Genomic DNA, 103,209 nt, shown 5'->3' with positions numbered 1-103,209 from the left:
ATAGATCAATTGATTATTCAAATGACATTGTAACATAATTACATATTTGTTCACCTTTGAGTGTAGCCTACGGTGTGTTTTATTTCACTTTACTGACGGCAGAGGGCCCTAGTGTCCTCTGCTTCCATCTGCAACAGATGCAACGGTATGCAGCACGCCAATGTGCTATCAACAACTCAAGTTCAGTAGCGCCACTCCGTGTCTTGCAGCTGACCCTCGTTTGGAGATACCTTGACAGTGCTTGTGGTTGACCACCGTTCAGACTGCTTTGATCAGAGGACAAGTAGCGGTGTCCACCTTGCGCTCCTCTCTTCGGGAACGCTGGGTCCGAATCTGTTGGATTCTCTTCGGAACGCTGGGTCCGAATCTGTTGGATTCGAGTCAAGACATCGCCTCTCCTTGTTACAAGCTGTAGAAACACTGATTAACTTTTGTTCCTCCATCGCAGCTGCTTTCAGAACAAGGATTGTTTTACGTTGACCAATCGTTTGGTGAGTCAACCTTTTTTCTTATGAGATGAAGATTTCTTGTTTCTGTATGGAATGACATTGTTCTCCAAAAGTAACCTAACTGAAGTCACCTGGTTGTTCATAAGGCTACAACTGTAAAAATGATTTAGTTAGTCAGCTTAGTTTATTTCATATGTATTTCTCATTCTTTTTCTAAAGTAATTATGCGGTCTCCCTTTCTATTTCCACATACGCGTTGGTTCCACGTCAATAGCATGTCAACTGTAGACTAATGATGTGACACATCTCCTACCTACCTGTTGCCAACAACTATGATATATTTTCTACGTTTCATATTGAATAGGAACAAATCATTAAAGCACACTCTGTCACATGCGGCAGCCTAGTGGTTAGTATGTTGGGCTAGTAACCCACCGAAAGGTAGCTGGTTCGAATACCAGAGCCGACTAAGTGAAAATCTGTCGCTGTGCCCTTGGGCAAGGCACTTGACCCTAATTTGATCCAGGGGCGCCATACTACTATGGCTGACCCTGTAAAACACATTTCACTGCACCTATCTGGTGTATGTGACATAAAACATCTACATACTAAAGAAAGGGTCATAAACATTGGAACAAATGCATCTCATTGTATTATCACATGCAAATATAACTGTTTTTCTATTATATATGTAGGTCTATTAAAATGCTCAAGGAAAGACATTTCATAAGGGCAACATTACTTGAAGCTATACATTGTTTTTCCATACTATAAAAACATAAACAATGGAGTAAACTTTGTTTTGATAAGGCAAGACAGTTGTAGTAAGCCCAATAAGGTATTTATAGTCATATTATTCCCCCAAAAATGGGTATATCATTAATTGAAACAACTAGAAAGGTTAAAGCCACAGTATGTAATGTACAAGATGGTCTAATATGTCAGTTACTCCCATCGCCTGTGCAAGCCAAGCATGTCATCTAAGACTTGAGCTGGCTGTGTGGAAGTGTTGTGTAACAGATCTGATCTTCTCAGAGCACACACACACACACACACACACACACACTCTCCCAGAGCAGAGTTCAACACAGGTTTGGCGGGAGGACTGCCAAGAGGCAGCTACTGCTTTATACCATAAGCTCAATGTGACAGAATGAAATAATGGCATTTTACATCGTGAGATCTTTCAATGTGTAGCCTATGATGTGTCCGTCAGCTTACCATCTGGAAAAATTGGAATGTTATTTTATTATATTATTCAGGCAGGGTGCAGCCTACTGAAATGCACACAATTAGCGTTGAACCTTTTCAACAGCAATTGAACGTTGAATTATATCTTTGCTAATGTCATTTGCCACATTGACTCTGATGAACAGTGCGTTTATGAACAGTGCACACATCAGACTGATTTTTTTTTTTTTTGTGTCCCTTTGGAAAAGCTGTGGTTTTTGGAGGTCTTTCTTTAGCGTGTGGTGCACTATGCTCAAAGCACTCACTCAGGTCTCCACCCAGGGTTTGGAAGCATGCAGCCTGTAATCTGTCTACTGAAGTAACTACGACACAACACCACATTCACTGCTGACTCAACGTTAAATGGCATTAGGGACTGGGCATGGGCACAGAGCTCTGGCTTTGGTGTGGAAAGAAAAATAAATGTGCTTATTTTGAATGTTTAGACAAGGTTTCGAGTGTAAAGCCCTCAGGTGAAATGCCAGCACGTTTCATTTTCCTCACCTTCGCTTTTAACAGGCTTTGATGGTATTTTCTTAAGCGCTGGATCTTAAAGTAGTGAACACAGTTTTACAGAGGCAATGCACCTATCGCCCATATCTTCCCTCCACTCCCATCTCGCTCTCTCTCTCTTCTCCTTTCTCTCACACACACCGCCATACAGTATGCTCAGATCTCACTATCACCCAAGGCTCTTTGTGGCAGGATTCGTTATTCTTTTTAAACTCCAGATGTGTTCAATTTGTCACCAAGTCTCCCCCGGCCTCGTCCCGTCCCCCCCCCCCGACCACTTAGCAGCCACTTAACGCAATCCATCACAGGCCTTATTGAGGCTATTCATCTGGCCTCCCCTTCAGGAGACGTCATTGGATTACAGATAGGGTAGTGTGGGCCGTGGGGGAACCTGTGGTACATGAAGTTGAGCCAATCAGGGGCCAGGGAAGTGACACTGACGTTAGCAGGGCGAGGGAGTTGCGTGACGGATTCCTCCTCCCCTTGTCCTCGTCTTGGGTCTACTTGACCAAGGTGGATGGGTGCTCAGAAGACGCTAACCTCACAGATCGGGGATGTTGTTTAAATGTTGTTGTTACGTTGCGATACGCGTGTCCCCAAACCGAGACAGACGTTGGAGCCAGACGGATAGACCGGGATGTTCCAGTCTAGAACCTTCAGCTTCCCTTGGCAGGAGAGAGAAAGTTGTGAGATGGATGATGCTCATTTCTCACACAGCTCTGGAGCGAGAGAGACAGGGCTTGGCACTGCAGCCCCTAGTGCAGCAGCATAGAGCTGTATAAACCCAGAGTGGTGGTGTGGCCTCAGAGGTCTTCTGGCTCTCTGTTTATTGGGTCTAGATGGGGATATGGAGGGATAGATGATGGGAGGGGATGGAGAGGATGACCTCAGCGATGTTGACTAAGACACTCGTTTGCCACTCGAGCACCTTCGGGAGGCTAGGACAGGGCACAGATGGTGCACAATCATACCATATAAGGGCTCAATTTGAGTGGGAAGGCTTGGAGAGTGCTGTGTGACTGTACACAAGTCAGTGAGGGATTGAGTGGTATTGAGGGATGGCTGTCGATGGCACCAGTGCCAGGATCTGAGAGAGATTGCGATTGGCTAATGGGAGGTGATTCACCGCACTTCTTGATCTCAGCCAACCTGGTGTCAAATAAACAGTGGCTGTGTCTCAAATGGCACTGCATTCCATATATAGTGTACAGGGCCCATACACTCTAGTCAAAAGTGGTTCTCCATGTATGGAATAGGGTGCCATTTGCAACGCAGACAATTTCACTCCGTATATATGGTGTACTGAGCAGCAGCCGTTTTCTAAATGAGGGGGAAAAAACATAGTGCTAGAAAATCATTAGGGCTGCCAGCCCATGACTTAGACATACATTTGCACTATGTGATATTTAAACGGTTTTTATTTCTCTAGTTGAAGAGAGAATGTGCATTCATTTCCCGTCATACCTCGCAGAAAGGTGAAGCAATGCACTATGCGTGATGTTTAGCGTTTATTTCTGTCAGTTATCTTCAGCGCCAGCAGCAACACAGCTCGGCTGGTTTCTAGCTAGACAGATTACTGCGGAATTGACTGCTATTTAGAGCACGGAATCATTTTGCTTTATTTCTGAATGAATAATTCAGAAGACTGCCCTCCCACATATGCTCTCCCTCTCCCTCCCACACCAGCTCAGATACTAATGCAGCTGCTAACAGCCTTCCATGCAAAAAAGGAGTACGTGACTCATATCAGGGGTGATGCTGTTGCCCGCGATAACGCTTCTGCAGATGGGCCTCATCCATCACTTCAGTAGGTGTGAGCATGTGTGCGTGTCTCTGTGTGTCAGGGCTAAGCCATTGATAAACAGGAGCCACAGTACCCTGACATATCCACAGCTTCTCGGAGGGATTCACTCTGCCTCACCCTCCCTAGTGATATGGAGCTCGTTCATTATAATAAGAGAATCTCAGAATGATGAACTGCCTGTCAGAATGAGGATAACCAGAAATACCTGCGGCCACCTGTTCCCTTGAGCCAAAATGGCTTCCAGCGCATTGAGGGTATTTTAATTAGCACACCATTGACAGCCATTTGACAGCCTCAAAATAAATTCCACCTGGGTTCTCAATACAAAGAAAACTATAGAGAACACAACACTTACACCTATTATACGTTTCTTTAATGCATTAGACATAAAATGCATTTCTCAGATCCAGAGACCTCATCCCACAAACCAGACGGCCTCGAATCGCGTGCCTTTCCCATTTTTACGACTCACTGCCTTGGAAATTGTATATCAAAGGCTTCTTGCCTGTCATTTCACATAGCTTCAGATCCCAGCAGGAAATACATCTAAGTTCATTTGTGACAAGCTGTTTCATATTAAAGCCTTAATCCCGTATTTGATGGTTTGCTTTCCCAGACATCCCAGCTCCCGTGTCTGGAACTGAGGATGGGTGGCTGATCCCAGAACCCTGCTGTGTGAACTATCGGCTCTGTGATTAGTCCGTTCTGGTTCCGGTTGCTACCTGCTGCCATGGCGAAGAGTCCCGAGATGAAGCTGGCCGTTTTCGGTAGAGCAGGAGTGGGTAAATCAGGTAGGAGGACCACTGTCTGTCTGTCTGTCTGTCTGCTTGCCTCCCTGCCTGTCTATCCGCTGTACAATACAGTATGTGCCTAATGTCGATCTGTTGGACTGTCTACATGATTTTCCGTCTGTTTACTCTCGGTCTGTCTTCCGGCTGTCTGTCTTTCCATGTTTGTCTTTCTATTTGTTCAACTATTGGAGTGAGTCAGTGAGATATATGACTTGTGGGCTTATTTTTGTTAGAAGAACAGTATTTGTTTTAGTTCCCATGTTTCAGTGACGATTACACAATAAACAATCTAGTAAATCAACCGCTGATTGTTGTTCTGGTATGAAGTGCCTTACTTTACCCAAGCCAATTCAACACATTCTGAATCAGTTGAACACAAACTGGCAAAACTCTCCTGTATAGTCAAACGGGTCACCATATTTAGTATGCTGTTTATTATGATATCTGCAGTAGCTAACAAGATAATGAAGAGCATATGTCTCTTGCACGGCACAAATGAAGACAGATTGCGCTCGATGGTGTTGGAAGATATTTATTTGAACGTTATCTATGTTTAAGAAGGCCATTATGTAACACTGATGTCTGTGAAGGTCAAATAAGGGACTGTTTTGGAAACTGCAGAAAGATGCCAAATGATTCCATGAAAACCCATATAGAAATGTAAGTACTGTACACTGTGCAGCAGGTTGTTTTGCAATGGACATGTATTATTAACCACTAATGGGTCATGTGGAATAAGGAATACCACTTCTATAAAAGGGAAGTATGTTCTACAGCCCAGCCCTGTATAGTGCAAGACTTCACACACATCATCCTCCTATGACAGCCAAACTCAACTGGCGGACCACGGTCCGGCTTCCAGACCCAGTTAAGGGTCAATACGGACTGAACAACATCTAGTTTTAAACATCATTTAGTTATATAAAAGTCAATTATTTTTAGACAGCTTTAAAAAAAAAAATCAACCAGGTGCCGCGGCCTCTCAAACTCAGCAAACTCTCTTTCTCTCTCTCTTGAAGCAACGCGCACCTCTACTACTGCCCCGTCTAATCCAAACGTGAGGTTATATGCAAATACAAGAGGCCACGTCTTACCCAATCACATCAATGCAAATATCCTCTGCAGAACCTCGGGACAAGCAAGCACAAGGTAAATGAACGATTTGATCGCGGTTCAACTTTTAATATCGCAGATAGGAGCTTAGTTACCAGTATCTTTAGTAATATGGCTTGTTCATAAAATAAATAATCATGTACGCCGAAAACCGTATATTCAAAGACGAGTAGACGAAACGTAATTCTTCCCACAACCAGCACAAAACCAATGTGCCTAATATGCAGTGAGTCCGTAGCCCTTGTGAAAAGTGCCAATGTTAGGACACAATAGTAATATCGATCCGATGTTCTCATCCCCGTGTTTAGGAGATACAAACAAGATTAACCAACTCAAATCCCAATATGAAAGGTCCACCAAAGTCCATGTTAATTCCCTGACAGCCCAACAACATGAAATGGAGTATTCACTGAGGATAGCCTGGGTTTTGGGAAAACGCAAAAAAACATTTTCCAATGCTGAGATGGTAAAATAATGCATGTGTGAAGTTGCTGACGCCTTGCTTGAAGATAAGCAACATTTTTTTTGTTAGGGAAAAGATCAGATCCCACTGTCAGATTCCACAGCAATAAGAACTGAAATATTAGCTGAAAATTTGACTTCACAACTTGATGAGGCCATTCAGAGTGCACCATGCATTTCATTAGCTGTGGATGAATCAACAGATAACATTGATCATGCCCAGCCGCTGGTGTTTGTCAGATTGTATAATGAAGCAAATAAGGAATTCTGTGAGGAGCTGTTGGTCTTAACAAATCTAGAAGCAAACACACGGGGAGAGGATACCCATGAGACCATCAAATGGATGCTGACAAAAAGGGGGATAGATCTGAAGTCCGTGGTCTCCATCACAACAGATGGAGCTCCAGCCTTGATAGGAAAAGAGAGGGGGGCTGGTTGCACGTTTGAAAGAGGACCACCCTAAACCTGACATCATACCATTGCATCACCCATCAATCTGTCCTGTGTGCCAGTCTGGGAAAAGAGTATTCTAAGGTCATGACAACGATGATGAAACTGATCAACCTTTTGAGAGCAACATCATCCCTATAACACCGCCTGCTACGAGGCTTTCTGACAGAGACCAATGCCATTTTTATTACTTACTATTGCACAACAATATCATATTGCTCAGCAAAGGCAGGGTTTTGGAATGCTTTTGGGCCATTCGGGAGGAAATCAAAGTGTTTTTATTAGAGCAAAAGAGTGACAAGGCAACTCAGTTGTCTGAGTTTTTGGACGATGAGGAGAAGACGGTGACGGGGACTGCCGACAAGTTGCATTTTTGACAGACATTACATCACACCTTAACAATGTTAAGCTGCAGGGACGGGACAACAGTGTGTGATATGATAACAGCTGTCCGGGCTTTCCAGAGGAAATTTGAGCTTTTCCAGAATGATCTCCAGGGAGACCTTGTCCACTTCCTCAATCTTCTGGTGCAAATGCAGGGAGACTAAGATGTTCCCAACCATGTTGATTTCATCCAGAAGCTAATGGATAACTTCAAGGCTTGCTTTGATGACTTCACTGTTGGGAGAGAGCTACTGCTGCTCACCCAGAACCCCAAATGGAGTTGATTGAGCTGCAAGATAGTGTGGCTTTGAAGGAGCAGGCTTGTGATTGTGACCCTGTCACTTTCTGGGGAAAGATGGTGCCTGCAGTTGATGTCCTTGTTCTCAAAAAAACTGGTACTACACATCCTGACCATGTTTGGTGCCACATACAGCTGTATATCAGTCTTCTCCACAATGACCTTTCTTAAAAAAACAAATGCCATACCGGGCTCACCAGTGAACATGTGTACCAGTATATCAGAGTTGCTCTCACATCATTTGTGCCAAAGTTCAAAGCATTGGCAGGAGACAGACAGTGCAATTTCTCTCGTTGATACAAGGGCAAGGCCCAGAGTGGCTTATACATGAATATTGCCCACAGTGACTTTCTGAGCATTCAGATTATTTTTGTTCAACTCTCCTTTGTTCTCCAGAAAAGCACTTTATTTAATGTAAATATTGTTCACCCCGCTACCGTCCAGAAGGCGAGGTCAGAACAGGTGCATCAAAGCTGGGACCGAGAGACAGAAGCTGTTATTCAATCTCAAGGCCATCGGACTGTTAAACAGCCATCACTAACACAGTCTGCTGCCTACATACACACTTGAAATCATTGGCCACTCCTAACAAATTAATCACTATAGTCACTTTATTAATGCCACTTTAATAATGATGTTTATATATCTTGCATTACTCATCCCATATGTATATACTGTATTTTATACCATCTATTGCATCTTGCCTATGCCGCTCGGTCATTGCTCATCCGTACATATTCTTATTCTATCCCTTTACTTAGATTTGTGTGTATTAGGTAGTTATTGTGGAATTGTTAGATTACTTGTTGATATTGCTGCACTGTCAGAACTAGAAGCACAAGCATGTCGCTACACTTGCAATAACATCTGCTAACCATGTGTATGTGACCAATAAAATTAGATTTTATATTATTTAATAATTCAAGGCCCATGTACAATGGTTCAGTGCACTTTTTGAATGGACAACTGTTCAACCACTTTTGTTCTTCAGCAAAGTTGATGCAATGATGCACATGTTTACATTTAAAAGAAAGAAGTTGTAATTCATTCAAATGTGTCATGTCTCAAAGATGGTGCCGGCGGAGGGGATGGCTGCTGTTTTATGGGCTCTAAACCAACTGTGCTATTTTTATATTTATTTATTTATTTTTTGCATTTTTTTGTAACTTATTTTGTTGCTGCTACCATCTCTTATGACCAAAAAGAGCTTCTGGAAATCAGAACAGCGATTACTCAACTTGACCTGGATGAAGAATTTCTCTTTAATGAGTTGGACGAGAGGGATTTACTCCAGACACCCGAACAGGCCCTCATCCCCGTCATTCGCAGGAGAAAAAGACGGAAGAGGTATCGCGGAAAGAGATTGGGGTGCCTTGTGAGGATCTGCCGACGAGCGGCTAATCTGCCTTTGCCATCCATACTATTGGCCAACGTGTACATCACTGGGGCCAAGCTTCCTGCCATCCAGGACCTCTATACCAGGCGGTGTCAAAGGAAGGCCCTTAAAATTGTCAGACTCCAGCCACCCTAGTCATACACTGTTCTCTTTGCTACTGCACGGCAAGCGGTAGCGGAGCGCCAAGTCTAGGTCCAAGAGGCTTCTAAACAGCTTCTACCCCCAAGCCATAAGACTCCTGAACATCTAATCAAATGGCTACATAGATTATATGCATCCCCCCCTCTTTTACGCTGCTGCTACTCTGTTATTATCTATGCATAAGTCACTTTAATAACTCTACCCACGTATATATTACCTTGACGAACCTGTGCCCCCGCACATTGACTCTGTACTGGTACCACCTGTATATAGCCTCGCTATTGTTATTTTACTGCTGCTCTTTAATTATTTGTTTATTTTTTCTTAAATGCATTGTTGGTTAAGGGCTTGTAAGTAAGAATTTCACTGTAAGGTCTACACCTGTTGTATTTGGCGCATTTGATTTATTTTATATAACATGTTTCCTAAGTCATAGATGACAGTTTATGACACTGTACCACAGTGCCAATAAAGAATGATATCCATCCGGACCTTTGCCAGCTAGGAAATTTGTGTCACTGGACCTGCTCAAATAGTAGTTGAGTTGCCTTGTCCTATGACATTCTTGTTGCTATTGAATTAGACATAGGCATAAGATATTTACTTCTGATCATGTTGTATGACTTTCACAGAAACAAATATTCAAAACCACATGACTTTCAACACATTACTCCTAATAAATGAGAGAAGTACTACTCTCCAGCACAGACTGTACTGATAAAAGTCTGAGGAAAAGGAGTGAGGAGACATTTAGGCTAGCAGCTTTGGGGTGTATCAGGCACCAGTTTGTAAAACAATTTCCCTTGAGTCATTTACACTTGAAAGAAAATGGAGGTACGATCAAGTGTAATGTATTACAAAAATAAAGCAAATTGGATGGAAAATTGTGAAAAATGCACAAAATTGTTCTTGAATCTTCAACATAGAAATTCTACCAAAAATAATTTAGAGTTTTTACCAAATTATATTTTGAGAGGAAGCAAAACATTTAAAATTTACAGAAAGACCTGTGTGAAGGCCAACTTACAGAAGAGGAACTTTTTGAGGCAATAAAATCTTTTCAGTCTGGAAAAACACCAGGGCTTGACAGTATACCAGTAGAGGTATATCAGACCTTTTTTTGATGTACTCAAAGATTCATTATTAGCATGTTTTACTCTCATACAAATGGTATACTTTCAGGTACTCAACAAGAAGTTCTGATTTCATTACTACTAAACAGGACCCAGGTGGCAAGTATAAAGATCCAGTCCATTTAAACAACTGGATGCCACTAACACTTCAATGTTATGATGTGAAAATCCTGGCGAAATAGCACATAGAATAAAAAATGTTTTACCAGATAATGTTCATCCTGATCAGACAGGTTTTTACATGGACGATATATTGGAGATAATATACGATAATTACTTGAAACAATTGAACATTATGAAACATCGAAGATAACAGGCCTGGTCTTCATAGCAGATTTTGAAAAGGTGTTTGATAAAGTACGATGAGAATTTATATTTAAATGCCTGGATTACTTTAATTTTGTTGAATCTCTTATACAATGGGTTAAAGTTATGTACAGCAACTCTAGATGTAAAATAGTAAAAAATGGTTACTTCTCAAAGTATTGTGCTTTTAAGAGGAGGTAAACAAGGCTGTCCGTTGTCTCCATCTATTTATTATGGCCATTGAAATGCTAGCTATTAAAATTATATCCAACAAGAACATTAAGTGGTTAGAAATCCTGAGGATAAAAACAAAAGTGTCAATGTATGTCGATGACTCTAGTTTGTTCTTAAGTCCACAATCTGGATCCCTGCGCAGTCTCATTGAAGATCTTGATCACTTTTGTAGCCTATCTGGATTAAAACATAATTATGACAAGTGTACCATATTACGTATTGGATCGTGTAGTGTTTACACTACCTTGTAGTTTACCAATAAAATGGGCGGATGGTGAAGTAGACATACTTGGTATTCAAATCTCAAAAAATCTAAATGAACTTACCACAATTAATTTCAATAGAAAGTTAGAAAAAATAGATAAGATTCTGCAACCATGGAGAGGTAAATACTTGTCTATTTATGGAAAAATCACTTTAAGTCTTTGGTCCTATCACAGTTTACTTACTTACTAATGGCACTGCCTACTCCAGATGACTCGATTTTTAAATCATATGAGCAAAAAAAAAATAATTTTATTTGGAATGCTAAGCCAAAATTAAATGTGCCTATTTACATAATGAATATGAGTTTGAGGGCTAAAATTATTAAATATTAAAGCTCTCACTAAAATCTTCACTCATACATAAGTTATATTCAAACCCAAAATGGTTCTCGGGTAGATTATTAAGAAAGGCTCTTCCTTTGTTCAAAAAGGGCCTTTTTGCCTTGTTATACAGGTTACAACTTCTCATTTCCGACTAATTGAAAACTAAATGTTGTTTATACCCATCCACGACCCATTTTCAATGCCCTGGCTGAGGGAAGGAGGTTCTCACCCAAGATTTGACGGTACATGGCCCTGTCCATCGTCCCTTTGATGCGGTGTAGTTGTCCTGTCCCCTTAGCAGAAAAACACCCCCAAAGCATAATGTTTCCACCTCCATGTTTGACGGTGGGGATGGTGTTCTTGGGGTCATAGGCAGCATTCCTCCTCCTCCAAACACGGCGAGTTGAGTTGATGCCAAAGAGCTCCATTTTGGTCTCATCTGACAACATTTTCACCCAGTTGTCCTCTGAATCATTCAGATGTTCATTGGCAAACTTGAGACGGGCTTGTATATGTGCTTTCTTGAGCAGGGGGACCTTGCGGGTGCTGCAGGATTTCAGCCTTCACGGCGTAGTGTGTTACCAATTGTTTTCTTGGTGACATGGTCCCAGCTGCCTTGAGATCATTGACAAGATCCTCCCGTGTAGTTCTGGGCTGATTCCTCACTGTTCTCATGATCATTGCAACTCCACGAGGTGAGATCTTGCATGGAGCCCCGGGCCGAGGGAGATTGACAGTTCTTTTGTGTTTCTTCCATTTGCGAATAATCGCACCACTGTTGTCACCTTCTCACCAAGCTGCTTGGTGATGGTCTTGTAGCCCATTCCAGCCTTGTGTAGGTCTACAATCTTGTCCCTGACATCCCTGGGAGAGCTCTTTGGTCTTGGCCATGGTGGAGAGTTTGGAATCTGATTGATTGATTGCTTCTGTGGACAGGTGTCTTTTATACAGGTAACAAGCTGAGTTTAGGAGCACTCCCTTTAAGAGTGTGCTCCTAATCTCAGCTCATTTCCTGTATAAAAGACACCTGGGAGCCAGAAATGTTTCTGATTGAGAGGGGGTCAAATACTTATTTCCCTCATTAAAATGCAAATCATTTTATAACATTTTTGACATGTGTTTTTCTGGATGTTTTTGATGTTATTCTGTCTCTCACTGTTCACATAAACCTACCATTAAAATTATAGACTGATCATTTCTTTGTCAGTGGGCAAACGTACAAAATCAGCAGGGGATCAAATACTATCTTCCCTCACTGTATATGAGGCATACAACAATCTCAGCTCTGCAGATTTTGCTGTGAAGAGACAGAATCAATAGGTCATTTATTCTGGTATTGCCCCTACAGTATGTTGCTTTTTTCTGGTCACAGGTTCAGGAATGGTAAAAAAATCACAGCATGCACTTCAAATTAACCTTACAAATAGCAGTGTTGGGCAATTTGGAAAGCCATAGTCAGTCAATAAATAATATAATAATACTCGTAGGAAAGGTTTTCATCTTTAGCTCACAATCTGTGGATACTATATGATTTAGAAAGGATCTCAATTATATAAAACATCACAGCACAATTGTAAAATATATGGCACATGGAAACCAAATGAGGGTGGTCTATGGTGGGATGGTCTGAGAGTGGCTGAGGGTTGGGATTAAAGAGCTTATGTTGGTAAAGTATTATGTGACTGCTTTATATGAAAGTACCATGTATGTATATGTAAAATGTACAGTTGAAGTCGGAAGTTTACACACACTTATGTTGGAGTCATTAAAACTCATTTTTCAACCACTCCACACATTTCTTGTTAACCTCTATGGGCTAGGTGGGACGCTTGCATCCCACCTACTCAACAGCCAGTGTAATCCCGTGGCGCATTATTCAAAAACCTCAAATGCAAAAACTTCAATTTTTCAAACATATGACTATTTTACACCATTTTAAAGACAAGACTCTCGTTAATCTAACCACACTGTCCGATTTCAAAAAGGCTTTACAACGAAAGCAAAACATTAGATTATGTCAGCAGAGTACCCAGCCAGAAATTTTACACCCATTTTTCAAGCTAGCATATAATGTCACATAAACCACAGCTAAATGCAGCACTAACCTTTGATGATCTTCATCAGATGACAACCCTAGGACATTATGTTATACAATACATGCATGTTTTGTTCAATCAAGTTCATATTTATATCAAAAAACAGCTTTTTACATTAGCATGTGACTAGCATTCCCACTGAACACTGCCGGTGAATTTACTAAATTACTCACGATAAACGTTCACAAAAAGCATAACAATTATTTTAAGAATTATAGATACAGAACTCCTCTATGCACTCGATATGTCCGATTTTAAAATAGCTTTTCGGTGAAAGCACATTTTGCAATATTCTCAGTAGATAGCCCGGCATCACAGGGCTAGCTATTTAGACACCCAGCAATTTAGCACTCACCAAAGTCAGCTTTACTATAAGAAAAATGTTATTACCTTTGCTGTCTTCGTCAGAATGCACTCCCAGGACTTATACTTCAATAACAAATGTTGGTTTGGTTCAAAATAATCCATAGTTACATCCAAACAGCGGCGTTTTGTTCGTGCGTTCAAGACACTATCCGAAAGGGTAAATAAGGGTGACGAGCATGGCGCAATTCGTGACAAAAAAATTCTAAGTATTCCATTACCGTACTTCGAAGCATGTCAACCGCTGTTTAAAATCAATTTTTATTCAATTTTTCTCATAAAAAAGCGATAATATTCCGACCGGGAATCTGCGTTTAGGTAAACAGACGAAAGAAAATAAAGCATTCGGTCGACTCGTGCACGCGCCTAAGCCCATAGTACTCTGATCGGCCACTTGCCAAACGCGATAAAGTGTTTCAGCCAGAGCCTGCCTCGATATCATTCAGCTTTTTCCCGGGCTCTGAGAGCCTATGGGAGCCGTAGGAAGTGTCACGTTATTGCAAAGATCCTCAGTCTTCAATAAAAAGAGCCAAGATGAAACACATGTCAGACAGGCCACTTCCTGCATGGAATCTTCTCAGGTTTTGGCCTGCCATTTGAGTTTTGTTATACTCACAGTCACCATTCAAACAGTTTTAGAAACTTTAGGGTGTTTTCTATCCAAAGCCAATAATTATATGCATATTCTAGTTACTGGGCAGGAGTAGTAACCAGATTAAATCGGGTACGTTTTTTATCCGGCCGTGTCAATACTGCCCCCTAGCCCTAACAGGTTAACAAACTATAGTTTTGGCAAGTCGGATAGGGTATCTACTTTGTGCATGAAACAAGTAATTTTTCCAACAGTTGTTTACAGACAGATTATTTCATATATAATTCACTGTATCACAATTCAAGTGGGTCAGAAGTTTACATACACTTAGTTGACTGTGCCTTTAAACAGCTTGGAAAATTCCAGAAAATGATGTCATGGCTTTAGAAGCTTCTGATAGGCTAATTCAAATCAAATGTATTTATATAGCCCTTCGTACATCAGCTGATATCTCAAAGTGCTGTACAGAAACCCAGCCTAAAACCCCAAACAGCAAGCAATGCATGTGAAAGAAGCACGGTGGCTAGGAAAAACTCCCCAGGAAAAACTCCCTAGAAAGGCCAAAAATCTAGGAAGAAACCTAGAGAGGAACCAGGCTATGAGGGGTGGCCAGTCCTCTTCTGGCTGTGCCGGGTGGATATTATAACAGAACATGATCAAGATGTTAAAATGTTCATAAATGACCAGCATGGTCAAATAATAATAATCATAGTAGTTGTCGAGGGTGCAACAAGCACGTCCGGTGAACAGGTCAGGGTTCCATAGCCGCAGGCAGAACAGTTGAAACTGGAGCAGCAGCACAGCCAGGTGGACTGGGGACAGCAAGGAGTCATCATGCCAGGTAGTCCTGAGGCATGGTCCTTGGGCTCAGGTCCTCCGAGAGAAAGAAAGAAAGAGAGAAAGAGAGAATTAGAGAGAGCATATTTAAATTCACACAGGACACCGGATAAGACAAGAGAAATACTCCAGATGTAACAGACTGACCCTAGCCCCCCGACACATAAACTACTGCAGCATAAATACTGGAGGCTGAGACAGGAGGGATCAGAAGACACTGTGGCCCCATCCGATGATACCCCCGGACAGGGCCAAACAGGCAGGATATAACCCCACCCACTTTGCCAAAGCACAGCCCCCACACCACTAGAGGGATGTCTACAACCCAGACAGGAAGACCACGTCAGTGACTCAACCCACTCAAGTGACGTACCCCTCCCATGGACGGCATGGAAGAACACCAGTAAGCCAGTGACTCAGCCTCTAATTGACATCCTTTGAGTCAATTGGAGGTGTACCTGTGGATGTATTTCAAGGCCTACCTTCAAACTCAGTGCCTCTTTGCTTGACATCATGGGAAAATCAAAAGAAATCAGCCAAGACCTCAGAAAAAAATTGTAGACCTCCACAAGTCTGGTTCATCCTTGGGAGCAATTTCCAAACGCTTGAAGGTACCACATTCATCTGTACAAACAATAGTACGCAAGTATAAACACCATGGGACCACGCAGCCGTCATACCGCTCAGGAAGGTGACACATTCTGTCTCCTAGAGATGAACGTACTTCGGTGCGAAAAGTGCAAATCAATCCCAGAACAACAGCAAAGGACCTTATGACGATGTTGGAGGATACAGGTACAAAAGTATCTATTTCCACTGTAAAACGAGTCCTATATCGACATAACCTGAAAGGCCGCTCAGAAAGGAAGAAGCCACTGCTCCAAAACCGCCATAAAAAGCCAGACTACGGTTTGCTACTGCACATGGGGACAAAGATTGTACTTTTTGGAGAAATGTCCTCTGGTCTGATGAAACAAAAATATAACTGTTTGGCCATAATGACCATTGTTATGTTTGGAGGAAAAAGGGGGAGGCTTGCAAGCCGAAGAACACCATCCAAACCGTGAAGCACGGGGGTGGCAGCATCATGTTGTGGGGTGCTTTGCTGCAGGAGGGACTGGTGCACTTCACAAAATAGATGGCATCATGAGGGAGGAAAATTCTGTGGATATATTGAAGCAACATCTCAAGACATCAGTCAGGAAGTTAAAGCTTGGTCGCAAATGGGTCTTCCAACTGGACAATTACCCCAAGCATACTTCCAAAGTTGTGGCAAAATGGCTTAATGACAACAAAGTCTAGGTATTGGAGTGGCCATCAAAGTTCTGACCTCCAATCCTATAGAAAATTTGTGGGCAGAACTGAAAAAGCGTGTGTGAGCGAGGAGGCCTATAAACCTGACTGTTATACCAGCTCTGTCATGAAGAATGGGCCAAAATTCACCCAACTTATTGTGGGAAGCTTGTGGAAGGCTACCCAAAATGTTTGACCCAAGTTAAACAATTTAAAGGCAATGCTTCCAAATACTAATTGAGTGTATGTACACTTCAGACCCACTGGGAATGTGATGAAAGAAATTAAAGCTGAAATAAATCATTCTCTCTACTATTATTGTGACATTTCACATTCTTAAAATAAAGTGGTGATCAGAACTGACCTAAGACAGGGAATTGTTACTAGGATTAAATGTCAGGAATTGTGAAAAACGGAGTTTAAATGTATTTGGCTAAAGTGTATGTAAACTTCCGACTTCAACTGTACAGTACATGTAGCAAAAAAAAACTAAAAGATATTTGTCCTCAGAGGGTTAATAATACAAAATAAAATAACTTGAAAGAAGAGGTCTGACGTATGAGTATGGTTCTCAGAAGTTCAGCCGTTGCAATTCTGAGACTGATGTCTTTGACCAAGGAGAGCGAATGGCAGCTGAAAATTGTTTGGTGACAGCAGCCTCCAACGTCAATTACAAGAGAAGGTTACCACCGAGTGAAATGAGTATGACGAAACATTGGCACTTGGCTAAGTGCTTTTTCACATTTTCTGAACAATTCTGCAGATTCCGATGTCAATTATACCCAGCTATGAACCCAACTCTTCAAGCGAGTAGAGGAAGATATACTGTGCATGTTGTTTTTCAACCATATAGGTTTATTTACATTCAGCAAGACCGGGGTTATCAGTGGATGAGGAGAGAGTTTGAGTCAGACAGAAGGTGGGTGTGATTGCTTTCTGAAAATGTATCGGTAGCCTGGTTAACCTGACAGAAACACTGCTGTGTTTCCCGGAAGCTTAGACCCGGAGCTTATTTTCAAATTGACACTTGCATTAAGGATTTTAGGGTTTGAGTAGAAAGTGCAGTAGCCCATTACTCTTCTGACAACCTACGCTGACCCACACACATGCATGCACAGACGCACTTGTAGGCTCTGCCCTAATTTATATGCTCTCTGTCACCTGGAGCTGCATGGCAAATGGTGCAGGAACACAAGGAAAACACAAAGGACAATGCCCAAGGACAAGTAAGCCATTCCCCCTCTGAGTGGCCAAAATGTATCTCTCCTTTACAGTAGCCAGAGGACTGACTATTGAATGTGTGATGGATACCAGACATAGAATAATACTATAGTATCCATCTGAAACTTGTCCCAAAAAGAGGACTCTGAAGCTATATGTATGTATGATCTCTGTGGTTACTTGTATCTGTACAGGGTGAACTTTAAATGACTCTATGCAAAGGGATTTTATTATCCTCTCAGGAATTCTGAGTTATTTACATTGGTCTTATCCCCCACACAAGCCTTTAATTGCCCTGACACCATTTGGAGATTGAGCCTGGTTGTCAGGTTACTGTAAACTTGGTATCGTTTCATTGCTCAATGGTGGTTGTTTTTTTTTTTATTACATTTTTTTTTAAATAATTCAACCTTTTATTTAACTAGGCAAGTCGGTTAGGAACAAAATCTTATTTATAATGAGGGACGACGCTGGGCCAATTGTGCGCCGCCCTATGTGACTCCCAATCACGTCCGGTTGTGATACAGCCTGGATTCGAACCTGTAGTGTCTAGTGACGCCTCAAGCACTGAGATGCAGTGCCTTAGACCGCTGCGCCACTCGGTTACACCTTCAGATGTTATAAATTGAATTAAATGCCTTGGTTCTCTCTTATCCTGTATCCATTTCATGGAGGAAGGTTGTATGATCAAGTCTCATTTCCTAGGCATCTCTTTGTTCATGCTTTGTCTTGTAAGTTAACCTTAGGATCTATATGCCTAGAATAATGCTTTTGTTAATGTCAGCATTGCCTTATAACTTAAGTTTTATGCCTTGTATGTGAATCCATTCATTTTACAAAGTAATTAAGTACACTTGTATTTAGAATTCAATTTAAGTATTTGATTGCCTAGTACTGAAATTCAACTATAGTCTCTTGCATATTGCTAAATAATCTTTATGAAGTCAGATAAACATTTTAATAGGTTCATTGCTTGGTCTGAGTCACATGTGAGGTTTATATAATACATGTGTGTATATATGTTAAATATTACCACACTCGCACACTTGAAAGGGGAGGATTATTTTTGTCTCTTCAATAAGTTGTTCCTAACAGATTCTCGATGGGGTGCATAACATCAGATTACTCAGACCTCTTTCAGGGCTCACAAATATGGCTGTTGTTTATGATGACGATAGTCAGGATAACATACACAGTTACGCACATCCCACAGACTATATGGATGCAGGAGAATAGCATGTGAAGACAGTGCAAACCTGTCTCCCCCTTCCTCAAAAGGAATCTCCTTACATTGGAGTACACCGTACATTACATTTACATTTTAGCCATTTAGCAGACGCTCTTATCCAGAGCGACTTACAGTAGTGAATGCATACATTTCATAATTTTTTTCCCCCGTACTGGTCCCCCGTGGGAATCGAACCCACAACCCTGGCGTTGCAAACAAGTGTGGCTCAGTTGGAGACACATCTTCTGCCTGTGTCTCCAATAGACTTTCAGACCGTCATCATCACCTCCCTTTCCTTCTTGGTGTCCTGGAGACAGGATGATATTATTGGACGCTATTTATGAAAGGGAACGGGAGTGTGACTGCATGCTAACGTTACACATGCACAATCACTGGGTTGTTGGCCAGCAGAACATATACCATCATAATCAGAAGATTGGTTGGTTCAGCGAAAGGGAAGTTTCTTTGCTTGAGGAGGACAGTGTGTGTACATGTTTGTGAGACTTGGTTGGATTGGTTGGTAAAAATAAATCTTACACACAGAGACCCGGGTTTAATAAAGAAGCAGAGTATTGTCTACCCCAGATTGGTTTGTTCAGGGAATGGCAAGGGACATTTCTTGGCTTGAGAACGATGTGTTTGTGAGACTTGATTTTGATTGGTTGGAGAGATGTCTTGATATCCTTAGACACACATAGACCCAGGTCTAATAAAGCAACAGAGTATATTGACAGACTGTGTGGACAGAGTCTGTTCCAACACTTCTCAGGCTTTGGTTTATTGACTCACTGGAGAGATGCTGGAGTCTGGAGATGCTATTTGTCAAACACACACACACTGGCACGCACACAAACTGACACACACACACACACACTCTTGTGAGATGTCAGCGTGGCTCCGGCAGCGTGGTGTTTTTATTTGGGAGTCCAAATAAAGTGGAAACAAGGTTTATTGAGTGCGAAATGTGGCCCCATAAAAGGGCCAGTCTGCTAGATCCCCGAACATCCTGCCTCTCTCCCTCCGCTCCCTCCATCCATCCATCCCTGCCTGACGGAGAAGAAAAGATAACAATAATAAAGTCTCCTGCCCGCTGCTCTCCTCTTCTCCTCTCAGCCCAGAAATACTGCTGTTTATGGTTCCCAACCCAACGCCTCAAGAAGACCATGAATCAGCTTAATGCAAGTGTCTTGTTAAAGAGATATGTAAACAGTATTTCACGCCGAAAGGGCAAGGATGAGGAGTTGGGCCTTTGGAAAACAAAGAAACTGGCAGGTATTGCTGCCCCGATGATGAACATCCGCTACATTTCAGGTGGTTATATTATAGACCACACAGTCAGTCTGTTGCTGAGCACTGAGTGTGTGTTATTTTGTTGTAGTCAGATATTTTTTTTTTTTTATGACATTCTGGGAACAGGACCCCCCACAGGTCTTTATTGTTTTTATGACATGCCCTTCTAATACAAGTACATGCACACACATTAAAACCCAAAGTTCTTTGGAGGGTACACTGGATAGAATGGCCATATGGTCTATAGCCAGTTACTCTGATAGAAACATGCCAGCTCTGCTCAGTTAACTGAGAACAAGCAAATTTGCTGTCATCGGGGAAGGCAAAAATCACCAAACAGAAGAAGACTAACTTTTCAAAATTATTATTACACGAGTAGCTTCCCGAGACGGCTAGTCTTGAAAGTAATGGCATTTTTTTCAACTTCTTTCATAATCCTCGCTAAACAACCAATGCCAATTAACAGTTAGCAGAAGCTCTAATCCTGATTAAAATTGAGGCAGATAATATGTGCATGTTAGTGTTTCTCAAGGCCTGTATTTAACTATTAAAGGACACAGACAACCTCATCGATTGACAGTCATTTGAATTCAGTTAGTGTAGAATTGTTTCTGAACAGGATAAAAGAGAGATATCAGTGCATAACCAATCTCAAGTCATTTGTGATGTACTTGAAGGGTAAATCTTCTGCTTAAGTCGAATTTCTCTGTCATGCATTGATGTCAAATGGGGAATCTAAGTGAAAATTTCACTTCAGTGGAAGTTACGATTCACCCCATTGCTAGGGCTGTTATGGTGACCATCTTACCGCCATACTGGCAGTTACGAGTTATGAACGCAGTGAAATTCCACATGACCATTTAGTCACGGTAACTAGGCTTCTCCAAGCTCTGATGCTCCCATGAGCTCATGTTGCACAACATTTCTATATGCTATGTAATTGCATGAGAAAAAAAGAGTTTTGATGTGCTCTATTAAAAAGAGGATCCCATCAGCTTTCTATAGGCTAAGCCTGCTATTTTTATTTCTCAACTTTCCTAATATTAAACAAATTTCATATGACGTATTATTTTCTCCTGCCCCTGTTCTGAAACAAGTGCATGATAATGGTCCATTCTAAATCAAAACTCATTTAACACATATTATTTAGTATATGTGAAGACAAGATTAAATTAAGAATAGTCTGATGGGTGACATCAGCCTATCACTTGTGAATGATGTATTATGCTATGACTTGTGAATGATGTATTATGCTATCACTTGTGAATGATGTATTATGCTATCACTTGTGAATTTTTTTGCCAGCGTGTGCAGTAAGGCAAGAAACAGCGCATGCCTTTTTTTTGTTGCTACTTTTTCAAATCATAGTCACACTTCATGAAGCCTAGCCCATAGGCCAATATGTTGATAAGCTTTGTATTGATGGGGGTTACCTTGGGGTCATGATAGGGGCTGCACAAAATGATTGATGTATTATAATAATTTATTATGCTTATGTAGTATTAATTAAAGGGGAAGGGCTATAAGACCCTCCTCCACTACATTTATAGGGTCCTGGACCACAGATTACCAATATATGCATTGTAAGGTTTAATATTGTTCCACAGTTGTTTTCTAGTCTCTGCCTCTTATAGAAACGGTCTGAGAGATGTGTGAGCCATTGCGGTCAAAACAGGGTGTCTGTGAGAGAGCTCCTCAATGCTAAAAGAGATGCATAGACACAGACCCCTGCAGGGAAGTAAATAAATAAGAGACAAGTCAGATATACCACTGCAAGCCACACGTGAATGGAAAATTACTGCTGAGCCCTTAGAAAACACTGGACAATTGTTTTCTCCTGCAAGTTTGTGTAACTGCATGGGCTTGGTCTCATGAGTAGAAGTTGTTGACGTAGGCAGTTACACCACTAGGGGTTGACTGTAAGTATATTAAAGCAACTTTGACCTGTTTTATTTTGCAGAACTTACTCTGAAACATACAAGCTGTATTTCCATTGTCAACTTCTGTCTGCAAATGCATTAATAAAGGTTTAATTGATTTACTTAAAGAAGATATCGTCTGTCTGACTGATTTAACCAATAAGCCAATGATTAACAAGGAACCTACCCCGACAGTATCACAACTAAAGTGGCGAAATAACTTCTTAAAATTTAAGCACATTAATCTGCTTTACAACCGATAGGCGGCGTGTGAGTTTCAAGTTTGGGGAAGATCATTTTCACCATAAAAAATGCACCTTTTATAATAAAGCATTACATGCATAGTCACATTTGCGGTCACTTCTGAGAATGGTGTTTTCCCACTAATTGATTGCATTTTGGAACATTCGCACTTTAGCCTACTGCCGTGTGTGCATTACTGCGCTTATAATGTGAAGAAATGGCCTAATAGTTTATCAACATTTTAAGCTAAACTTTCGGCACTGTTGCATCAGCCTCATTGCTTTGACATTTTTTGGGGATGCGAGTGGTTGTATTAATTTGGGGTCTATTGCATCCCACAACTGTCCCAGAGTATGTTTTAGAATATTTATTTCTCACACAGGACAAGCTGACCAATGGAATAGGTTAACTTTTGTACTATGGAGATAGTAGATTGACAGGCTAGTACTTTTGCTGTTTGTTAGGCCTACTCATCTTGTTGGCTGACAAAGTAAATGTGGACAGTTCTTTTAACATCTTCAATACGTGCCTCGGAATTCGATAAGGACGTGCGCAGTTGTCTGTCTTCACTTGTAGCCTACTTCAGAGCTGAGATGCTTGTGAGAAGGACCCGATCATGTGAGGGGCATTGGCCAATAAGAATTGAGATATATCTTAGAGAGCCATGTGAGTGAGAGGTGCTTCGGCGCATGGCGATTGACAGCAGGGATAAGTGAATTATATATTTTATTCAGCCCAAGGGCACAACGGCCACTTTGACTGAAAAAGGCATGGATTATTTAGGGGCATTACGGCCACACAAGGGGGATGCTGCCAGGAAATTCGAGGCCTGGTGAGAATATTATCAAGGGTCTGCTTGTCAAATTGTGAATGAAAGACTGAAGTGTGTGCAACCTGCACAAGAAACAATGCAGAGCTCATACCTTTCATGCAACTTTTTTCAAATCATCATTAGTCGCATCATGCAGCCTTAGAATGTTTCTAAAAATGTAAACATCTAGCCCAACGTTTGTATAACAACTAAAGTTGGATAAATAACTCTAAATTAGGCATATAGGAGGACCTGTTTCTTTGTTAAACCTCTTAAGGATCTGCCCCTTTTTTTTTTCAATTTTCGCCTAAAATGACATACCCAGATCTAACTGCCTGTAGCTCAGGCCCTGAAGCAAGGATATGCATATTCTTGGTTCTATTTGAAAGGAAACACTTTGAAGTTTGTGGAAATGTGAAAGGAATGTAGGAGAATATAACACAATAGATCTGGTGAAAGATAATACAAAGGGGGAAAAAACTGTTCTTTTGTATTTTTTTGTACCATCTTTGAAATGCAAGAGAAAGGCCATAATGTATTATTCCAGCCCAGGTGCAATTTAGATTTTGGCCACTAGGCAGCAGTGTATGTGCAAAGTTTTAGACTGATCCAATGAACCATTGCATTTATGTTCCAACTTTTATGTCAAGACTGCCCAAATGTGCCTAATATGTTGATTAAGAACTTTTCATGTTCAAAATTGTGCACTCTCTTCAAACAATAGCATGAAATTCTTTCACTGTAATAACTACTGTAAATTGGACAGTGCAGTTAGATTAACAAGAATTTAAGCTTTCTGTCAAAATCAGATATGTCTATGTCCTGGGAAATGTTCTTGTTACTTACAACCTCATGCTAATCGCATTAGCCTACGTTAGCTCAACCGTCCCGTGGAAGGGACACCGATCCCCAAAAAGTTTTTAACCGCTCAACACAGAATAGCTGTATGTGTGCACTCCCTCGGAAACCATTTGGAAAAAATATCCTTTCTATTTTATTCAGATTAGTTAAATTGTATTCTTTATACTATAAAATAATGCCTCTGAATTCTAAGCAAATCTTGTCTGCTAAATGAACTAGTATCCCACATCCATTTGGCATTGCCAGATCAGGGACAATTCAGAGTATGCTATTTTGTTCTAAAATGGACTACATTTCTTTATCATGTTTCTTTAAACCTGTCTAAACTAAATAATGGATTTGTGATGGTGTAGGCTATATTAAATGGATTTATTAAAATGTAGATGTTCCTATGGTCTGCATCAGTGGCTTGTAGGCTATGCGTGGAAGCCAGGAGATGCTAAATGTGTTCATATTAATTAACGGTCAATTACCAGTTATTTGCTTGACAATCACTGGCTAACAAAATGTAATGACCGCCACAGCCCTACCCATAGTTCTTTGGTATGCACTGAACAGCACTGTGCAAGAACCTACAAGAAAGTGTAGACCGGTTGACATGCTGTTGGAATAACCTCATTATATTGGGGATGGCACAGTGGTCCTGTGGGCATAAGCTGTGATTCATCATGGCCATTATTCCACTGCACAAGTGCGCTAATTAACAATCGTTGCTGGCATTTTCATTCCTGAGATAAGATCCTTGGAGAGGCATACAAGTGTCTCTCAAAAAGACAGGCGTGGTTAGAATGTTTCGGGCAAACTTCTAAAACCGAGAGGCGAGCCAAGTTCCTGCAAGGTTTTCAGTGATATGTACCCCATACGTGTTGGCACGGCTACAGAATACAGTTTAATTCTGATACATGTAATGTGTTTATGCGACTTATGCATACAGCATGTTATCTAGGCATTTAGATATAGAGGCTGAAAGAGATCAGAGGGTGGTTATGGGAATTGTGTGAAATTACCCATGGAACGCACTGGGAATTGGCACGCTGGTCTGTTTATTAAATTGTGTGTTTTCCAGAACCCTGACAAATCAAGCAAATTAGTGCATTATTTATGTCTTTGTCTGACTATCGCTTCATCATTTGATCATGTTGTCTTCATCTCACTTGGAAAAACCCTAAACCCTACACAGATCATACTGAGTGTACTAAATAATGTAAGTAAATTCTATCGCAATGAGTTTTTGCTAAAGGACTGAGATTTACAGTAGTCCTACAAATGTGACACATTGACTATACCGGTAACTTGAGTTCAAACAGACATGCTACATAAGCTTTTAGAATGTGAAAAACATTTCATAGAAGGTGCTGGTATTCTGACCCACTCACACCACTTCTGTTTTGTTGATCTACAACCAGAGTGATTTGTAGCATAGACACAACAGGGAGTAAATATTCTACAGTAGTCTATTTTCCAGACAAGGGCTTAATATTCAGGTTATATGCTGTAAGGCTAGATATACAGTGCATTCGTAAAGTATTCAGACCCCTTGACTTTTTCCACATTTTGTTACATTACAGCCTTATTCTAAAATTGCTTCAATTATTTTTTTCCCCTCATCAATCTACACACAATAACCCATAATGACAAAGTAAAAACAGGTTTTTAGACATTTATGCAAATAAAAAATATTGAATTATGACATTTACATAAGTATTCAGACTCTTTACTCAGTACTTTGTTGAAGTACGTTTGGCAGCGATTACAGCCTCGTGTCTTCTTGGGTATGATGCTACAAGGTTGGCACACCTGTATTTAGGGAGTTTCTCCCATTCTTCTCTGCAGATCCTCTCAAGCTCTGTCAGGTTGGATGGGGAGCGTTGCTGCTATTTTCAGGTCTCTCCAGAGATGTTCGATCGGTTCAAGTCCGGGCTCTGCCTAGGCCACTTAAAGACATTCAGAGACTTGTCCCAAAACAAGTCCCAAAGCCACTCCTTTGTCTTGGCTGTGTGCTGAGGGTCGTTGTCCTGTTGGAAGGTGAACTTTCGCCCCAGTCTAAGGACCTGACTGCTCTGGAGCAGGTTTTCCTCAAGGATCTCTTTGTAGTTTGCTCCGTTCATTGTGCCCTCGATCCTGACTAGTCTACCAGTCCCTGCCGCTGAAAAACGTCCCCACAGCATGATGTCGCCACCACCATGCTTCACCGTAGGAATGGTGCCAGGTTTCCTCCATACATGCCTCAGGTCAAAGAGTTCAATCTTGGTTTCATCAGACCAGAGAATCTTGTTTCTCATGGTCTGAGGGTCTTTACGTGCCCAAGCAGGCTGTCATGTGCCTTTTACTGAAGAGTGGCTTCCGTCTGGCCACTACCAGAGATGGTTGTCCTTCTGGAAGGTTCTCCCATCTCCACAAAGGAACTCTAGAGCTCTGTCAGAGTGACCATCCCTGACCAAGGCCCTTCTCACCCGATTGCTCAGTTTGGCCAGGTAGCCAGCTCTAGGAAGAGTCTTGGTGGTTCCAAACATCTTCCATTTAAGAATTATGGAGGCCACTGTGTTTTTGAGGACCTTCAATGCTGCAGAAAAGTTTTGGTACCTTTTCCCAGATCTGTGCCTCGACACGATCCTGTCAAGGAGCTCTACGGACAATTCCTTCGACATCATGGTTTTTGCTCTGACATGCACCGTCAACTGTGGGACCTTTTTATATTGACAGGTGTGTGCCTTTTTTCAAATCATGCTCAATCAAAATAATTTACTCAGGTGGACTCCAAGTTGTAGAAACATTTCAAGGATGATCAATGAAAACAGGATGCAGCTGAGCTGAATTTCGAGTCTTATAGCAAAAGGTCTGACTACTTATGTAAATAAGGTATTTCTGTTACATTTTCTTTTATACATTTGCAAACATTTCAGAAAACCTGTTTTCACTTTGTCATTATGGGGTATTGTGTGTGTGTGTGTGTGTGTGTGTGTGTGTAGATTGATAAGGGGGCAAATAATTTAATACTTTTTAGAATAAAGCTGTAACGTAACAAAATGTTGAAAAAGTCATGGTCTGAATACTTTCCGAGTACTTTGCAGGCTAGGGCAAGATATAATTTGCAGGCTCTTGGTTTTTATGGCCGTCCATTAATAACGTGAGGCATTGAAATATATAAATGATATAGCTACTTGTTTAGCTTCATGGGTTCCTCAAGGGCTTGCGAATTGCCTGTCTGCTGGCACAAACTTAAACAAAATGTATGACTAAATCTTAGGAAACAGGATCCTGCTATTCCTTTGGTAAGCAAGTAAAACCAATAGACTCTACTGTATGAATCGACACACTGTCAGTGTTTCTTCTGTCACCTTTGTTCCTCAGTAAGTAAAGGGACTGAGCCTGCCAGCTAACATTACCATCCAGTCATTTGTCCTGATAAGAGATTGATTTGGTGACCGCAAATAGGCCAAAGAAAAGGAGAAGTGAAGAAGAGGAGGGATGGGAAATTATTTAGGGTTAGACAGGCGAAATGAGGGTAGGTGGGTGTAGTCAGCCTGTTGGGTGTTGCTTGTTTACAATGCTGGAGTGTTAATAAACTGAGAAGGGAAAGCTACTGCAAGTGTGGCCAGGTGATACAGGTCTGGCACTGTGTGTGGTTAGGAAGATCTGATCACAATCGGATCACAATGTGTCTTTTTTAATTGTCTACACCTGTCCAAAAAATGTGAGCACAATCAGAATGTGGACAAGATTAGGACAAAGGGTTAGTACCAGGTATAAACACGGCTTACAGTATATATGCTTGCCACATATTGGCACACATGTTGCATCGACAATTCCGACAACATCTCCTGCCCTCTTTCCTTCCTCCCTCTTGCTCTCTCTCTCTCTCTCTCTCTCTCTCTCTCTCTCTCTCTCTCTCTCTCGAATGTATTAAATACACCCCAGAGCATCTTTTTGTGCTCACAGCGCTTACCTCTATTTGAATTGTCAAAAGACCTTGCTTTTCTTCAGTCTAACTCGGCGTTCACACACACTTCCACTGAACCCACTCATCTAGCTCCTATTCGTCTTTCTCTCTCTCTCTGGAGCAATTGAGTCACAGGGAGATAGGCTCTTTGTTGATGATTTATTTATCAACCTATTTATTTTTAGACCATGCGCTCTAAAATGTTCTCCCAGAATATTTGTCCATATGTACACTACCGTTGAAAAGTTTGGGGTCACTTTTTAAAATGTATTTGTTTCTGGACATTTTGAGCCTGTAATCGAACCCAAAATTGCTGATGCTCCAGATACTCAACTAGTCTAAAGAAGGCCAGTCTTATTGCTTCTTTAATCAGAACAACCGTTTTCAGCTGTGCTAACATAATTGCAAAAGGGTTTTCTAATGGTCAATTAACCTTTTAAAATGATAAACTTGGATTAGCTAACACAACATGCTTTGGAACACAGGAGTGATGGTTGCTAATAATGGGCCTCTGTACACCTATGTAGATATTCCATAAAAAATCATCAGTTTCCAGCTACAATAGTCATTTACAACATTAACAATGTCTATACTGTATTTCTGATCAATTTGATGTTATTCTAATGGACAAAAAAAAAGTGATTTTCTTTCAAAAACAAGGACATTTCTAAGTGACCCCAAACTTTTGAACGGTAGTGTACGTAGGTCTACCTACTCCTCGCCCTTGCCATGCTCGCCCCCAGTTCGTCACGAGTTCTCCATGCCGCTGGTCTCCTTAGTGGTGAGTGAGTCATCGTTAGCAATTCTTTCCCTTTTAACAGCCTTCCCTGCTGTGTCTCGGGAGATTAGGACGGCTTTTAAAATGTAATGGTGGATCTATTAAGCATTTTCTTGTTGCTTTCTTTTGCTTTTTAAGACGCAGGGCTTGTGAGGAAACGCTCCGGTTAACGTATTTGTTTTCCTGTGGCACCCTTTTTCCTGTGGCACCCTTTTTCCTGTGGCACCCTTTTGTGTGGCTGCGAATGGCTGAGTTCCTAAGTGGATCTGTCCACTCTCTCAATAACACACTACACACACTAATGCTTGTCTTCAGGTGGACACTACACACTCGAGTGCTACACTCTTAAAATAAAAAACGGTTCCAAAAGGTTTCTTCAGCTGTCCCCATAGGAGAACCCTTTTTGGTTCCAGGTAGAACCCTTTTGTGTTCCATGTAGAACCCTCTGGGGAAAATGGTTCTACATGGAACTAAAAGGATTCTACCTGAAACCAAAAAGGCTTCTTCAAAGGGTTCTCCTATGGGGATAGCCAAAGAACCCTTTTAGGTTCTAGATTACACTTTTAGAAAAAAAAGGTGCCGTCATTAGGTAGACACAAAGATCTGTTCAGATCTATCATCTGGATGGAGGTTTTTAGCTGATTTAATATAATACTATGTGTTGTCCATAGCACAATGCAGAACATAAATATTTTAAGTCCTGTGGAACACAAGACAAAATCACATGTTTATGCAATTATGTATCAACCGTAGTAGGGTTATTTTGGGCTACAGGTCTGGTTACATGTAGGGAATAGTTGAGCAATAGAACACCTACTTTGTTTTTAAGTGTTCATAAATGTATATCTAAACTCAAGTATTTTTTTTAAATAAATAAACAATTCCATTCCTAGTCATCCATTTCCTGCGAAGTCATCTATTTAGTAACCTCCATGTCACAGGTACTACTCAAACTCAGATTAACTCATGAGTCTCAAATATTTGACACAATGTTAAATCATGTGTACTTAATCACCTGGGAGAGAAGTGAGCCAGGGTGAATACGAATAGATCCCCATTGTTCATTGGCCAGATTAGAGATCCAATGGAGTATCAGAAACCTTAAGCCCTTCCCAGAGTCCCAACCAACAATATCCTGGGTTTTGGTCCTTTGCACCCTTAGGAGAGTACAATTTCTCCCTTTTCTAAGTGTCCTACATTACGCTGCCTTAGGGGCCAGGAGTGAAAGGCTCTCTTTCTCATCCCCCCCATTGTTTGTGTGCTTATAAAGAGCTGGAACACGTACCAAGTTGAGCGACACGGGTCAGACCCTCCTTTGGGGGATCTCCCAGTCATTAAAAGTTAACGTGAGAGGCTTTCCTATACAGCGACCTGTTTAATACAATCAAAAGCAATCTATCTCCATTGACCTCCATAGTCCTTTAGGCCCATAAAGGTGTATCAAAAGGATCTGAGTTCTATTTGACTGAACAAGTGAGTAATTACACACCCATTTAAGGATATACAGTATATACTACAATTTAGGGATGAGGTGTATCAGGTCGAATGGAGTGCATGGTTATTTTTCATGTCCCGTGGCTACGTTAACATCATTCTGTGCATTTAGAGCTTCTCTAATTGGTCAACATGCTGTGATCAAACAGGAATGATATAGCCTGTGAGGTTGTGGCTTAACTCGAGAGGGTTCGCTTCGAGGTAAACCCATAATCACCAGTTAATGCAGAGATAGCATGGTTTACCTTTTGCCTCTTCTGTGACCTCATACTGTATATGGAAAAGTACAGAGATAGATACACACTATCTATAGTGTATGTCTGCACTCGTACAGTACATATAAGCCATTTTCTAGACTGGCCAGGTTCTGATTGCAGCTGATAGAGCCAAACCTTCGTCATTGACTATCCTCCCATTGAAGAACATGCCCCAAGAAATGTCAAAATGATCTGGCTTTCATATGAACACTGATATTGTCCAACATGTTGTAAAACATTCCTCTCCTCTGTGATCGACTATCAGCTCCAGGTTGCTGTGTCTGTCAGGTCGAGTGTGGTGCATTCGATTGGATGATGTTCTGTCCATTCCTCTGATGAAGGTCAGGAAGCATAGGTGTTGGTCTCCCTCTCTGAATTCTACCAAGCTTTCCTTGGAAATCCAACTTGGAAAATAGTTTGAGGTGCAGTATAGTGTCCATTTGTCAGGTTGTTTTTGCTAGCTATCTAGCTTTGTTCAGTTCAAGGGATGCGAGCGGCAAATTATGTAAGCACGTCCAAAGCTTACCCACACACCATGTTTAGGCAATACGCATATGCAAAATACGTCAGGAACGGCCGTATGCGTCAACGATTTGAATGGATGGGAAGGAAGGCATGAATACCCTGGCGACTGAGGTTTTGATGCAGTTTTAGCAAATCTGGGAATTTGAAGCATACTGAACATCATTAGATAACAAAAAAGTATACTTTAAAAAATATATAATTTCCTTTTTTATTTGGCTTTTCAAAACAGCTTTTTTTAAATTAGATTGTACACACACCTTGACTGCACATCACTGGTGTGTGTAAACAAACACAGCATTTACATGATGTGCCAGTTTTGGAGGCAGGCTGCTCACACTGGTATTTAAAGGGACGGTATTCATTTTCCCCAGCTTCAGCTTTCAGGGGGAACATTCTGTGATTTAATGACGGTTTTAAATGAAAGGAATGATTTGCTATTCTTAGTGTTGTGATATTGCGCAGAGCTTTGGAGTAACAGAGGTCATTTATTTGTTCTGTTTTTGTAAGATGATTGGTATCAGTCTGGGGAAATGGCAGAGAAGACTGCTTGACACGGTCAGACATACTGTAGCTCAAATTAGTAATGAACAAATTTGTGTTGTGTTTGCACTTCATAGGATTGGCACTTCTTCTGTAAATGTTAGGCCTACTGATTAAGCATTGTATGACATGAGAGATTAATAAAATATTTATCACCTACCCTAATTTCTCATCTCTTTGGAGTTTGGATAGCTGTTTGGGGCATAGCACATTGTCATTATATTTGTTTGGACCCCTATTAGTTATAGTGTACACTTTTTTTCGTCACGAAACCATGGAGATGATACCCACTAATGAGCAGCGAAGCCCTAGAAAGAGAAGTGTTGACTCATGCAAATACAACTCTTGCTAGGGCCACTACAGTTAATTGGCAATAATGATTTACAAAATAATCGGAACAAGGATCTTCTTACTAGGCCTACAGACTATCATTGGCGCTGCCAACGGCGTTTGGCAAAGATGGAGCCTATCATGGAAGTCATCCATGTCTCCGCCCGATGACTTAACGAGTTCCTTTTGGCGTATCAATTTCCGTTTATCCAGCAACGTCATAGTTGATGTCCCTACAAATCTTGTTTATCAATGGATCTGGAGCGCCTTGTAACCCAGGGAACATAAACATGCCCAAGAGAGCGTCTGGCGGCGAAAGAGGCTTTTGGGAAAGCTCCCGCTGGACGCTGAGACTTGACACAGAGCCGTGACCTCGTGTTCACAGGAAGTGACCAGAATATATATATTTTTTTGCAGCATGGGTCCAGTCGGTCCTAACTACTGCAGTCTATGATGTTGGAAAGGCTTGCTAACTGAGCTGTCACTTTATCGCTATGTACATCTCTGTGTGTTGCCCTTATACCCACAATTACAGTATAATTTGTCGAGCTCTATTGAATAAAGAAAAAAAGCCTCGAGTCCCACTAATGGATCTCCAACTGCTCTTTACAATATGAAGCTCAATCCAGTTCACTACATTCACCTTGTTAAAACGCCTGCTACATATAACTCAAGTTGCATATAAAGAGGCAGACAGAACAGTGTTAGAAATGGAAGCATAAACATGCAGTGTTGAATGGTAGTGTACAGGTTTGTTATTCAAAGGATAAATGAACTTGAGACCTAAGAGGCTGCATATTGAAATATTTGTACAGTATTCTGAAAAGTTGAATTCTACATTGCATACCATTTATTTTCCATAAACCCGGTGACATGCTAGCTTGCATACTGTAGTTGTAATCATCCTCACAGTGGGCATCAAGTTTGTAAGGTTTTCGAGGATCAAATTGAATGAGCCCAGTCTATATTTGCCAGAACACACTTAGACAGATCTTAAATACATCTCAGTTTTTGCTATATTTCTCTGAAATAAGTAGTTGTAGCTACAGGCACTTTCTCAAGAATAAGACAGTACTTTCTTCAGATCAGATTTTATGTGGGATGTTCCAACTCTACACCTACTGTCAAAGACAAATGACTGGTGAGATAGGATTGGGCAACGGGAAAACAAGCATGTATAAAAACACACACCTCCTACTCTGTTACTCCTCCTACTAAATAGACAGTTATTTGATTTCCACCAGCCGTGGTTCTGTTGGACAACAGCAATCAATCGCCATGGTGATCGCTGTAAGATCTATGGGGTCCGGACTACATGCAACCCTAGCCATAATTGATCTAGAAATCCGTTTGCCACATGAGAGGAGGGTGAATGTTACGAGGCGGCCACATGAAGTGCATGACGCATTGGACCTGTGTTGTAGCCAATAAGCTTTCTTTTTCACATTACACACAGTTATGTCCTCAGCTGTGCTAAAGAATATTTTTTTCCCATGGTTGTGACCTCATACATTTAAAATAAAATACAATTTTATTAGTTACATGCGCCGAATACAACAGGTGTAGACCTTACAGTGAAATGCTTACTTACGAGCTCCTAACCAACAATGCAGTTTAAAAAAATATAAGAATTAAATAAAAATGAAAAGTAACAAGTAATTAAAGAGCAGCAGTAAAATAACAATAGAGAGACTGTACCGATACCCCCCTGTATATACAGTGAGGGGGGAAAAGTATTTGATCCCCTGCTGATTTTGTACATTTGCCCACTGACAAAGAAATGATCAGTCTATACTTTTAATGGTAGGTTTATTTGAACAGTGAGAGACAGAATAACAACAACAAAAAATCCAGAAAAACGCATGTCAAAAATGTTATAAATTGATTTGCATTTTAATGAGGGAAATAAGTATTTGACCCCTCTGCAAAACATGACTTAGTACTTGGTGGCAAAACCCTTGTTGGCAGTCACAGAGGTCAGATGTTTCTTGTAGTTGGCCACCAGGTTTGCACAGATCTCAGGAGGGATTTTGTCCCACTCCTCTTTGCAGATCTTCTCCAAGTCATTAAGGTTTTGAGGCTAACGTTTGGCAACTCGAACCTTCAGCTCCCTCCACAGATTTTCTATGGGATTAAGGTCTGGAGACTGTCTAGGCCACTCCAGGACCTTAATGTGCTTCTTCTTGAGCCACTCCTTTGTTGCCTTGGCCGTGTGTTTTGGGTCATTGTCATGCTGGAATACCCATCCACGACCCATTTTCAATGCCCTGGCTGAGGGAAGGAGGTTCTCACCCAAGATTTGACGGTACATGGCCCTGTCCATCGTCCCTTTGATGCAGTGAAGTTGTCCTGTCCCCTTAGCAGAAAAACACCCCCAAAGCATAATGTTTCCACCTCCATGTTTGACGCTGGGGATGGTGTTCTTGGGATCATAGGCAGCATTCCTCCTCCTCCAAACACGGCGAGTTGAGTTGATGCCAAAGAGCTCCATTTTGGTCTCATCTGACCACAACACTTTCACCCAGTTGTCCTCTGAATCATTCAGATGTTCATTGGCAAACTTCAGATGGGCATGTATATGTGCTTTCTTGAGCAGGGGGACCTTGCGGGCGCTGCAGGATTTCAGTCCTTCACGGCGTTGTGTGTTACCAATTGTTTTCTTGGTGACTATGGTCCCAGCTGCCTTGAGATCATTGACAAGATCCTCCCGTGTAGTTCTGGGCTGATTCCTCACCGTTCTCATGAGCATTGCAACTCCACGAGGTGAGATCTTGCATGGAGCACCAGGCCGAGGGAGATTGACAGTTCTTTTGTGTTTCTTCCATTTGCGAATAACTGCACCAACTGTTGTCACCTTCTCACCAAGCTGCTTGGCGATGGTCTTGTAGCCCATTCCAGCCTTGTGTAGGTCTACAATCTTGTCCCTGACATCTTTGGAGAGCTCTTTGGTCTTGGCCATGGTGGAGAGTTTGGAATCTGATTGATTGATTGCTTCTGTGGACAGGTGTCTTTTATACAGGTAACAAACTGAGATTAGGAGCACTCCCTTTAAGAGTGTGCTCCTAATCTCAGCTCGTTACCTGTATAAAAGACACCTGCGAGCCAGAAATCTTTCTGATTGAGAGGGGGTCAAATACTTATTTCCCTCATTAAAATGCAAATCAATTTATAACATTTTTGACATGCGTTTTTCTGGATTTTTTTTGTTATTCTGTCTCTCACTGTTCAAATAAACCTACCATTAAAATTATAGACTGATCATTTCTTTGTCAGTGGAAAAACGTACAAAATCAGCAGGGGATCAAATACTTTTTTCCCTCACTGTAGAGTCAATGTGCGAGGGCATCAGCTAGTTGAGGTAGCCGTACGTACTACCCTCTGTAGTGTCTTGCGGTCAGAGGCCAGCAGTTGCCATACCAGGCAGTGATGCAACCTGTCAGGATGCTCTCGATGGTGCAGCTGTAGAACTTTTTGAAGATCTGAGGACCCATTCCAAATCATTTCAGTCTCCTGAGGGGGAATAGGTTTTGTCGTGCCTTCTTCACGACTGTCTTGGTGTGCTTGGATCATGTTAGTTTGTTGGTGATGTGGACACCAAGGAACTTGAAGCTCTCAACCTGCTCCACTGCAGCCCTATCGATGAGAATGGGGGCGTGCTCGGTCCTGTTTTTCCTGTAGTCCACAATCATCTCCTTTTGTCTTGATCACGTTGAGGGAGAGGTTGTTGTCCTGGCACTACACGGCCATGTCTCTGACCTCCTCCCTATAGGCTGTTGTCTGTGACCAGGTCTACTACTGTTGTGTCATTGGCAAACTTAATGATGGTGTTGGAGTGCCTGGCCGTGCAGTCATGAATGAACAGGGAGTACAGGAGGGGACTGAGCACGCACCCCTGAGGGGCCCCCGTGTTGATGATTAGCGTGGCAGAAGTGTTGTTACCTACCCATACCACCTGGGGGCGGCCCGTCAGGAAGTCCAGGATCCAGTTGCAGAGGAAGGTGTTTAGTCCCAGGGTCCTTAGCTTATTGATGAGCTTTGAGGGCACTATGGTGTTGAACACTGAGCTGTAGTCAATAAATAGCATTTTCACATAGGTGTTCCTTTTATCCAGGTGGGAAATGATTCTGTTGAGTGCAGTAGAGATTGCATCATCTGTGGATCTGTTGGGGTGGTATGCCTATTGGAGTGGGTCTAGGGTTTCTGGGATAATGGTGTTGATGTGAGACATGACCAGCCTTTCAAAGCACTTCATGGCTACAGACGTGAGTACTACAGGTCGGTAGTCTTTTAGACAGGTTACCTTAGTATTCTTGGGCACAGGCACTATGGTGGTCAGGCACTATGGTGGTCTGCTTAAAACATGTTGGTATTACAGACTCGGACAGGGAGAGGTTGAAAATGTCAGTGAAGACACTTGCCAGTTGGTCAGCCCATGCTCGAAGTACACGTCCTTTTAGTCCGTCGGGCCCTGTGGCCTTGTGAATGTTGACCTGTTTAAAGGTCTTGCTCACATCAGCTGCGGAGCGTATGATCACACAGTCATCCGGACCAGCTGATGCTCTCATGCATGTTTCAGTGTTATTTGCTCGAAGCGAGCATAGACGTAGTTTAGCTTGTATGGTAGGCTCGTGTCACTGGGCAGCTCTCGGCTGTGCTTCCCTTTGTAGTCTGTAATGGTTTGCAAGCCCTGCCACATCCAACGAGCGTCAGAGCCGGTGTAGTACGATTCGATCTTAATCCTGTATTGACGCTTTGCCTGTTTGATGGTTCGTCGGAGGGCATAGCGGGATTTCTTATAAGCTTCCGGGTTAGAGTCCCGCTCCTTGAAAGCGGCAGCTCTAGCCTTTAGCTCAGTGCGGATGTTGCCTGTAATCCATGGCTTCTGGTTGGGGTATGTACGTACATTCTCTGTGGGGACAACGTCATCGATGCACTTATTGATGAAGCCATTGACTGATGTGGTGTACTCCTCAATGCCATCGGCAGAATCCCGGAACATATTCCAGTCTGTGCTAGCAAAACAGTCCTGTAGCTTAGCATCTGCTTCATCTGACCACTTTTTTTATTGATCTAGTCACTGGTGCTTCCTGCTTTAATTTTTACCTGTAAGCAGGAATAATTATAATTATGGTCAGATTTGCCAAATGGAGGGCGAGAAAAAGCTTTGTATACGTCTCTGTGTGTGGAGGAAAGGTGGTCCAGAGTTTTGTTTCCCTCTGGTTGCACATTTAACATGTTGATAGACGTTTGGTAAAACTTATTTAAGTTTCCCTGCATTAAAGTCCCCGGCCACTAGGAGCACCGCCTCTGGGTGAGCATTTTCTTGTTTGCTTATGACGGAATACAGCTCATTCAATGCTGTCTTAGTGCCAGCCTCTGACTGTGGTGGTATGTAAACAGCTACACAAAATACAGATGAAATCTCTCTAGGTAGATAGTGTGGTCTACAGCTTATCATGAGATACTCTACCTCAGGCGAGCAATGGCTCAAGACATCCTTAGATATCGTGCACCAGCTGTTATTTACAAAAATACATAGTCCGCCGCCCCTTGTCTTACCAGACTCCGCTGTTCTATCCTGCCGGTACAGCGTATAACCAGCCAGCTGTATGTTGATGGAGTCATGGCTGAACGACGACACTGCGAAGCATAGGATATTACAGTTTTGAATGTCCCGTTGGTAGTTTAATCTTCCACTTAGGTCGTCAATTTTATTCTTCAAAGATTGCACGTTTGCTAGCAGAATGGAAGGAAGTGGGGGTTTATTCGATCGCCTACGAATTCTCAGAAGGCAGCCCGCCCTCTGGCCCCTTTTTTCTCTGCCTCCTCTTTATGCAAATTACAGTGATCTGGGTCTGTTCCCGAGACAGCAGTATATCGTTCGCATCGGGCTCGTCAGACTTGTTAAAGGGAAAAAAAGGATTCTGCTAGTCCGTGGTGAGTAATCGCAGTCCTGATGTCTAGAAGTTATTTTCGGTCATAAGAGACGGTAGCGGCAACATTATGTACAAAATAAGTAAAAAAATAAGTTACAAACAATGAAAATAAACAAACAAAAAACACAATCTGTTGGGGCCTTCTTCTCCAGCGCCGTTAAATTGCTTTAAGAACACATTTTATGTGGGTTTTATATATAGTTGAGTTGAGGAACACAGGTTTTTTTTGCGGAGGAGTTCATTATAAGAGATTGGTGACCGGCATACAAGTTACATACATGCATACAAGTTACATGTTTTCAGTCAGTCAGTATTTCAATGGAGCAGCAGTGAGATGACAGGATACTGTGTAGCGGAATGCTATTAAAACTACCCAAACAGTCACTGCAGTTAATGATTTACTTCAGCTTGGATTGGATCTCAGCGCCAGGCCAGTTAATGTAAACCATGAGAAAGCAATGTCCCAAATGGACCTGCAACAAGCATGACAGCTCTGTAGTCATAAAACATCAATAACTGAATGAAAGATTCATATCAAACACAGAGGGGAGAAATTATTTGTAAAGCCTGGTAAAACCAGACTGAACACTACACTCAAGTTCACTCAGGTTTAAGCAGGCTAGTGTAGACTACCCACCAGACAGAGATGGGAGAGAGGAACCTCACAGCATTTTTTGTGACCCTGGAAGGCAAGCTGGAATCCTGGGGCCGTGTGGTGTCTGTCTGGTGGCTGTGGCGGAATCAATAGGGGCATGTTTAATGAATAACACTGGCACTGATCTAGAACAAGGTCCTGGGAGTTGCTAATTGCTTCTGCTTTGTTTATCAGACGGACATTCTCCCTCGGATGTTATAAAGGTAATTAGTTCACCCTGAGACAAAAGGAACCTGTTGCTAATCACCTCCCATGGTTGCTATGTTGACACCAGACAGCAAATTTAAAGGTCCTCCTCTCTCTGTCTTGTGCCCGTAGAGTAGGAGTGCTGATCTAAGATCGGTTTTGCCTTTTCGATCATAATGAATAAGATTACATGGACAGAGGGGACCTTATCCTAGTACTCCTACTCTGACGCTATGGCCCAGGTTATAAAAACTGGTAATTTCTTTTTGATCCCTCCCTAGGTTACATGTTGAGTCAATTCTCAAACAAGTCTGGGCTTGTTTTGTTTTTCAGTTTTATTGTGAAATCTGCTCTGATCTTCTTCTTTCCCAAGGCTTAGCTATTGATCTTAACGGCAGCCCAGTTATAACAGGCCACAGTCCTCACTCCTCAGAGGCTATTGATCTGGTAGTCGGTGTGTCAGACAGATAGTCACTAGATATTGTGTAGCAGCCGCGGAACCATTCAGATGGAGAGGATTAAGCTCTTTTCCCTTGGCCTGTTCTAATAAAATTCAGGTTTATAAGAGCTTTGAAACACAGCCTGGCCTACTGAAACACAGCCTGGCAGGAAAAGAGTGGAGTAGCCATTATTGTGTTTTTGAGCCCCGCACCATGTTTTTCAATAAGCTTGTGGTTTTAGACTAGGACTGTTAAGAGACATTTACAATAACATACTCTTGCTTTTAAAGGAGCTCTTATGGAAGGAAGCGCATTATCTGTAAAAGCTATACTTTTCTAAGAATTCATCCGACGCCTTTTTGAGCATTTTGAGTCTGGTTCAATTTGAACAGCACAGACATCAGATATTGTATGTTACCTCGAACAAGGCTTCACACTCCATTGCTTGTTCTTTCCACCTGAAAAAGGCAACTCTTTTGACCTAGACGGTCACCGGGGAATTTCAGGCGAACAAGAGAAGAAGAAAAATGGGCCGGTAGCCTAGTTGGACAGCTCTGGCTACCTGCTCTCCAAAACGACAAATGATCTTGTGCTCTACATTGACGTTGGTCTGGGACTAATTGCTAGTTGCATTACTCTTGCTGCTGTTTGAGTTAACTTTAACCACATTAGTGGCAAAATGTGTTGCTTCCAAACAGAACCGAAGTAAGTCAAACAAGGTATTGAAAAGCACAATTTAGTGAAGAACCACTCAATTGCATGACCGTTGAGAGTTTTTGTGGAACATACTGTAAAAGCATTACGTTGTGGCTTCACTTTCACTAATGAAGGCTTTGTAAGAAGCTTCAATATTGCAATATTGCCCCAACTGATGTGTTGTTTACTATCTTCAATGTGACGACACTAATAAGAGGCCAATTTAGATTGGAATGGAGAGAAAATATGTTCATAAAAATCAGGGGCGCAACTTTGATTTTAGAAGTGGGGGTGACATTTGTATATATTTTATTTTTAGGGGGTAGATCAGCTTTAATATTGCAGATAGATTGTGGCTTCCATCAATGTAATTGTCTGCATTTCCAACCACCCATATATTTTTTGATAAATATATATTTTTTAAATATATAATTTCCTTCATTATCCACTAACCGTATGATCCCTCCCCTAATTGGAGTAAACTAATGGACAACAACACTTAGGCTTTTACTTGCAGCTTATACACACTATATACATTTTACAGACACAATATATCTTACAATAGTTATCTTTTGTTTGTTTTCAATCCCATCTTTCACCTCCACTCAACCCCTCCCATCTATCTCTGAACACCATCCAGTTTTGATTTCTATTTGCAATATATTTTAACTGTGCTGTGATGTTTCACAAAATTTCTGAATCTTTCTGTCCTCATAGATTCTACATATTTTTGCATTGAGTATTATTGATCGATTGACTGACTTTTAAATCACCCAGCAGTGCTATTTGCAGAGGGGGACATACCTTGAAAGGGGGTCCTCCCATTTTGGGGGGCATCTAAAGCACATTTCCTGTATTTCTACACAATCTAATATAACCCATGGCCCTTCTAGCCATCTATTTAGAACAACAAAAAGTAAACAAAAATGCCCACAGTCATCAAGCTAGGTAAGAGATTAAGTGATTGATAAGACTGAACTTATCATGGTAATTCAATAATCAGTATTGTGTTGCACCTTTAACCAATAGCCTAACAAATGAACAACTCTTACAAATAAAGTACAGACTTAACTTTTAATTGTCTTTTAAGACATCCTCTATATCAAATTTACCCGTCCGACCCCCACCAGTCTAGTCAATAACTGATCTCTCCCCCATCTTTTTTTTCAAGGGAAATGTTTGGAAAACAAAAGTTGAATGAAAGCACACATTAACACACAAACAGTACACCCTCCATATAATTCATATCATAGGCCTAATAGTACTGTATAGCTCTTTTTCCTTTCACGGAATATAGCTGGGTCACCCCGACCTGCCCCTAGGGGTCCATGGCCCTGTAGCGCCCCAACACAACCCACTCAGCTTTAGAATCTTATTGAAACATTCATTATTGTTTTCAGGTGTGTTAGGCTACGGCCAGAGTGACATCAGTACAGCAGACCCCCAGGGCCAGGACTGTGCAGCTCAGCAGCTAGGGATTGCCTAAATAGGTATCTCTGTTGACGTGGGCATGTTTTTAATACAGACTCCTTTTGTTGTACAGTATTCCATATAAGGCATCCAGACCTGATGAAAGTTGCACAGTATACCCTTAATCTTAAAACAAATCTTGTGATTCTGTGCATAACTTGACATTTCTTCCATACATTGTGGGAGGATAACTATCCTTCCAATTAATGGCAATGCATTTATTAGCTACTATAAATGCTAGGTTACACAGTTTCTTATTTTTTATTTTTTAAATGGAACCTTTATTTAACTAGGCAAGTCGGTTAAGAACAAATTCTTATTTACAATGACGGCTAAACCCGGACGACGTTGGGCCAATTGTGCGCCGCCCTATGGGACTCCCAATCACGGCCGGATGTCATACAGTCTGGAATCAAACCAGGGACTGTAGTGACACCTCTTGCACTGAGATGCAGTGCCTTAGACCACTGCAACACTCGGCACTGATAAGTCTCCAGTATCAATGTTTCCAAGCAAACAAAAACAGGGAAAAGGGGGATGCTGTAGACATGCTGAGATAAAAGAACATACTCTTTGCCAGAATTCTGGCATTCTTCACCACAACATATGCAAATATGTCCCCTTTTGTGCTTTACACCTCCAGCAGAATAATACAATTTCTGAGTGCATGATATTCAGTTTCACTGGCATATAGTATGTTCAATGGATGGTCTTAAACTGCAGTAATTTGTCTGAGATTATATGAACATGACTGGGTTTTCTAACATATCTGTATCCATTCATCATCATCAATAGCATCTCCCAGGTCTTCCTGAATTTAATTTTTTTTTTTTTTTTACATGTTTTGTGTCATCAGGAAAAGTCTATCAACCCTTGATACAGTTTGGAAATCAACTTTGGAGGTTTGTCAGACTGCCTTAAAATATCATCTGGCTTGTCCAGTGTTTGCTGCACAGAGACAAAGTGTTTAATCCTCAAATTCACATCACCTCTGTCACAGACTGGTCTTCCCTGGCTGCCGACCCCTGTCACCATCTGATCCTCCTAAAATGAGGCATGACAAATAATTACTTTGGTGTACATTTATACATTATATTATCCAAGAATATAATAAATGGTTCAATAATTGAAAGGACCATTATTCCCAGACTGTAGCTTTAAGCTTAAGCTGCTGTCAGGTAGCTACTGTAGGTCTACCCATCAATTCAAGATGGAACTTTATCGTTCACTGAATATACTGCAAAATTCACCTGCGCTCTGTAGAGACTGGTCTTCCTTGGCTGACTGATCCTGCTGGGAATCTTCCCACTCTAAAAAGGTAGGCTATAAAAATAGCTCAAGAGAAAGTGCAAGTCTCTCCAACTCGGCTCCCTTCAAACTACATCTACCATATTCATATCTGGTAATTTAACCTATTTTAAGTTATTTTTGCGCATTTGATATTGCCTATAGGGCGCAAAATTACTGGGACCATGGCTGGCAAGTGAATTTCCCACGCAGACCTCTACTGTGCATCATGACAGTGAAGCCTGCAAGGTTAGAGCTGTTTATTACCGACTATTTCAGTGTGAAAGGTAAGGAAATAGCTAGGGAAACTGAAAGAAAAAAAATAAAGTTACATTGCCATACTGACTAATACAACTCACATTACACTGAAAAAACGTCAGAATATCAATTTTCAATAATTTGGTCGATTTGTTTCATTGTTTATTTCAGGTCTAGTTTGATTGAGGCAAAAAATAATAGCTAATATAAGCCATCTTTTGGCCAGCTCTTTCTAACGGATCATCAACCGGCGAAAGCTCATTTACTTCTGAAACGGGACAAAACAAAGGCTACAAAACATTTCCATACAAACAACTGCTGTCGGATAGTAATAATAGCCACCTCATATTGCTATCTTACAGATAACTAGAGGATAGAGCTGACCTGGCTGTGGTCTACTCACTTGCGTCGCTTATTCATTCACCTCAATCGGATAGGGGATGAAACATTAGCTAACTTTACATGTCAGTTAGAATACTAGCTCAGCACTGCGAATAAACACTAGTTTGGTTTTTTTCTGTTAAGTTAAACAGCAGTTACCTTGCCAGCTACATCAGTCAACTAAAGAGTAGCCAGTTTCTGTTCTGCTACCTTTTTATAACTCAGTGAAAGGGTGCAACACATAGGGGTTGTGTGTTTTTTTTTGGGGGGGGGGGGTACTGGGTTTTTCTCATAAACAATGGCTTGACTTACTTTTGATATTACCCTAATAAAGTATAGAAACGTTTGGAATGGTGCGGCTGTTATTAAGCTTTAGCTACTGCAGGCCTATGATATGAAGGCAGTGCACCCCGGCGCTCCAGCTGACTCCGACAGTTGAACTTGAAGTGAGGAAGACTGTTTCAGGCTTACCAGAGTTACTACCATAATCAACAATATAATGCTTATCTTTATACAAAATAATTGGATCGAAAATGTACAAAAGATCCTCCTTCGTTACGTGTACAGTGCATTCAGAAAGTATTCAGACTGCTTCACTTTTTCCACATTTTGTTACGTTACAGCCTTATTCTACAAATTTTCCCTCAATCTACACACACTACCCCATAATGACAAAGCAAAAAAAAGGTTCTTAGAAATTCTTACAAATGTATTAAAACATTTAAAACAGAAATACCTTATTTACATAAGTATTCAAACCCTTTGCTATGAGACTCGAAATTGAGCTCAGGTGCATCCTGTTTCCATTGGTCATCCTTGAGAAGTTTCTACAACTTAAATTAAATTGATTGGACATGATTTGGAAAGGCACATACCTTCCAGAAGGACAACCATCTCTGCAGCACTCCACCAATTAGGCCGTTATGATAGAATGGCCAGGTGGAAATCACTCCTCAGTGAAAGGCACATGACAGCCCGCTTGGAGTTTGCCAAAAGGCACCTAAAGAACTTTCAGACCATGAAACAATATTCTCTGGACTGATGAAACCGAGATTGAACTCTGGCCTGAAAGCCGAGCGTCACGTCTGGAGGAAACCAGGCACCACTCATCACCTGGCCAATACCATCCCTGCGGTGAAGTATGGGGGTGGTAGCATCATGCTGTGGGGATGCTTTTAAGCGTCAGGGACTGGGAGACTAGTCAGGATCGAGGGAAAGATGAATGTGGAAAAGTACAGAGATCCTTGATGAAAACCTGCTCCAGTGCTCAGGACCTCAGACCAGGGTGAAGGTTCACCTTCCAACAGGACAACAACCCTAAGCACACAGCCAAGACAACGCAGGAGTGGCTTCGGGACAAGTCTCTGAATGTCCTTGGGTGGCCCGGACTTGAACCCGATCAAACATCTTTGTAGAGACCTGAAAATAGCTGTGCAGCGACGCTCCCCATCCAACCTGACAGAGCTTGAGATGATCTGCAGAGAAGAATGAGAGAAACTCCCCAAATACAAGTGTGCCAAGCTTGTAGTGTCATACCCAAGAAGACTCGAGGCTGTAATACTTAGGTAAATGCACAATTTCATTTTTTTCTAATACCCCATCTTTGTCATTATGGAGATTTGTGCGTAGATGGTTGAGGGGGGAAAAAATTATATAATACATTTTAGAACAAAGCTGTAGCGTAATAAAATGTGGAAAAGTGAAGAGGTCTGAATACTTTCTGAATACACTGTCTATCTGTATAGTAGGCGCAGTAGCCATCTGACATAAAGAAATGCATGTCGGTGTTGTAGCATGCCACCGGCATATTTCTATCCCTCTGGGGTTAGGCCTGAGCTTGTCGCATGCTTACTTACAAGCCCTTAAAACCAACAATGCAGTTAAGAAAATATTTACAAAATAAACACAAGTAAAAAAAAAAAAGTAACACAATAAAATAACAATAATGAGGCTATATAAAGTGGGTACACCAAGTCAATGTGTGGGGGTACATTTTAGTCGAGGTAATTTAGACATTTAGGTAGGGGTAAAGCGACTGCATAGATAATAAATATATATATATATATATATATATATATATATATATATACACACACACACACACACACACACACACACACACACACACACACACACACGGCTGCAACTCTCTGTTTATTATCTATGCATATATATATATATATATGAGGCATACAACAATCTCAGCTCTGTAGATATATATATGTATATATGTATATATATATGTATATATGTATATATATATATATGTATATATATACACTGCTCAAAAAAATAAAGGAAACACTTAAACAACACAATGTAACTCCAAGTCAATCACACTTCTGTGAAATCAAACTGTCCACTTAGGAAGCAACACTGATTGACAATAAATTTCACATGCTGTTGTGCAAATAGAATAGACAACAGGTGGAAATTATAGGCAATGACCAAGACATCCCCAATAAAGGAGTGGTTCTGCAGGTGGGGACCACAGACCACTTCTCAGTTCCTATGCTTCCTGGCTGATGTTTTGGTCACTTTTGAATGCTGGCGGTGCTTTCACTCTAGTGGTAGCATGAGACGGAGTCTACAACCCACACAAGTGGCTCAGGTAGTGCAGCTCATCCAGGATGGCACATCAATGCGAGCTGTGGTAAGAAGGTTTGCTGTGCCTGTCAGCGTAGTGTCCAGAGCATGGAGGCGCTACCAGGAGACAGGCCAGTACATCAGGAGACGTGGAGGAGGCCGTAGGAGGGCAACAACCCAGCAGCAGGACCGCTACCTCCGCCTTTGTGCAAGGAGGAGCAGGAGGAGCACTGCCAGAGCCCTGCAAAATGACCTCCAGCAGGCCACAAATGTGCATGTGTCTGCTCAAACGGTCAGAAACAGACTCCATGAGGGTGGTATGAGGGCCCGACGTCCACAAGTGGGGGTTGTGCTTACAGCCCAACACCGTGCAGGACGTTTGGCATTTGCCAGAGAACACCAAGATTGGCAAATTCGCCACTGGCGCCCTGTGCTCTTCACAGATGAAAGCAGGTTCACACTGAGCACATGTGACAGACGTGACAGAGTCTGGAGACGCCGTGGACAACATTCTGCTGCCTGCAACATCCTCCAGCATGACCGGTTTGGCAGGGGGTCAGTCATGGTGTGGGGTGGCACAGCCCTCCATGTGGTCGCCAGAGGTAGCCTGACTGCCATTAGGTACCGAGATGAGATCCTCAGACCCCTTGTGAGACCATATGCTGGTGCGGTTGACCCTGGGTTCCTCCTAATGCAAGACAATGCTAGACCTCATGTGGCTGGAGTGTGTCAGCAGTTCCTGCAAGAGGAAGGCATTGATGCTATGGACTGGCCCGCCCGTTCCCCAGACCTGAATCCAATTGAGCACATCTGGGACATCATGTCTCGCTCCATCCAGCAATGCCACATTGCACCACAGACTGTCCAGGAGTTGGCGGATGCTTTAGTCCAGGTCTGGGAGGAGATCCCTCAGGAGACCATCCGCCACCTCATCAGGAGCATGCCCAGGTGTTGTAGGGAGTTCATACAGGCACGTGGAGGCCACACACACTACTGAGCCTCATTTTGACTTGTTTTAAGGACATTACATCAAAGTTGGATCAGCCTGTAGTGTGGTTTTCCACTTTAATTTTGAGTGTGACTCCAAATCCAGACCTCCATGGGTTGATAAATTGGATTTCCATTGATTATTTTTTGTGTGATTTTGTCAGCACATTCAACTATGTAAAGAAAAAAGTATTTAATACGATTATTTCATTCATTCAGATCTAGGATGTGTTATTTTAGTGTTCCCTTTATTTTTTTGAGCAGTGTATGTATGTATGTATGTATGTATGTATGTATGTATGTATGTATATATGTGTGTATATGTGTATATGTGTGTATGTATATGTGTGTATATATGTGTATATGTGTGTATATATATGTGTATGTGTGTATATATGTGTGTGTATATATATATATGTATGTGTGTGTGTGTGTGTGTGTGTGTGTGTGTGTGTGTGTGTATGTGTGTATGTATATGTATATATATATATATATGTATGTGTCTATATATGTACTGTACAGTTGAAGTAGGAAGTTTACATACACCTTAGCCAAATACATTTAAACTCAGTTTTTCACAATTCCTGACATTTAATCCTAGTAAAAAATCCCTGCTTTAGGTCAGTTATGATCACCACTTTATTTTAAGAATATGAAATGTCAGAATAATAGTAGAGAGAATGATTTATTTCAGCTTTTATTTCTTTCATCACATTACCAGTGGGTCAGAAGTTTACATACACTCAATTAGTATTTGGTAGCATTGCCTTTAAATTGTTTAACTTGGGTCAAACGTTTCGGGTAGGCTTCCACAAGCTTCCCACAATACGTTGGGTGAATTTTGGCCCATTCCTCCTGACAGAGCTGGTATAACTGAGTCAGGTTTGTAGGCCTCCTTGCTCGCACACGCTTTTTCAGTTATGCCCACACATTTTCTATAGGATTAAGGTCAGGGCTTTGTTTTTCTTTTTTTTAGGTTAGGGCTTTGTGATGGCCACTCCAATACCTTGATTTTGTTGTCCTTAAGCCATTTTGCTACAACTTTGGAAGTATGCTTGGGGTCATTGTCCATTTGGAAGACCCATTTGCGACCAAGTCTTAACTTCCTGACTGATGTTGCTTCAATATATTGACATAATTTTCCTACCTCATGATGCCATCTATTTTGTGAAGTGCACCAGACCCTCCTGCTGCAAAACACCCCCACAGCATGATGCTACCACACCCGTGCTTCACAGTTGGGATGGTGTTCTTCAGCTTGCAAGCGTCCCCCTTTTTCCTCCAAACATAACGATGGTCATAATGGCCAAACAGTTCTATTTTTGTTTCATCAGACCAGAGGATATTTCTCCGAAAAGTATGATCTTTGTCCCCATGTGCAGTTGCAAACCGTAGTCTGGCTTTTTTATGGCGGTTTTGGAGCAGTGGCTTCTTCCTTGCTGAGCGGCCTTTCAGGTTATATCGATATAGGACTCGTTTTACTGTGGATATAGATACTTTTGTACCTAGCCTATCAGAAGCTTCTAAAGCCATGACATTTTCTGGAATTTTCCAAGCCGTTTAAAGGTACAGTCAATTTAGTGTATGGTAACTTCTGACCCACTGGATTTGTGATACAGTAAATTATAAGTTAAATAATCTGTCTGTAAACAATTGTTGGAAAAACTATTTGTGTCATGCACAAAGTAGATGTCCTAACCAACTTGCCAAAAATATAGTTTGTTAACAAGTAATTTGTGGAGTGGTTGAAAAAGGAGTTTTAATGACTCCAACCTAAGTATGTGTAAACTTCCGACTTCAACTGTGTATACATATGTGTATATGTGTGTTGGACTATTATTCTACAATGTAGAAAATAGTAAAATAAAGAAAAACCCTTTAATGAGTAGGTGTGTCCAAACTTTTTACTGGTACTATATTTCCATTGCTTGTGTTTCTTGGTCCAGGCAAGTCTCTTCTTCTTATGGGTGTCCTTTAGTAGTGGTTTCTTTGCAGCAATTTGACCGTGAAGGCCTGATTCACGCAGTCTCCTATGAACAGTTGATGTTGAGATATGTCTGTTACTTGAACTCACAAAACTGAAAAGATATAGCTAACAACCTCCTTTTCCATGTGGAAAAGATGGTGGACAGAGACTTGCTAGCTACGTTAGCTAGCTAGCTGGAATTTTCTACAAGGAATCTGCGCTGGCCTGTCTCCCCCTGTCTGGTACAGGTACCCCTGCCACACTTCCCCTATCTCCCGAGCTTTTGCTCACCTTCGCGCACACACACACTGTTGATTCTGAACTTACAATGGCTAGCCCCAAGTCGTTATATTTTTCTCTGGTGCTTTATGCTATTTGCCTCATGACTACTGCATGCTTTGTTGACTATGATCTTGCTTGTTTACCCAACCGTGGGACAGACTGTTTGTTCCCACACCCGGGACTCTGACTCTCATTTGGTTACACAGACTCTTGGCCTCCCATCCTATTCTAACCACCTCTCGCTGGCTTTATCTGATGAAATTTCTGTACAATATGATCTTGTCACCATCTAATTCACATTCAAATGTTATGATTCAACACTGCAGAGCTCTCCCTGTCTTCTGCCTTGCCCTGATTGTATTACTGCTGATTATATCTGGAAATGTGCATGTACACCCTGGCCCATCGACTGTTGCTAGCCGCAATTCTGATTTGTGCTCTGATATCTGCTTCACTGATTACTGCTCTCGTAAAAGCCTGGGTTTTCTGCACGTTAACACTATAATAAAGGTTAAATAAAATAAATACAAATAAATAGAAGCTTATTACCTAAAATGTATCAATTGAAGTTCTGGGTTCACAGCTCCAATCCAGTTGTTGGTGATTACTGAGACATGGTTAAGAAAGAATGTTTTGAACACTGACGTTAACCTTTCTGGTTATAAACTTTTTTGGCAAGACAGATCTTCCAAAGGTGGTGGAGTGGCAATCATTACCAAGGAACATCTTCAGTGTGCAATTGTCTCCACCAAGTCTGTCCCCAAACAATTTGATTTGCTGGTTTTACACATTAAACTTTCAGATAACTCTTTGTTGACTGTTGCTTGGTGTTTTTGCCCACCATCAACACCAGCTTGTACCCTAAATGCCCTAAGCTCTCTCCTGGCCCCTTACAGTAAGTTTGAATTTGTACTGCTAGGTGACCTAAATTGGGACATGCTTAAACCATCTCACCAAGTCCTAAAGCAATGGGACTCCCTAAATATTTCTCAGATTATTAGCAATCCCACGAGCTATGACTCCAAACACCCAGAAAAGGCTACTCTCCTTTGTTATCCTTACAAATAATCCTGATAGGTATCAGGCTGGTGTTTTCTGTAATGACCTTAGTGATCACTGTTTTACAGCCTGTGTTCGTAATGGCTGCTCAGTGAAACGACCCGTCCTGATTTGTCATAGACGCTTGCTAAAAAACTTGAATGAGCAAGCCTTCCTTCATGACCTGGCCTCTGTAAATTGGTGTTGAATCAGCTTGATCCCATTTTTTACATTTTACATTTTAGTCATTTAGCAGACGCTCTTATCCAGAGCGACTTATAGTAGTGAATGCATACATTTCATTTCATGCTTTATATTATTTTTTTTGTACTGGCCCCCCGTGGGAATCGAACCCACAACCCTGGCGTTGCACACACCATGCTGGCGTTGCAAACACCATGCTCTACCTACTGAGCCACAGGGAAGGCCATCCCCTCTGACGAAGATGCTTGGACCTTTAACCATAACATTGAAAATATATATATTTTTAACAAATATGCGCCTTCTAGGCAGAGTTGCACAGAAAAAGCCATATCTCAGACTGGCCAATACAATATTAAGATGGGCAAAAGAACAGACACTGGACAGAGGAACTCTGCTAGAAGGCCAGCATCCCGGAGTCGCCTCTTCACTGTTGAGACTGGTGTTTTGCGGGTACTATTTAATGAAACTGCCAGTTGAGGACTTGTGACGTGTCTGTTTCTCAAACTAGACACTCTAATGTACTTGTCCTCTTGCTCAGTTGTGCACCAGGGCCTCGCACTCCTCTTTCTATTCTGGTTAGAGCCAGTTTGCGCTGTTCTGTGAAGGGAGCAGTACACAGCATTGTACAAGATCTTCAGTTTCTTGGTAATTTCTCACATGGAATAGCCCTCATTTCTCAGACCAAGAATAGACTTACGAGTTTCAGAAGAAAGTACTTTGTTTCAGGTCATTTTGAGCCTGAAATCGAACCCACAAATGCTGACGCTCCAGATACTCAACTTCACTAAAGAAGGCCAATTTTATTGCTTCTTTAATCAGGACAACAGTTTTCAGCTGCGCTAACATAATTGCAAAAGGGTTTTCTAATGATCAAAAAGCCTTTTAAAATTATAAACTTGGATTAGCTAACACAATGTGCCATTGGAACACAGGAGTGATGGTTGCTGATAATGGGCCTCTGTAGCCTTTACAGATATTCCATAAAAAAAAATGCCATTTCCAGCATTGACAATGTCTACACTGTATTTCTAATCAATTTGATGCTATTTTAATGGACAAAAATGTGCTTTTCTTTCAAAAACAAGGACATTTCTAAGTGACCCCAAACTTTTGAACGGTAGTGTATATATTTTTTTACTGACAAATCAATCCAAACTGTGTTAGTGGCCAATTGATGAATGGAAAGAGACATCTGTTACAAAACACCAAAAAGTTTGACATTTAAAGATTGTCAAGCCAAGATTTCAATACTGGGTAAGCATACAAGGTAGGGAGGGATGCATTCTGTTTGTTGAGATTGACAAAGTCTATTTTTGTGGTTTTGAAAATGAAAACCATGATATTGAAGTGCCGAAGTCGGTATGCTTTGTTTATTGGTTGTGTGGTGCACTGGCACTGAAACCTGTTGGTGGAAAAGTTGTTGCATATATTTGATATAATTGTAAATATGGCATCGAAATGTAGAAAATCAGTTTTAGCCCATTATTGTCTGCAGCCGGTTCTGATCGTAGTGTAATGAAACAGGCACGGCGAGTGAGCTCATCTGGCCCGTAGACCTGCGTGGCATCGAATATGCCACAAATGGTAGCTGAAGTGGCAAAGTTGATATCCACATTTATAACAATAGTTATTGTTATTTGTGGTCGTTAACATGAATTATTTTGAGTTAATTTTATGAGGAGGAAGGGTGTTCAATTTATTTTACACTACAAGGGAAGAGTCGTGAAAATAGTATGTTTTATGTTGGTGAGGGGTGTGCGTTTTTTTTTTTAATGACACCTTGAGTTGGACCAGCCCCCCCCCCCCCCCAGTACATTTTGAGCTGTCCCTAACTAACCATCCATAAACATCAAAATATAATTTTTAGGTCAAAAGAACTGACTCCTAGTTTGTTTATTAGGGCTAAATGAAACGTGTTTGTGACACTCAACCTCAAAAAAATAGCCTTCTTGTAGTGACTAATTATGAGGAGAAAACAGGCCAGCTCAAGATTGATGTTTTTTCATTTTCTAAGGAAAAGGCAATTTTCCCTATTATCCCCTTTCAAAAGCAGGGGCTCTGTCGCTTGACACGAGGAAACCATTACCTTCTGAGACTCAATTTATATGAGACTCATTTTTGAAGTCACTCAGGCACAAGACAGGCATAATACGGCCACAGAGAGAAGAGCAGTGCCAACCTGGGAGGGAGGCAAGTGATGCAAGGCAAGCAGATACATACAGAACAACGACCCTGTAATGCAACATCCTGCTAGCAACAATGCAACCTGTTGGCTATGGATGGAGTGCCTGAGTAGTTCTACATTTCCATGCAAAATTTCAAGACTTTGCTTCGCCACTATGCAACTTTGGGTAGTGATTGAATGCCTGTTAGCGGTGGGATCGGCTCTTGAATAATGCGGGCCTTTGAAACCTTTCTTCATGTACAGTACATTATGAGATCTTGTGGCCTGGCCTACAAGTTAGGCTTTTTGGGGGGCTAATGGAAAAGCTAGAGTGAGGCCCAGGCAGGGGAAAGGAAAGGAGAGGAGAAAGGAAACCATGGGCCCACTGCAGAGTTCAAGGGGGAAGCGCTACCGGCAGATAGACCACACAGAGCGAGCCCCGGTTTCTCCTAGTCTTAATTGGATTACACGGTGGTGCGCAACGCTAATTTACCGGGTGTAGATAACGGTATAATTAGCCACCGAGGAAATGCAGCTGGAGCGTGTGGCCTGTTTAATGATAAGGCAAATCAGACTGCAGCCAGCCAGGTTTGGGGTTCTGCGCAGCACGACAGCGTCACTCGGTCATGAGTCTAAAGGCACTTACAGACGGGCCTGGTAAACGGCAATTGAACCGTGAGAAAATCCACTTGCCATGAGCACCATGAACCGTGGCGCCTTGCAAAACAGCTTGCGTTAAAAAGAGCTTGCGTTTTACCGCCTGCCGCAATACTCCCATTGAAGTCTGACTTAGTGGGTTTTAACCAGCAATCAATTTGGCAAGAGAAGGTCCGCCCCCATTAATTTTCAATGAGGACACAGAGAAATGTCCAGGGGATTGTGGGAAGGTGAGCGGCGAGAAACCTGCAAGTGGAGCGGAACTCTGCCATAGTTTATGCAAATGTCAAGCAAAGCATTGGAGCAGTTCAAAGCTTTTTAAGTGACCAGGATTCCACAATAAAGTAGGGGACTTATTTCCATTGTGGTCCCTATTTGTTTTTACGTAAATACATTTACAATTACATAGATGCAGAGATACAGACAAAAAAAAATGTTTAAACACATTAGCCAGCTTTTGACATGTTTTTTAAAAGTGGTTATGGTTGGTATGGCTTTAAGTTGCTGTGGTAGTTTGCTCCACACAACAGCACCAGTGTATAAAAATGTGTTCTTACCAGATAGCCTATTCTTTAGATGTTTGGTGCTGCTGGTGAATCATGATGTGCAGGCATAATCAAAGGGACACTGGACTAGAGCACTTGCGAGAGTCTTTAGGGTGTCTATAGCTAGGTTTCCATCCAATTGGTGACAGATTTTCATGTGAATATTCTAAAATATACATAAAAACAATATGCACATTTCCCCATCAGAGTTGTTTCCATCAAATTGACTTGTTGCGGATAAATGTCTGTGCGTGTATACGTAGTGTACATACAAATGACATGTACGCAATAAAGTTCCATGGGTTTCCATCGCATTTTCAACTTTTGGGGGTCAAACGGCTGCCAAGCATCAATCATCATGTCACCAGAATAAGACCCTCGATATTTATTGAAAGGAGCATCCATCAACCTCGTCACCGTGCACTTTCCCCACTCTGTGAAGTTCATCATAATGTATTTAATCTAGCCGAATTCTTTCCCATGTTATGAAAAAAAACATTTGCGATGTACTTTACTCGCATAACAAGGTTGGATGGAAACCTGGTTAATGTCCAGCCATTTTGAGGATGCGGAATTATATTGTGGACCAACATGCGCATGCCTGGCCTACAGGAGACTTCTGGACTAGCTGAATTACATTAAAACATTGTGACTGGTTGTGTTTATGCCACAAAAAAAGCTCATGCATAAAAAAAATGTAATGAAAATATTTAGGCTATATTGAAGTGTTAGGTTCTTGGTGCGCTAGGAATAGCCTGTCGGATTAGAGAGGAGGCAAAATGCGTGTTGAGCTTTCCTGAATAACTGGGCCTGCCGGAAGGGAGCTTATGTGGCCACAGTATTATAGGTCTACTTGAGAGAATGATGATCTCCAACAGACAGCGCATCTCAGTATCAGAAGTAAAAAGAGTGTTGGGCCAGCATCGTTATTCAAATGAAATGTTCACTGCAGCCTAGAGTAGAATTTTGTACTCACTTGAAAACAATAATGCAATTATTCATTGTATTGTAGGATAATTGTATATTGTCCCAAAACAAAATCAATAGGGGAGCTATCTGAGCTGCGTGTCTCATGTCCTCAATATTCTTTCATGCTCAGTGATGCGCCAGGCCTCTCCGCTGCCTATCAGCTATTCCTATTTGTTGTTGTGGATTCAATGCTTTTATGTGGGGTTTGATTGGTAGTTAGATCTGTACAAATGATCCACTTCTTATATCACTATATCAAATATCACTATGAATGGTGGATAGAAGGCAGGATAGACAGACTGGTAGGCTATATTGATCTGTGGTATAGGAAAAGTTAGCGTGTGGAAAAGCATAGTGCCTAAGGATGTCATGACGTTGCCCTCTTTGGACACAGCGAGCACCATCCCCCTCTCTCGCTCTCTCTCCTACACTCAGGCTGCTGTGGTCAGAGAGGTCGTAAATTCCTGGAGGAGAATCTTCGTCATGGCCAGACAGTATAGAGAGAGGGAGTTTCATAGAAAGAACAAAGGAATTTCTTCCACCTCACAGAACTGGAGAACTGAACGACATTCATGTTCTGGAGAATGTATAAAAGATCGGTGAAGTAACGATCTACGAACTGGTCCGTTTGGTACAATTTTGTGAAACTCATGAGAGACAATACAGCCACATTACCATAATCCTGTTTATACAAGAGTCTCAGTTATGAGGCTTACATCTAATTGTTGTATAAAATGAATGAGTAAACTATTTGTGAAATTATGTAATGTGATTTTAGACTGTTTAATGAAGGAAACTCCAATTCCCTTTGGAGTTGAACTAAATCAGAGGACCGCCCCCTGAGCACAGGCAGGACCCGGCGTCATGGGACACTCCTTTTCTATGTCCTGAATAAAAACCCCACCTGGGTTTTCCCACTTCAGACCAGCTTACCTCGATAACTACGAGAGGGCTAAGGTTTGAGTAGAGACCAGCTTACCTCGATTACCACGAGGTAGATTGCTGAATCTTTTAACCATACCACATGGTTAAACTCTTAGACTATTGATACCGACAGAATATGAACAGATCTTTGATGCTAATTACTAGTCTGCAGCTAGGAATTCGATATCATTGAATGCGAAGACCGACAACCGCCGAAACATCTATTCTATAACGACATGAATGAATGTTACTCTAAACTATGCATTCTAACCACGGCAGAGAGAGAGGGTGGACAAACGCTCCAACAGAAACAAACTTTCCAACAGATAAAGACGACACACTGAGCGTAAATATATATATCGATTGCAATTATTCCCAAATGAGTGAGTGTTCATGTGCAAAGGATTAGCATTTCAATTGTTATAATTATCAACTCTGTAGTGTCTTATCTCAGCCAACCCCCACTTCCCTTTTGTCCACCAAGCCGCGATGACGGTTTAGCCCACTAGGTTACATTCCCCTATAATTTCCTTGTAACCATATCTACTTGTTTGTTTATGCATTTCTGTGAATTACTTAGTTAGTAAATAAAGGATTTAAGACAATTGATGTATGGATGACTCATAGTGAAGACTGGGTTCGTGCAGATAACCAACAACTTACGACGTTTGGAATGAGACTAACGTGAGGTAAATAATAATTCATTCATTCGAAGACCAATTGATCAGATATTAAAATATCTGAAAGTTATATTAGGAAAATTATAACTTTAATCTGAATATTTTCCTTGGTGCCCCGACTTCCTAGTTAATTACAGTTACATGATTAATCAGTTTAATCGCGTAATAATAATTCGAGTTATTTGATAGATAAGTCTTCAGTTTTAATGATGCAGAAGACACGACAAGGGAATTACCAAAACGCCATGATATAGGGGAGGCGCATGCAAGCAGATGAGGAAATTTGTCTGGAAGAAATGGTATAGTAAAACCTGCAAAAGAGTGAATGTAAACCAGGGGAAAAAACACACTAGCTTCCCCTGTGCACAATAAAAAACAGCACAACCCAAAGCAAAATGTGTAGATGTTTTATTGTCACATAGACCAGATATATGCATGAAATGTGCTGTTTAACAGGGTCAGCCATAGTAGTACAGTGCCCTTAGAGCAAATTAAGTTTCATGCTCAAGGGTACATTCACAGATTTTTCACTTTGACGGGTCAGCTTTCGAACCAGCAACCTTTCAGTTGCTGGCACAACACTCTAACCGCTAGGCTACCTGCCACCCTATCCTATTTTAGACCACCCCAGTAAATTTAGAACTGTCCCTAACTGTTTTGACTGAGTGGACATCAAGTTCGGCCATCGGCTAATCAGCTGGGTATACAGACTCAAGTTATTAGAATGTACCAGAGGCCACCAAAATAGTGCTCCTTCGGAAGTATATACTGTAATCTATACCATCTACTGCATCTTGCCTATGCCGTTCAGCCATCGCTCATCCATATATTTATATGTACATATTCTTATTCATTCCTTTACACTTGTGTGTATAAGGTAGTTGTTGTGAAATTGTTAGATATTACTGCATGGTCGGAACTAGAAGCACAAGCATTTAGCTACACTCGCATTAACATCTGCTAACCGTATGTGACCAATAAAATTTGATTTGATTTGAAAAACCCTTTAGAAGCGCCTAGCTACTTTTTATATTTGGCTGGCTACTCTATGTACTTGTGGAAAACACTTTTCTTTAATGTCTCGAATACCTATTACATAACTTATTGAATGGAATTACCAAGCTGTTATTATCTTCACATCTCAACCTAATTGAATGGCAATTAGGTCTGCAGTGTCCCAAGTTATTGTATTTACTTGGAGTTACTAGACTATCAACTGAAATGTCAACTCTATGAATAACACACTCTACAACACTTTATCTCTCTTAATGTCAAATAAAGGCACTACATGCACTTAAAGTATCAGATCACAATCAACAGCCTTTCAGTAGCCTAATAAAGAGAGAAATTCAATTGCTTAACATTATATGATCATTTATGGCACAGCTGAAGTGAGGAGTGGAATTAATCATAGGTAGAAACCTAATTGTCCTCCTAAGCTATTTTTACCTTTTGTAAAACAACACTTCTAAACCACAGGGAAGCGGCTAGTGACTACATCCAATGGGTTTATAATTCTACAATAAGGTTCAACCTTAACATGTGATAACAATACAACAGAACATATTAACATTTACTCTCACGGGTGGCCAAAAGTAACTACCTGAAACACACACACCTACTAAGCCACCCCTCCAGTCTTCTGATCTGAACTGCTGGGTCATATCTCAATAACCCAGCATCAATAACCCAGCACCCAGGATCAATAAACCATCAGTTATTAAAGAAAACAACCCAACTAAATGTCCTAATGCCTGCAACCCAGCATTTTTTAGAGTGTAGTGTTCTTTTCTATTTTTATGGGACCATTGGATAGAATGGTCTTATGCTTTTCACATTTATGACAACAAAGACACAAAGTGAAAGAAAAGATAGGGGTAAATGGTAATTAGATATTTGGGGAACAGATGTTTGGTCCAGCAGGCTGTCTCTGAACACACACTGTATTTGAAGATGTAAAACAATTCAGACAGCTAATACATATTTGTATTCAGATGACATGCTGCTGTATCTGTATGCACATGGTTCCTTTAAGGCTTACAAGCATCTGTCTCTAATACATTCCTGCTTGTAAGTGGCTCTGATTAGATGTGCATATCAAAGCGAGGTGGTTGTCCCTTTGAACTGAGTAAATTGTTGCGTAATCAGATGAGCATTCTGTGCATCTGATACTGAGTGGGGAGAGTTTTCCATCCCACCCAAACGGATTATCCCCGTCTGTCAAGACATAATCCTATCTTCATGTTTTTACTTGCTCTATATTTAAGTTGATTGATTGAATTCAATTACAACACAGTATGTTAATACCCCTCTCTCTCCCTCCCCATCTATCCCTCTCTCCACCTCTACAGCACTAGTGGTGAGGTTTCTGACCAGACGTTTCATCTGGGAGTATGACCCAACGCTTGGTAAGACATCCTACCTACTCCTGCTCCCCTCCTGCTGTCCTAGGCAACATTGAAAACAACCTGCACAACACTAGTCTTACTGTGTGTTTTGTGCAGCCAGTAAAACACTCTCCCTATGATTTTGGGTATCAAAGGCTTTATCTGACCTCAAAGGCTGTTTTGATCCAGAGATGACTGTGCTGCGTTGGTCAAAGCCTTCTATCGCTGCGAGTTATGATAGCAACCGAAGTAATAATAATCACTCCCATGTGGTAGTATATTTCCCCCATATCTCCTCAAAAACATCATACAGATTCATTTCCTGACAATATGCCTTTATAGGTTAGGCCTGACCTCAAGTTTTAAATTTTTTATTTTTTTAAGCAAAACGACCAGCCGAGCCTGTTCGGTGATTTAACATGCTATGAGATTACGAGACAGGGATAGAGGCGATGCCTTAAGTTTAGGGCAAGGCGAAGCGTCATTCATTCACGCCAGTTGTCGGTTAATCAGGTTCATATATAGGCTAAGTGACCACAGTGACCGTGCAAGGGGAGGTTCGTATAGTAGGCCTACATCCTGTCATTGGCAGGAAAATCCTATTGTGGCATGTTTTTCTTAAAGCTAGAACAATATTGGGGTCGTTCGGTTCATGGTTCGACGGCATGCTATGTACAGAGTCAGCCTCATTAGAAGTTGAAGAACACCGTGGCACAAATCAAATCAAATGTATTTATATAGCCCTTCTTAGATCAGCTGATATCTCAAAGTACAGAACAGAAACCCAGCCTAAAACCCCAAACAATGCAGGTGTAGAAGCACGGTGGCTAGGGAAAAACTCTCTAGAAACTCCCTCCCACAGACCCAACTGTTGGCATGGTGGGAGCAGTAACATGATATAGACATTAAGCCTCATTGCATGCAGACATTTCAATGTGATGGATGCTATATATATATACTCCTACAATTACCAACGGCCTAAGATATGCTTATAGCATGCTGTCAAACAATTAGCTGGAAAGGGAATTGGATCCGGCAGATATTTATATATTTTTTCTCACTGCAAGCCAAGTCTCTGATTCCCATTGACAGTTTCCCCATTTTCCCCCTGAATGTGATGTACTTTTTGGTGCAGGTTCAAGTGCTTGTTATTCAAACAGCATTCAACAGTATAGCCTAGTACCCACCACAGCTTATTTATTGACGTCACACAAGGGTTGAATGAAAGATGAAGGCTTTGGGCTGAGAGAGAGAGAGAGCGCTCACAGCTCTGTAAGAAACCTGGACGTTGAGAATATTGAATTACAACACCAGACAGATTAATTTCATGAAGTTTCAGAACGTGGTCTGGAAGCAATTTAATCATGTTTCTGCAAACAGTACCCAGATTGTGTATACTGTAGGTTACACATGTCCTTCGGTGGTTTATGTGAGTCCAGAAAAGTAATATGATTTTAATAACGTGCCTTGTAGTCTACTAAAATTGGTCATTTCATCATATGACGATATAACCCCTAAAATGGAGCTCTCTGATTTAAATCAACCCCAAAACGCCTGTAATGAAATGAACAGCAATCTGTTTCGATTGACATTCAAGAAGCACTTAGTTTGCGTAGGTGTACCGTCTGCACATACAAATGGATTTGATGAAGCTATGATAATAAGAGGAAATCTCGACCACATCTTTCTCTTTACTTCCAAGAGATGCCATCTGCTAATTTGAGCCGTGCAAAATGAAGCTGTTTTACAACAGAGTGCTTTCCATTTCATTATCATATTGTTACATAATTCAACTGTAGGAATATATGTTGAAACCTTGTGGTTTTTTTTGGGGATGTTCCCTCAATTCTGATCTGTATTATCAGAGTTTAGGAGTTAGGATTTAACCAGCGCAAGGGGGATCAATTAAATATTTACAAAAGACTGCTACAGTGACTAACATCAGGAAAAGCATTTTTTTGGGATGGAGATACACAATTCAATAAATAAATACATAAGCATACCCTTTTCCCATAGTCAAATAATCTATGTGGGTGATTGGGGAGGACGGGCTCGTGGTAATGGCTGGAGCGGATTCAGTGGAATGGTATCATACATCAAATACGTGGTTTCCATGTGTTTGATGCCATTCCTTTGGCTCAGTTCCAGCCATTATTATGAGTCATCCTCCCCTCAGCAGCCTCCACTGGGGAATGCATTTTCCTGGCTCTGGACCGGGGCATTGTCATGCTTGTTGCCATGACACCAATAATTTGACAATGGCGGCAAACCCTGCTCATTGCGGCAGTCTTGCCAGGACTTTTCCCCCCACAATTAAAAAACAGAGTTCTACATTTCTATGCTTTTTCATATTTGGTGGTTCTCTGTTTATTGTTCAATTGTAAGCTATTTATTTATCCGACTCCACCCTGCCCAGCTAACACACGCAACCGCTAATAATGTCTCTCTACCGTAGAATAGGAGAATTCCATTGTCACTCAATGGGAAGCATGTGAACAGTGTAATTATGTAAGACGGCTTGCCATTAATACAAAAGGTTACCTTTATGTTCATGCAGATGCCGAACGTAGCTGTGAACAACAATTTATACCCCCCTCTGATCTAATGTTATTCACCTCATGGGGAATGAACTCTTACCAAGTCACTCCTCAATAAAAGGGGCAGAGGAATCAACTACAATAACTACTACCTACTATGAATCTAATTTATTGAGGTCATATGACATTGCACAATCACAGGAATAAATAGCACAGATGTAAACAAATAAGAAAGCAGATGCTTGGCAATCCAGTGAGTGAGCAGAAAAAGAAAAAAACATTTTTAAGAGGCGTAGTAGTTAAAAGTACAAACAGCTTGAGATGGGGGGCTGATCTGTTGACGTTTCCAGTTAATATTCTGGTATGAGACTTTCTCTTTCAGCATTCTAAAATAACACCAACAGCAGCTAGAGGCTCCAGGTTCTCGCTAGGAAATGAGTTATTTGCTGCCAGGAAAATGACTGGGGTGTTGGCCCTCCTTTAAGATCTTCAGATATGTAGGTTGGACCATTAAATCATCCCTAAGCCCCCCTGTTCATGCTGTCAATACCCAAACACGCATAGTAGGTGTGTGTACTTTGCGTGTATGTGTGTGTCCAGGTGTGCGCTTGCACGCGTGTGGATGTGTGGCAGCTGAAATGGGACATCCCGTGAGACCCAGGCTACCCTCTTAGCTATAGAAGGCAGTAAATCAACACCCTAGCGGTCACTCACGGCGCTCGGTGACATCTCACACGCGCACACACAGCGTTTTACGTCCCAGAGGGCACCTGGGTAGAGGCAGGGATGATGACATGCACAGCTAACACCCAACCAGAGCGTTCTAGTGTTACTGGCAGTTAAACAGTTAAGCCCCCTCGGGCTCCAATAGTAGCCACCCACCATGCTTGAAAAAGCAGGTTTTGAACAGGGAGATCTGAAGTGCCTTTTTGAGAGTTTACACAGATGTTGTTGTTTTTTTTAACAAGAGGCAATTCAGGTAAATTACTCCTCATCCAGGTATAACAAAGAGGGTCATAGCCAGCATTCACATCTGTATCCACCTCTCATCCTATTGGTAAAGCTTCCCTGAGGCAATTCAACTTGATGGGGTTCATTGACCACCTAAACAACCAGGTGGGCTCAACGGTGCATGATGGACATAAACATGTTACCATCTTCTAAATGGGGTTTCCCTTTTGTCTTTTTGTTCTTTTCAGAATCAACGTATCGCCATCAAGCAACCATAGACGATGAGGTTGTGACCATGGAGATCCTTGACACCGCCGGACAGGTTGGAGCTTCAGCAACTTTGCACAGAAAACATAGACGTTTGTGCAGAGAAATGTTTATACTGTGACTGGCAATAGAATAATTCATAGTCAATTGAATATCCCAGTTCAACCCTACTGTATAATGATGACTTATCAGGGTTTATTCACAGTAGCAGTCCTAGCTAGACCAAATCCTTGCCTGCGTTGCTCTGTGCTGTTCTAATCAGCCATTGGGTAAACACATTATACGATAAATGTGCTGCTGCTAGTCTGAGTACGTAGGTGTTCTGCCTGGTACTAATTTCCCCTGTGAAACGTCGAGCCAAGTCATCCTTCTCTCATTACATTGTATTCTATTTTGAGAGTGCAGGGAGTGAGAGTTTAGGTGAGGGCCTAACCAAGCGTTGCTAGACCTGTCTTTCTCTGTCAGAGAGCCAGTGTAGAGCTGAGGTTTCTTCGTTCTCTTCAAAGCTGTTAAAAGTGGTGAGTACATATCAAGTCTTTGATTCTTGGACCACGAAGGCATCCTTATACCTCATAAATCAGATAAGTTCAAAAGTCGGTCAGTTATATAGATGTCAAGTATTACTATGTTCAATGTGAGTTATCAGCAGTTATTGTTGCCAATAACAGTTGAGGTCAAGAATATCTCTGGCTCATGCAAGTTTAAAACTTAATTCTTTCCCTCACACGACTAGTAAGTTTTGTTATGGCAGGACTGGCTGTACCGACTTGATGAAATCAGGAGCAGCTGCTTAAATTTGTACCCTGTTCAGAAGGGTAGCCGACTGTTCAAATCTGGGGGATTAAAAAAGTGTTATGTTGAGAAAGGAGAAATAAAGCATTTGAATCCATTACAAACATGTGCAGTCAATCATGTGCAGCTGAAAACTTAGTGGAAGTTATTTTATAAAAAGCTCTGTTCAGATGCCTCAATACTCCATCACTTGTTCAATGAAGGCTTGCATAGAGCTATTGTTTCTTTGCCAGACAACAAGTGGGCCTATTGGTGGGCTTATATTTGTATATTGACAAGTGGGCCTATATTTGTGGATATGCCAGACAACAACCTATTGGTCAACAGTATTGTAATTAGCTAGCTAGTTGCTGAAAAATTGTTGCTAAAAAGATCCTGCTCTCCTGTATCTTTACCTCAGGAGGACACGCAGCAGAAGGAGAGCCACATGCGCTGGGGCGATGGCTTCGTCATCGTCTATGACATCACTGACCGGGGCAGCTTTGATGAAGTGGCACCTTTGCGAGGCCTCCTAGAGGAAGTCAAGAAACCCAAGAATGTCCCATTGGTTCTGGTGGGCAACAAAGCCGACCTAGACCATGCCCGACAGGTGGGCACAGAGGAGGGCGAGCGGCTGGCTGCCGAGATGGCGTGCGCCTTCTACGAGTGCTCGGCGTGCGCCGACGAGGGTGGCATGGTGGCGGAAGCATTCCATGAGCTGTGTCGTGAGTTGAGGCGCCGCAAAGTGGTCCAGGGCAAGGCCAGGCGCCGTAGCTCCACCACCCACGTCAAGCAGGCCATCAACAAGATGCTGACCAAGATCAGCAGCTAGGGGTAGCCGCTGAGCACACTTCACAAAGAGGATAAACTCAAGAACAAAGTGACAGATTTTAAGGGTTTAGATGTGTAGAAATATCATACAGCCATCCAAGCTCCTAAAGAGCACAAATATAAAATTACGAATGAACAGCGAACCTCTTTGTACTTAGTATCAATGCACAAATCAATGAAGATTTGCATTGATACCGAGTGTGCCAAAAATCGCTCTCCATTCAACACTGATTCTAAAGGGGAAGGCTGTTGGCTATTATTACTTGCTCTTTGACCATGCTCCACAACTAAAGGTCAGAAGCACAAAGGGTAACATAATAATCACATGATGGGAACTACTTTGTCCGTGAGGGAGGTGAAGATGCTTTTGTTTCATAGCCAACTGGGACATTTCTGTATACTGCCAAGGAAGTTGGGGAGAGTCCGTTATTCAGAAGTCTCAAATCTCTGAAATTCACTCTTCCTTCTTGAGCAGCGTAGTGAATACCCCAGTTTTGTAGCTACAGCTCCACCAACTTTAAACAAAATATTGTCCATGAACCCAACCTTTGTTTATTAGAAATGATGGACAAACGATTTGTAGTTTCCTCTACCTGTAGCTTGTTTGTGGGATAATGTTTTGATGTGCTCTAGGCCAGTGTTTCCCAACCCTGGTCCTCCAGTACACATCCTTATTGTAAACCTAGACAAGCACACCTGGTTCCACTTGTCAACTAATCATCAAGCCCTCAATGAGTTGCGTTAGTCCAGGGCTACACAAGGACCGGTGTTGGGGAACACTGCTCTAGGCCAACGGATGCATGTTCTTTGAGCAGCGTTAAAGGATTCATCAAGAGTTTTCATGGTCTTAGATCATTATGTTGTCCGTTTGCAGAGCTCTGTTGGCCTTGGGTACTTGTTGACATATCCTTTGAGCTGTGACACGATTGGTCAAATAAACAATTATCCACATAATGTCCATCATACTATTATGACATCAAATGATGTCTCCCCCACCCAAACCTCAACCCCCATCTCATACCAAGCATAGGATCTCTATAGCCCTGTCCTATCTCAAATACGTTTTTCATCTAAAGAACCTAAAACAAGATCGAATAAGATAGAGACCAAAGTTTTCAGTTTGTAAATCAATGCTAATACTGTTTCACGGTATCGTCCATCCAGGGGACTAGTTACCATCCATCATTCCGGTTCAAATTCCAGGGACGTTCTAAATGTACCTTAATTGTAAACTATGTATAATATTGCCTTTATCATTGGTCTCAAATGAGTGTACAGTACATAACCCAGAGGCAGACAAAATGGTCGACATGTCTCCTGTATTTTAACCAAATGCTGTTTCTTTGTTATCCAATGTACCCGACCTGTCTCTGAGTTTTGAGAATGGGGATAAAACGAACAAATTTGCTGTGCAATTGTAATTAAACATTAGATACATGTATATCCAAGACGAGTTTGAAAATGTCTCTTTTCTGATTCATCTTTAACAGTATGTTGTCGTGCATAAACAAATTTCATTGTTTGTTATTTTTGACAGTCTAACAAAGCTGCATAGTTCGCATTATGGTTTCGAGTGACACACAAAAGTCTCGGTGCTGTTTAGGAGTGTCCAGTCTCAGGGCGGATAGGCCTACTGTAATTACTACGTAGTGAATCTCTCAAAATACTGCACCAGGGGACCACTACAACCCCAGTTCTCCTCCCTCTGGGGTCCCTAACCAGTAGCACACAGCTGGAGACAGTTAGCTCCCCATCACATGACCAGTATATGCCTAAAGATAGATTTATAGCTCGCAGACGTGTGTACATTTCTCCATCCAATGACTGGTTGAATACTACAGGCCTGTAGATTGATTCTTAGCTTGCAGATGTAGGCTGTACATTTGTCTATTCAAATTATAATGGATTTAGCTGATGTCTCTTGGACACAGACCAGTTAGAGAAGATGCTGTATCTATGGGATTATAATGATGACAGAACTACATGAGTTTGTATTTTTGAATTTCATGGTCGCACATTGAGATTCGTGGTTGCAAGTTTGATTCCCAAATGTGTAATTTAATTTTGCAAGCATGTATCATGTGTGAAAGATTTTACCACGGTCGCAAACTTAACTTGACATCTGAATACATTCAATACAATTTGCAAGTATAATTTATTACAAGTCCATTTACGAGTATGAATATTCTGCTGTGAATCAAAAATACACTTGCAGATTTTGAAGCTGCATGCGCTCGAAGTTCTGTCACTTGTCACGTTACCAAGAGATTCATAAGCTTGTAAAAAGTATTGTAAGTTTGGAGAAAGAGATTCCCAAGTAAAAATGTGATTTGCAGGACCTTTTACTCCTGACCAATCAGTTCCCTCTGCCAAAACCACAGCAACCTAACCATTGGCTGGATTGTTCCATTAATCAAATCTCAGGAAGTAGCTACCCACATGCGCAAGAGAGGATGAGGTAAATGAAACCAAAACTATCTACTTGAAAGTAATTGTCTGTTAACTGTATTCATTGCATTCTTTTGTGTAAAGGCATGACAGTAGTTTGCTTATCATGTGAAATATAATGGTACATTTCAGATGAACTCCAGACCAGCCATTGCATTGACAGATGCTATTGTCTTAGCAAGCTGGCCTCATTCATCCTAGCTTTACTATCAACTGGCTAGCTTTATCAGGCAGCTTTAGAAGGGAAAACAAATATATTTGCTAGTTAACCATTTGATTGATTATAAATTCTATTAGCTAGCTAGATATCTAGCTAAATTGAAACTGCTGGATGAAAGCTAACTCCCACCGTCATCACTGCAGTGTAGCTAATGTTAGCTAGGTTTCTCAAAAATAAAAATAGACAGTACCAGTCAAAAGTTTGGACACACCACACTCAAGGCAAAGGGTGGCTACTTTGAAGAACCTCAAATATAAAATATATTTAGGATTTGTTAAACACTTTTTGGTTACTACATTATTCCATATGTGTTATTTCATAGTTTGTCTTCACTATTATTCTACAATGTAGAAAAAAGTAAAAATAAAGAAACCCTTGAATGAGTAGGTGTATCCAAACTTTTGACTGCTACAGTATATTATGAAAAATAGTTTTGAAACGCATATCTCATGATAAATGGTTATAATTGCAATGCTTAGCAGATAAGAAAATATTATCAGTATTTACCTGGCTAAAAGAGAAGGAATATAATATATATTGTTTACAGGAAACTCATCAATTTTAGATGAAGTCGAAAAAGGCCTGGGGGGGGGGGGCAGGGGGGGGCAAAATATACTTCTCCCATGGGCAAAGAAACTCAAAAGGGATGATGTTAATTAACAATTATTTTGATCCGAATGTGCAAATTGTTCAAACAGATCCGCAAGTTGGATGGATTCTTTTAAATATGTTATTGGAACATAAACCGATTTGGCTCAATCTATACGGTCCAAATAAATGATGATCCCTGCTTCTTTGAAAATATATATAATCATTTATCAAGCCTACAAACAATACAAGACTCTAGTGGGAGATTATAATACAGTTTTAAATACCTCAATGGACCGTAAAGGAAATCGCACTACAAACTATCACCCATATGCACTTAAGGAAATGACGAATACCATGGATAAATTGAAACTAGGGGATATATGGAGGCTTAAATATCTTGACCTAGTGAGATTTTCATGGCGGAGGCTCAATTATGCTTGTCCTCAACTCATTTCTTATGTCATTCTTGCTGGCACCAAAAGTTTAAAAAAGTGTTGATAGGGGACAGAATGCAGTCGAACCATCAAATAATTGGCATTTACATTAATCTTACAGAATTTCCACATGGGCGAGGAAATTGGAAATTTAATCAAAGCCTATTGGATGACAACTTGTTTTTAACCAGGACAGAATAATTTATAACTTACACTGCTCAAAAAAATAAAGGGAACACTTAAACAACACAATGTAAATCCAAGTCAATCACACTTCTGTGAAATCAAACTGTCCACTTAGGAAGCAACACGGATTGACAATAAATTTCACATACTGTTGTGCAAATGGAATAGACAACAGGTGGAAATTATAGGCAATTAGCAAGACACCCCCAATAAAGGAGTGGTTCTGCAGGTGGGGACCACAGACTACTTCTCAGTTCCTATGCTTCCTGGCTGATGTTTTGGTCACTTTTGAATGCTGGCGGTGCTTTCACTCTAGTGGTAGCATGAGACGGAGTCTACAACCCACACAAGTGGCTCAGGTAGTGCAGCTCATCCAGGATGGCACATCAATGCGAGCTGTGGTAAGAAGGTTTGCTGTGCCTGTCAGCGTAGTGTCCAGAGCATGGAGGCGCTACCAGGAGACAGGCCAGTACATCAGGAGACGTGGAGGAGGCCGTAGGAGGGCAACAACCCAGCAGCAGGACCGCTACCTCCGCCTTTGTGCAAGGAGGAGCAGGAGGAGCACTGCCAGAGCCCTGCAAAATGACCTCCAGCAGGCCACAAATGTGCATGTGTCTGCTCAAACGGTCAGAAACAGACTCCATGAGGGTGGTATGAGGGCCCGACGTCCACAGGTGGGGGTTGTGCTTACAGCCCAACACCGTGCAGGACGTTTGGCATTTGCCAGAGAACACCAAGATTGGCAAATTCGCCACTGGCGCCCTGTGCTCTTCACAGATGAAAGCAGGTTCACACTGAGCACGTGACAGAGTCTGGAGACGCCGTGGAGAACGTTCTGCTGCCTGCAACATCCTCCAGCATGACCGGTTTGGCGGTGGGTCAGTCATGGTGTGGGGTGGCATTTCTTTGGGGGGCCGTACAGCCCTCCAGCCTGACTGCCATTAGGTACCGAGATGAGATCCTCAGACCCCTTGTGAGACCATATGCTGGTGCGGTTGGCCCTGGGTTCCTCCTAATGCAAGACAATGCTAGACCTCATGTGGCTGGAGTGTGTCAGCAGTTCCTGCAAGAGGAAGGCATTGATGCTATGGACTGGCCCGCCCGTTCCCCAGACCTGAATCCAATTGAGCACATCTGGGACATCATGTCTCGCTCCATCCACCAACGCCACGTTGCACCACAGACTGTCCAGGAGTTGGCAGATGCTTTAGTCCAGGTCTGGGAGGAGATCCCTCAGGAGACCATCCGCCACCTCATCAGGAGCATGCCCAGGTGTTGTAGGGAGGTCATACAGGCACGTGGAGGCCACACACATTACTGAGCCTCATTTTGACTTGTTTTAAGGACATTACATCAAAGTTGGATCAGCCTGTAGTGTGGTTTTCCACTTTAATTTTGAGTGTGACTACAAATCCAGACCTCCATGGGTTGATAAATTGGATTTTCATTGATTATTTTTGTGTGATTTTGTTGTCAGCACATTCAACTATGTAAAGAAAAAAGTATTTAATAAGATTATTTCATTCATTCAGATCTAGGATGTGTTATTTTAGTGTTCCCTTTATTTTTTTGAGCAGTATAGGTACAGCAGATCCCCTTATTTTATGGGAAACTTTTAAATGTGCCTTTAGAGGCCATGCAATTCAATAGCTACACATTTTTAAAGGCAATTTAGGTCAAAATAATTAATATTAACAAAGGAAATAGAGGGACTTACAGTACAGATAGATCGCAATAAAAACTGTACCATAGAGGCACAGAATACATTAGAGGGAAAAACAAAAAGAAATGGAGGAACTTATTCAAGAAAGATCAAGTCTAATATATTACAAAAATAAAGCGACCTGGATAGAATGGGGAAAAATGCACCAAATTGTTTTATCTTCAACATAGAAATGCTACCAAAAAGAATTTAGTGAAACTTTTTACTATATTTTGAAAGGGGACGCGAAGTAGTTTAAGCTACAGTATGTTTTCATTTCAGTCTCCTCCTTCTCCACTAACCGTAGTTAATTGTAAGGATTTTTTTTTTAATAATGTAAAATTAACAGCTGTACAGAAAGACTCATGTGAAGGCCAAATTACAGAGGAGGAACTTATTGATGCAATTAAAGCATTTAAGTCTGGGAAAACTCCAGGGCTGGATGGCATACCAGTTGAGGTATACCAAAACTTTTTTGATGTACTCAAAGGAATGTTAGTAGCATGTTTTAACCACTCCCATAAAAATGGTAGATTATTAGATACTCAACAAGAAGGTCTGATTTCATTATTACTGAAACAGGACCAAAGCGGTAAATATAAAGATCCAGTCCTTTTATAAAATTGGAGGCCCCTTTTTTGTGTTGTGATGCACAAATTCTAGCAAAATGCATAGAATTAAAAAGGTATTGTTGGATATTATTCATCCTAATCAGCCAAGTCTTTTACATGTACGATACATTGGAGATAATATAAGACAAGTACTGGAAACAATAGAACACTATGAAAAATCAGGGAAACCTTTGATAATGTACGTCTGGAATGTATATATAAATGCCTGGAATATTTCAATTTTGGAGAATCTCTTATAAGATGGGTTAAAGTTTTGTAAAGTAACCCTAGGTGTAAAATAGTAAATAATGGCCACTTCTCAGAAAGTATTAAACTGTCAAGAGGAGTAAAACAAGGTTGTCCACTATCGGCGTATCTATTTATTATGGCCATCGAAATGTTAGCTATTAAAATGAGATCCAACAATAATATCAAGGGGCTAGAAATCCAGGGCTTAAAAACAAAGGTGTCATTGTAGGCTGATGATTCATGATTTCTTTTAAATCCACAATTTCAATCCCTACACAGCCTCATAGAGGATCTAGATACTTTGTCTAACCTCTATGAATTACAACCTAATTATGATAAGGGTACTATACTTAAGCAAGAAGGCCAGGGGGTGGGGGGTGATATATGGCTAATATACCATGGCTAAGGGCTGTTCTTATGCACGACACAATGCAGAGTGCCTGTATACAGCCCTTAGTTGTGGTATATTGGCCATATACCACAAACCCCCCCGAGGTGCCTTATTGCTATTATAAACTGGTTACCAATGTAATTAGCGAAGTAAAAAGAAATGTTTGGTCATACCAGTGGTCTGATATACCACGGCTGTCATCCTATCAGCATTCAGGGCTCGAATCATAATAATCATAATAATATAATACTTATTGTATCACTAAGAAATATACATTTTACATTACTGTGTAGTTTACCAATAAAATGGTCTGACAGTGAAGAGGACATACTCTGTACTCATATCCCGAAAGAAAGAAATGATTTAACTGCAATACATTTTAATAGAAAGTTAACAAAAATAGATAAGATCTTGCTACCATGGAAAGTAAAATAACTGTCTATTTGTGGAAAAATCACCCTGATGAACTCTTTAGTCATATCCCAGTTTAGCTATTTGCTTCTGGCCTTGCCTACACTTGTTTTTAAAATGATATGAGCAATGAAATATTCAGTTTTATTTGGAACAGCAAGCCAGACAAAATTAAACTGGCCTATTTATATAACGACTATGAATTCAGAGGGCAGAAATTATTAAATATTAAAGCATTAGACCTCTCACTAAAGGCTTCAGTCATAGAAAAGGTACACTTACTCTGATCTGGTTCTCTAGCAGATTAGTAAGAATGTCTCACCCCATGATCAAGAATGGCCTTCCCCCCCCCTCTATTCAAATATAGTCATTTTTTAAAAAGCCATAAAAAGTTGGTTTCATTTTCAGTTTAATCCAGTTTAGTGTGTCAAATCAGAAAACACAGAACAAATATTAGGGTTAAACTCAAATATACTAATTGATTAAAAATACTATATATTTGGAAATAATGTTTAAAAACAATATCATCTTTGTAAATTATATCACATAGGACTGGTAGAGTTGTCACACATGCAGTTAACAAAAATATGGAAATGTCTGCTCTACTCAAAATGACAACCAACTATTTGCAGCATTACCGCGAAAATGGCAAGTGGAAGGGGGAGAAAGGAAGGAACTTGTCTCTCGGCCCTGCATTGAAGACCAAAAGAGGTTAATGAAAATTGTGATAAATAAGAAAGTATACCAGTTCCATTTAAGGACCAAAAAATGGACAGCTGTGCCATATAGATTGCAAAATATTCCATGGGACATGGTTTATGAACTGATACACCTTTCCACCTGGCTACCCCGGCCAATGCCTCAGCACCCCCTGCAGCAACTTGAGTGGAGCTGAAGGGTGGGACAAAAAATAACAAGATGGACAGAGGACTGGATAGAGGAACTCTGCCTAGAAGGCCAGCATCCCGGAGTCGCCTCTTCACTGTTGACGTTGAGACTGGTGTTTTGCGGGTACTATTTAATGAAGTTGAGGACTTGTGAGGCATCTGCTTCTCAAACTAGACACTCTAATGTACTTGTCCTCTTGCTCAGTTGTGCACCGGGGCCTCCCACTCCTCTTTCTATTCCGGTTAGAGCCTGTTTGCGCTCTTCTGTGAAGGGAGTAGTACACAGCATTGTACAAGATCTTCAGTTTCTTGGCAATTTCTGACATGGAATAGCCTTCATTTCTCAGAACAAGAATAGACTGACGAGTTTCAGAAGAAAGTACTTTGTTTCAGGTCATTTAAACCCGAAATCGAACCCACAAATGCTGATGCTCCAGATACTCAACTAGTGTAAAGAAGGCCAGTTTTATTGCTTCTTTAATCAGAACAAAAACTTCAGCTGTGCTAATATAATTGCAAAAGGGTTTTCTACTGATCAATTAGCTAATCCAAGTGTATCATGTTAAATGGTTAACACAACTTGCCATTGGAACACAGGAGTGATGGTTGCTGATAATGGGCCTCCGTACGCCTATGTAGGTATTCCATTAAAAATCAGCAATTTCCAGCTACAATAGTCATTTACAACATTAACAATGTCTACGCTGTATTTCTGATCAATTTGATGTTATTTTAATGGACCAAAAAATGTGCTTTTCTTTCAAAAACAAGGACATTTCTAAGTGACCCCAAACTTTTGAACGGCAGTATATATACTGCTCAAAAAAATAAAGGGAACACTTAAACAACACATCCTAGATCTGAATGAAAGAAATAATCTTATTAAACACTTTTTTCTTTACATAGTTGAATGTGCTGACAACACAATCACACAAAAATAATCAATGGAAATCCAATTTATCAACCCATGGATTTGGAGTCACACTCAAAATTAAAGTGGAAAACCACACTACAGGCTGATCCAACTTTGATGTAATGTCATTAAAACAAGTCAAAATGAGGCTCAGTAGTGTGTGTGGCCTCCACGTGCCTGTATGACCTCCCTACAATGCCTGGGCATGCTCCTGATGAGGTGGCGGATGGTCTCCTGAGGGATCTCCTCCCAGACCTGGACTAAAGCATCCGCCAACTCCTGGACAGTCTGTGGTGCAACCTGGTGTTGGTGGATGGAGCGAGACATGATGTCCCAGATGTGCTCAATTGGATTCAGGTCTGGGGAACGGGCGGGCCAGTCCATAGCATCAATGCCTTCCTCTTGCAGGAACTGCTGACACACTCCAGCCACATGAGGTCTAGCATTGTCTTGCATTAGGAGGAACCCAGGGCCAACCGCACCAGCATATGGTCTCACAAGGGGTCTGAGGATCTCATCTCGGTACCTAATGGCAGTCAGGCTACCTCTGGCGAGCACATGGAGGGCTGTGCGACCCCCCCCCCCCCAAAGAAATGCCACCCCACACCATGACTGACCCACCGCCAAACCGGTCATGCTGGAGGATGTTGCAGGCAGCAGAACGTTCTCCACGGCGTCTCCAGACTCTGTCACGTCTGTCACATGTGCTCAGTGTGAACCTGCTTTCATCTGTGAAGACCACAGGGCGCCAGTGGCGAATTTGCCAATCTTGGTGTTCTCTGGCAAACGCCAAACGTCCTGCACGGTGTTGGGCTGTAAGCACAACCCCCACCTGTGGACGTTGGGCCCTCATACCACCCTCATGGAGTCTGTTTCTGACCGTTTGAGCAGACACATGCACATTTGTGGCCTGCTGGAGGTCATTTTGCAGGGCTCTGGCAGTGCTCCTCCTGCTCCTCCTTGCACAAAGGCGGAGGTAGCGGTCCTGCTGCTGGGTTGTTGCCCTCCTACGGCCTCCTCCACGTCTCCTGATGTACTGGCCTGTCTCCTGGTAGCGCCTCCATGCTCTGGACACTTCGCTGACAGACACAGCAAACCTTCTTGCCACAGCTCGCATTGATGTGCCATCCTGGATGAGCTGCACTACCTGAGCCACTTGTGTGGGTTGTAGACTCCATCTCATGCTACCACTAGAGTGAAAGCACCGCCAGCATTCAAGTGACCAAAACATCAGCCAGGAAGCATAGGAACTGAGAAGTGGTCTGTGGTCACCACCTGCAGAACCACTCCTTTATTGGGGGTGTCTTGCTAATTGCCTATAATTTCCACCTGTTGTCTATTCCATTTGCACAACAGCATGTGAAATGTATTGTCAATCAGTGTTGCTTCCTAAGTGGACAGTTTGATTTCACAGACGTGTGATTGACTTGGAGTTACATTGTGTTGTTTAAGTGTTCCCTTTATTTTTTTGAGCAGTGTATGTATATCTATCTATCTATATATCTATCTATATATATATACACATTTTAATGACTCCAACACTTATGTTGGAGTCATTAAAACTTGTTTTCAACCACTCCACAAATGTCTTGTTAACAAACTATAGTTTTGGCAAGTCGGTTAGGACATCTACTTTGTACATGACACAAGTAATTTTTCTGACAATTGTTTACAGATTATTTCACTTATAATTCACTGTATCACAATTCCAGTGGGTCAGAAGTTTACATACACTAAGTTGACTGTGCCTTTAAACAGCTTGGAAAATTCCAGAAAATGATGTCATGGCTTTAGAAGCTTCTGATAGGCTAATTGACATCATTTGAGTTAATTGGAGGTGTACCTGTGGATGTATTTCAAGGCCTACCTTTAAACTCAGTGCCTCTTTGCTTGATATGATGGAAAAATTAGAAGAAATCAGCCAAGACCTCAGAAAAAAATTGTAGACCTCCACAATTCTGGTTCATCCTTGGGAGCAATTTCCAAACACCTGAAGGTACCACGTTCATCTGTCTAAACACCATGGGACCACACAGTCGTCATACCGCTCAGGAAGGAGACTCGTTCAGCGCTCCCCATTCAACCTGACAGAGTTTGAGAGGATCTGCAGAAAAGAAAAATGGGAAAAACCGCCCAAATACAGGTGTGCCAAGCTTGTAACGTCATACCCAAGAAGACTCGAGGCTGTAATCGCTGCCAAAGGTGCTTCAACAAAGTACTGAGTCAAAGTCATGTCTATTTAAAAAAAAATTAAATGTGGATGAAGTCAAGGGGTCTGAATACTTTCTGAATGCACTGTATATATAAAAATATGCATGACTTACTGACACTGACAGTAAGTCATGCTGGTAGCAGGCCTCAACCTGGATGCAGGGAAATGTCCTGTCTTGTAATATGGTTGTATCCATCTCTACCAGGCTCTTAGAAATCAAACCTGCATAGATTAACAAAATAAAATGGTAACTGTACAGTATTTAGTCAATAGAAGTCATGACAGCCATATATTCTTTATACAGGTGTAAAGGTTTTTGTTCCAGCACTTCACTAACACCTCATTCAATTTATTGTGGTCTAAATTTAACAAAAACATACACACAGTTCAGTCCCCTGGGACAGAAATCACCCAAATCTGTATTATTGAATGAGCTTCCCAAGTTACAAGCTAAACTACAATTCTGCATGATAGAAATAGATCCACATGTTATTCTCTAAAATTGAGAATAAACTCCAAGAACAAGATGATGGATGGATGGGAGGTTGCCAAGTTCTTTAAGTCTGTCTGGGTGTTAGGAATGTGCTTCAACCTGAGGAAAAGAGCAGAGGGGGATGTAAACAAATTTGTTCACACATTTTGAGAGAAATAATATTTTTGTGGGTATGGCAAATTTCTGGGATTTTTTTTCCCAGCTCATTAAACATCAGCCAAAATTTGACTCTAGGTTTGTCAGCAAATATAAAAGTGAACCCTATTCATCTATGGCAAAGATATGTATTTGTTTGCCCTTTCATTGGTGTCTGGTGTTAGCTAGACACTGGCTAGCTAGGTCTTCAGCCAGCATGGAACAAACGGGGAAGGGTCGTTCAAAACTCTGACACATTTGTCAAGTCAACACATCCGTCAGTGCTGCTGTAAACTGCATTACAAAGAGACATGACAAACGGGGGATGTAAAATATTTTTGACATCATTGGTGCAATTTCAATGTTGTTTTGAGTTGCGCATCACTAAATTTGCTTGAGATGTTTTTACTGCAACACTGCTCACTGCATTCACGCTGCTTGACATAGGCGTTTCAAAGAGCTGTCAGTCAACGCGAGCTCATGAATATAATATGAGTGATATTTTAGTAGCGCAAAATACGGTTTTACATGGCAATCAGAATGACTGTTAGGGACCTTTAAATCATATCTAGCACACTTGTAGAACATTGGATCTAACATTGGATCTATCTAGTGATCGAGTGGAAAGTAAATCTGTGACTAGTTGATCCTGAGGGCTGCACACATCTCATCTATATGTATGGCCTAGTTGTGACGGTTCTCAGGGCTCTGGGGGTAAGCCCACCTGCAGTCATTCAGCACAACACACTCCAGTGGCAACTCTTCCTGCTAATACAGTAGCACCCTGCCTTGGGTCCATGTTACCATATTTACCTCTGCAGGCAGATAACTCTTTCAGTGGCCAGAATCCCAGCAGACTAACAGCTCCAGGAGGTGTGTGTGTGTGTGTGTGTGTGTGTGTGTGTGCATCTCCCTTACCCTCATGGTATCTTTGGCATTAAATGCATGTCAACAGTGCAGATACAACAATCTGGCCTTGAACTCAAATGGACAATTTTGCTGCTTATTTGTATCACAAATAATGTTCCATGTTTCAATCACAGTTATTATAACTCTGCCATCCATTGGCAGGGCCAGGCCATGGTCAAATTGGTCCCTTTGGAATTGCTGTTTCTAGTATGAACAGTTGCTGGTAGCTTACATGTTATTACAATTTAAGAATGTACTGAGCTGCCATGTAAATATGTTGTCGTCTATAACAATTACATGTATATGACTTAGTTCAAGTAATACTGTACATATTCTCTTGGGTTCTGCCCAGTGACCTATTGTGAAAACGACTTGGCTAAATCTGTCTAGTTTTATTACTCTAGGCCAGTCAGAATCCCCATGCTGGACATCCTGTTTAACTTGGGAAAATAGCAAACATTTGCAGAACCATTTGCAATCAAATCTAGGAAATTGAGTATGAACATGAATGAATGCACTCAAGCAGCACACATACATGCATGCATACTCAACACACACACAAACTCATTACAACATATTTCATGCTCTCATCCAATTTCCACATTCTCCAGACCCTTATGATGAAAACATTTCAATTATGAAAGTGTGGTGGGGGGGGGGGGGGGGGGGTAATAAAACAAAGGATAACAGAAGAAATACACTGTCAGAAGAGGAAATGAAATCACTATGGTCAGGGTACAATGTTCCGTCAATAACAGGCAGACTATATGAATCGATATATAGGCCAAATAGAATAATAGCTACTGCAGCTCTTCTGCCCGCGTTCATGGAAAATGACCGTTTTCCTCAGTGCTGCAGACAAAATACACAGGGAATTATCTTGAATTTACTTCAAAAGACTGTTCTGTTCTGACTTCCTGATGAATACCTAACAGAGATAAGAATTGATGTCATCTTTGACAATGACTTGTGCAGTTAGTCATATAACACCACATGTTATTCTCACAGAGGGACCACCCTGTAGCATTCAGTAGCGTGCTATTCAACAGGAACGATTCACCAATGTATTGCTGTTTGACTGTCATTATGCCTACATACGGTGTCAGAATAGCCCTGATATATCATAATCTATAAGCATAACACATTGCACCAATCCCATTGCACAATATCCATTCCCTATGCTTTTCTAAAGTCATATTATAATGACAGGCTATTGTCATGTCATCTTAGGTATGGATGGGAAGAAGCACTGAAGGACGGTGGCTTAGACAAGCGTGTGTCGAGAGGCTTCGGACAACAGGCAGAGGAGGAAATATTTCCATCTCATAAATGCAAGCACATAGAGATAACCACAACAATTGGTTAGCGGGTAATTGACATCTTGGTGGCCTTCCCTTCAACACTCCTAAGCTCTCTCTCTCTCTCTCATTGCAGTTACCATGACGACCAAGGCCTTCCCTTGATTCTAACCTAAGGAGATTCTCCCCCCCCCCCCTTCTCTCTATGGTGACCAACACAATATACAGGTCTGGGAGAGAGCGTAGGCACACATACGCACACATATCATGCCCAAGAGTGGGAGGATCTTATATGAAATAAGGACCCCTGTGAGGCTGTGACGCATGTTCAGACCTTGAGGGGAAAGTGTGGTTAGGGACTTGGATGGAAGGGACAAAAAGACTGGCATCTATACATAGTTCACAGGTGGGTTCAATAAAATTCCTTCCTTTGGAATGGTACAGAGGAAAGTTTTGTTCCCCTACTCCCACTGTCTACTTTATAATGTCATTGAGCAGATTCTGAATGAACAATCAGCATATGTAACATTAAGTGGGAGCTTTGGATAACTGCACATCACAGTGGATAATTTCCAAATATCTATTTATTCAGATATGATACATGAATCACTTCACTGAGACCTGAAAAATAACAATCCTGAATAGCTGCCATGCAATCCATGATCATGAAAAGCTAGAAACCAGAAGTGGTGTTTAGTTGAATACTGACAATAAAGAAACATAGTTAATTACAAAAAAAAAACTTAGTCCTTGTAATTTAAGTTGACAGTGTGCTGGAAGTACTCTGGTTGTAAATGTAGGTTTGGACTACCTTGTAAATGTAGGTTTGGATTGGTTTGTTAAGGAGCAGTGCCTTCTACTGACTTACTAAAATCACTGCAAGCACTTTTTCCCCTGTATATTTTAGATTGAGTATCTACTATCTATCTGCTCTGTTTTCTGGTGGTTTCCAGAGAAAAGAGAGGGATGGAATGTAATTAGAGGAGGCAGGTGGGAGGAGCTATGAGAGGACAGTCTCATGGTAATGGCTTGAATGGAATCAAACACATCAAGCATATGGAAAGCACATACTGTATTTGACTCCGTTCCATTAATTCCATTCCAGCCACTACAATGAGCCTGTCCTCCTATAGCTCCTCCCACCAGCCTCCTCTGAATGCAATACACATCTTTGTTTCTGGATGAGTCTCAACCTTACTCATCGGTCTCTTAAGCCAGGGTTTCCCAAACTTGGTCCTGGGGCCTCCCCAGGTGCATGTTTTGGCTTTTGCCCTAGCACTACACAGCTGATTCAAATAATCAAAGAGTTGGTTATTTGGATCAGCTGTGTAGCGCTAGGGTAAAAAAAAACTGTGCACCCGGGGGTGGGGCAAGACTGAGTTTGGGAAAACGTATCTTAAGTGACCTGGATTGAATTGAAGGTCACGCTTTATGTTAGCTAGCGGTTAGCTGACGTTTGCTAGCTAGCTGCAGTAACATCAACCAGTGTTTGCAGCGGTTTGAATTCAAGTCAATGAGAGAAGCTAGCAATGCAATGTAGTGTTCCAAGGTGACAGTGTTCGTGTCTACCATCTGAAAGGCACTCAACGCATGTAGCTAATGTGAGGTTAATCCAGTCAATCGTACCATAGCGATTTAGTTTTATGTTGGCAGGGTTCACACACAATAGCTGCATTTGCAGAGCTAGCGAGCAAACTAAAGCAAACATTAGCTAGCACCGATTCCATTTATGTGGCGTCGTCAGTTTATTCCAAGATCAGCACGCAGCTGTAGTGCTTCGAAGTCCCAGTAATAAGGTTAGCGATAAACTGAACTCCACACTGAACAGAACTACACTCTTCTACCATTGTCTTAAATATCTTTAATGGTCTCGTTGCAAAAGCTAAATTGTCGCTAGGGGACTTTGAAGCACCTGTGTGCCGATCTTGGAGTAAACTGACGATAGCAAAGATTATAGCAAACACCATGGAAATGGAATTGGTGCTCGCAAGCTCAGCAAATTCAGCTATTGTGGGAAGCCAGCCAATATAAAACGAAAACAAACTATATTAAAATTACAAAAGATTGCAGCTTACGTTGCGTAAATGGAGAACTCATACAGCTGTCAACACTTGTCACAGCAATCCGTTTCACATTTGCTAGCTGACTAGCTAGCTACCTGGTAGATAAAAGCCCATTATAGAATGATAGATGATAGAAGCCCGCCCATCTACTGTAAATAATCTGCACACTGTATGGACGTCAGAGCATTTTCAGTACACCAAAAAGCAAAGTAAGAACCCTAGTAGCCTAATATCTCAGACTAGTTGATAAAATGTTCATAAGAAAGATGTGAAATGCTAACGGAAATGTTTCATAGTAATGACATTAGGCAGAGCAGGCAACAGATGGCACAGACAGCCGAGCTGGGGACAGATAGGCAGGGACAGACTGGCAGAGACAGGGAGTCTCAGGTAAGTTTGTTGAGTCTTTGTTTGGCAACATTATGAAAGGTTCTCTTTTTTAGACTTGTAAAATTGGGACATAATTGGACAATGCCATGGATACCCCCACTCAACATAAACACATCTAGGTTCAGTCACAAGTTTAAGGCAATGGTATTGCTGTTGTGATTAACTGTGTTGTTTTGGGTACTGGTAGTTAGGACTATGGCAAACACCTTATTTATTTTCTAGGAGACAGACTGAGTCAGTGAGGGTGGTGAAAGGGAAAGAGCCAGGCAGAGACACTTCAAATGACACTTCAAGTGTCACAGCCATGGCAGGACCAGGTGTCAACCTTGTTGCCAGCAGCACCAGTATAGGGACAGTGGCACAGCATTGTCCAGTCACCTCAGTGATGGCACAAAACCATATCAGCCACACCCACAATTTATAGAACCTCAAACTCTTGCCAACACAGTGTTGACGTTTCAAGAGAAATGGTTTCGCGATTTCCCCTGGCTACATTATTACATTTAACATTTACATTTAAGTCATTTAGCAGACGCTCTTATCCAGAGCGACTTACAAATTGGTGCATTCACCTTATGATATCCAGTGGAACAACCACTTTACAATAGTGCATCTAAATCTTTTAAGGGGGGGGGGGGTTTAGAAGGATTACTTTATCCTATCCTAGGTATTCCTTAAAGAGGTGGGGTTTCAGGTGTCTCTGGAAGGTGGTGATTGACTCCGCTGTCCTGGCGTCGTGAGGGAGCTTGTTCCACTATTGGGGTGCCAGAGCAGCGAACAGTTTTGACTGGGCTGAGCGGGAACTGTGCTTCCTCAGAGGTAGGGGGGCCAGCAGGCCAGTGGTGGATGAACGCAGTGCCCTTGTTTGGGTGTAGGGCCTGATCAGAGCCTGAAGGTATGGAGGTGCCGTTCCCTTCACAGCTCCGTAGGCAATCACCATGGTCTTGTAGCGGATGCGAGCTTCAACTGGAAGCCAGTGGAGAGAGCGGAGGAGCGGGGTGACGTGAGAGAACTTGGGAAGGTTGAACACCAGACGGGCTGCGGTGTTCTGGATGAGTTGTAGGGGTTTAATGGCACAGGCAGGGAGCCCAGCCAACAGCGAGTTGCAGTAATCCAGACGGGAGATGACAAGTGCCTGGATTAGGACCTGCGCCGCTTCCTGTGTGAGGCAGGGTCGTACTCTGCGAATGTTGTAGAGCATGAACCTACAGGATCGGGTCACCGCCTTGATGTTAGTGGAGAACGACAGGGTGTTGTCCAGGATCACGCCAAGGTTCTTAGCACTCTGGGAGGAGGACACAAGGGAGTTGTCACCGTGATGGCGAGATCATGGAACAGGCAGGCCTTCCCCGGGAGCAAGAGCAGCTCCGTCTTGCCGAGGTTCAGCTTGAGGTGGTGATCCGTCATCCACACTGATATGTCTGACAGACATGCAGAGATGCGATTCGCCGCCTGGTTATCAGAAGGGGGAAAGGAGAAGATTAATTGTGTGTCGTCTGCATAGCAATGATAGGAGAGACCATGTGAGGATATGACAGAGCCAAGTGACTTGGTGTATAGCGAGAATAGGAGAGGGCCTAGAACAGAGCCCTGGGGGACACCAGTGGTGAGAGCGCATGGTGCTGAGACAGATTCTCGCCACGCCACCTGGTAGGAGCGACCTGTCAGGTAGGACGCAATCCAAGCGTGGGCCGCGCCGGAGATGCCCAACTCGGAGAGGGTGGAGAGGAGGATCTGATGGTTCACAGTATCAAAGGCAGCAGATAGGTCTAGAAGGATGAGAGGAGAGAGAGTTAGCTTTAGCAGTGCGGAGAGCCTCCGTGACACAGAGAAGAGCAGTCTCAGTTGAATGCCCAGTCTTGAAACCTGACTGATTAGGATCAAGAAGGTCATTCTGAGAGAGAGATAGCAGGAGAGCTGGCCAAGGGCGGCACGTTCAAGAGTTTTGGAGAGAAAAGAAAGAAGGGATACTGGTCTGTAGTTGTTGACATCGGAGGGATCGAGTGTAGGTTTTTTCAGAAGGGGTGCAACTCTCGCTCTCTTGAAGACGGAAGGGACGTAGCCAGCGGTCAAGGATGAGTTGATGAGCGAGGTGAGGAAGGGGAGAAGGTCTCCGGAAATGGTCTGGAGAAGAGAGGAGGGGATAGGGTCAAGTGGGCAGGTTGTTGGGCGGCCGGCCGTCACAAGACGCGAGATTTCATCTGGAGAGAGAGGGGAGAAAGAGGTCAAAGCACAGGGTAGGGCAGTGTGAGCAGGACCAGCGGTGTCGTTTGACTTAGCAAACGAGGATCGGATATCGTCAACCTTCTTTTCAAAATGGTTGACGAAGTCATCCGCAGAGAGGGAGGAGGGGAGGGGGGGAGGGGGAGGAGGATTCAGGAGGGAGGAGAAGGTAGCAAAGAGCTTCCTAGGGTTAGAGGCAGATGCTTGGAATTTAGAGTGGTAGAAAGTGGCTTTAGCAGCAGAGACAGAAGAGGAGAATGTAGAGAGGAGGGAGTGAAAGGATGCCAGGTCCGCAGGGAGGCGAGTTTTCCTCCATTTCCGCTCGGCTGCCCGGAGCCCTGTTCTGTGAGCTCGTAGTGAGTCGTCGAGCCACGGAGCAGGAGGGGAGGACCGAGCCGGCCTGGAGGATAGGGGACAGAGAAAATCAAAGGATGCAGAAAGGGAGGAGAGGAGGGTTGAGGAGGCAGAATCAGGAGATAGGTTGGAGAAGGTTTGAGCAGAGGGAAGAGATGATAGGATGGAAGAGGAGAGAGTAGCGGGAGAGAGAGGGCGAAGGTTGGGACGGCGCAATACCATCCGAGTAGGGGCAGAGTGAGAAGTGTTGGATGAGAGCAAGAGGGAAAAGGATACAAGGTAGTGGTCGGAGATTTGGAGGGGAGTTGCAATGAGATTAGTGGAAGAACAGCATCTAGTAAAGATGAGGTCAAGCGTATTGCCTGCCTTGTGAGTAGGGGGGGAAGGTGAGAGGGTGAGGTCAAAAGAGGAGAGGAGTGGAAAGAAGGAGGCAGAGAGGAATGAGTCAAAGGTAGACGTGGGGAGGTTAAAGTCACCCAGAACTGTGAGAGGTGAGCCATCCTCAGGAAAGGAACTTATCAAGGCGTCAAGCTCATTGATGAACTCTCCAAGGGAACCTGGAGGGCGATAAATGATAAGGATGTTAAGCTTGAAAGGGCTGGTAACTGTGACAGCATGGAATTCCAATGAGGAGATAGACAGATGGGTCAGGGGAGAAAGAGAGAATGTCCACTTGGGAGAGATGAGGATTCCAGTGCCACCACCCCGCTGGCTCGATGCTCTAGGGGTATGCGAGAACACGTGGGCAGACGAAGAGAGAGCAGTAGGAGTAGCAGTGTTATCTGTGGTATATAATTCATCAATAAAAGGAGTGTTGTGTTTTCACTGTAGCCAAGGGTTTTCAAGCCATCTTTTGGCCAAAGAGCAGATGCTGCCTTCATTAGTGCAGGATTTAGAAACAGGAGAAAAGCCATTGTAAAATTCACAGCACATCAGAACTGCCAAACCCACTGCCACTTTGTAACTAACAGCACACCAGCTAAATCCAAATCAGTGCCCAGTTATCCAGCGCGTGGGGTAAACAGCAGGACGCAAGGCATTGCTTGATGAAAATTGTTAGTTTGGTGCGGCATGTAGTAAGACAGGGACAAGTCTTTAGAGGTCACACGGATGACAGTGGGAATTTATACCAGCTTTTGAAACTTTTAGGGCAGAAGAGGATGATCCCATTTTTCTGAAGTAAGTAACAGAGCGTACCACAATGTACACAGGCCCCAAAGCACAGAATGAAATTCTGAACATCATGGCCAATACAGTCATTCGAGGCATAGCAGCTGAGATTAGGTCTCTTCCGATTGTAAAATTTTCAGTAATTGCTGATGGTACTCAATATGTCTCTGGTGCTGAACAGGAGAGTGTCTGCCTGCGTTATGTTGACCATGACCTTGTCCCTCACGAGGAGCTTATTGGGCTATACAGGGTGTCGGAGACAACAGGCGAGGGCATTGCGAAAGTGGCAACATGTATTGAGGCTCAATTTGCCCATGTCTGGCTTACGTGGGCAGAATTACTATGGTGCCTCAAACATGGCAGGAATATACACAGGTGCACAGGCAATTGTGAGGATGCAGCAGCCATTAGCCCTCTATGTGCATTGTTGAGCACACCTTGTAAATCTGATTACACAGGCTGGCTGCTCGGCCTCCCCACTGATCTGGGATTCCCTTTCTTGGGTCCATCAGTTAGGTGTCCTCTATGGCCAGTCAGGAAAGTTTAAGTGCATGTTTGAATCAATTGCCATGTCCGAAGATACACATCTGACTACCCCGAAACCCCTATGTCCAACAAGGTGGACTGTGCGGAATACTGCTATTAGAGCTGTGCTAGGGCAGTATGAGCGGGTACTAAGCAGCCTAGAGGAGATGGCAAAAACTGCATCCAAGACAGCTTCAACTGCCAGTGGCTAATTTGAGCACTTCAGCAAAGGCAAGACTGTGTTGGGCCTCACACTTGCCTCTGCTGTTCTTGGAGAGCTTGAATGCCTAAACATTTCACTGCAGAAGAAACTCAGACTGTCTCTGGTATGCAGGCTGCAGTCGAGTGTGTGCGGTCATCTCTTAGGGGCAAGAGAAATGACGAAAGCTACCTTGCACTGTATGAGAAAGCAACAGCATTGATTGACTCCATTGAAACACACTCCAGATGATTTGCTGATAAATCAGTGGATCACTATAAGGCAGAATTTTTTTTAAGCGTTGGATGGTGTGGAGGTTCAGTTTGGCGACCGTTTTGACCAGGACAGTCTAAACGTCCTACAAAAGTTGGAAAGAGCACTTCTCACGGGTGAGTTGGATAAGTCTCTAGATCAGTACCCTGAGCTAAACATAGATTATCTTTCAGTGTAGTTGCCCCTCTTTTGCAACAAATACCCCTGTAGCAGCAGTGGAGAGGCAGCAGAGGTCCTCGGGAGGCTTTCAGTGGAGGTGCGGGGGTTGTTTGACCAAGTTGAGGTGCTGATCAGAATTTTGTTTGTGGTGCCAGTGTCTTCATGTAAGGCTGAGAGGAGTTTCAGTGCACTCCGCAGGTTGAAGACCTGGCTACGGGCTATCATGGGCCAAGAGAGACTGAACGGCGTAGTTGTCTAATGTACATAAAGACAGGCTGGACAGTCTCAAGAGGGAAAATATCTGCTAGCAATTTGTTTGATCCATTGAAACCCGCAAACATGTTTGGTTCTTTTGTTCATTAGTTCAGTAGTGTGTATAGCAGTGGTTCTCAACCTTTTTTGGGTACTGGAACCCCTGCATATTTTGAGGCAAGGCAGGCAAGGTTTTAAGCGGTCCTTAGGGACCCCCACCCCCTCTATATTATATGTAAAGTTACTGGAAACCTTGTCGTACTGAATACGTTTATTACACTTTTTTATTTCACGGACCCCTTGCAATTACACCAGGGACCCCTAGGGTGTATATGATATTTGTTCTTTTAGTAGTTTTCAGTTTTTAGTAAGTGACAGTACACTTACTAATTATTTATTTTATGCTATTTTATTTAAAATTGCATACTTTGTGTGACATGCTTGTCTATAGCTGTTGTTTGAAGAGTTGAGACACTGACTGAACAATAAACAAGTATTTTTGAAGGATATTTTGGTTGATTTATTTGGGTTATTCATTGAATTACTTCTTTAGCTTTTAGAACTGTACTTATTTTGAGCTTTTTGTTCTTGTAAAGCTATTGTAGTAGACTCAGGCCAGTGGCACACATTTAATGACTATATAAATGTATCAGAAAAAGTGAAATAAAAAGGTAAATTCAATACGGAGACCAACTTTGTGATGGTTCTCAATGGAGATTTTAGATGAGATCGCACCATGCTCATTGTATTTACGAAAACGGCACCCATATAGTGTACAGTACCATTGTCACCTACTGGCCTTCCTTGGTCTTGCTGGTTGTAAGTACAACTACCTGCATACATACTGGACTGATAAGGAACACTGCTATAATTATAATAATTATTATGAGTATTATAATTATTTAAATATTTAAAGAAGTTGGCACAACCCTTCAGTTAACTACCTATCAATTATCCAGTAGTAGTAATTATGGTTCCTCAATATACATTTAACATATTACAACGTAGGCTACGTGTTACAGCACTACTTTTGGTGTCCCTCTCAGGAATTGCTCTTGATAAAATGTCATGTAATTGTCCCCTCCTAAATTGATATCAGATTTTCGCCCCTGGTAAATTGTATTGTACCTGTGAGGCACGTTCTCAATAAGCAACACGCTAAGGCCTACCATTGATACGGCGTTACAGGACTGAATAATTTGAATATGTTTGGTGGAGCGCGTCTTTGGTAACCGGAAAAGAGGTGCTCTTTGGAAACTGGGATGGATACAAGCTGAATGCAGTTTGCACTGCAGGTAGGACTATGTGAATTGTGAATATTGCAAAAGCATCACGAGTAGACCATTTAGAAACATTTTATGGATAGGCTCCTTGGCTAATGAATGGCCAGGATAATAAATACACCTGATGCATTGCTGTCGAAACAGATTTCGTTTTTCCCACGGAGGGCTTGTTGTTTAATCACGTGAAACGGATAACAAGCAATTGTTAAAAGGAAAATAACTTAAATGTTTCTAAAATATTGTCACTGGCATCAGCTAATCTCGTCCATATGCCCCTCATGGTACATGTAACGTACATTAGGTTTTTTACACACATCCAAAATAATAACAGGAGCTGGCTAAAATAATTTAGCTCTGGTAATTAAGATTTCAAGGCTGTTTCATGAGCCAAACCCTTTATCAATAGCCTTGACTACTTGGCGAATGCATTTGGCAGGACCAACGAAAACAGCCTTCATTGAAATGAGGGGATGCATGGTTTTTAACCAAATTAAACAAAGTGGAAAAAAAGTTTGTTTCTAAATACGTGGTTTAGGGGCACAAAAAGCACATCTATTTTGTTCCATGTGCATATGGGCGTTGTCAAAATCCATGCCTTAAAGGGATATTTCGGGAATTTTGGCAACAATCCCCTTTATCTACTTCACCAGAGTCAGTTGAACCCGTGGACACCATTTATGTGTCTCTGTGTCCAGTATGAGCCTGGTTCCTCTCTGTAAAAAGGGCTTTATAAATAAATAAATAAATACATTTGATTTGTAGAGCTGCTGGATAAGACAGAAGATGGAGAACCATTGCAGCATGAAATATGAGAGGATGAGGGCATGGAGGCAATGAATGAGGTGGAAGAAGACTGGAGTTTCTTCAGGAATTGGTGGACACAATCAATGACACTGAGGGGAGCAAACAACATGGGTTACATAGTAAGTATTGCACAATATAACACATTATCAATGTTCCCTCTAAACTGCGCGCAGCTCCCCTTCGACTGCCATGCATAAGAAATATCAGCGCATGCAGAGAAACACGAGATTGAACTTCACTCAACTTTCTAGAGTATTCCCCTTTAGATAACACTACCAACGTTGCGATCTACTGTGGGAATTGTGCTCGAATCAACGCAATATTAGCCAATTTAACATACAGAAACAAAACGAACTATGCAAGAGATTTTCTTGTAGGCAGAGCGCATCGGAGTAGGATTCGATTGTATTGACAAGCATCAGGCACCTACACGCTACACAGACCGGTGCACCATAGCCAATCAGAGCTGTAGTAAGCCTATATGCAAATAGAATTGCCATATATGGATCTGTGCCATTCTGTTTACTGCATGAGCGGTCGCGAGTACATGCGCTTGTTTCGAGATCAAAGCAAGAGCTGCATGTAGCCACCCGTTCATATTCTTTGCTAGTGTGTGAGTTATTAGCCCAGTTATATAGCTAATTTCTAGTCAACAATGGGGGAGTGGTTGCTTCCTACAAGAGCACAAAATGTGTTGATTACTAGCCATCTTTGAAAAGCAAGTCAGGTAAAGAGTTTTTTTTTTTTATGTCTTAAAAGGGGCAGTGTTGTATTTTGAGTTGTCTTGAATAAGCTAAATAGCCAATACAATAGGCAGAGGGTAGCATAATTTGTCGGATTCTCTCTAATAATGGTATGGGAATAATAATGAATGTTATTTTGTAAAGTGGTTTCTTGCATCAAACACCACAACATTTTCAGTCACCTTGTCTGAAGGACAAGTGGCTAAACAGGTTAATGTCAAACCCTGCATGTTTCTTTCAAAAGTCTCATGGAATGTGGGCCTTCATTGAACAACACATTTGCTGCTACTGTAGGTTGAACATCTTCTTCCATGTTAAAATGTTATGGGATGCATTTTTCTCCATTGTTTTTGGTGGTAGGCTACTCTGGTAAGCACACATTATGATACAATTCGCCACTGTAAAAACTAACTTAAAGCTGGTACAGAAATTCACAGGGAACATTACACGTAACATAAACTTGATGCCAAGATTCAAAGATTGAATGAAAACAATGAATGATGAAAACATTGCAAAATACTGTATTTTGTATAATATAAAACGCAACATGCAACAATTTCAAAGGTTTTACAGTTCATAAGGAAATTTGTCATCTTAAATAAATTGATTAGGCCCTAATCTATGAATTTCACGACTGGAAATACAGATATGCATCTGTTGGTCACAGACACCATTTTAAAAAAGGTAGGGGTGTGGATCTGAACCAGTCAGTATCTGGTGCGACCACCATTTGCCCCATGCAGCGTAACATCTCCTTCGCATAAAGTTGAACCTCTCCTCTTCAATGGTTGTGTGAAGTTGCTGGATTTTGGCAGGAATTGGAACACACTGTCGTATACGCCGATCCAGAGCATCCCAAACATGCTCAATGGGTGACCTGTATGCAGGCCATGGGAGAACTGGGACATTTTCAGCTTCCAGGAATTGTGTACAGATCCTTCCGACATGAGGCCGTGCATTATCATGTTGAAACAAAGTGATGGCAGGGGATGAATGGCACGACAATGGGCCTCAGGATCTCATCATGGTATCTCTGAACTCACATTTCGGAGTGCGAAAACCTGAACATTTTGTTGCTGTGGTATCATTTTGGTATCAAGTATTGTTTTTTCAAATTCTGCCCTCTAGAGGATTTTTGCAAAATAGAACACATGGCACTTCGAAATCTGCAATAAATACATTTTGCACTTGAAAGATTTAACTTTGCTGTTACAGTAAATGTATCCAAATCAATGTAAGGACACAACGGCATGCTACTTTAAAAGATGGCTAGTTATTATTAGCCTGGTTCTGTATGGAATGCAGGCACATTATGGGACACAGGCCAGGTCATTTATCAATAATTTGGAAAACCATCTAAAAAATAAATAAATTTGTGTGACCAAATCGTGTGCAGGTGCCACCACTGAGTTGGTAGCAGTACCAGTGCCACCAGTGGAAAAGTGTAGAACCCTGCACACAGCTATTAATAACGCATTGTCATCCCTACTGACTCTGATCAGATGGGCTCACTAAACAGAAATACTGTGTTTGTAAACTTTCTAAATGTTGGAGTTTTCCCTTGACTGTCTAAATTAAAAACAAGAAAATCGTGCAGTCTGCTTTGCTTAATATAAGGAATTTGATTTATAGCATTTACTATTACTCAAGTATGAGTTGAGTATTTTTCAACCACTGTACTTAAGTACATTTAAAACCATATACTTTTAGACTTTTCCACAAGTAGTGTTTTACTGGGTGACTTTCACTTGTCATTTTCTATTAGTATAAGTACAGTTTCTTTACTGTTACTCAAGTATGACAATTGAGTACTTTTCTCACCACTGCTTTTACACAAGGGTGGAACTGAAATGTTAGTTTAATGTCGCAGGTGAATAAATAATTCCAAGTATTATGTAACAAATCTGGAAATACCGAATTTGTCTCGTCTTTGAATTCTACAATATTTTTTCATTACAGGTGAATGCAAAAATCAACATTCCATCAGAGGTATTTTATGAAGAATACCATATACACCTTTAAATATCACTTGCAGAGGCCAGTCAAATAACTCTGTGGCCTTATGTCATCACCTTTAATGATGATTTACTTATGCGTGCCATGCACAGGCAGTCCCTTTGTCTACACCCTGGCACCCTAAAACTCAGAATTGGACAGTGAGGATACAGTTATAATTTCTACACATTCCACAACTATGAGGGTGAAACCATGGTATCGGTTCTTTCAGCACCTATATTCATATGACACCTCGCACTAGTCACCTGCACCTGAGGGGCAAGAGGTCATTTTCATTATATGGAGTTTACTGAAACGAGTGCTTTGACTAAAAAGAAAAAACTCTTTACAGAGACTGAGGCCAGCGACAGGCCCTATGTGTAATGTTACTCAGCTGATAAACAGGTATGCAGGTTTTTAAACCTGATTTTAATCCTCATCTTAAATTAACCAAGAGCTTTAGATCGGTCACGGAATACTCGCCTGCGAGACAATAACTTTATCACCTCTTAACAGTCCAGATCATAGCAAAGTAAGGAATTCAGAAAACTATTTGGTCTGGAATGGGCCCGGGCTGTTGCCAATCCCCTATTCCAGGGATAGGCAACCCTGGTTCTGGAGAGCCACAGGCACAACATTTTGTATTTGTTTAACCGACCTGGAAACCTAGGTGGGTTTTAATTTAGGTTTCCCAAATGCAGCTTCAAGCTAAATTCTTCGTTAGAACCATACGATCCTATGGTATCCTATCAAGATGCTTTTGGGAAACCGGGCCCTGATCAGTAAGTAGCTAAGTGTGGTTCCTAGTTGGGATAAAATCCTGCAGTACCTCGGGCAGTTTCCTACCCCTGCCCAACTCCTAGACCCAGAACTCACGCCAACTCAAATACATGACTAATCTGAGTCGAAGGAATTTTGGGATTATCAATAAATCTGACAGTTGTGTGCTTTCAAGAGAATTCAGAGGACTTACTAACAGCCTTAAATGGAGAAGACTTGTCTGCGATCGGACACTCGCACTGAAATCTGGGACTTCAGTAACAGAAAGAGGGTTGGTGGTAGTTAATAAAGTTCTATGCTTTAAATACAAAGTGACAGACAGAGACAATGGAAAGTGCCGATAATTCCAATGTTGCCATAAATTGGTTTGTGGGCACTCACCTTGTAAATCCTCTGTGTTCTATGAGTTTCACGTCCTAAAGATCCCGTGTCTGGGTATTCCTTATGACAAAGACAATGGGGACATGATGCTATGCATTCTACACTACCTGAGATGGAGAATGGGATATTACATGGTTGTATAATAGGGGTTTATAATCGTCGCTGTACAATGCTTTGTCAATACGAAAAATAAGACTTACCACTGTAAGTGTAATAAAATATGTCACTTTTAATAAAAACTGAACAAAATAACAAAACAATGTTAAAATAACTTGCATCTATAACACTACCACACATTAGGCATCACACACTTCATACAGTATAAGCAGCCAGACAATAGCAATTATTTACATGACAATATTGTTACACCAGAGGCACACCAGGGGTCAGTTTTCATGCCACACTTATATCAGTAACACACAGGGAGGCACACAATGCCTTCCAGCAGATGCTCATCATAAGAGGATATATGACAATAGGTTCTGTTAGATTGGAAAATAAGAGATGAGGACGGCTATTCAACGCTGGTGTAGATGACTTCTGAGCATCTGTTGAATGGCATAGGGCACACTTTAATAAGCATACATTTAAGGGCTATTGCCGTTAATTCTCCATTGCAATGACATGTAAATCATGATATGAAAACCATGTCATATTCATTTAGTTATTGACCGTAGATACTCATTTATGGGTGTATTGCCTTTTACTCACAGGAAATAACTACTTGAGAGACACAGTACATCAAATTCACTGTATGAATGTTAGGATTAAAATTGTAGGATTACATGCAGACATACAGATTAGGTCAAGTGAAAGCCATTCCTTTTTTGTTGTCTTAATTCCACCCACTTCAGAGTATTAGTGGTAACTACTATTAGCAGAACAGCTTGCTGGAATTGAGGTAGTTACTAGATGACCTCACCACTCAATTCTGAATTTCTTCAGTGCCTAATTAACATTATTTGCTTACTGAAATTGTCAATTAACAAATGACTAAATAAATCACTATGGATGTGGCATTCACAAGTTTACAGCATTATACCTATGTACACTATTAATCAACACTCGTAGAAGCAAAATGATTGAATCGTTAGAAGCGTAACTAACACTCACAGTGATAACGAGTAAACAAAAAAACAGATTTTCAGTAAATCATTGTTTTGTTATGGCTTTTCATAGTATTCGGTACTTTGAATTGTAGAAGCATTTCACATTCAACAGACAAAATAATTAAAAACACAGGTTTTACAATACAAACACATAATTTGGTCCATTTTGATAATAATACCTTACTATGATTGGCATATATGTTTAGGACAATAAATAGTTTGAAAGTGAAAAGACAATCTTAACTGTTTAAAAATGTATTTAAATCAAGATGGAGAGAGTTTCATTTCACCCATATTGCTGATAGTGCGAGTTGAAGTGCAATTAGTAAAAAGAAAGTATGGGGACAATATTCATTCCATGAAATAGAATTGCCATTTTTCATACCAGTCAAACATGTAACCCTAAACAGAAAACCCATTTGGGTGCAGAGACTTAAAATGTTTGCACTTAAGTCAAAAGAACAAACTAGCCAGTCATGTGTTGGTCTGTCCTTCTCTATTATAATGAGATGGGGGGGAGATAATATGGACACTCAGCTATCAGATAGTATCGTTAGCGTAGATAGAATATCTGCATATGTGGTAGCTGAGTATTGCAAGACGACTTTGTCATTTCCTGAAGCGGATGTAAGCTATAGACATACCAACACATTGCAAATCATGTCTATTCTTAGGTCGACAACGCTTCAAAATTCAAAACCCAAGGATCAAAAGTAAATGTCAATCTCCCAGGAGTATTTGCAACCTTACAGTATGTACAGAATTAAAAAGGTAACTTATCTTATAACCATTGAAGCAAAGATTTCAGCACTTCTTCTCTGTGTTATGTACACAATTCCCACCTTTCAATACACAGCAAGGGAATAGTAGTGAATCAAATGCCCAATATTTAAAAAAAATTGTTCATAGCGCTATTTACACTGGATAGTTCATAAATGCTTAGAACTTAGGGAAGAATTGTCTGTGATGGAAGACTCAAGATAATATTTCCACCTCGTAAAATTGCAAATTTACAGGTACAGTATATAGCCTAAACTATCTTGACCTAATTCAAGGAATTTTAATCAAAAATACTTCGGTACTCAAAAGGCCAAAATCACAAATCATTATATTGTAATATCAACCAATCAATATGTATGGGTCTACAAGACATGGCAATTGTATTTCTATGAAATGAGACTGGCAAGATGCTAAGCATTGCTGGTGAACCTAGCTCATACACTATTATTGGTCATTTCTAAATACTGTAATATTGCCTTTATCTCCGAAAGTATATCAACATCCTTGAAGTTGATAAACACAAATACGACCAAAACAAAATAATGAATCAGATGATGAACAAATAGAATGCAAACTGACATCTCAACTACACCAACCAAGCAGTACTAGATGAACTATAGTTTAATTTTGTATTTAAAAAAAAAAAATCTGACGGATGATTCTGAGAGGTGGACGCTCTCAACCTGCCATTTATGGATAAGAACAGGAAGTAGGAAGTGGTGGACAGGAAGCTCCCGCTCTGTGGGTTGACTGAGCGTGCTCTGTAAAATAATGGTAACTTGGAGCACTTCTGGAGGCCGATGGCTGACAGTAGGCAGATGGATATGGGGAGTCAGTTGAAGTTAGTCGGAGAAGAGGCTGGCAAAGGACTGGCGCAGGCTGCGGATGGTCTCTGCCTTGGCCTCGTCGTCCGTGGCGTTCCCTTTCAGGGTCTCAGTGAAGGTGTTGGTGAGCGACTGGGATTTGCTGCAAGGTGCGAAAGTGAGAGTGAGGCTGAGGCCTGAGGGGCATGCAACATGGAGAAGGTGGATGTATGTGCGTGCATTCATGCATGCGCATGTGTGAAGTGGGGCGAGGGGATCATATTCTGCCAACTTCGCCACTGCACAGTTTGATCAACAGAGGCTGGCCAACGACACACACAACAGGGAATAAACTAGTGCACTTTGCTCTCTAAGGCCAACAAGATTTTAACAAAGGCGCTTAATCTTAGAAGACACATGTTAATGTTCATTATAGCAAAGCCAACGACTGTCTACATGGACAGAAATACAGTCAAACTTTAGAAGTGTATCCAAGCCAGGAGGCAAACTGGGGAATGGTTGTAAACTACTTGCAAATTGCCTAACCAACAACCCCTTTGCCATGAACAGCCAATCCACGTGGGAGGAGTTACGAGAGAATCAAAGCTCAAGAGGTAGTTTCACTTTTATCACATTATTTTCTGAAGAGCTGGCTGGAGCTGAGCATCCTGTAAATGCAGGCCATTACTAAACAGCCGTTAAACAGGAACAAAAGTTGGCATGTCAGAGATTATAATAGAGTATTTCTGTAAACAGGAGCATGTACGGTAAAATCTTTATACAATGTCTCCATCTAGCAGCCGTTTGTGGCATCTGCACAGATCTGCTCCAAGTAGAGATATTCCTAGTACTCACCCAGAAGGTTTTAATGATCAGACGACAGTTTTCACAGAACTTTTACTAGAGATCTTGTACTTAGCACAGTAGATTTCTTTACAATTTTAATGAAGCAATAAAGCCCGAGGAGGTGTGGTATTTGGCCAATATAAGACATTATAAACTGGGTGGTTCGAGCCCTGAATGCTAATTGGCTGAAAGCCGTGGTACATCACATCGTATACCACGAGTATGACAAAATATACATTTTTACTGTTGTAATTATGTTGGTAACCAGTTTATAATAGCAATAAGGCACTTTGGGGGTTTGTGGTATATGGCCAACATACCACGGCTAAGGGCTGTATCCAAGCACTCCGCGTTGAGTCGTGCATGAGAACAGCCCTCAGCCATATAACACAACCCCTTATGCCTTATTGCTTAATTATATTCTTCTGTTGAGTTAGTATTAGTATTACACACCCATGTTAACATCAGCCTTGATCATGGAAATGAGATTTGAGGCATTTGATCACTTACTTCAGTTGAGGAGGTTGTTTCTGGGAGCCAGTGCCGGTGGCGGCGGGAGGTGGCATTGGTCCTGGCTGGAAGGCCTGGCTGGGAGAGGTGTTAGCTGAGCGGGCTCGCTGAGGAGAACCCTGTGCTGACTGGGAGGGAGAATCAGAGCCAGAGCGATGCCCACCTGCAGAGCGAACACACACTCATGTTTCGTCTCAGAGACTCAAGGCACTACTATGCGTATTTCTCAACACTATCATAATATTCATATTCACCACAACAGCAATCAATTGTTGTAGCAATCAAACTGGTGATAAGATGTCGATGGAGGTCTCTTTACCTTGGGCCCTTCTTGGCTGGGTCGTCTGTGGCTGTGAAATGAAAAGCATTGAAAATGGACAGTAATAGTGCATGATGCATGGTTGGTTTGATATACTCCCTACACAAGGGCTTATTTGAAGCAATTGTTCATTACTTTTGAGATCGAATCTACATAATCAATTCAAATGCAAATCCATAATAGTGTTACATTCTGGAGAAGAGGTGAAAGAGATTTACCTTCACAGCGCTGGGCTGTGGTGTGTTGATACCGAGCAGCACGCTGCACATCTTATTGATCACTAGATCAGTGATCAGCTGCCTGTCCTCCTCCACGTGCTCACCAATCAGAGGCATGGAACTGTCCATCACCTAGATGAAACAGGAGAGGTACACCAATCAGAGTGAAGAACAACACGGACAGTATAAGCAGGGATTCTGGACTGCGTCAATGCAAGTAAAATGGGAAATTCACTGTAAATCCATTCAACATGATCGACTTCATTCTTGCCACTAGAGAGCGGTATTGTACATCTTATTTGAGTAGCTAGGCCTAATGAAGATGATGGTGAGGGGGTGAAACCATTGCCGTTTTGATGTTAGAGCACAGTGATTAAAGGAGTCTATTGACCGCTGAAATGTGTATACAGTACTATAGGCAAAAACATGAGAGATGTGACTTCCCCCATATTATTACAGAAATAGTACAGTCATTATTTTCGTACATTTTGTACTTATTTCGTAACTTATGGGTGGACACTGGATGTCAGGACATGGCACAGCCACATAGATAATTGACTCAACACCGTAGCATTTCAACTCACAACACACGCTTTGTTTTAAAACCATCTCCGCAAAGCATGTGGCTCTCCACAGATCCAACAGCCATGTTTTCCTCCGCATGAGAGGGTTGTGCCTATGCCACGCCAAATGAGAACCAAAACAAACAGAGGAAAGCGTGTCTCACAGACTGAGGGAGAGAACGGAGGGAGCACTTTGCCAGCAGAATGCATGTGTTGTTTCCCCAGAGCGGTATCAGGCCGCTGCACGCATTGTGGCCAGAGCACACTGTAAACAGACAGAAGTCCTTTCATCCATGTGCCCCTTGTACACAGGCAAGTGTCTGTATGTATGTGTCCGTATGTGTGTCTACGAGTGTCTGTATGTATGTGTGTGTGTGTGTGTGTGCGTGTGTGCGCAGCTGGGAGATGGGTAGAATGAAGAGAACTGGGCGGGTGATGTGCCTGTTGGTATTGCCCCTTATTCATAACCAGTGGTGTAAAGTACTAAAAATATTTGCAAGTACTACTTAAGTCGTTTTTTGGGGTATATGTAATTTACTATTTATATTTTTTACAACTTTTACTTCACCACATTCCTAAAGAAAATTATGTACTTTCTACTCCATACATTTTCCTTGTCACCCAAAAGTACTCGTTACATTTTGAATGCTTAGCAGAACATGAAAATGGTCCAATTCCCACACTTATCAAGAGAACATCCCTGGTCGTCCCTACTGCCTCTGATCTGACGGACTCACTAAACACATGCTTCATTTGTAAAGTATGTCTAAGTGTTGGAGCGTGCCCCTGGCTATCTGTAAACAAAAAGACAAGAAAATGTTGACGTCTGGTTTGCTTAATATAAGGAATTTTTTATTATTTATACTTGTACTTTTACTTTTGATACTTAAGTATAATTTTACAAATAACATTTACTTTTGATACTTAAGTATATTTAAAATCAAATACTTGAGCAGAAGTCTAAAAGTATGACAATTGGGTACTTTTTCCACCTCTGGACATAACCATAAGGGACTGGGACTGACTGAGCCCTGGAGGACTGGCAGCTGCAGCCGGGACCCACTGCAAGCCAGGAGCCACTTCAAACGTGGTGCAGTGGCAGCCAGAGTACCGGTTACACCCTGGTGATTTATTGGGATATAGACTCATCTAGCAGATGACAAGGCTGCAGTTAAGTTGCCCTTTAGTATTAGAACATGGAGGAGAGGTGTTGTTTTTCCCCTCTTTTATTGGGCTGCACAGTGTTCTTTCCTGCTGCTGGTCTGGACACTATGTTCTGAAATGGAAAAAGTAAGGGTTGGAAATGGTGAACTCTGTACTTGGCCGGACAATACAGAAACTCAAAAGAGGCTATTGTTGTTTGTTTACTTTAGCCAAGTGATTTCTATGATAGTGTGCAATTTTTTTTAATGTGAAATGGCAAGTGCCAGATGTACGCCTAAGTATGTGTGCCAAAATTCTCACACAGATGTTGTTGAACTATCCATGCAAACGATTTCCATTGAATACTGCTAGTAATACATGGAACCTATATAGCACTTTTGAAGGACCCAAAGTCGCTTTACAATTATAGAAACGAAAAACAACAACAAAACAGGAGTCAAATCAAAACATCAGACTAAACAAAATATGAATAAATGTATCAGTGTATGAGGAGGGTTGGGATTTGGATATGAACCCGGTTTGGGTAAGTGGTAGGGTAAGGGTTAGGTACTGCTCAGTATGGTGTAGAGAGGAGTGTCTTAGTGGTGTATTTCTTTGCTTGTATGTGTGTGTGTGTGTGTGTGTGTGTGTGTGTGTGTGTGTGTGTGTGTGGGGGGGGGGGGCTTGTCAAAGAGGTGGGGCTTTAGGAGGGCCTGAAAGATAGTGATGGACTTCGAGTCACAGATGGCTGGAGGCTGGATCAGCCCTGGAGAAGCCCCTGTCGCCAGAGTGCTGTCAGGACTTAGTGTGGGTGAGGAGTTGGGCTGCAGAGTTTTGAACCATTTGGAGCTTATGGGGGAGCTTGAGTTGATGCCGGAGGGTAGTGAGATGCAGTAGTCTAGGCGGGAGGAGATGAATGCATGTATGAGGGTTTCAGCGGCAGGATGGGAGAAGGACGACCTGACCTTGGCAATGTTTCAGAGGTGGAAGAATGAGGTTTAAACAGTCTGTCTTATGTGGTAGTCAAATGAAAGGGTGGAGTCCAGGATGACGCCAAGGTTTCGTGCATGGAGGGAGAGAGAGACAGTGGTATCGTCAATGGTGAGGGTGAGGTTGCCAGCTTTGGTGAGGGTGGAGGAGTTGTTCTGTTTTATCACTGTTGAGCTTAAGGAAGTTTTGTTTTTATTGTAGGATTCAATGTTCGTCAGAGGTGGGTTGAGGAGGGATTTGGTGCAGAGGTAGATCTGGGTGTCATCGGCATAGCAGTGGAAGTGACGGAGGATCTAACCAAGAGGAAGGATATAGATGAGTAAGGCACCCAGCACAGAGCCCTTGGGAACGCCCTGTATAACTGCAGCTGAGTCTGAGGTGTGGTCATTGAGGGAGATGTTGTGGGTCCGGTTTGTGAGGTATGATTGTAGTGAGGAGGATCTGATGGCTCACTGCGTCAAAAGCGGCACTCCGGTCAAGGAGAATCAGGATGTTGAGGGCCCCAGCATCAGCAGAGATGAGGTCATTGATAACTTTGAGGAGTGCAGTTTCAATACTGGAGGGGCGGAAACCAGACTGGAGAGACTCAAACAGGTTGTTGATTAGCAGGTGGGTTTGAAATTGGGAGGCAACTGTAGGTTCTGGAGTCTTGGCAAGGAAGGGGAGGTTGGAAATGGGGTGGAAGTTGAGGATGGTAGTGTCCAGTCCTGGCTTTTTAAAGATTGGGGTGACTGCAGCTGTTTTGTAGTTGGAGGGGACAGTTCTGTGGGCGCGGGAGAGGTTGACAATGTGTGTGATATACGGACAGAGAACAGGCAGGCAGGCTTTGATGAGAACAGTGGGGAGATGATCCATGGAGCAAGTTGTAGACTTGGAATACATGAGTTTTGACATGTTTTTAGATATAAGGAGTCAAATGGGGCAAATTCGGAGAGTCAGGTTTCAGGTGTGACGGTTAGGAGGTTGACAGGGAGAGGGGTGGCTGAGGGAGATTGATCAGTCAGTAATGAGTTGATTTTGGTGATCTTATTCTTGAAAAACTGAAGGAAGGAGTTGCAGAGTTCAGTGGAGGGAGTAGAGAAGGTGTCATCACGGGGCTGAAGTAGTTTGAGAAGTAGGTGGACCTGGCAGCACGGAGGGCATCTCTTGTAGGTGGAGAGGTGTAGTTTGTAGGCCTCAGTGTGGACATTGAGGCCAGACTTCCTGCTCAGGCACTCCAGACAGTGGCCAGCTTGCTTCACAGGGCATGGACCTCAGGGGTAAACCAAGGGGAAGAGAAGACCGGTTTAGTTTGGAGGGGGGCCAGAGAGTTGAGGGAGTCGGAGCAGTATTGAATTGGGCAGCTTGTTCATTATGTGAGTTGGGGGTGTGGTCAAGGGGCAGGGCAGAGCAGATGGCATCAGAGTTGGAGGGGGTCAACAACTTTGATGTTGTGGAAAGAGATGAGGCGTTTGCCAGTGTTGTATGAGGTAATGAGAAATTAAGGCGTGTGGTTAAACAGTGGGAACAGGGAGGGGGAAAAATGAGTTAGGTTGAGGCCAACAGAGCAGACGAGGTCAAGTACAGTGGGGTAAAAAAAAGTATTTGATCCCCTGCTGATTTTGTACGTTTGCCCACTTACAAAGAAATGATCAGTCTATAATTTTAATGGTAGGTTTATTTGAACAGTGAGAGACAGAATAACAAACAAATCCAGAAAAACGCATGTCAAAAATAATTTGCATTTTAATAAGTATTTTACCCCTCTGCAAAACATGACTTAGTACCTGGTGGCAAAACCCTTGTTGGCAATCACAGAGGTCAGACGTTTCTTGTAGTTGGCCACCAGGTTTGCACACATCTCAGGAGGGATTTTGTCCCACTCCTCTTTGCAGATCTTCTCCAAGTCATTAAGGTTTCGAGGCTGACGTTTGGCAACTCGAACCTTCAGCTCCCTCCACAGATTTTCTATGGGATTAAGGTCTGGAGACTGGCTAGGCCACTCCAGGACCTTAATATGCTTCTTCTTGAGCCACTCCTTTGTTGCCTTGGCCATGTGTTTTGGGTCATTGTCATGCTGGAATACCCATTCACGACCCATTTTCAATGCCCTGGCTGAGGGAAGGAGGTTCTCACCCAAGATTTGACGGTACATGGCCCCGTCCATCGTCTCTTTGATGCGGTGAACTTGTCCTGTCCCCTTAGCAGAAAAACACCCCCAAAGCATAATGTTTCCACCTCCATGTTTGAGGTGTTGTGGTCAGATGAGACCAAAATGGAGCTCTTTGGCATCAACTCAACTCACCGTGTTTGGAGGAGGAGGAATGCTGCCTATGACCTCAAGAACACCACGGTGGGGATGGTGTTCTTGAGGTCATAGGCAGCATTCCTCCTCCTCCAAACACGGTGAGTTGAGTTGATGCCAAAGAGCTCCATTTTGGTCTCATCTGACCACAACACTTTCACCAGTTGTCCTCTGAATCATTCAGATGTTCATTGGCACACTTCAGACGGGCATGTATATGTATTCTTGAGCAGGGGGACCTTGCGGGCGTTGCAGGATTTCAGTCCTTCACGGCGTAGTGTGTTACCAATTGTTTTCTTGGTGACTATGGTCCCAGCTGCCTTGAGATCATTGACAAGATCCTCCCGTGTAGTTCTGGGCTGATTCCTCACCGTTCAAGATCATTGCAACTCCACGAGGTGAGATCTTGCATGGAGCCCCAGGCCGAGGGATATTGACAGTTCTTTTGTGTTTCTTCCATTTGTGAATAATCGCACCAAATGTTGTCACCTTCTCACCGAGCTGCTTGGTGATGGTCTTGTAGCCCATTCCAGCCTTGTGTAGGTCGACAATCTTGTCCCTGACATCCTTGGAGAGCTCTTTGGTCTTGGCCATGGTGGAGAGTTTGGAATCTGATTGATTGCTTCTGTGGACAGGTGTCTTTTTTACAGGTAACAAGCTGCAGTTAGGAGCACTCCCTTTAAGAGTGTGCTCCTAATCTCAGCTCGTTACCTGTATAAAAGACACCTGGGAGCCGACCCAGAAATCTTTCTGATTGAGAGGGGGTCAAATACTTATTTCCCTCATTAAAATGCAAATAAATTTATAACATTTTTGACATGCGTTTTTCTGGATATTTTGGTTGTTATTCTGTCTCTCACTGTTCTAATAAACCTACCATTCAAATTATAGACCGATCCTTTCTTTATCAGTGGGCAAATGTACAAAATCAGCAGGGGATGAAATACTTTTTTCCCCCACTGTATGTGTCCATTGATGTGAGTTGGAAAATTGACATCTTGGGTAATATTGAAACGGTCCAGAACAGCAATGAAAACGGAGGCAAGTTTTTAGTTTGATGAGTCCACATGAATATTCATATCACTAAGCAACAGTAAGCAGGGGGGGGGGGGGGTTGTAAGCAATGTATTCAAATGAGAAGACAGTAGGGAGAGACAGTTCAGTCATTTAGAGACAGTAGGGAGATACAGTAGGTTATTTCGATTTTAGAGTTGTACAGTACAGCGAGGCCACCACCACGGCTGGTGGAGTGGAGGTGACACAGGTAGCCATAACCAGCGGGAGTAGCTTGGTTAAGAGAAAATAAATCACCAGTGTGTTGCCAAGTTTCAGTTAGGAGCTTGTTGTCAGATATAAGTTCATGGAGCAAGGGAACTTTCGTTGTTCATTGATCAAGTGTTGAGGAGAGCAAAGTTAGTATTGTGAGGTGAGTTTCTGGATAGAGGTAGGCTGACGGGGGGGTAAGCAGTCATGGTTTACAGTGCCAGATGATGGATTGAAATTCAAATGCTCCCTCAATCTTTTTTTTATTTGCATGAAAAGCATAATTCCCATGGTTCCATATGACTCCTATAGGATACAGTCAACCGGTCTTCCCAAAGACATCACAATCTAATCTGATACAAAACATATCTGCTATCTGATGTCTGTAATATCACAACACAGGCCAACATAAAGATATGCTATATGGGTCATTCCATAAACATAAAAAAAAGTTCCATTTGCATCCCTTTGATATTTTCAGTATAAATTGTGTACCAATATTTAAGTCTGTTATTAAATGAAGTGCCTTTTAATATAAACCGCATGGAGAACTCAATAAATCCACATTTTAATATGAATAAAAACTAGCTAAAGTGCCAAAATTCAGCATTTTGTCTTGTCCCTCGTGCATCCTCTGTGATTCTAGGAATATTTTATCCCACTTAACCCCAAAGTATTTACCATTATTGTAAAGCCCTCATTATTTTGTTGCTTTGACAAAGTCATTTCT

General features: G+C 41.8%; 2 protein-coding genes across 2 annotated transcripts in view; one reads left to right on the top strand and one right to left on the bottom strand.

Annotated features, from left to right (window-relative positions):
• The first annotated feature begins 277 nt into the window (after positions 1 to 277).
• Positions 278 to 64,100, top strand: LOC106609254 (ras-related and estrogen-regulated growth inhibitor). Its single transcript, XM_014207843.3, has 5 exons — positions 278 to 491; positions 4,613 to 4,787; positions 58,575 to 58,631; positions 62,347 to 62,420; positions 63,558 to 64,100. The coding sequence occupies exons 2-5, from the start codon at positions 4,727 to 4,729 to the stop codon at positions 63,966 to 63,968; spliced, it is 603 nt and encodes a 200-aa protein (XP_014063318.1). The 5' UTR covers positions 278 to 491; positions 4,613 to 4,726; the 3' UTR covers positions 63,969 to 64,100.
• A 27,760-nt stretch (positions 64,101 to 91,860) lies between these two features.
• The window catches only part of LOC106609096 (synapsin-3), a 124,050-nt gene continuing 112,701 nt past the window's right edge, over positions 91,861 to 103,209 (bottom strand). The window contains exons 11-14 of the mRNA XM_014207499.3: positions 96,237 to 96,368; positions 96,019 to 96,049; positions 95,700 to 95,862; positions 91,861 to 94,506 (exon numbers count right to left, since the gene is read on the bottom strand). Of these exons, the coding sequence (XP_014062974.2) occupies positions 94,383 to 94,506; positions 95,700 to 95,862; positions 96,019 to 96,049; positions 96,237 to 96,368 (450 nt within the window). The 3' untranslated portion in view covers positions 91,861 to 94,382. The remainder of the gene's footprint in view (positions 94,507 to 95,699; positions 95,863 to 96,018; positions 96,050 to 96,236; positions 96,369 to 103,209) is intronic.

The sequence above is a fragment of the Salmo salar genome, chromosome 07, assembly GCF_965601325.2.
Source record: "Salmo salar chromosome 07, fSalSal1, whole genome shotgun sequence".
Taxonomy (NCBI): Eukaryota; Metazoa; Chordata; class Actinopteri; order Salmoniformes; family Salmonidae; genus Salmo; species Salmo salar.
Note: the sequence above shows the minus strand (reverse complement) of the source record. Positions and strands in the feature narration are given on the sequence as shown.

Coding starts and splice junctions, on each gene's coding strand:
- LOC106609254 (XM_014207843.3), top strand. CDS start 4,727: ATGGCGAAGAGTCCCGAGATGAAGCTGGCCGTTTTCGGTAGAGCAGGA. Junction 58,632..62,346: donor GGAGTATGACCCAACGCTTG/GTAAGACATCCT, acceptor TGTTCTTTTCAG/AATCAACGTATCGCCATCAA. Junction 62,421..63,557: donor TCCTTGACACCGCCGGACAG/GTTGGAGCTTCA, acceptor TCTTTACCTCAG/GAGGACACGCAGCAGAAGGA.